The sequence below is a fragment of the Schistocerca gregaria genome, chromosome 2 (genome assembly GCF_023897955.1).
Source record: "Schistocerca gregaria isolate iqSchGreg1 chromosome 2, iqSchGreg1.2, whole genome shotgun sequence".
In the NCBI taxonomy this organism is placed as follows: domain Eukaryota; kingdom Metazoa; phylum Arthropoda; class Insecta; order Orthoptera; family Acrididae; genus Schistocerca; species Schistocerca gregaria.
This window is the reverse complement of record NC_064921.1, coordinates 489,302,818-489,424,713: the sequence shown is the minus strand read 5'-3', so window position 1 is coordinate 489,424,713 and position 121,896 is coordinate 489,302,818. Positions and strand designations below refer to the sequence as shown.

Genomic DNA, 121,896 nt, shown 5'->3' with positions numbered 1-121,896 from the left:
GGAAGTGGCTGAAAGTAGTATTTTTTTAAAACTCACATAGTAGTGTCTGGCAAGCATACTTTCGAATAAAATGTATGTGAGCCTGTATGCTTGTTATATGTATCAATTGCAACAAAAAATCAAATGGAAGAAGCAGCAATATTAATGGTGTTTTGTTTTGAAACATTAGAATGTGAAAATTTGTGCTGTTGAGTGACATATATTAATAAATCGGCAAATTTGTGACTCAGTATATTGATTGCTGCCAGTGATAACACTGCCAAACTGTGACTGGTTCCCACCTACAAACCAGATACTAGGTTTCTTTCTGATATGTAGTATAATAGATAAATTAAAACTGATTTCTACTGCAACTGCGAGGACAGAATGTTGAAAAAGTAAATTGTGTTAGCTTACAACATTCACACAGATATACTAAATTTATGTTTACTTGCAGCTCTAAATTCAGTGTATAAGTCTGTAAGAACAGGTAAAAGTGGGTGACTGATAACTGCATTGAAAAAGAATCATCCAGTCATACTGAAAAACACTAAATCCTCCATCCTAAAAACTAATGTGTGTCAGTGTAACTTCATCCCATTGGACTGAGGCAACAAGTATGAGGCACACCATGGAGATAATTGCATGAACCAGCTGCAGGTTATTAACCCCCCCCCCAAGTAGCAACCACTCCTTCCGTTCCCCTACCCTCCTCCCCAACACCAGTTGCATGACACACTGACTAAACAGTAAGATGACAGTCTACAGGGAATTACCTTATTGTGCCTTATTGCCTGCAGGACCCCTTGGCTGCTTGCACATTCCCCCGTATTTCCAAATGCCTGTTTGATACAAGCTTCCTCTGTTGTTTGTCTCTGTTACTTTCTAGCATAATTGGTAACATCCAACCAGTGCATACATGGCTCTTCCCTTATATTTGATAAGATAAATTTTGTTTCTTAATATCACTCCCCACTTAAGCTGGAAAACCATTTGCTAAATAACTGCTATTTTCCATGCAAAATTCTTCCCATCAATCTCTGCCATTCCTAGTGTGAATTCCTACAGACTGGCTGGAAATGCCTATGTGTATTATCCCATTATCTGTTTCATCTTTGACCTTTCCTACCATTGGTTTGTTTTTTCACACTTCTTTACCACTGGAATGAATAAATAATCATCTCGCATTTTAGGATATGATAATTGGACTGTCATTTCTGAAATGGATTTACTCACTTATTTTAAGTAGATATTCACTTTTTATATGTGATGATCATTTATCATCTTTAGCTACCCCTTTATCCTACACTTTGAAAAACCATTACTAATTGCCTCTTAAGCCCACTTATAATGTTAGTTTCTTCATCAACATCCATCTGTTTGATTTTCCACGGTGTGGTCAAACAGTTCTAGGCGCTACAGTCTGGAACCACGCGAACGCTACAGTCACAGGTTCGAATCCTGCCTCAAGCATTGATGTGTGTGACGTCCTTAGGTTAGTTAGGTTTAAGTAGTTCTAAGTTCTATGGGACTGATGATGTCCAGTATTATGTCAGATTAGATTAGATTACATTAGATTAGTTTTCGTTCCATAGATCCGTGTTGAGGAGATCCTCATGGATGTGGAACATGTCACCAAACAGTGCTCAGAGTCATTTGAACCATTTTGATTTTCCAAGACTGAGAAGGTTTTTCCCTGCTTCTTGTTTGGTTTCATTATGCAGTATATTCTAAAAATTATTTCTTTCCAATGTCTATATCGTATTAAATTTATTCTCTCATTTTTCATTGTTATTGTTATATATCATCAGAAAAAGTGGACCCTTACTATAAATAGATTTGTGATTTTTTTTATGTCTCATTATAACTCATCTTTTGCCTATTAAGACTCATTTATGTGGTTCTGAAGTTGGAAACCAAATGTAGTTATCTTCCCAGTAAAATTTTTGTGTAGATTTTGTCTTTGACCAGTTTTATTGTCACTTTTTAATCCTCTTTCATTTCTTCAAGCATTCAGGTTATTTCTGCCTCGAATTTGATCAATTGTTACTAGCCATTTTATATCTGTTTTATTCTCTTACAGCTTGTACAATATATTCCACTTACAACATTTTTTGGAGACCACTTGTAATTAACCAGCAACACTACAATATCTTCTCCGAAACTGTGATTCTGGAAACTACTTAAGGTGTTCTGCATACTGTATAAACTACTACGATAGTACTACTACTACTACTACTACTACTACTACTACTACTAGTAGTAGTAGTAGTAGTAGTAGTAGTAGTAGTGTTGCTACCACTTGAGTAACAAAAAAAGTGAGATCTTATCATTAGCTAATCTCTGGTGAGAAATCAGTATGATTATCTTATATGAGTACAGAAACATCAGCATGCTGCTTCTTCCAATGTAACAAGTTCAATCATAATAAGTTATCTTAATGTATAAAAGATAAATACCCACACAGCAAGAACTTTATATGATCATTATCATCTAACTAGTGAGCTTTATCTTAATGCTTATTTTATCTAACTGTCAAGTTATTACTATGAAACATCTGCATATATGTGGAAGTAGCAGTCTTTTTGAGCAAACTTCTTTTTGTCTGCAACATTACAAGTATCTTATACATAGAAATGTGTTACTTAAAGTTAATTTATCTCTCAGTCATCCTATTTTTCATGTGCTGTACTGTAAAACAAGTTGAGGTAAGAAAGCTCTGTGAGAAATCTATTAGTTTCACTTATTATAACTAGAGCTGTATCTCAATAGTTGTAGGAACTTTGGAGTTAACAAGTAGTATGCCAACAGTTCTGCAAAACTGTAGCTCTCAGCACATGCATATTTGTGTCTTTAGCTTTGACTATTTTTTTAAGCTTAACTTAACAGTAAACTTTATAGAATTTAGAACATGTGAGTATTCTTAATTAATATTTACGATTTTCTGTCATACTCTGTAATATGCTACAAATAAATGATCTGTTCAGGGTGCCACAAGGATATATAAAACAGTAAACACAACTCTGGGCCCTATAAGGGGTCGGCAATTTAATACTTCAACTGGCAATCCTGTTTACATATTCAGAAGAGTTCCTTACGCTGAACCACCAGTTGGAGAACGGCGTTTTAAAGTAAGAAATTATCAAGTAAAGTAATTCGTTTGATGTTATTTGTTTTATGTAGTAATGCTACTTTTTAATGACATAATTATTCTGAGCATAATCTTAATGGAAAGGCCGGGTGCATGAATGTACCTTCATAACATTTTAGAAACAAACAAAGCACCACAAATAGTAACTGTTGAGTTGGGTAAATTTTCAACTACTTCATTAGTGATGTATTATTCAGCATCAATTAAAATATGATTTCTGAGATAATTATGACTTTTAAGAAGAGGAATAAATTGTTGAACAATCAATTCTGATAAACAATTTTTTGCAAACTTCTTTAAATGAAATTTTATCATTGACATTGAATTTTCAATGAACTGATGCAGGGGAAAACAGTGCACATAAAGTAATAGAAAATTATCAGTGCAGACTGAAATTCAGCAGGAAACTAAAAACTATTCTAACAGTTACTCATTGTGATGATTCATATGTTTTACAAATGTTTAGAAAGGCTGCCTTTAAAACACTGTAAAGAGTGTTAGATGCCGTGTCAATAACTTCTTTACACAATGATGAAAACTCTCCAGGGATAATTTGTCATCTACAATTCACTAGGTCGCGGAAAAAGAAAAGTTTCATAGCGTGTGGTGCACTCTCTTTGGTGTTTTACTCATGAGTCTTTGCCACAGGCAAAATTTGCAACATTTCCCCATAACTGGTTTGCATTATTTATAATTCAACACACACACACACACACACACACACACACACACACACACACACAATGCTCTTCTCAATGCAACTTCATAAGACTACTGCAAGAAACCATATAATAATGACTAAATTAATTCAACCATATGATGTAATAAGATACTTTTTTTAAAATCTAATTTTAGTACTGCTTCACTTTTTATACTTCCACTGTGTCATTTATGAAGTTACCTAAGGAAAGAATACAAATAAGTAAGTATTTATCCAGCAAAACTGTGTAGCATGAATACTGATAAAATAGACAATTGTAAATATTATTGGGGGATCTTCAAAGGTCCTGGAATTTTTTCATTCATTTAATTGTAAGTTTTCCCTTCCAAATATTAATCTGTTATTTTGGAAACCTCATATCCACACTTCAATGGACTTTTTGTTGAATATTTTTCATATGTTAGCATAAAATAAGATGACTGGTTACATATTGTATGTATTATGCTCAGTAAGAACAGTTATGATACTTTTTATTTATCTTCAGTCATTATTGTACAATGAGTAAGTAGTTTTGCCTAATTAATTCTTACTACAAAACGAGTTTAAGTTCCACCATATTCATCTACATAATGAAATGAATAACCTTACTCGGTTAGATCAAAGACCTCTATGTCCACTCCTTCTTGGCATGATTTGCATTAAATAAGGACATTGCATAGTAAAGACTAACAAAAACTGCCAAAATAGATATGGGGTAAATATTATAGGGGGCTCTTTAAAGCTCCTGGAATTTTTTCATTCAGTTTGCTGTAAGTTTTCCTTTCCAATAATTATTCTGTTATTTTGGAAACCTCATATCCACACTTTGTTAGACTTTTCACTGAATATTTTTCATATCTCAGCATAAAATAATGAATGCTACCAATTAAAAAAATTAAAATAGTGAGTACACAGACAAGAAATGAATTTAATAGCACCATTATTTGCAATGAAAAGTAAATTTGGTTTTTAATTGTTGCATCTGTATAAATTAATACTTTTGTTAGTACAAACAGAAAACTGTCATCAAATACCTTATTACCTTTGAGACTTCGATGGTGTAAATACTAACAAGCTCCTGAGTACTTTTTATGAAGATAAAAAAGCTGAAAAATCACATAATGTTAAACACAAAATACTGAATAAATTTTATTACAAATTTAGACAATTATGAGAAAAAGATAATACAAAGTGGAGTCTTCTCTTAATAAAACATGCAAAAGGGCAATATGAAAAAAAAAACTATTGTTGGATTCCAAACATTGACTGCATAATTTTGTTAGCGTAATTTTTTGGTACAATATGACATACAGCACTAATTAATTAACTGAATAATTAAAAATTTCATATTATTTATCATAATATGCAAATTTGCACTCATATTTGTAAAAACGCGAGTTTGAATCATGTAACAATAATAATGCTCATATAATTTTCTAAATTTTTAACCAAAAACATTTTCTATAAGCCAAAAGCACTTAAGATCATGCAGTTCATTCAAGTCAGTAAAATCCAGGCCAGCTAATTTTTGAAGCATAATGTAGTTTACACTATAACAATTTATATTTAAGTTCATGTAAAAATAGTCTAACATTACCCAAAATTGGCAGTTTTATGGTTTGCAAGCCCACAGATAAGAGTTATGTCAGATGCACTCTCATTGTTGACTCACATGACAGTTATGCATGCTCTCTACATGAAAATACATACATCAACAACTGCAAGACTCATTAACATTACTATTTAAAGACCTTTGAGTGATTATGGTACCTCAAATTATGGAACATTTTAAATGAACTTGCAATTGACATAATGTGTGGAATACCATCTCTATCAGAGTGAATGATTGTTGACACAGTGATGCTCATTATTGACTGGATTAGTCAAATTACGACATTGTAGTCTTTTTTGATAAAATACCACAGTCATGACAGTTTCGTGTAGATGCTGACTGTGTTTTCTGAAACAGCTGAACATTCAACTTCAGCACTTGGGCTGTTGATGAGTAACTCCAGGTGCTGGCCATGTTCAGTGCACTAATAAATTTTCATGGTTGACAAAATTATCACAATTCTTAGTAAGTGACCTTGGTTTAGAATAAATGTTTCTTAGTGCAACTCAAATTATGCCACATATAATCTTGAGCAAACAGTATCCTGCACACATTTAGACTTTCAGCTTTGACACAGGCAGTTCTTTGTACTACTGCCTAGAGACTACAAAACCCAGGTCAGTTTCACTACAAACTGAACTGCTACAAGAAGCAATGGAAGTCTGATGTGATGAATTGAACTATTCTTTAAAATGAGAACACAAAATATCCAACAAAAGCCCACTAACAAAATATCAAGATGCAGTAATAATTCAGGAATCAGTGGATATACCACTACCCCATATATACAGCAGGGGCTTCAAAGACAGGACTAAGATAATTACCTCTGCTCAGAGGCATTTTAGTAGTCATTCCTCATATGATTCATAACTGAATGGAACACGAGAAAATCTAAACATGTGGGACCTTGGGAAGTCCCCTCCACCATACACATCACAGATGCTGCAGAATAATGATATACATGTTGAATAAGAAGAACAAACTGGAGGAGGAAGAGAAGGAGGAGGAAGGCAAAAATGCTTTGTTTCGTTGTTCCATTTTCATATTAAAGTACCTTTCCCTATGAGTGTAGTTCCCCCCCCCCCCCCAACTCTATAACTTGACACAATCTATGATAGTAATGTCTTGAACATCCATGCCACCAAGTACTGAAGTCCCATCTGTCCATTACACACACAGCCCGATAATATGAATATGAATAATAATACCTTGTCTTCCATTTAATACATTATTTAGGTACTAAATTTTTTAGAGCTCACAGACCACAGAGTTTCTCCTTAATACTCTAGAACCATTTATTTGCATAATGTAACAGTCTCGTTTCATAATATCAGCATTTAAGAATATCTGTGTATGATGTTCATGTTAGATGACCCATGGACACATCACCATTAAATTTCTCTTAGTTTCTTCATTATTTTCAGAAGCTATACAAAAGAAAAACATTTTACTTATCTTCATTTTTTCTTGTTTTTGTTGCCTACAATTCTTGTGTCTAGGGGTACATTCTTGAGGCTGAAATTTTGACTTACTGGGTATCAGAAGACTAAATGACTGATGAAGTACTACTTCTTGTTGTGATTTTCTTTTATTTTATCCCACTCTTCTGTATCACACTTATTTCACAATCTCCTTTTTAACTAAACCATCAATTATATTGTTGTAAACACAATTAAAACTATATGTGCATTTTCATCAGAGACATGCTCACTACTACTGACATTCTGTAGTACTCATAATATTACAAAGAGTTTACAAAGCAACTTTCTTGACAAAAGAAATATTTTATTAATGAGTCCAGAAATAAATTTAATAATTCACGTTAGATTGTGCAAATAATAATACCAATTTTAAATATCCCAGAAATTTCATAATTTCAAATATTTCTACAAGAAGAGTAATTTTAACGATACATACAGAGTACTACTTTTACTCATGCATAATTAACACAAAACATAACACATCATATACAAGATCCTATGAATTACATTCAGTTAAACGGCTGATACTAGGATGGTTTGAAAAGTTCTCGGAATGGAATAGAAAAAAAAGGACTTACATCACTGAAACGTTTTTTTTTTTTTTTTTTTTTTTTTTTTCAATGTAGTTTCCTTGTAGAGTAATGCACTTGGTTCAATGATGTTCCAGTGCCTTGATCCTATCTTGAAATGATTTTCCTCCAGACATGCAAAATAGTTGTCAATTCCAGCTGTTAATTCTTCATTTGAAGTGAATCTTCATCCAACAAGAAAAATTTTCAGTTTTGGGAAGAGATGGGAGTCTGATGGAGCCATATCAGGTGAATAAGGTGGGTGTGGCAACAGTTCATACCTTAGTTCATGTAATTTTGCAATGGCATGCATCAAGAGTTGCAACACCCATATTGTAGATACTTTTTTCATTTCTAATTCTTCAGTTAAAATGTGATATTCCCTTTCACATGACACCTGCCAGGCATGAGCAATTTCACGCACTTTCAATTGTTGATCCTCCATGACCATTTTGCTCACTTTTTCAATGATTTCTAGAGTAGTGATACATCTTGGCCGACCACTGTGTGGATCGTCATCTAACCTCTCCCAACAAAGTTTAAATTCATTTGTCCACTTGGCAACAGTTGAATGTGAAGGAGCTGAGTCCCAAAGTGTTTGCTGGAAATCAGCATGAATGCCCTTTGCTTTCATACTTTCCTTACCAAGTACATAGTCACTGCTCAAATCTCGATTTTTTACATCTTTGAAAATCAGTATGCAGGAACACCAACAAAGCCATGTCGCCACCACAGCTCTCTCCCAAGAGCACTGACGTGGCACATGTTTACAGGCAACAGTCCAATGAATATCATGTGAACAACGCGTTGTACTAGTGCTGACCTCTCATGGTGATTCTGAGAACTTTTCAAATCACTTTCGTATAATGTTCACCTAAACAAGAATCAATAGTATATATGGTATTGGTAGTTTCTATGTTAGAGGAGGGTGTTCCATTACAATATCCCCCTCACAAAACCTGGAGACAGGGTGTTTACAATATTTTGTGACAGACTACACGGTTTGCCAAACAGTGAACAAATTGATGCTCCGGATAACAGAGAGATGTATAGAAGTTTCTGATACATAACATATTCCAGAAAACATTAGCAAAATATCTACTATACAAGCCATAATCTATACATATATCAGGATATGCTATGCAGATTTTCAGATCTATGGAACATATTGTTGCAACACAAAAAATACAAACTCAAAACTACAACATTACACCACTAAACTATAGAAATAATTACAGAGATAATGTAAATTACTAGAATTATAAATTGTAATTTTAATCTAAACAACCAAACCTTCAAAATCTTCAAAAGAGAAGAGAAAAACTTTCAGAGTCTAAGTATACCACAAGTGAGTCAGCTCGAAAAACTCAAAATGAATGGTACAGACCAGAAGAATATATTCAGTTATGAGTGGGAATATAATACAGAATCAATCAGCCACATTAACCAGGGAATTCAAGGATATGTTCACTTATGAAAGAACAAGAGTTCCTGGTGACCAGCCTGGCCCTGTTCTGCCTCTTAAGAATTTTTATAATGATTAACCCTGTCACTTAATCTTAGACATTTCTACAGTGTCCTTTGCCCTGCACCATGGAACTTATTTCATTACTAGGCTTCTTGCACAATAACTTCTAACTCTGTATTGCAAGCTTATAAGCTAAAATGAATTAATTATCCTTAATTTTAGCCTCTAATTTCTGACAATCCCTTCTTAAATGATGCCTACAGTATAAGATCCACACCATCTCCAAATTTCAAGTTTCCATCATTAGCGGTCTGGGCTGGATAATGATTAGTCAGTGAACCAGTCTGTACCACTCCCTTAGAAGTCCAGCTTCCAAAAACAGTGAAAGACGCTTATTTTGTTTCTAACAAAGAAGCGAAATTGAAATTATCAGAGCATGCTTTAAAAACGCTTTCATAACGAAATACTTCATAAAACAACACCCCCTTATGGGTGGCATTTCCAAAAACACCGAAACGGGTATTTCTTTATTTCTAACCGAGAAGTCAAATAATTATTTTCATAGCTCTAACTTTAAAAACACTTGTATTCTTAGATAATGATTTATTTTCAATAAATCTTCCACACGCTACCGCTACGAACTGTGACCTTTCTAAAAGGAAATCACGAATCCAGTCTCACAGATGAGGCGATATTCCATAGGCATACAGTTTGGTTAGAAGACGCTTATGAGGAACGGTGTCGAAAAGCTTCTGGAAATCCAAAAAAAAAAAAAATAGGATCAATTTGACATCCCCTGTCGGTAGCACTCATTACTTCATGAGTATAAAGGGCTAGTTGTGTTTCGCAAGAACAATATTTCTGAATTAATGCTGACTACGTGTCAGTAAATAACTTTCTTCGCGGTACTTCATAACGTTCGAATACAGTATATGTTCAAAAACCCTACTGCAAATCGACGTTAGTGATACGGGCCTATAATTCAACGGATTACCCCTACTTCAGTTTTTGGATATTGATGTGACCTGAGCAATTTTCCAGTCTTTAGGTGCGAATCTTTCTGTGAGCAAGCAGTTGTATATAATTGCTAAATATGGAGCTATTGTAACAGAGTAATCTTGAGAGGAACTGACAGGTATACAACTGGACCGGAAGCCTTGCTTTTATAAGTGATTTAAACTGCTTTGTGACACCGAGGATATCTATATCCGTGTTTCTCATCTTGGCAGTTGTTCTTGATAGGAATTCAGGAATATTTACTTCGTCTTCTTTGGTGAAGGAATTTCGGAAAATCGTGTTTAATAACTCTGCTTTAGTGGCACTGTCATCAGTGACTACACTGTTGTTATCGCGTAGTGAAGGTATTGATTGCGTTTTGGCACTGGTGTGCTTTATGTATGACCAGAATCACTTTGGATTTTCTGCCAGATTTCGAGACAGAGTTTCGTCTTGGGAATTATTGAAAGCATCTCGTATTGAAGTACGAGCCATGTTTCTAACTTCTGCAAAACTTTACCAGTCTTTGGGATTTTGCATTCTTTTAAATTTGGCATGCTTTTTTCGCTGCTTCTGGAACAGCAATTTGACCCTTTTTGTGTGCCTTGGGGGATCGGTACCATCACATTAATTTATGTGGTATATATCTCTCAACCGCTGTCGATACTGTCTCTTTGAAATCATTCCACAACTTTCCTACGCTTACATGATCAGATCGGAAGGAGTGCAGACTGTCTCTTTAAACGGTGTAAAGGGCATTTTTATTAGCTTCTTTAAATAGATATACTTTGCGTTTCTTTTTGATAGCTCTAGGAGTTATGGTATTCAGCATAGCAGCTACTGCCTTGCGGTCGCTAATCCCTGTTTTCGTCACGATACTCACTATTTACCAAGGATTATTTGTTGATAAGAGGTCAAGTATGCTGTCGCAACCACTTTCGCTTCGCGTGGGCTCATGAACTAATTGTTCAAAATAATTTTGTGAGTAAGCACCTTTGAAGCGAAATTTCGAAAAATCTCTTCTTAAACGACACCTACAGTATAAGATGAACACTCTCTGCAAATTTCAAGTTTCTATCCTCGGTAGTTTGGGCTGGGCGTTGATTAGTCTGTCAATGAATGAGTGAGTCGGGACATTGCCTGTCATACATCGAAAGATTACATTCATTATGAAAAGGGACATTACTATTAAGACTTAAATTTTTGGATTAAGGCACAGTAGCCATTCGTGCTTGTGGTGGGACATTTGGCTACAAAATCGCCAGTTATGAACTGCCCTCAAGAAAAAATGACTGATATGTTAGAAGATTATAATAATATTGAGCATATAACTTGTAAGAAGTATATTGCAGTGGATAGAAAATATTGCTCTGACATCAGATATTTGGACATCAAGCAATAAAAAATGTGTTTCCAGTTTCATAGCCGATTATATAAGTACCAAAATTGCAGTCAAAAAGGTATGTAAACAGCACAGACGCTAACAAGCGAAATGAAAGCCAGCAGAGTTTTTGTACCAGTTCCGTTTGGTTGGTATATGTTAAGAGAAGTTATTACTCGGACAGACGTGGACATGGCAAATGAAGATGAACGTTAATTTAGCTTTTCCTGAGAACTCGGCTTTAACGAGCTTGGACTCAGCTTGGTTTATGAAATGGGCTATCTTGAGTTGGATTATTACTAACTCGAGTTGAATGTGTTGCACGGCGAGCGGTGCTTAGTAACGATTTGCTTCACATTAGTTCAGGGCTCTCACCGCCACTTGCGGACCCATCGAATCCGAGTTTATCCAAATTAGACATCTACATCTTCATTAACGTGCGCTAACTGAATGTTATCACAAGTCTTATCTTCAAAATTTCAAGCCAACAGACCAAAAATTGCACCATATGCAGTATCCATCTCGCTCTTGATTAATATACATACAGAGTGATTTTTACGTCTTGTACAATCTCAAGGGATTGATTGAGGAGAGGATACGGAACAGGAAAGGTCTAATGAACTTCTGTCTCGAAATGTATGGTTTCCATACTAACGTCTGGAAATGTATGGTTCCCATTCAATCATACAATGTTACAGAGACCACGGTACCATGCAACCACAGTTACAGTACACGCTGAAAATGCTTTACGTGTGCCTCAACATATATCTGTATGTGCTGTAGTATGTTTTGCTCACATGTTCACATTGTCCAGGGTGCATCTGAACAGTGTCAAAGGCAGCACGAATACACAGCACCAATGTCTCTGCATACACAATACCTTTGAGATGGCCTCATAACCAGGAGTCAGACGGGTTGAGATCTGGTGAATGAGGAGGCCATGCAATGGACCCCCTCGTCCGATCCATTAACCAGGGAAGACACATTTCAGTGTTAATGGCGAAGTGGGCTCGAGCACCATCATGTAACAGCTACATATCCTTCCGAATAATCAATGGCACTTCCTAAAGCAGGGGAGCCAAGTCACCCACAAGAAACACAGATAGTTCTGGTCTGTTAAGTGGTATGGAAGGAAGACTGGTCTCAAAATATGTTAGCCAATTATCCCAGCTCCTACTTTCCGGCTGAATAAGTGCTGATGATTCTCTGTCACCATACCATGGAAGTTCTACATACTGTCCCAGAGGTGACAGTTGAAGGTACCACTCCACATAAAGGAGGCCACGTATGTGAATAACCTTGTGAAGAAACAGTGATGAAACCGCTCCCGATGTGGAGAGTCTGTCGCTAGTAAGCTCTGCACATGCTGTAAGTGATAAGATTAGTAATAGTTGCCATGGAGATCTTCCACGTGATCATCTGTCTTAGCCTCTACAGGCAGGCCAGCTACCTGCTACTGACACGATGGTTGCCTTCCACAGTCTTAATCACATTTTCCTCCAAGTCTGATTATTTAGGGTACATCCTTCATGATTTCCTGCTTCCTCAAATGACCCTCTCGCAGATAAACGACGAAACACTGTTGCAAACATTGAATGCTGTGGTGGTTATCAGCGGGATAGGTCTCCTGATACAACCTTGCTGCCCTCCACCTGTTTCCATTTGCCTTTCATAAGTAAACACCATATCAGCAAGCTCTCAATTCCAATACAGAAACATTGCGTACAACACTGTATCACATCCACGACAAGGTGAGTCAGCAAGAGAAGTGAATTGGACATAACATTACCAATTACTATGGCAGGAGAGGGCGCTAGAGTATGATGTATGAGGAACAGTACTGTCCTCTAGGAGGAAACTAAGCGTACTGTAACTGTGGCTGTGTTGTTCAGTGCATACTAGACCGCAGTCTCTGTACCAAAATATGAATAAATGGTTCCTGGACATACATTCATTAGAACTTTTTTCTCCCATATCCTCTCATCGATCAATCAATGGAAAATAAATCACCCCATATAGGCCTATAATCATCAATTGGGAAACCGTGAATCTTGGGTTTGTTAACTGAAATGAATATAATCTGTTGAATGTTATCTGAGTTCTTTTCTTTACTTTTTTTCGACCCAACTGGTTTAACTTGGTTTGAACTCAGTTTATGCAAACTTTCAGGTCGGTTTGAAATAAACTCGAATTAGCCCATCACTACCGCTAATGTGGGCTCCTGACTAGTTGCTTGCATTGTCTTATGACTGGCCTCTACAGTTAGTAATTTCATAGGGGTTTGTAGACAGAACTTTCAGTATGGCCTCAGTTAGGTTTCCAGACTTGTGTCTCTGATTGTAAAAACAGAATGAAACATTCAACAGGTTCATCATTCTCATTCACATATCTTAATATGAAAGATAATTCGTCAGTACTGGTAAGTGAAATTTCCACAGTAGGATCTACTGTTACAGAGAAATCTTTGGCCTGTTTGGTAACAGTTATGATAATTCTTTTTATTAATTCACGAAGCAGCTCTATTGTTTTCTCACACATCGTTGAAGATAGATAACTTTTGTGTCCCTGCACTGGATATCCATGTTGTTGAATATGCTCTGAGTGAAAAGTATCGAACTCTGCTATAAGTTGAAGAGACATAATGAAATTTTTCAACAAGTCCATGTGTTGGAAGTCCACGACTTGTTGGCTTCTTCACGACTGCATAAACCATATTCAACACATTGCGCCATTACATTTTATTCTGTCTCAACGTGTGACTCGAAATTGTTTTCTACAGTTACAGGTGATTTTTAACCCCTCATTAAAAGTGATGACTCAGAATTTTAGCGTTCAATTGAATTTTCAAGATGAGATAAAATATTAGCATATTTCTCCAGTCTGATATACCAACAGCAGCAATCACAGTCTTACCGTCGAACAATCTCCACGATGCACAAAAAATAGTACCGGTGCTACAGGTGAAGAAAACGGTTCCTGGAGATCTACTATGGCCGTGAATTTGTAATCAGAAAATGTTTAAAGAAAAACTGCATGAAATTAGTTAATATTGTGTAAACCCAACAAGCCCGTTTTACTTCCTGAAACTTCAAAAGCACTCCCCTATATGAGAAGTTTCCCAATCCTCTTAAAATCCAGATAATAACATCCTTTGATAATGGAAAACAGTAAAACAATCTGAAGCTAATTTGATAAATAATGACACAGTGTACTGTAATTTTACTTACCAGTAACCGCTAAACCCAGATAAATTTGCATCTAAACATGACTGAATGAGAGGATATGACATTAGTCGGCTTGTAAACAAAGATCGCATACTTTGATAGTTGTCAGATTCAAAGTTCCCTCTAATACGCTAACTTGAACCAATGGCGAATAAGCTACTTCTTTGTAATTGGTCGGTATGAATAACGTCAATGGCAGGTGCCTCGACTTACACGTTTGGCCACGTTTCGCAGTGCAACACTTGTTCTCCTGTCTAAATTACTGTATAGACACATCGAAGCACACCCTTCCAAAAGACACACACAAAACACGCAACGACTAGTACAAGTACACTGAAAAGCAAAAACAAATAAATGATGGCAATAACTACTGTTAGTGGTGGGGTAACAATCACTGAAGGTGAACAGTCTTTACAATACACTTCTTTTATTTACTGATAAAAAGAGTAAGAGATAGTCTATTACAAAGCAGAAAAAAATTGAATTGGTTACAATTGTGTTTCTCGAAGAGAGGAATGGTTTTGTCTTATCTGTTCTTGGTCAGCGCGATGTGGTGGTGGTGTCCTTAGCATTAAAATATCCTCTTTCCTTACATCCTGTTTCGGCTGGCGGTGATAATAAGTTGCGTAGCATCCATTTGTCGTCAGCTGGAACAAAGTAACTGCCTATGCAGCACCTGAAGGACGAATTAATTCAACTGCAACTATCACACATGGTAGTTTGACTCAGTCCACATAGTGTTTAAATTAACATTCTGCTTCGGGAAGAGAACTGTAAGGAGAATTGTAAACGAAAGTGTCAGAGCTGTAGGAACTGTAGAAAAATTTGGTTTCGTGTCGCCTGGAAAGCATCGAAATCGCAATGAACCTATAACATAAATGGATAGTTTTAACAACGATGCTTTAAAGTGCTACACGTGAATGATGAATGTCCAACTTCACAAAAAGCGCGAGAAAATCAGCTTCAATGGTAAGCGCTTCGTTAATGTAAGGAATTTTGAAATACATTGTTGCCTGATATGTTAAGAAGAGAGTTTTAAGTTCAAAACAGTGATATAGTTGCAGCACAAACTACATCCCATATAAATACAAGAGAAGGAGGTAGCTCGACAGTGTATTGTCTTGATGAAACATGCACCAATTAGAATCGTTTCAGGAAGATCTGCTGGAAAATGAGTGATGGTACTGGCGGTTTTAAAGTTCTCATTTGAATAGCTTCTCAGATACTTATTCTGCGTGCTGACTCTTCTTTCGGTTTTGTCTCTGAGAGAAAACTTGTTTTTAGTGTAAGAAAAACAGCAGTGACTACCATCTGAAAATGAACGCTGTCAGTTTCGTGACGTGATTCACAGTTCTTGTCATACCTTGCTTCGAAGTCTGTCATTGCCAGTATTCAACTGTTACAGAGAAAACACCAGAAAAACGGATTTTTTTTCCTGGCTTAAAAATAAAAATATTAAGCACTGTATAAACCAGACTCGTGCCGATCTCCTGAAGCTTATTAATTTATACAAGTCACGTTACAGAATGTACAAAATTGACTGCCTTGCACATAAATGTGGTCACACAATTTTGAGTTTACCCACATGTCACTGTCAGTGTATCCCTATGGAATTAATTTAGGCAAAGGATTAGGCTATGTGAAAGTTGTGAAGAACATATAATGATTTTGGTTTGTGCTTGAAGTTAATTTTCTTGTGTATTAAATTTTTACTTGTAACACAGTACAAACGCAATAAATGATAATTATTGCAAGCAGTTTCAATGAGCTTGTTGTTAGACAGTTGCCATTTTGAGAAAAATTGCACTTCAGGTCTTCACAAAGCTGTTAGCTGTTCTTTGTCTTCTGATGTCTACATCTGTGGAGCAGTGGATGCAACGTCGTCAAGATGTGAATTAATATTTCTCATGACGACTGAGCGAAATTGGTTTTAATATTTACTATTCCCCTCATGGTTTTGAACGTATTATACGATGTACTGTGGCAAATGAGCGTAAATGTTGTCCGCAGCGACGCAGTTCAACAATGTAGACTTCCTTTGCCCCTCTCTGCTGCCGCGCATGCGCAGTTGTCATCCCTCCACTGCTCCATCATCTAACGTGACACGAGCTATAATCGGAAATTTGTAAAAAACAAGACGATGATGATGTTTGGTTTGTGAGGCGCTCAACTGCGCAGTCATCAGTGCCTGTTCAAAGTCCCAACTTTTTCACACTACAATTTTTTACGCAGTCCAATCTAGCCACAATCATGAATGATGAAAACAAGACGAAACCTGACAGCCCAAGCATGTTTCAAAACCAGTTGCTTTTTCGTGGGAGTGAAAATCGATTGCGGAATTGGAAAACCAGCAACAAGAATTGGATTTCCAGAGTCGGTTTTGAAGTGTTCACGTGACCAACCTGAAGCAGTATTGGCAAATGCCCCGTGTAAAATGACTGTTTAATCAACTTGGTAGTTGACATTATCTTACCAAACTGTGCCTTCAAATAAAATCGTTGAGACATATAATGACAATAGCAGAATAAATTAATTTCATTTACGCCTCTCGATTCTCAGTAAGCAGAAATTAGAAGCCGATAGCATTCTAGGAATAATAACATTTTAAAATTCGTATTGTTGATTGTTGTTGATAGCTTACTTTAAAATATTATTAACAATTTCATTATCACAATTCCGGAACGAAATTGAGTTCCATTCAATCACCGAGTAAATTACTAGTATTTCAAAGCTTTTATTGTCGACTGCGGTTTTTACAGCTTGTTTAAACTACGAAGCTATTTCATAATATTAATAGTTTTTGTTATTTGTAAGTGTATTTATTTTAATTCGTAAAATGTTAAAATACAGTGCACAAAATGTCGCCCTCTAAAGCTGCCGTCCCTACAACAGCGTCGAGTGGACCATATGTAAATCTTCCTTTGGTTGTGTACTACATACAGTGTCTTTCAAGACATTCATGCATGTCTACGAAATGGATTAGTAAATTGTCAAAACAGTGCCTGTTCCTTCAGACATGCATTCTATAGTACACAGTCAAAATTTAAAGGTTATAAACTTCTTTCAGCCTAGGCAAACTGAGTAAATTGGTTGGTTCTTTTGCATTAGGCGTTATTTGAGGTCGACCTTTGGTGACTAGTAAAAGCACCATTTGTTCGTTAGCGATTTATGAGCAAACCACGAAGAAACATGTTTTTGGTCCACTAACATAAATCATAAATGAATCCTTCAAAAGTGCTTCCCTGACTATCTGAAGCATGCCAAAATTTAACCAGTTCACAAGAAAGGTGACGTAGAAAACGTTGAGAACTACAGACCAATAGCCCTATTGTCATGCTTTTCCAAAGTGATAGAAACAATAATGAAAAACAGGCTTTAGAGCTATCTAAGTAAATTCAACCTCCTGTGCAATGACCAGCATGGTTTCAGGCCTGGTAGAGGTACAGAATCTACAATATATTAGAGGCACTAGGAGTAAGGGGAGTGGTTCTCAAATGGTTTCGTTCATATCTAGAAAACAGAGTACAGTCATTAGAGATCACGCATGTCTCCAGTGGATCAAATTACATTGGGAAACATATATCTGATCCACAATATATCAATATTGGCGTCCCTCCAGGAAGTGTACTGGGGCCTGTATTATTTCTGGTGTGTATAAGTGATTTCCCGCAACATATCAACCATTGAGAGAAGATATTGTTTGCATATGACGGCAACATAGTAATCACCAGTAAGACACTAGCACAAATGCTGGAAAATTCTACTGAAGTGCTGAGGGATGTTCACAAATGGTCTCAGGAAAACAAAGTAATTCTCAACGTAAAGAAAACAAATACAATATGCTTTAGAATGAACATAAAATAGAATCCCTTAAATTTAAAACTAGATAACATCTCCATAGATGATATACCTACAACAAAATTCTTAGGGTTGCACATTGACAGCCAAATGAAATGGAGTTAACATGCTAAGAAACTCTCGAAAAAGATATCCACAAAATGTTATACACTTAGAGTCCTTGTATCGGCATGCAGTAGTGAATGTTTGAGAACTGTATACTTTAGTTATGTTCATTCACTAATCAAATGGTTCAAATGGCTCTGAGCACTATGGGACTTAATATCTATGATCATCAGTCCCCTAGAACTTAGAACTACTTAAACCTAACTAACCTAAGGAATCACACACATCCATGACCAAGGCAGGATTTTAACCTCCAACTGTAGTGGTCACACAGTTCCAGACTGAAATGCCTAGAACCACACAGCCACACTGGCCGGACATTCAGTAATCAGTTATGGTATTATTTTCTGGGTAAACAGTGCTCAGAATTTACAAACTCTATTTAAAATGCAAAAGAGAGCAGTGGGAATTATAACAAAAAGCATTAAGTGGGCCAACTACAGAAAACTTTTCAAAATGTTAAATTCTAACTGTTCCTTGTGAATTTATATTCCAGACCATAGTGTACAACAAGAAAAATATAGAAAATTGTAGCACAAATAGCAGTTTTCATAACTACAGTACAAGAACAAGTCACTATCTTCACCTAGACAGAAAGAATAACCATAAGACTCAAAATAGCTTCTTGTATGAAAGTGTAAAACTGTATAATAAACTGCTGCAGAAAATGAAAGAAGCAGATAACATGTATCGTTTTAGAAAAAATCTGAAATTACTGCTTTTACACTATAAGTGAATTCCTTAGTACAAAATGATTGTAAATAGCTTTTGTGTCACAATATTTTGATAAGGAGCAAAAATTATTGTAAATAACTTATATGTCACAATGTTTAACTAGATGTAACAACAAACTATATAAATATATGAATCTATGCAACTGACAACATCAATACATTTTAAAATGTCCATGGATGGCAAAATAAATAAATAAATGGTATACAAAAGGTACTGATTGTAGGGATTGCCACTTCCATAATTTCTGTTCTCCGCAGAGTGTCAACATTTTTACCATATGTTCTTAATATTATGTTCTCGGGGAACCTTACTGAGGTCCAGAGGTTCTTAATAACTACACATAGACCTTTTAAAGAGGAACATAACTGCCTTTTTTGTGCTTGGACAGGAACATATTTCCACTGGTAAACATTATGAGCAAGTCAATACAAGGACTGAAAATGAATCTTCCAAATAATATCTTGAAGGTGCGTTACACAGAGTGCTTGTATTCACAACTTATAATTAATTATATTGTTGTTTTACTTTAATTTTAAAGCCTATGTAGGTATTACTTTAAATTAATTTGAACTGATAAAGTTTGAATTCAGAATTCTTTATTTTGAGTAATCTCAACTGAAGTTCAAAATGAATGTGTATAAGAGAGTTTTTAAACATTGAAAGTGAGTAAATGAACCTATAAACAAACGTTCGCTGTTATTTGCAGCCACCAGTACCCCTATCTCCTTGGAATGAAACAAGAGATGCTTTGACGTATGCAGATAAATGTGTACAGAGACGTGGATCCGGAGTAATAGAAGGAAATGAAGACTGCCTCTACCTCAATATTTTTAGCCCAGAGGTATTTCTACGTTTATTGGTCTTCCTATAGTTTTGATTTGTATTTCAGCAACAAAGTGGTAACACAGCATGTTTGAAATGTTCCATCTTATTAATGCCAAATGATGAACTCAGTAAGAAATTAAAAAAAAAAATGTAACATGTGCCATAATACATCCAATTCATTTACCCACTTTTCTCATTGTTATTAGTACCCTTAGCTTATTACATTTATAAACTCACTTTGCTTGAGCATTTGCTGTAATTTGTGTTGTTGTGTTTCTTGATTGAAGAACCAATTACCAATTAATTTTTTGGGGGTTTCATTTATGAAACTGCAACTTCTAAGTGTGTGCTAGAGTTTCATCTGATGAAATATAGAACTTAAGAGAACATTTTCTTCATTTTCTTTTATTAACTAATGTTTGATTACGTTTTTCGATATTTTCGTGTGTTTGCATTTTCTCTTTTTTTATATAATGACTCTTTTCTCAGTGAACTTGAGTTTAACATTTATGATAATGGGAAATGTTGGGTGGAATATACCACACAGATATGTTGAGCAGCAAGTCGATATTTAAAATTATGTGGAACATATTAGCTCAGATTTTCGCTTTTTTCATTCTTTACTTTGTATATGTGTGCATTCTGACACAGAACAATTCAGAAGCTGAGGTACAAAGCACAGTATCTTGCATATGGATCTGTCCAGTAGTTGGTACTTTATTTATAAGGTATCTGGCTATTTTCCTTGTACTCGAATATGATCATTTTTCTTAGGTAGGTCAAAAAGCTTATAATCTATTTATCAGCACAAGTAAAATAAGATATTCACTACAATGTATGGTGGCAAGGGGTTTTATGAGTACATCATGTTTAAACTTTGGTGTGGGGCTGGAGGTGAGTTCTTTGTATAGGACTGAAACTTTGTAGGATTAATGTTTTTGGTAGATATGTTGAGATGTCACTGCAAAGGCTTTCACGGTGTAATAATTCTTGTTTATGTCCCTGTGTTTGCTGCTGGACATTCAATATGACTGGATATTTCAGCAATTCACCTATCCACTATCATTCAGAAAGGTATTGCTGCAGCTGCTGAGTCATGATAAAAAATGATGCGAAAGCTGGAAACCATTTGACCTCTATAAGCCTCCATACTGTACATATTGCATGCACTGCCTATCACATGTTCTGTCCCCCAATGATGAATTATACATCAAACTTTCCTCTAACAGATAGGCTGGCTACAACAAAGAATGTTACATTTTGATGTAAGATGTTATAGAGTTTAACAACCTGCTAGGAAGAAAACTCTCATCTCTATTAATCAGTCTGCCAAATTAGAGCATTACTCAGCTCTTTCAGGAATGATTTGGGACTTGCGAAGCCTGACAGATACAACATTCCTTGTCAGTGAGGGAAGGTTGTATCAATCAGTTGCCAGCTCAGATGGTACAGCTCTTGCCCGCGAAAGGCAAAGGTCCCGAGTTCGAGTCTTGGTCTGGCACAAAGTTTCATATCAGTCAGTTGATTTGCACAAGTTAGGAACATTACTGTTATATGAGGCTACAACAGTCTGAAAAATAAATGGTAATGGAACATTGTTTAAATAAGGGACACATGATAAAATTTAGTGAGAACTGATAAATACATACAGTTTATTGCCACAGTGTTTGTAAGGAGGCACTTGAAGTCCAGTCGGCAGACAATTTGGTTAATAGAGACAAAGATTTTCTTCTTAGTAAGACATGGAACCTGTGAGTCGGATTACATCTCTGGTTGGTAAATGAATTACGAAGAAGTTGAAGGCTGCACACTGTAAATGTCCCAAATTGGTGTGTGGAGCAGCACCAGCAAAGTTATGGACCAATGGAATTTTTGATAATGCAAATTTCATGTCACAATCTGATAACAACTATGTGCTCTGTGTATAGTGAAAATTCTTGGACTTCTTCTTCAAATGACTGCAGGTTCAAGCTGTTTGATAAGAGAAAAAGATGCTGGAAGTTGGTAACAAAGTCATGCCAAATAATTGTCATGTCAAAGTGTTGCATCTCTCCCACAATAAAAGTGTAAAAACTGATTTAGTAGCACAATGATTGTTGGCATAAATATATGAATTGGTATTGTATAAATGTATTAGAACACATTTGGAATGAAAATTAGTGTAATGTGTTAGAGATTATTCCAATCTAAACATTTTGATGCTTACATGATAAAATCAGGACAGTAAAAGACAAAAGTTAACAGCCAGGCAGCTCCTACCAGCCCTTGGAAAAAAAAGAAGAAGAAGAAAAAAGAAACTGAGGGCTGTCCTCTCGTTTACTTATACATATAGTATAAATATTGCCATATGGACACTTTGGTCCACAACTGATATATCAGTTATATCTTCCCTTGCACAAGTACACACAAAATTTTATACATGCACACACACACACACACACACACACACACGCACACACACACGCACACACACACACACACACACACACACACACACACACACACAAAATTATGCTATCTCACACCAAAAGAAAACATTCTTTGGTGTAACCAACTGGAGTGGCTGACAGTTGTGTTTGAGTATGACACATCATTGGTGCTGGTGTTTTACTCTGGATAGCTCCACAAGCCTAGTCTTGGGAGAAACCCCTGTAATGGATAATACATGCACCATGCATGGTATGAAGGCCTATATAGGATGACAGTTTCCAACCTTGGTATCAATTTTCAGCAAGACTAACCAGCAGGAGTAGCAGTAGCAGTGGCTTATCTACCAAAGATGGTGGGCAGGTGGGTCACTGAAATAGTGAGTCATGTTGATTTTAGGGCCTGGCAGCAAACTCAAAGAAGCTAGCAACAGTGTTTTGGGTTTGTTTAGGTTCTGTTAGAGTACAACACCAGTAGCAACCAGGTAACAGTTATTTGCATACAAACACCCAGAATGAACTAAAAAAAGTGTTTCAAAGATTGATACCGTAATATCATCACCAAAATGATTAAAGCACTTACACTGGTCCACTGAAACATGTAGACAATGTAAACAGAAATGTGTAAAAGCGTTATACTAATTTTCACCATTGCATGTCAGATGCAAAACATTTACCAACTCACAACTGTTGAGTGATCATTAATAATCCAATTTATTTACACAGACAGTACCATTATCATTTTAAAACCAATAGATTCATCTTCAGATGTTAGTTCATATTTTTATTAAATTCTTTGCGGTTTGCATTACTTGTTGTTTTTTTTCCATCTTGTGGTGAAAGTCCCTCAAGGTGATGGTTCCCTACAGCAAAAAAACAATATGAGAAATGGCCTAGCTATTTAATTGTAACTGTACCTGATACAGAATGAAAACAATGTAAATAGATCTCTAAGAATTGTTCAATATTTAGGTTACTTATGTTAGAATGCCATAAGTAACTAAATCTGAAACAACTCTACTTTAGTGATTTGTTTACATTGCTTTCATTTTTTATCAGATACAGTTACAGTTAAATAGGTTGTTGTTAAATGGGCTTCTGCTGTAGGGCCCAAAAGACACTTCTGCCAGAAAGGGAAAAACCAGCTAACAAATAATGTAAACCTCAATCAATGTGATATAAATTTGAACAGCCAACTGGAGATGAACCTGTTGGTTCAAGACCAGCAGTGGCACTATTTGTGTAAATAAATAGCATTATTAAGAGTGTTTGGTTGCTGTTTTCTTCTTTTCAAGAATCAGTGTGTGCTTTGTACACACCAAAAATCTCAAAATGTCCATTTTTGACAAAATAATGTTAGTGATTACTCACAAAGCATGGTATATTTTTTAGCCTACTATTTTTATTGATGAATCAGTGTCTTTCAACATAAAGTAGTATGAAATCAGATATATTACTTAAATGTTCACAACATCCAAATATTTCCCTTTCAATTGTGTTGCAGTTGCCGTCAAATACAAGCAACCCCAATAGACCAGTGTTGGTGCTAATACATGGTGGCTGCTTTGTAACAGGGTATGCCCAATCAAATTCACAAGATTATTATGTTGACAATGGAATTTTGGTTGTTACCATACAATACCGACTTGGAGCCTTAGGTAAGTACGGAAGGCACTTCATACATTGTGCAGATCATGATTTTAAAAGCCTAAACTGTGAAACTTCATTTTGAAAATAATTTTCTTTTTATATAAAAACAAGTTAAAGTTTTCAGGACAACATAAAGAAAACAAAAGGAAAAAGAAGTGATAGGACAATTGGCTATAAATATTTATAGATCATGTGTGCTTATATCAGAACTGATAAATTTTAGGAACAAGTTCATATCCAACACAACAAATTTTTGCTTATTGTAAATTAACAATTATTTGAACACATCGGAATGATAATAGCAGTGAAGAAATTTTCTAAGAGATTCAAATTTTGCACAGCCAGAGCTTTAGAGGCATCAGGAAAAATAATGAAATATCTGTGGCCAAACTCAATTTAGTAGCACGTTGAATAAGACAAACCTGTAAATGCTGCTGATCACTAATAGTAGAAGCATATTCTACCAAGATTTCCCATAAGATGACATTTCTTATTCTACAGTACATAATATGTTGTTACCTAACCTATCTAGATTTACTAAGTATTGCACAAATATTTAGAGAGTGTAAAATAGTAAATATAATAACTGGTGACTCTGTTTGCACTAAATATGTAGCCAGCTTGTATGTTGGAAAGACAATTGCCCTAATGGTTGTTGGTTGTTGTTACTTATTGTGAACAACAAATTATGAACTCCCGGATTGTTATTGCCATCATCAAATGCGTAAGAATAGGCACAGATGAAATATGATTAGTCTGTGTTTTCTGTATTATTTGAAAGTGCCTCTTGAAGATACATTGAGTTTCCTTGCAACCACTTCTCTCCAGAAACTGACACATTATGTATAGTGGTAAATATTATGAAATGACCACTGGAATGGCCATGGGTCCAAATTTGTCACTTTCTATGTCAGATTTTTTTCATGGAGAATTTTGAAGAATGCTCCATAAATATGGCTGCTTGCCAATTTCACAAAGGGAAGCACTGGGTATGACAGAACCTTTTGCCTTAATAGCTGATGCTTTAGTAATACAAGATTCAAACTTGTGTCCAAGGCTATTAACAAGAATAGAAAAAGTCCTCACATTACAAAAAAGTTTGTTGGATGTTGATGCCATTATAGCTGTTCTGCAGAAGAGCAGGAGCATTCAGTACTTGAGAATTTTCAGTAAGATATTTAAGAGTTCTATTGCCAGTGTTGTTCAAGGGAGCAATAGCAGCAACAAATGCTATTAGGATACTAATTATTTTGTTCATATGTTTTAAAGCCCTTTTGTCACTGAGACCTTCATTTCCTTTTTTAAAATTATGTGCATTTGATAAATGACTGCAGTTATCTTTCCATGTCATCACAAAAGCTTGTTTCCTTTCCATGAGTTATCTACATTTGCACATCAAAAGCCAAATGTTCTTTTGTACTCAGAGTACGTCTTCCCATATTCTTGCATTTTCTCTAGAACTTATATTATTTTGAGACTGTAAGTTTGGCAACAGCTCACTATAAGATTTGTTCTCACATTGTCTGTTTTCTTGTTATAGTTCATCAAATTTATAATTTTGTGGGGAGTTCACCCTCTGAGCGACAGCTTATTGTGTAAAAACTCAGTGCAAAATTGTCTTTGTCAGACATTCTTTCAGTTTAGTGATATCTTTGAAGTGCTGGATGAGGGCTCAGTTTATTCTTAGCTGTTTGTGTGAATGCCTTGAATGTGTGCTCCACAATTGTATTAATAAATACTGTTAGTACCTGCAACCAAGATGAATGTCATTCCTGCTATCTCCATGCCTGGAATCCATAACTTAATACAAATATTCCATCCAACAGAACTTCAATAATATCGTCTTGGATGTAATTTTTGTTTTATTGAGTTTATGAATGATATCATCTTTGTTACATGTGCTAACCCATATCTTTCTGCTTGCATGGATGTTTAAACAGGCAGAACTGTAAAAAATTTTCTTTAATGCAGATTAAAACTTTAAAAGCACTCTGCTTGCATTGAAGGATTTGTATCTTATCTTTCAAGGAAGATGTACAGTGTCATAGTTGGCAGATGCATGATGAAACTTTACAGTTCACGGAGCAACTTGTAAAGCCTAATATGCCTAAAGGCTATAATCTATATTCCCTTCTCTTTATCATTTTTACTAATGAATTACTGAAAAGTACTGCCATAGGAATATCAGTACTATACGTAGATGATTATAGTATTTTAGAGACTACCATTATCCTCAAGCGGTAGATGGCATATTGACAAAAAAATCTAAAAACTTATGCTCCGGCTTAGCACAGACAAGTTATTACTATGTAAATAAAACCTCTTCATTGGTTTCTGGTCTTTAACAACAATCACCATCAGTGATCACAGTATGGCAATGGAACAGGAGAGTCACTATGCTTTTTGGAGTCTGATTATTGCATACGATTATGTGGGACATTGTAATGTAAAAATCAACAAACAAGATAGATATTACATATTATGTATGAAATGTAGAGTGTGTGGTACAGAATAGGCTAGGTAAATTAATTACGTTCTTGCACACTCAGTCATCTAATATGGCACAAAAGATCATATTTATTATTCAAAAAAATAAAAAGGTTGCTCTTCTCTTGTAGTATAAAAATTTCTGCTTCATGTGGTCAATATAATAACTTTACTATTTATATTCTAGCAAAAACATATTGCAAAGACAACAACTAGAACATATCACTAAAAGCAGTAAGATGATCAGTATGGCACATACCAGTCAAATGACACATCTGTTTTTACTAGTATCAAGATGAAAGGCATACCAGCATTAGAAATGGGAGAATGATTATTTACAAAATGTTCTTTTCTTAAATAAAACATGTATTTTAGCACAAAAATAAATATGTCATTTCATAAACATTGCTTGCACTCTGCAGATAACTTTACAACATTTATCCACTTTGCACATTTATGAATATATTGCACAAAATTTGTTGGAATGTTTTGTTAATTATGTCATGATTAAGTATCCATATTGTGTGTATGTTAGTGTAGCCAGTAGGGTAGTGGCTTGTAGGCCAGTAACCTAGTGGTTTCTCTTCCATCCTATGACTCAGTGTGCTGTTGTATTGTAGTGAGTGTTGCTTTTGTTATAGTCACAGTATGTGTGTATAATTAGTCACTGTTTTCTTTTCATCTGTTTAACGTACTCAGTACCTTTTATTGTTTCATAAAATCCTCAATATTGTTAAACATATCTGCCATTACAGTTCCTCAAATCTGCTTGTAAACACTTTTTTTTTTTTTTTTTGCTTCAGTAAAGCATAGAGAATTCAATACATCTTATTTTCTAATTGGCTTTTCTCCTTTTTTTGTGATTGTTCTTTTGTCTTAGCTTTCGATTCCTCCCAGTTATTTATTGCTAATTGGGAATGTATTATCAAGTATGAAAAAAATGCACATTTACTCTCTCTTCTTTGGAATTTTTATAAGAGCTTCATTTTTCCCAGTTCTGGAGACACAGCTGAAAGTTGAGTTGCATTGACTCACATATTTTTGGAACAGTGAACAAATGTATAATGCACTTGCACTAAAAATTAGTAACAGTGCCAACTGTACTATTGATCAGAAGTATCTGGACACCACCAAAAACATATGTTTTCATATTAAGTGCATTGTGCTTCATATTGGTGACCTCAGCAGTCATTAGACATCATGAAAGGGCAGAATGGGGCACTACATGGAACTCATGGACTGTGAATGTTGTCGGACGATTGGGTGGCACTTGTGTCAAACATCTGTATGCAAGATTTCTACACTCCTAAACATCCCCTGTCCCACTGTTTCTGGTGTAATAGTGAATTGGAAACATGAAGGGACATGTACAGCACAAAAGCGTACAGGTTAACCTCTTCTGTTGACTGACAGAGACCACTGACAGTTGAAGAGAGTCTTAATGTGTAGTAGGCAGACATCTATCGAGACCATCAAACAGGAATTCCCAACTGCATCAGGATCCACGGCAAGTACTCTGACAGTTAGGCAGGAGGTGTGAAAACTTGGATTTCATGGTCGAGTGGCTGCTCATAAGCCACACAACACGACGGTAAATGCCAAACATCTCGCTTCTTGTAAGGAGTGTAAACAATGGATGATTGAACAGTGGAAAAATGTTGTGTGGAGTGATGTATCATGCTACACAATGTGGTAGGGTGAGGGTATGTCGAATGCCTGGTGAATGTCATCTGCCAGCATGTGTAGTTCCAACAGTAAAATTTGGAGGCAGTGGTGTTATGGTGTGGTCATGTTTTTCATGGAGGGGGCTTGCACCCCTTGTTGTTTTGTGTGGCGCTATCACAACACAGGCCTACATTGATGTTTCAAGCACCTTCTTGCTTCCCAGTGTTGAAGAACAATTCGGACATGGCGATTGCATCTTTCAACATGATTGAGCTCCTGTTCATAATGCATGGCCTTTAGCAGAGTAGTTACACGGCAATGACATCCCTGTAAGGAACTGGTCTGCACAGGGTCATGACCTCCCTGAATCCTATAGAATGCCTTTCGGATGTTTTGGAATGCCAACTTTGTACCAGGCCTCACTGATCGACATCAATACCACTCCTCAGTGCAGCACTCTGTGAAGAATAGGCTGCCATTCCCCAAGAACCATCCAACACCTGACGGAACATATGCCTGCAAGAGTGGAAGCTGTCATCAAGGCTAATGCTGGGCCAACACCATATTGAATTCCAGCATTACGGATGGAGGGCACACAAACTTGTAAGTCATTTGCAGCCAGGTGTCCAAATACTTTTGATCACATAGTGAATGTGCATGTACTAGCTGGCTCACATTGTTTTCATGGACTATTAATTTTTCTTTTCTAAATTTTTTTCTACATTTATCTAAAATGCTCTTTATCATTACAGAAATGTCAAACATCTACTGTTTCAAAAGAAAAATGGAGCTATGTGTTTCCCAATAGTACTTCAGTAACTTACATAATGTCCTTGGCATATAAACTGAATATACTGTATTGAAATGTTCACATTCCTTCAGCACATTAAATGAAGTTTTCGACTCAACAAAAAGAATGAGTGACTATTCTAAGCTTTCTTCCTTCAGTTTCTAAGATCAGAATAATTCATTACAACACACAAAAATCTGAAACTTTCATATTGTACACCATATTTTTTTGTTAAATTTAGGTTTCATGAGTACTGGTGATTCAGTTCTTCCTGGAAATCTTGGCATGAAAGATCAAGTCCTTGCACTGGAATGGACAAAACAGAATATTGCAGCATTTGGAGGTAATCCAGATGATATTACAATTGGTGGTCAAAGTGCTGGAGGAGCCTCTGTCCATTACCATGTGCTGTCACCAAAGTCAAAAGGTACCTTCATAATACCATATAATGTGCAATAAGCATTAGCAGTTTTGGATTAAGGGAAAGAGAACCCTCTAGGTTAAGAGTTTAAAAATGTATCAATAAATTAAATTTCAACATACAAGTCCAAAGGGAATGGTGCTCGACAGTCCTACAAACCAATATTTAAAGCACTGAATATACTACCTCTACCATGTATATTTATTGTTGACACACTAATGTACATAAAAAAGTGTATGATTGGAAATGATAATATACTTTAAAAAACAAAGATATACATGATTATAATACTCGAATAAAATATAACTTACATGTACCACCAGCCAGTACCAGTTTGTATCAGAAAGGTACATTCTATCTGGGTTTTAAACTCTATAATAGCTATCAAATAGTATAAAATGCTTACAAAATATTAGTGGTTTTGAAAGATCTATCAGAGAATATCTACATTACCACTGTTTCTACTCAGTAAAGGAATACTTGGACCAGAATAACTGTGAAGAACTAAAGCTACTGTAATTTGTAACATTGTAGCATTCTAAGAACTACAAATATTGAAATTGGTAGCATGTTGAAAAATGATTATTTAAATATGTATCATTTTGAACTTAGTAATAAGTCCAATATCATCCTGTACACTGTACTACATATGATCAAAGGACTCAATAAATAAATCATCATCATCATCATTTAAGACTGATTATGCCTTTCAGCGTTCAGTCTGGAGCATAGCCCACTTATAAAATTCCTCCATGATCCCCTATTCAGTGCTAACATTGGTGCCTTTTCTGATGTTAAACCTATTACTTCAAAATCTTTCTTAACCGAATCCAGGTACCTTCTCCTTGGTCTGCCCCGACTCCTCCCACCCTCTCCTGCTGAACCCGTGAGTCTCTTGGCTAACCTTGCTTTCTCCCATGCATGTAACATGACCACACCATGTAAGCCTGTTCATCCTGACTGCTACATCTATAGAGTTCATTCCCAGTTTTTCTTTGATTTCCTCATTGTGGACACCCTCCTGCCATTGTTCGCATCTACTAGTACCTGCAATCATCCTAATTACTTTCATATCTGTAACCTCAACCTTGTTGATAAGGTATCCTGAATCCACCCAGCTTTTACTCCCATACAACAAAGTTGGTCGAAAGATTGAACGGTGCACAGATAACTTAGTCTTGGTACTGATTTCCTTCTTGCAGAAGAGAGTAGATTGTAGCTGAGTGCTCACTGCATTAGCTCTGCTACACCTCACTTCCAGTTCTTTCACTATGTTGCCATCCTGTGAGAATATGCATCCGATACCGTCCACCTGTTCTAACTTTGTTCCTCCTATTTGGCACTCAATACGTTTATATTTCTTCCCCACTGACATTACTTTCGTTTTGGAGATGCTAATCTTCATACCATGGTCCTTACATTTCTGATCTAGCTCTGAAATATTACTTTGCAAACTTTCAATCGAATCTGCCATCACAACTAAGTCATCTGCATATGCAAGACTGCTTATTTTGTGTTCACATATCTTAATCTCACCCAGCCAGTCTCTTGTTTTCAACATATGATCCATAAATAATATGAACAACAGTGGAGACAGGTTGCAGCCTTGTCTTACCCCTAAAACTACTCTGAACCATGAACTCAATTTACCGTCAACTCTAACTGTTGCCTGACTATCCATGTAAAGACCTTTAATTGCTTGCAAAAGTTTGCCTCCTATTCCATAATCTCATAGAACAGACAATAACTTCCTCCTAGGAACCTGGTCATATGCCTTTTCTAGATCTATAAAGCATAGATACAATTCCCTGTTCCACTCATAACACTTCTCCATTATTTGCCGTAAGCTAAAGATCTGGTCCTGACAGCCTCTAAGAGGCCTAAACCCACACTGATTTTCATCCAATTGGTCCTCGACTAATACTCGCACTTTCCTTTCAACAATACCTGAGAAGATTTTACCCACAACGCTGATTAAAGACATACCTCTGTAGTTGTTACAATATTTTCTGTTTCCATGTTTAAAGATTGGTGCGATTACTACTTTTGTCCAGTCTGATGGAACCTGTCCCAACTCCCAGGCCATTTCACTTATCCTGTGTAGCCATTTAAGACCTGACGTTACACTGTATTTGATGAGTTCTGACTTAATTTCATCCACCCCAGCTGCTTATTGCACTGCAATCTATTGACCATTTTCTCCACTTCCTCAAATATGATCCTATTTCCATCATCATTCCTATCCCATTCTACCTCGAAATCTGAAACATTGCTGATCATATTTTCACCTACATTGAGCAACTCTTCAAAATATTCCCTCGATCTGCCCAAGGCATCTACAGGATTCACCAGCAGTTTTCCTGACCTGTCCAAAATACTTGTCATTTCCTTCTTACCTCCCTTTCGAAGACTGCTAATTACACTCCAGAATGGTTTTCCAGCAGCTTGACCCATAGCCTCCAACCTGTTTCCAAAGTCTTCCCAAGATTTCTTCTTGGATGCTGCAATTATCTGTTTGGCTTTGTTTCTTTCTTCAACATAACTTTCTCTGTCTACCTGAGTTCTAGTATGTAGCCATTTTTGATACGCCTTCTTTTTCCTTTTACAGGCTGCCTTGACTGTGTCATTCCACCAAGCTGTTTGCTTCATCCTACTTTTACACACTACTGTTCCAAGACATTCTTTAGCCACTTCTAGTACTGTGTCCCTGTACCTTGTCCATTCCTTTTCCAATGACTGTAATTGACTACATTCAACTAACTGGTACCTTTCTGAGATCGCTGTTATGTACGTGTGCCTGATTTCCTTATCCTGGAGTTTCTCCACTCTTATCCTCCTACATATGGACCTGACCTCCTGCACTTTTGGCCTCCCAATCCCAATTTCACTGCAGATTAAATAATGATCAGTGTCATCAAAGAATCCCCTGAATACACGTGTGTCCCTCACGGCCTTCCTGAATTCCTGATCTGCTATTATATAGTCAATGACAGATCTGGTTCCCCTGCCTTCCCAAGTATACCGGTGAATGTTCTTATGTTTAGAAAAGGAGTTTGTAATTACTAAGCCTGTACTGGCACAAAAATCCAAAAGTTGTTTTCCGTTCCTATTGGCCTGCATATCCTCTCCAAATTTACCAAATTTCCAATCCTGGCATTAAAATCACCCATGAGCAGAACACTGTCCTTGTACTTTACTGTAACAACTACATCACTGAGTGCCTCATAAAAACTATCCATCTTATCTTGATCTGTCCCTTCACAATGCGAATATACCGACACAGTCCTAATTTTCTTGCTAGACACTGTCAAATCTATCCACATCAGTCGTTCGTTTTCATACCTTACTGCAACTATGCTGGGTTCCATTTCTTTCCTGATGTAAAGCCCTACGCTCCATTGTGCTATTCCTGCTTTGACTCCTGACAGGTAGACCTTGTATTCTCCCACTTCCTCTTCTTTCTCACACCTTACCCGAATGTCACTAACAGCTAAAACATCCAGCCCCATCTTACTTGCAACCTCTGCCAGCTCTACCTTCTTCCCAGAGTAGCACCCATTGATATTAATAGCTCCCCATCTCATTACCATTTGTTTGCCGAGTCATATCTTAGGAGTCCCTGGTTTGTCAGTTTGAGGTGGGACTCCGTCACCTCCAAAGGTCCGAGGCATTTTGCTCTGATTGTTGCCAGCATCATGTTTAAAGTATCGGTGAAGCAGGTTGCTAGCCTTACTTGCCCTGAGGCCCATTGAGTTTTACCCCTAACGGTTAAGGGACTAACAGGTGGATTTGGTAGTCTTTGCCGTATGAGCACAAAGGTGACCACGATTCAGAATATGTCTGAGATGCCCAGCCTTATTCCAAAGTAACTGGTATCCTGACTGTCGGGACCATACATTGCCCGTGGTTCATGAACTAGGACATGACTACAGGAACCCACACCAGGAACCACCAATAAATAAATAAATAAATAAATAAAAGTTAAAGTGGTAGAAACAACATTAAGCTGTATAAAAACATGAATTTTAAATGTCACCTATAGTCACAGTTAGCCATAAGGGGAATGCTAATTCATGTACTCCTTGCAGTAAGGGAATGAATATATTATATAAGTATTAATTCAAATATACCTGTCTGATTATTCTGTGTCACTGTATTTTAATGTGTAGTAGATACTAAAAAATTCTTTTTTATAGTTACAGTAAGCTAAACTGCATGATTTTTATGTAGTTACATAAATCAAGCTATTTCCGCATATTGTCATTTTAGTGGCTTCAATGAAAATTCCATTAGCTTCTGTGCACTCATCTTTTAATTTTTGGTCAAAATTAAATTATTAGATTGAGTACTTTAATTAATAGCTTTTCTGTTATACATATTAAAGAAGCATAAAATTAAACAAAGAAGGCCTAGAAGATCACTGTGTACATTTAATTGGCAGTGAAGTCATTACAGATAGTGCATGGATAGGACAGGATGGGAAAGGAATTTCATTATGTCCATTTCTTACTTATTGGAAAAAAGAAGTTCATTATCAAACTGTTACTGTTGTGGCTAAAACTGGAATGTACAGCGAATCTTTTTTCATGCAAGTGTGATTATTATGTTATTCTCCATTACTAATGAAGACATGCAGCTAAAAAGAAATGCATATAGAGCCAATTGTATAAAGTAGTTGATCTTAGAATATCACAGAAAGTGAAATTGGTCAACCTGAACTCAGAAAACTGTATTGTATAAAGATTAATCCCAGATTATGTCACTGTGAATTAGGATCATCTTCGACTGATGATATTTCACTGATCAAAGCTGATACAAAATCTGATGAATTTATAGATCCAAAGCACACAAAATTCTGCATTGCCAGTGCCAAAGCAGAGAGGATATGAACTTGAATACTTTTGGATTGGTGGTGGACATTCATCTGGTGGACAGCTGGGTGTAGCCAGCTCATTGTAAAAAGCTGTGCAGTGAATGCAGCAGAACTGCTGTATATATTCAGAGAAAAGCAGAAGCGTTGAATTATCAATAGGTACAGACAGAACAGAAAGGATGGAAACTTGCTAGCTTTCAGGGTAAGCCTTTTTTTTTCAGCTGGAGTAATACAGCCCCCCTGCCCCCCCCCCCTCACCCCTCCCAACGGACACAGACTTGAGTCCCCAATCACTCTTTGTGGCTTCTACCTCTCTCTCCCTATACATAACCCACCCAACACTGCCCCCACCACAACCTAGTTCACGTGCCAAATGCAGCACTAGCACTGCCCGTCCAGTGCGACACTGTGTAGGGGCACAAGCATGTGTATGTGTGTGTGTGCATGTGTATGTGTGTGCAGTTTTTTTCTTTTCCTTTATGTATTTTGCTCTAGCTAAGAAAAGAATTGCTGCAAAAGCTAGTAAGTTTTCCTTCTTTGCGCGATGCTGATGCTGATTACAGTTTTAATATGACTGTGCACACTTTATAGCTCAGATATGATCAACTGACATTGTAATTTATATTACAATTTGATGATAGTGCTTTACTAGTGGTTTCAAAACAGACAATAATCACCTTATATTTCACATAACATGATGCTGTGAATAATTTTATGAAACTAATGATGGTCATATGACTGAAATAGGGTGTATAAGTAAAGTATTTTACCAACAGCTCAAGTCAGTAATATGACATTATTCAGTTATGTGAAAGCATATCATAGAGTTGTTCATTTTCAGACACACTCAGCATGGCATTTCTATTTCATTTGATACACACAACATGAGTCTGCCATGCTGCTATGGTGTTACAGCACTTAGATCACTAGAGTTTGTAGCAGTCGTAGACATAAGACAGTCAATATGGTGTATCGACATGCACCAATTACAAGTAAGGAGCCAAAGTTCTGCTCAGCTTTGATAACTTACAGACTCTTCTTGCTGCTGCTAAGCTTTGCAATGTAACAGCCAGTGTGAGTGATTACAGCCAAAGTTTAGCAAGAGAGATTTAAAAAAAAGAAAAAAAATAAGAAAAACACTATTTGGTAGGCGGAGGCGGGAGGGGTGGGGTGGGGTGGGGGGTGGGGGTGGGGGGGCATGTTGCTTACCCCTATACCTAGGTTCCTGCTAGCATCAGCCTCAATCTACTCGAAGCCTGCAAGGTTTCAACATTCAAGTAATAATAGAATTCTTCCACAAATTATTGACTACTTGTTGTTCCAATTTTAGGGAATTTTGGAGAGGGAGCTAGCTAAAGAGCATAATCCCCCAGTCATATTTGTTGAAGTGATATTGATATGGTGAAACAGCTGCTATCATGAGAATCATTACTGGAAGGAATACAGTAGATGAAGCTTGGAAGGAACTGTGAAAGCATAAACTGTAAAATATAGGAGTGGCAAAATTTTAAGGATCCAAGCTGAATTTCACAATGGGATTGTTCACATTTAACTAATGCTAACCAAAAATGTTATTTTATTTGTTTATTTATGCTCTTATTTTACCTGGATTTCAGGTTATCTCATATATGTAACCAGACTTTTGGTGACTGTGTCTACAGTTAACAGTGTAATGTGCATAAACTGTGAATAGTAGTGACGGTTATATCAATTAATAATAATATTATGATAGTGTATCTTAGTACAACTGTGTTAACTATTTTTCTTAAAAATAGCACTCTTAGTGACTAAAATCAATGACATACTGGCAGAAATGCATAGCAGCGGTAAAGAAAGTATCCGAGTTTAGTTAATGAATTCTCTATTTTTTGTTCATAGGTCTTTTCAAACGTGCTATAGCACAAAGTGGATCTGCACTTAGCCCATGGGCATTTGATAAAAATGCTACAGATAGAACATACCGTTTTGTTTCATACCTAGGATATGACGCACAGAACTCTTCAGACCTTATGCAGTTTTTGATGACGGTCAATGCATCAGAACTGGTGAAAGCAAGCTTACCTGCTCTGTCTGATGAAGTAAGTACTTTACTCAAGAATTAAATCTCCACCTTTACTGTCTTGTTATATCCCCCAGTTGCAGTCTATATTTTAACTCCAGTCACAGTCAACTCCAGCAAACCTCTGTTTCTTATCTATTGTCAGAATGATTCAGATACAGGTGACACACTAGACGCAGAATCCAATAACACAGTAGTTTCTACATTTCCCACTTTGGCATTAATAATTGGCTGAACTTTTTCAATATTACTCTCTTTAATTCAGTCCTTTCCAACATACCTGCTTCAATGCCTTCCCTGCTCTCTCTGTCCATTATATAAACACTGTTATCCAGTATACCATTTTCATTATTCTGGCCCTTATTGCTTCCTTGTTCACCACAGCAATAGTGAAAGGTTTAACCCTAATTACTTCAAGGAGCATTAGCTTTAAATGATATTTAAAATCAACTGCTTCCTCAGGCTCATGTGAAAGCCTTATCGCCATTTCCACATACATAATCTGATTACAAATAATTTCATTATTATCTGCATCTTCCTTAAACAAATCCTGAACTACTTCCCTTATATCCTGTATATCCCTTAATTCTTCAATTTTCCTTTCCCCTTTAAATTTTAACTTATCCCCTTCCTCAGGAAGATACCCACTCCTTAACATCATACTTAGCTTCCTCTTTTCCCATCCAATCACTACTAATAATCTTATTCAGAACCATCTGATTATCTTCCACAAAAACATGTGTCTGAACTTCTTGCTCAGGACAAAACTCAACAAGAACATGTTCATTACTGCAGTCAACCTCAACTCCACTCAAAAAGTCAACATTATTAGGTGCACCCACTGGCATAGTCACAGCATTTTCATATACATCATTACCTTTCACCATGTATACTCACTGGTATTCTCACAAACAGCACATGCTTCACTTTGAGCAGGCACACATTCATTAATATCTGAAGAACTTCCCTCATTACTTATCTCCATTTCCACATACATTACCTGATTACAAATAATTTCATTATTATTTGCTCTGCCACTCATTTCCAAAACAGTGCCTGTTTATACTTCTGACAGAGTGACTGCCTCTGTTTCAAAATTATCTGTAGTGTTCATTGAAGCTAAACCCACTGTATTTTCCTCATTACCTTCCATTTCAACTATTTTGAAAAACACATTCAGATCGTTTCCTGTCACCCAGCCTGTTCCTTTCCTTCTCCCTAGCATGCTATGACTACTAATATCACTCCCTGGACCCTCTGACCCACAATAACTTCGCAAATTATTAATTTCATCGACCATGACTGGCTATGGGAAAAATTTACAATGCAGCTGTCAACTGTACTTAACTTGCATTTCCCCACAACCGTATGCAGCCTCTGCTGCTCGCATTTTGTCCAATGCTGATGCAACACTGCCTGCAATGTGGACTGCCATTTGCCTTGCATGACACTCTGTGAAATTACCATCTTTGATACTTGGGACCAATGCCATGTTGCTTGATATGACGCCATATGAAGGCACCACCTCTGCAGGTTGGTGCCAATGTGATGCCATCTCTGCTGCTTTGTGCTGATGTAATGTCACCCATGTGTGAACCATGTAGATGCCACTTCTGCTGCTCAGTGACTTTGCCCGTGTGGACTGCCATACCAACAATGTATCATGTAGCCATCATCTGCCACTGATGTTACTAACATGTACTATTACACTTATTGTCTGCACTAAGTGTGCTACTGTTGATGCTGCTTTTACCACTGCTGCACTATACAAAAAGTTGTGAGTCCACATGCTAGCTGCTCACTACTACAGCTTGAATGCTTGGACAGCCAATCTCGAAATAACAGCAGAATGAAAATGCAGTACAACTGTTTTATACTTGTTTAATTAGGAAAATGATCTGTTCATTATAACACAGGAATTATCCTTTTTCATCTGGTGTATCATGAGTGTAACTTCCATGATGGATTCAGTTGTTACAATTTATTATAAACAGTAATGATAATAATGTCAATTACTTTCTAACTGTCAAAGCTTGAGGCATGGATTTGTGTTCAGTGAGCTTGTCCCACTGCCCTGGTTCAAAAAATGTCATTTACTTTTTCTCTACCATGCTTGTAATAAGTGTTAGTGTATTTTCATTAAAATCATACTAGTGTCGACATTTCAAATCACAGGTCCCTCCATATTAGCTCATAGCGACCATGTTACCAGAACACACCACTCTTCCTGCCTGGAAAAACCCCAATGAGCACTGGGCCTCATGGCTTGCTAGTCACCTTTACTTCCACTCAGCTGGCCGCCCCAACAAAAATTTACGCTGACCCACTGAAGACCTGTCAAATTCATGCTGTCCTGCAGCAGTCGGACCAGCTGCTTGTAACATCACAACAGTCTTAGCCATTGATTTGCTTCAGATGAAGAGGTCTATGTCTGGGTATGATCATAGTTCCATAGGCCACTGCAAACACTTTCCATGATGGCATTGACCATCTTGTCTCATAGTGCGATAAATGAATTAACAGTTATGGTGATTACGTCTGAAATCATAAATGGTGTGCTTTCTTTTTTCCATCTGTCTCATTTTCTTTTGACTGCCCCTTGTAACAAACCAACTAAAGATGTGCAGAAATCAGATTGTGCAGAATACTCTACATTATTTGATATTATTTTTAATGTACACACCGCAATCAGTTTTACTAAGAAATTCCTCAGTAGATTAGGCATTGGCCACCAATAAATACTTTAGGCTCATCTTAAACTGAACTTCATTAGTATTTTTTAAGGTTGCTGGAAAGTTATTGAAGGTGTGTATTCCTGATTAATGGAAACCTTTCTGGATCTAAGTAAGTGCTTTAAAATTTCTGTGAATATTATACCTGTTAATTGTTGCACTGATTCCCTCAACAGGGCTGTCTGTTTGAAAAAGAGGTATGTTGTTTATGCCAAATTTCATTAAGAATTAAATATATTGGGAAGCAACAGTTAGTATCCTTAGTTCTTTGAGCAGGTCTCTGCAGGAACTTGTTGAATTTACAAACTAATAATTCATATTAGAATACACATTTTTGGTTTCAGAAAACTGTAGCTTGGCTTAATGAGTTACTACAAAAAATGATTCCATATGACATGGAATGAAAGTATGAGAAGTTGTATAGCTGCTATATTTTTATGTCACTTGTGCCTATCAACATATGCACTGCAAATTAAGATTTCTTTAATGCTTTAGTAGTTGTGCAACATGCTCCTCCCAGTTGAATTTGTTCATCATCATCACCTACAGTGTCCAGGCCATGGCTGGGTCTGGGTAGAACAGAAGCTTTTCCCTCATTTTGGGAACTCCTACCACATTACACTCTCCACTGTGACCCAGTCTTCTCTTTTCCTTATCACACATTCCTTCACCCTAATGATCCATCTCATCTTCTTCTAGGTCTTTTGCCTCCTATTATCATTTTGTGAACATGTTTCATTATTCTTCCACTTCTCATTCTGTTAACATGCTCATATGATCTTAATCTTGTCTTTTCTGTTCTATGTTGCGTGGGCTTCTCTTTTATTATTTCTCTTACTGTCTCATTCCTTACTCTATCCATTCTAGTAGGTCCTGTTCTGCTTCTTTTAAATTTTGTCTCACAAGCCTGTATGATGCTCACCAGCCTATTCTTCATTACCAACATTTCTGATGCATGCATGAGTATTGCAGCATAAGGAGATTGGTATAACATAAGTTTGATTTTTGGTGATACATCCTTGCTCCAGGCTTCTTACACTCTACAAGAACCTAAGTGCTTACCTGCCTCTTTCACTAATTTCTTTATCATTCTTTTATTTCTCCCACTGTCTTCTATTATCTTCCATAGATACTTTAATCTTTCTGCTTTCTTTGGTACTTGCACTCTTAATACTTATATACTTTGCTATTCTTCTTTTGTTACTCATTGTCACCAACATATCACACTTCTTTGCATTAAATTTCAATCCACAATGCCCCACCACTTTCTCACATATACGTAGCGTTTCTTGTACCTCTCCTTCTCGATTTCCTCACACCTTTCTGCAAACACTATTTTGTATTTTCATCTCCTAATCACACTGTTACTTGTCATTATCTCAACCATAACAGTGATGAAAAGAACTGAGGGGATAATGTGCTCCTTTTCTTCAGACTATTCTTCTCTTCAATCCAGTCTGTTTACTCCTTATTTCCACAAAATTCTTTCATCATTGATATATTTTGATTATTTTGCTCACAATTGGTCTTCCAGTTCCCCTTTTCTAAAGTGTTACCTTGGTCTTGCTTCTTTTCACACTATTATATATCTTTTCAGTGTCCAGGAACACCACTACTAAATCCTTACCATATTCACAATGTCCCTCATGGAGCTGCCTTACACAGAGTATTGGATCCACTGTCAGACTTCCTGGTGTAAACCTATATTGCTCACCCCTCAGTCATCCTCCTACTATCTTCTGTACTCCTTATTCCAGAATCTTTTCAAACACCTTGGCAGTGTGACATATTGAAGTAACTCCCCTATCAATTTGGAATAGATTCCTGTGACCCTTTCCAAAAATTGGCATGATGATTCTATTTTTCTGGTCATCAGGTGTCCTTCTTTTCCATTCTGTTCTCATGACTCAGTAAAGCCAGTGCACTCCAACAATGCCAGTTGATTTCACCATCTCCAAACTCACTACAATGTGAAAATAAGGTGGCTATGAGAGTAGTAGCAGAAGAGGAGAGGAAATAGATGAAAGAGTGTACAAAAATGATGGAAGATACCGTGAGAGGAATATGAAAGCCCTCTAACAGGATTGTTAAGTTTAAGAAGAGAGGCATGTTGGAGATGATCAATAAAAAAGGAAAGGAAGCTGGGAATGTACAAAAAATCATCTAGATGTTGAAGGCATATTCTGAAGAGGTATTAAATCCCAACAGAACCAATGGAAACAGAAAATGAGAAGTAGGGGATATAATGGTTATCAAGATTGATCTAACTTGGACAGAGTAGAAGAAGTGATAGAGATTGTGAAAGGAACAAAAGCATCTGACTGAATGAAATAAGCTGAATTTATTAACAAGTTGTAAACCCAAGAATTTAACACTGTCATCCTCTTCGTCAGAATATCATAATATTGTATCCATATATGGGGGCAAAACCTCTTTCAAGCTCTGAAACCCATACACGTGTTTTTTCAAAGTTTATTGATGAAGAATTGGCTAGTAAATTTTTATTAACGTCCATGAAAATTTCATTAACCAATCTTTCTAAAACTATGTTTCATTGTTGTTTATTGCAATGTTTGTTTCATCTGCAAACAAAACAAACTTGACACCTGCTAATGTTACTAATGTAAGGTAATTAGTATAAAGAAGATCAGGTACGGGCCCTACATTGGAGCCATCTGGGATTCTGAATGTGATCCTATTCCTGTTGTTTCATTTGGAAATATGTCCCTCTCGTTTTTTGTTGTTAAGAAGGGAAAACTTTTAACGCCATGTCAATTTTTCTTTTCCTAACAGAAGTTTATGTTCTGCACCATCAAGGGCTTGAAAAGCTCACATACCATACCAACATGGTAATTTTTGTTGTTTATTTCTACTAGAATTGAGATAATGTATTGTATCCTAGTGGTGAAGCCTTTACAAGAGCCAAACTGAGCTGTAGTTAAAAGATTATTTCCAGAAAGTATGTTCAGTACTATTTTGATTTTATAATCTTCTTTCTAAAAAAGAACTTTAAAAGTATATATCTTTAAGTGTATCTGTTAAGTGTAGGTCACTGAAATGAGTATTTGTATAGTGGGGTGTAGTTGAGAGGCACTGGTAGAAGTAAAGCAGTCACAGCACGTGATGAGCTGTACAGGGATAGCCCGCTGCTCAGTAAGAGAGTTGTCTGAGGCCCTGGATTTGAGTTCTAGTCTGACAAAAAGCTTTAACATGCCACAAAGTTTCAGAGAAGTGTCATGTTGGTGTTGTATGATTATGAGAGAAGGGTGAAATTGAGGCTCAGTGTTGGCATATAGCCTACTCTACTTGAATTGCTCCATTTGTGCTGCTGGGTTTGATATCTGCATGTGATGAATGAATCACACTGGACAGTATTGGAACTTCCTCATTTCATGAGACAGTGGAGAAAGGTCTAGAATTAAATCCAGATCATCAGTAAGAATCTGATGGTCAATAACTATAGACTGCCATCTGTCCTCCACTTGCTCGCTAGAAATTTGTGGTGAAAATTCTTCCATCACCATTACCTGAGACAGCTGCATTAATCTTGAATACCACCACACAGGTGTTTATTGGTAACTGCATGTATGGAAGTGAGAAAAACCAGTCATATTATACAAAATATATTTCAGTTTTTCACTATATTCAGGAAATGTTTGGCGACCAATTTATGTCATACCTAGGGAACACAGATAGAGGGGAGGAGGGAATGGTCCAAGAGAGGGGGGAGGAAGAGATGGACAAAAAGATGGAGAGCAGGAAATCAACAGAGAACTGAAACAGGAGGAGATGGGCAGCAACAGGCAAGAGGAAGACAGGGACAGAGATAGGAAAGAGAAGGAGATGGACAGAGAGCTGGGGATGGAGAAGGTGGACAGAGAGGGAGGACAGAAGGAGTGGATGGGTAGAGAGAGGGGAAGGAGTAAATGTAGTAATAGAAGATTGGAATAAATACATATCTGGGAAATGCCATGTACTTAGCTATCTCTGGAACTACACAGACAACGGCAAATCTCAGAATCTTGTTTATGGAGGTGTATTACAGTTGATTTCTGGCTCTCCATACACACTGAGACAATTATAATCTTTCTCAGGCTAAACATGTCACAAACAATCATGAAATTATTTACTTCCTTTTGTGGCACATTTTGTAATTTTCTACTTGATCAAGTAAATATGTTTGCCGTGAAGTAAATGAGTGAGTTTCAAGTGACATGAGTTCAGTCAGTTTTCCTCATCATTTTAAAATTTGGTGGGTCTATTTCTCAGTGTCACATGGATTGCAGGGTCACAACCTGCTCATGATGCATGACTTTCAAGAAATAATTTTTTCGATGGCACATACGTGTGGGTAGTGTGTTTCAGCATTAACAGTTTTTAATAGAATACTGTTTAGCCACAGGTTACATAATGGGGTGCAGCTACACACGCACGTGTGTTTCAGCATTAACAGTTTTTAATAGAATACTGTTTAGCCACAGGTTACATAATGGGGTGCAGCTACACACGCACACACACACACACACACACACACACACACACACACACACACACACAGAGAGAGAGAGAGAGAGAGAGAGAGAGAGAGAGAGAGAGAGAGAGAGAGAGAATGCTAGTGTCATCTCCCGGCACTGTGGCCCCACTGAGGTGAATAGCAATCTGGGCCAGAGTGGGTGGTAGTGTATGGATACATAGTAGAGGGGGGGGGGGGGGGTACAGGAAGCATTAGGGACCTTGGGGGAAGATACTGTAGTACTGAATCATACACAGTGTCCCACATAAAACCAGTATGCCTCATGCCCAAAATTCAAGTAACAATGAACCAACAAAAAGAGTATAGATAATAGTAACATTACAAAACATGTAGTTATCTGTGTATAGTTGGTGACCATGGTCATCTGAGCATCACTGATTTCATGTGATGACATTAGCAGCAACATGCTGTAATTCTGCAGGCATGATGTGGGTGATTTCTGTAGTAATAATCTGTTTAAGATCATCTATTGTGAAAGGATTGTCAGCATACACCTTGCTTTTTATTGTGCCCCATAAATGAAAATCACACAATATTAAGTCCGGGGACTTGGGAACCAATGGTATCTACCAACAAGCCTGTCTTCAGAGTACACATTGGTCATGTAGCCCATACTTTGATTGGATGTGTGAGCAGTTGCTCCATCTTGTCGAAATACTACATACAGCTTCTCTGCTTCTGTAGAAAGAGTCAAAGATCTGTAGATATCTGGCAGTGTCGAAGGTGTAATTGGAAAATGTGGGGACAATAATGTACATGCCAAACAACACACACCACATACCCATCATCCCTGAGGGGTGAGGTTCTTTATGCAAAATATGTGGTTTGTCCTGTGACCAGTATCTGTGGTTCTTGGAATTTATGTAACCTGACAAATGAAACCAGGTATCATCTGACATGAAATAAAGAAAGAGGCCCAAATAACAGTCAGCAGTTGATGTTAATAGTGTGTTACAATACTGAACTCTTTTTTTCTGTGTCACACTTGCATGACAGGCTTCCAATTCCATGAAAAATGACATGATGTTCAATATACACCAACCTGCTGTGATAACCTCCTTATCATCTTGCGAGGACTTCTAGTAATGTCCATGTGAATTCTGTCTGTAGTTTCAGGGGTCCTCACTATTGGTTGCCTATTTCTCTGCACATTCTGAACATATCCTACAGCCCTCCATTTGTTGCACAGATCTTGAATAGTGCTGATTATGGGGGGTTTCATACGAGGATACTTCACTTGAAACATTTCTTTACAGTCCTTTATGGAGTCTGTTTTATGTAACACCCCAAAATATCAATCCACTATTATAATGTAAACTGCCCCATTTCTGTAACAACTTAACAATATGAATTTCTCACAACAAGTGATGCATGAAGACACAGCTGCACTTGACTTTCCAATAAAATGCAGTATAGCCAACTTTCGAGACAGTGTTGCAACTTCACAAGCAATTCAACTAGAGATAACTAATTGGTACCTGAGACATACCAGTTTTATGTAACACCCCAAAATATGTGAGTGAATCAAAGGCTGGCTGTGGACTTTTGGACTTGCAAATTGCATAGTGGGTTTGTTGACCCATGCACCACAGTTACTTAGATGAAAATGTTTTACAACAAAAGAGTTGCTGGTTTATACATTACAAGTAGCTAAGAAAGTATGATGCCAAAGGGACTGTCTTTCCACTTGGTACATTGTTCCACTTTAAACAATGCTGCTCTTTCCAGCTACTAAAAGATGGATGATGTCAAATGTAAGTTGCTGTTTTTGTGCTCTTCAATCTGAAGACTGGTTTGTTGCAGTTCTCCATGCAAGCTTCTTCATCTCTGCATACCTGCCACAACCTACATCCCTTTGAACCTCTTTACTTTATTAAAACCTTGGTATATGCCTACAATTTTTATCCCTGGAACTTCTTTCCATTACTAAATTGATATCTTATTGATGCCTCAGAATGCTTCCTAGCAATCAAGCCCTTCTTTTAGTCTAGTAGCACCATAAATTACTTTTTTCCCTAATTTGATTCATTACCTCCCCATCTGTTATGCAGTCTACCCATCTGATCCTCAGCATTTTTCTGTAGCACCACATTTCAAAAGCTTCTGTTATGTTCTTGTCTGAATTGCTTTTTGTCCATGTTCCACTTCTGCACAAAGCTACCCTTCAGACAAATACTTTCAGAAATTATACCTGACACTTAAATTGTTGTTAGATGTTGGCAAATTCCTATGTCCCAGAAATGCTTTCCTTGTCATTTCTGGTCTGCATTTTATATCTTCCTTACTTCAGCCATCATCAGTGATTTTGCTGCCAAAGTGGCTCAACTTCTGTACTACTCTTATTGTCCCATTTAATGATGTGATTCTTTCAGTATCATCTGATATAATTTGACTATATTCCATTACCCTTGTTTTACTTTTGTTGAAGTTCAGTCTTATAATTTTGTGGGAAATCCAATCATATACCCACTGGAAAACATACTGATTCACCACTTGATTGTAAGATTGATGTTTTATTACATGATACACTATTGCAGGGGGGGTTAAAAAACAGTACACAAGAACAATATGGTGTTGACTAGTGTCCAGTCAAAGAGTTTGGCTAAAGCTCTAGAGACTAATGGTGGTGGAACTATCAGCAGTCACCCGCCCTCCCTCCCCCCTCTTCCACCACCCCCTCATACTCACCATGCCTCTGGCAGTGCAGAGTATGGGGAAGGATGACAAGCATTTGTGCAGTGGATAGTAGAGAGAGGTGACAAATGTTCAGTGTCCTGAATGGCTGCACGGCCAATCATGTCGTGGATGACCCCAGTGGAGAGACATGACTGGATCATTTATCATGGAGTGAAGCAGTGATTCAATGCTGGAGGCCGAGACATTGTAGTCCTGTAACCAGCACAGTGGCTGTAGGTGAAGGCCCGCATGGGGGAGTGGAATAATTTGGTCATGCTCTGTTAAGAGGGACTGCGATATGAGGTATATAAGGACCATAAGGCAGCTGTTGGTATCAATCAAAGCCAAATAGTTCTCATTGCCAGCATCCAGTGAAAGGTGGAGGGAACACAGGAGTGAGATGTTGTAGCAGTTCGGCTATTTCATTTCTTTGTTTGTTGTCTTCGATGTTGATGTACTGGCTGAAAAACTAGGGGATGTCTACTGTAAATACTGCAGTTGACAGATGCACAGCTGCATTTCACAGTCTTTTACTTTCACTGCTCACACACACACACACACACACCCCTCTCCCATATACACATTTAATATGGCCAGTGCACTATTGTTTAACTTTCGAAAAGCCTAATTAATAGTTTTCAGGTGAACATGCACATACTGCTACAATAGTTTAGTATTGAACATCTATGAGCAGTAAAAACCTAAAAACAAAGTTCGCTGTTCTTGAAGAATAGAAAGGTACATATGGAACAGACACTGTCATTGTTTTAACACATGGCCTAATTGAGTAACACTTATTTCACAGTTAAGTTGAAGCATTGTTGTTGTTCTAACCAGCATAGGTTTCTCGTCTGAAACTTGGCCGTGGACTGATTGTCTTGTGACCAAAAATCAGGCCCTTATATGTCAGAATAAAAGGTACTGAAGCTACACATTGTTTGAAGTTAAATACACAGAAATTACAATTAAAACATAAGTCATTAAATTAACCGAATATATTGAAAAATTGGTTCTTTTCAACAGTTTCTTCTACTACAAGAGTTAGGCTGAATTAACGATGAAGAACTTTGGAATTAATCAAGGGCTGGCTTTGTGAACATGTTTTTGAATAGAGCCAAATACATACTTGAAGATTACTAGTATTTCATCTATCAAATGTTTATGATTATTACAGAATTTGTATTTGTTTATATGTCAACAATAGGTTTCAAGTTACGAAACAGTTACCGATTTCACCTTATAACAAAAGACATCAACTAGGAACAGTCAAAATAAATTAGAAAATCAATTACATACCATGCATAAAACTAACCACAAAATTAGATCTGGTGTTATATTCTTTAAAACTGAGGGCCAATCTTTCTCTTTTATGAAAATACAGATTCTATCCATCTTTGTTAATGGTGATTATTTAAAATTGAAAAAAATGAATTTAAAGAGGCAGGTGGAAGTAGAAATATCTCAGCTTGCTTCATCACATTGTGGCTGGTGGATGTGTCATCAAGCGAGCACAGGTACACAGAGCAGGAAAAGCACACCATCACATAATTGGGGGGAGAGGTCCTCAATGCAACATGATGAAACATCAATGCAGAAGACAGCCACATTGCATGGAGCAGGGACCATGATGTTGAATAAGGTATCAGGGGAGAAGGCACTTCACATACAGTGCTCATATCTGTGGGCACACACAATAGGAGGGTTGGGGGAACCACTAGACTGAAGACCTGGAAGAAAGAGCACTAGGAGGGATACATCACATGCAACACTCAAATCTGATGGCACACTCAGTAAGTCACACATGGCTGGCTCCAGGCCAAGATACTTGGAAGAGGATGCACCAGGAACAAGGCTGTCTGGATCTGAGTCCAGATGGGGACCTTGTTGAGTGTCCAAGCTCATTGACTCTGTTCAGTGAATTAGTTTGGTGCTTGCCAGTCATGCAAATATCCATCCTGTTGTTTGTAAAACAAAGCAGTCTTTGTGATCTAGAGTTTGGGGGCTGTAAAGCAAAAAGATAAGGAAAACTGTACAGAGTAGACAAACCATTGCCACTTTTGGGCATTGTTCTTCAGACCATAATTCATTATGTAATGCTCAAACAGGCTGAATAGTGTGATGCGATGGTAGCACTTTTTGGAATGTCATCATTGTACATCAGTATCTGTTGGTAAGCCTTTTGAGTGTCAGTAATACTAAAGAACTGCACACTGCGGAGTTGCTGCACAAAGTCTTAAATGTGAGGAACTGGATAATTGTCCATAACAATACATGCATTAAACTTGCAATAGTCTCCATACAACCTAAAGGTATATTCTTTCAGGTTTGTGCTTGACTACCAGTTGCTATCAGATTGGTGCACAATCCCTTCAGCTAAAAGTTATTGCATGGCAGCCTTCAGTTGATGAAGTACACAGTGATTATAATTAAAGTTAATGTGTGCACAGTCATCATTCTTGTAATAAAGCTTTACAAGCAGAGCATAATCCTGCATTGAGATAGTCATGGTGAATGTCACAGAAGCGAAAGGAGGAAAAGTCATGTACCTGGTGTGCTTATACCAACTTCAATGGGTCATACACATGACAGGTGTTTTTATTTATGAATTTATTCTGATACATAAAGCGACATCTATTGATCAATTTTTCTCACTTTTTTTTATTCTGCCATAAGTTTTCTCGCTTCTCCAATAATATTCCATTGCAAATTGACATCATTCTGATGAGTGTTGTTATTCCTACAGTGATTTGAAAGTTTAACTTTAATTATAATCAACCTGTATTTTAGCTGTAAGGTGCCTAGCTTTGTAATGGTCATGAGGGCTTTCCATTGTGGATAACCTATGGCAGATAATGTTAGATATCATGCCAATGATGGTCTTTGTAGTACTTGGGAGCACTGTACTTGTAACTAAGTTAGTGGGATGGGATATTCATCTGGACATTAATACTTTGTGAGTCACTGACCTGAAGTGTCTGCAGCATAGGCAGTGATGAGGGAACAGCTAATGCACAGTCAGAACGCTCAGTAGAAGGCAGGTGCACAGTGGAGCTGTCATTGACCCTCTGGAGAGAACACACTAGTTTGGCTGATGTGTTGACAATCTGCTGATGGAGGATCTACATCTACATCTACATTTATACTCCGCAAGCCACCCAACGGTGTGTGTTGTTGTTGATGCAGAGGGTGTTGATGTCTTGGTGCTGATTTGATGAGATTAGCTCTTCCAACAATTTGATAAGATTAGCTGTCAGGAAGGAGCACCCAGAGGCAGTGTGATTGAGATGAACAAGGGGATCACACTGAAGGAGGGGAGAGGTGAAGGATCCAGTGATCCATGTGCCAAATGTGTGGTGGAGAAGGCAAGAGAATGTAGGTCAGGGGCGAGACCAAAATGTGTAAGAAAATTGACCGTAAGGACAGGGCCCTCCGCATCAGATCATGGAAGGTCCAAGAGAACTGAAGGTCTGGCATAAGCTGAAGTTCAGTGACACTATAGACAGTGATACCAAAACTGTTAACTGCTAAAAGAACCTTTGATAGCAGGAGAACCTCCAAAGGAGCAATGACAGTGATGCCAAAACTGTTAACCACTAAAAGAACCTTTGACAGCAGGAGAAGCTACAAAGGAGCAATGAATAGAGGTGTGATACTCAAATCTGTGCCCTTGTTGGTGAGGAAGTGTGTATTATTTGCTTGAACAAGCATATGAAGTCTGCCGTTGGAAGGACACACCAAGGATGATGACTGAGATAGGAGATGGCACCCTGTTACAGCAGCACAAGATGAGACCTCTAAACCAGTCAGCATGACAAGTTTGGTTGCTGTGTGCAGGGGAGTTGACAGTTTCTTGCAGTATTGCCAAATGTCATGTGAAACCAGAATAGTGGGTAGATGGTTTGCAGGGTAGGGGAAGTGATTCCTATACCACCTGTAGGTCCATTCTTGCGACTGGCAGTGAAAGAATGTGTGTTGATGGCTGGAGTAGAGAGGAAAGCAGGAGTTTGTAGTGCCAAAGACTGGCCCCCAAGGAACAGCATGATGCTGTCAAGGACTGCACAAGATCTCACATAACCTCTGCCATACAAGCATGGAGGGGGACAGTGCTTGAACTCTGCTACTAACCTTGTCTGTCAGAGAGCGACTCATTGCAGGCAGCAGTTGACAGTGGTGTATGATGTGATAAGTACACTCAGAAAGCTGGAATCAAGTGTCAAACAGCTCTGTGGAATATGGTAGCAGCTGCAAGTTGAGTTCATGAGGCAGTTTGACCAACCATAATATCCATAGAGTAACATCAGCCATCACCTCCGGGTCCACAAGAGCATGTTACCTCTGCCAGAGCTGTGAAGACGGTTTGTCTCCTTGCTGCCCATCATAGATGATAGGCCATGAAGTGTTCGCAGGGGAATGATACAAATATTTGAAGATAATCACATGCACCTTAGCATGTTTTGGAGAGATCAAAATCAAGTCACTGATCAAATCTGTATGTTCTTGTAGGTGGCCTATTAGACATATGAATATGGTGTCATCATTGAGGATGCAACATACATCCAGGATATTGTCAACCAATGCCAAACATATTTTCATATTGTCTTCAAGCAGCTGAGATTGCTTTGTGAAATGTCTGACATGATCTTGTTACACTCATGATGGGGAACCAAGTGTAGACTGGGGTGGGGGCAGACTGGCAGCCTGACACTGTACTGTGATCGTGTCCTCAGTGAAGCATCACCTGAGACCTTGTTGAAGATGTGGGCTAGGAGATGCTGCACAGGTAACACAGTGTGGTTGATGCAGTTGAAGATATGAGTTGCCCAGCTGGAATTGCCATAACTACTGAGAATCAGCTTGAATCCATCAGCTGTAAGCATTCTTGAAACAAAATATGGAAATGTGGTTCCTGCATGAAACACATCTCTTGGCAGTTGTGACAAGATACCCAAAGGTGGGGAAGAATGTACAGATACAGCTAAAAATACATTACATTTGTGTTTAAACAGCACTTGTTCCTGAGGTGCAATGTTCACAGGATAGGTAATGATAGAAGCTGTGTGTGGTGGCAGTCTAACCTGTTGATGAGCATGTGCCAACATGTCTTGGCACAGGGCTTGATGATGCTGTGACAGTACTTGCACAGACAAACACAGTTGTGAAACATGTCTAAAGTAAAAGTAGGAAAGAGAACACCTGTGGTAAAAACAATCCATTGTCCAACACTGTTTATCAATATCATATATAAAAATAATGGTGTGCATCATATGGATGCAGCATGGAGTGGTATGTGGTGAGCACACTGCTATCCCTGCTGTTTTGCAGACTTTCCAGACCATGGAGCTGCTACTACTCAGTGAAGTAGCCACTCACTTAGCATCACGAGGCTGAGTGCATCCCATACCAATCTTCTCCTGAAGGAAAAATCCTTGGTAGTCCTGGAAATTGAATCCAGATCCTCCGCATGACAGCTGACAGCCATCTATGCTGACCATCAGCTATGGAGGGAGACGGATATAGATAGATATTATAATTGAAATATCCACTTTAAGGCCAAATGTTTCTGAAATGATTTGTCTAAAACTAAGAAATAAAATAGATTAGAGGAACATTGACACATTTTTGAATGCAGCCTGAAAATATACGCTAATACTTCTTAAAATTTTAAGTGAGAAATTTGACTTTTAAATTCTCAATTGGCACCTCATTCGCTGTAAGTGATTTTGAACACAATTCAAAGGTGAATCAAATTTTTCTCTAATCTATTTTATTTCTTAGTTTTAGACTATTCATTTCACAAAACATTTGTCTTTTCTTTATTTTACTTATTTGCTTATCTTTTATTTTCAATCTTTGTTCAGAAAGCAAGAAATCTGTAAAACATGTATCAGTAATCTTTTATTATTATGAGTATATAGTTTAATCCAATTTTTTACACAGAGAACCAGGCCTTGAAAATGTGAACTTTTTAAAACTTCATTTACTTGGCTAACTGCAGCTGTTTGTGAGATATTTCAGTTTTCTCTTGAATCCCTGTTTAAGTCTTTTAATAATTCCCTGCTACTTATCCATTTCCCACTCTTCGTTTGGCTGTGAATATTTGGACAAAAATTTTCCCTCCAGCAACCAATCAAGCTTTTTCTTAATAACAAAAATTACTTTCAAGCAGTTAAATACTTTTTTCTGAAGTTGAACTCATGCTGTCCCATTTGTCTACGTCCAACTTGTTTCATAACAAAAATCTGGAAAAAAAATTCTCTCAAATCATCGACTAAGTTGTTCTTAGTTTTCCTGATTATTCTCAAGCAGTAAAACTTTTTTGCTTCAAAACTAGACACATCATGCTTATCAATTTGGTATGCCATCTGTACGCCCTCCACTCATCATTTGGCTATGAAAATTTGGATAAAAATCGGTTATGTAATTTAGTAAGTCTTGTTTTCATTCTGCTCTAACATTAGACCAAAAATGAGCTCAGGAGCATTTGTAATAAGTATAACTGAATTGATCTGAAATAGGGAAGTGACCAGAACAGTGTAATTAGGCTCTTCTCAGTCTCTCAAATGGGAACTATCAACCACAAACAAAATAAGTCTTCAATGTACGTAACAGTCATCAGAATTATGATATCAGTCCATTACAGCTATTCTTAACTTGTTTAAAAAGTTGAGAGAGAGAGAGGGGGGGGGGGGACCAGACTAGAGAAACAAGAAAGAGGCAGGACAGGAATGAGGGGGAGAGCAGTTTTATTAATATACCACTAGTTAGTGATATGAAAATGTTTCTGCAGAATTGTCCTGATAAAAAATTCATAGTAGTTACATATGTCTGTGTCTTATAAAAATCTAACAATATTATGAAAGAAAAGTTGCTTCTGACCATATACCACAGATGCTGAGTCACAGATAGGTACAACAAAAAGACTGACAATTAAAGCTTTTGGCCATTAAGACCTTCATCAACAATAGATGACAGGCAAACCTACACACACTCACAAATACACTCACACAAATGCAACTCACACACATGACTGCAGTGTTAGGCAACTGAAACTACACTTATAATATCTAATAAATTACAAACCTGGAGTAAAGAAGCAGTTTACATGATGACCTTAAGATATATATAAAAAATAATTTATAACACATGCTTGCATTTCAGGATCATACATCTGCCTTTGTATGTGTTTGGGTGCCACATGTGGAACCTGAAAGTGAAGATGCTTTTCTAACAGAGGAGCCATGGGTGATAACATCAGAAAACCGATATAACCATGTGCCATATCTGACAGGTGCAACAAACTATGAACTGCTGATAAGAACGCAGGGTATGTAAATGAGATGTTTATATTTATCTGACTTAAGCAGGGTAACTTAACCTTTATGGTCATTCATTTACATAGAAACATTGAACAAATGCAAAATCAACAATTACTTATGTAGATTCGACATGAAAAACAAATGCAAACAAGGAGGTAATTTTTTTGAATTGAAATATGTTTTCTATGTTAAAAATACAATTCTTATTGATGCTATCCCACTTTACACCAGTACAAATTTTACAATGTTTTTTCAATGAGTGGATTCCATCCTTGACGTAATTTCTTCAGATTTGGTAAAGCTGTTAATTTAGAGTACCAAATCTAACAATAGAATAGATGTTTGAATAATCTGTATTTGTAATCCTTTGGATTTCTATTGACAAAGAACCACTGTGGACAAGCGCATGGATCTGATATAAAATTATTTATGTCATTAGAATTTCTAGTTTTCCATTTATTTCGTTGTCCACAATGTCTGTACACTAATTCAAGTTATTGCTTCACCCTTTCAAAATTAAACTATAAGAAGTAACCCTTTAGCACTCTATAAAATAATTGCCATAATCTAACCATTAAATGAAATGGACTTTGCCCCTTTTGATTCACAGATGTTGACTTCTATCCATTGCTTTGATTCTTGCTCCACTTCTTGTGTAAAATTTTAAATCTACATCACATCCACAGTAGCAAACTGGTTCACATAAGCAGCTGGAGTCTTTTAGAAATGTTCTAAACATTAGTGAGAAATGAATTTTTGCATTTGCTTATTGCAGAATTCAAAAAATTTGACATCCATCTTATTCAAAGGTTTAATCAATTGCAAATCCAGGATGGATAATGACAGCGTTATAAACAGGACAGACTGCTAATCAGCATGTAGAGGAGATGTTGAGTTTCAGACAGGCATAACAAAAAGACTGCCCTATAAGTGAGATTTTGGCTGAAAGGCCTCCTGATACAGAAAACATACACACATTCACAAAATCATGATTCACACACTCATGAGTATCTCTGGCCCCTGAGGCTGGACTGTGACCAGCTATGCCTGATGTACAAAGCAAAATGGGTGCTGAGGGTATGGATGAGGCTGGGGCAGGATAGTAGGGTGCGGATAGGAGAGCATAGTGCTGCTTTTGGGAGCATGCAGGGACATATTGGGGATGTGGTAGGGCTGCCAGGTACAGTTGGGAGGTTGGAGATAGGTGGAAGGGGATGGGAGGGGGGGGGGGGGGAGGAGAGAAGAAGAGAAGGGAAAAAAGGACAGAGTCAGAGTAGTGGGTGTGTTAGTGTAGTGGAATAGATGCCTGTGTAGTGCTGAAGTGGGAGCAGGGAATAGGATAGGTGGGTGAAGGACCATGGCTAGCAAAGGTAGAGGCCAGGGAAATTACAGGAACATATTATATACTGCATGGAGAATTTCTGCCTACACAGTTCAGAAAAACTGGTGTTGATAGGTTGGATACAGATGACACAGGATGTGAAGCAGTCATTGAAGTGAAGCATGTTGAATCGAGCAGCATGTTCAGCAACTGGGCAGTCCAGCTGCCTCTTGACAACAGTTTGTCAGTGGCCATTAAGTGGATAGATAGCTTGTTGGCTGTCATGCCCATGTTGAACAGAGTACAGTGGTTGCAGCTTATTTGTAGATCATGACTGCTTTCACATTTACCCCTGCCTTTTGTTGGAGAAGTAGTGGTGGGAGGATGTATGGGACAGGTCTTGCACCTGTGTCTATGACTGGGGTATGATAGATGGGGCAAGGGGTTGGGAGCAAGAGTGGAGTAAGAATGGAGAAGTATGTTGTTTAGGTTTGGTGGGCAGTGAAACAGCGTGGTGAGTAGGAATGAAGAAGGATATTGTGTAGTTTTGGGGGTTGTGAAGTACCATGGTGGGAGGGTTTGGAAGGATAGTGATTAGGATGTTCCTCGTTTCAGGTAATGATAAGCATTAGTTGAAATACTGTCAAAGAATATGATTCAGTTGATCTAATTGTGGGTGGTACTGAGTCACAAGCAGAGTGATCTTTTGTGGCTGGATAGTGGGAATGTGGGAGGTAGTAGATGACTGAAGAGATAAGGCACAGGAAATTTGTTTTTGTAAAATGCTGGGAGGGTAATTTTCATCTGTGAAGACCTCAGTGAGACTGTTGGTATATCTGGGAAGGGACTGCTCATCACTATAGATGCAATGGCCATAGGTGGCTAAGCTGTGCGGAAGGGACTTCTGAATGGGTGGCAGCTATTGAAGTGGAGGTATTGCTGGTGGTTGATGTTGACCTTCATCGCAAAGATGGCTTCATCAGTACCTCTGTTCATCAGACCTACCAACCACCAGCAATACCTCCACTTCAACAGCTGCCACCCATTCCATACCAGGCTGACACTTCTATACAGACTAACCACCCATGACCATCACATCCGTAATGACAAGTAGTTCCTCTCTAACTACACCAAGGCTCTACTGAAGCCTCCTAACCTTGTGCAGCAACAGATCACTTGTGCCTTGCCTCTCCAGTCATCTATCACCTTCGACATTAGCACTGTACATCAACAGAGGACCACTCCCTGCATGACTCAGAACCAGCCATGACTAGAGCAGCTGAATCACATTCTCAGCCAGGATTTTGACTACCTCTATTGTGTCCTGTAATGAGAAAAATCCTACTGACCATTGTTATTATCCCTCCCACAGTTGAAGTCTGCTGTCCACCAAACATAAACAATATCCTTTCCCATCTCCACTTCAACCCTGTTCCCAACCCCTTGCCTCATGGCTCACAGTACTGTTAATAGACCTAGATGCAAGTCCTGTCCAATATATCTTCTCACATTGAACTAATGTAGGTGGTATGAGTCAGATCAGATATAGTTCCTTGAGCAAAAGTATTGTCTGGGCTCAAAAATTTTGCATTGACAGACACTTTGCAATGTGTTCATGTACAAACAATTATGGTCAGAATGCAGAAAAATACATTTACTGTATGTTTATTACAATAGATTACAGATAAAACTACATGAATTCATGCTCATGAAACTGATTCAAGACTTGTGCTCGACTAACACAAGTTTGCAGTAATTAGTCTATGGAAATAAATTGGTTTTTGCATCAGGAATTTTATGAAACATGTACTGTAAGCAACTGAGTTATCACATTCTTTATCTGCTTCACAATTACATTATGACTTGTGATACAAACTTGATTTCCGCATTTTTAGTTTGCTATCATTTTGACTACTGCTTTTCTGTATTCTTCTTCACAAGCAATAATCTCAGTGTGCATTTACATTTGGTTTTATATAACAGGAATTTACAATGCAAATTTTTCACAGGTTGAAACTTCCTGGCAGATTAAAACTGTGTGCCCGACTGAGACTCGAACTCGGGACCTTTGCCTTTCGCGGGCAAGTACTCTACCAGCTGAGCTACCGAAGCATGACTCACGCCCGGTACTCACAGCTTTACTTCTGCCAGTACCTCGTCTCCTATCTTCCAAACTTTACAGAAGCTCTCCTGCGAACCTTGCAGAACTAGCACTTCTTTTCATAGTCTGATTAAATATACACTCCTGGAAATGGAAAAAAGAACACATTGACACCGGTGTGTCAGACCCACCATACTTGCTCCGGACACTGCGAGAGGGCTGTACAAGCAATGATCACACGCACGGCACAGCGGACACACCAGGAACCGCGGTGTTGGCCGTCGAATGGCGCTAGCTGCGCAGCATTTGTGCACCGCTGTCGTCAGTGTCAGCCAGTTTGCCGTGGCCTACGGAGCTCCATCGCAGTCTTTAACACTGGTAGCATGCCGCGACAGCGTGGACGTGAACCATATGTGCAGTTGACGGACTTTGAGCGAGGGCGTATAGTGGGCATGCGGGAGGCCGGGTGGACGTACCACCGAATTGCTCAACACGTGGGGCGTGAGGTGTCCACAGTACATCGATGTTGTCGCCAGTGGTCGGTGTAAGGTGTACGTGCCCGTCGACCTGGGACTGGACCGCAGCGACGCACGGATGCACACCAAGACCGTAGGTTCCTATGCAGTGACGTAGGGGACCGCACCGCCACTTCCCAGCAAATTAGGGACACTGTTGCTCCTGGGGTATCGGGGAGGACCATTCGCAACCGTCTCCATGAAGCTGGGCTACGGTCCCGCACACCGTTAGGCCGTCTTCCGCTCACGCCCCAATATCGTGCAGCCCACCTCCAGTGGTGTCGCGACAGGCGTGAATGGAGGGATGAATGGAGACGTGTTGTCTTCAGCGATGAGAGTCACTTCTGCCTTGGTGCCAATGATGGTCGTATGCGTGTTTGGCGCCGTGCAGGTGAGCGCCACAATCAGGACTGCATACGACCGAGGCACACAGGGCCACCACCCGGCATCATGGTGCGGGGAGCGATCTCCTACACTGGCCGTACACCTCTGGTGATCGTCGAGGGGACACTGAATAGTGTACAGTACATCCAAACCGTCATCGAACCCATCGTTCTACCATTCCTAGACCGGCAAGGGAACTTGCTGTTCCAACAGGACAATGCACGTCCGCATGTATCCCGTGCCACCCAACGTGCTCTAGAAGGTGTAAGTCAACTACCCTGGCCAGCAAGATCTCCGGATCTGTCCCCCATTGAGCATGTTTGGGACTGGATGAAGCGTCGTCTCATGCGGTCTGCACGTCCAGCACGAACGCTGGTCCAACTGAGGCGCCAGGTGGAAATGGCATGGCAAGCCATTCCACAGGACTACATCCAGCATCTCTACGATCGTCTCCATGGGAGAATAGCAGCCTGCATTGCTGCGAAAGGTGGATATACAATGTACTAGTGCCGACATTGTGCATGCTCTGTTGCCTGTGTCTATGTGCTTGTGTTTCTGTCAGTGTGATCATGTGATGTATCTGACCCCAGGAATGTGTCAATAAAGTTTCCCCTTCCTGGGACTATGAATTCACGGTGTTCTTATTTCAATTTCCAGGAGTGTATATATTAAGCACCTAATTTCGTCAGAAGCCCACAATCTTCCATAAATGTGGCAAGTGTTGGCCAATACTATTAAAAGTTTGCATGTGTATAACATTACATAATGGTATCACAACTAATGATATATTTGACATTGATCTGTTCATTTGATACTGTCAAATTCTGCTACATTCCATACCGCCCCAGAGTATTGCACATAGGAAATATGAGTGAGACTCTGCATTCATCAGGATAGGAAGCTTTTTATACAAAGTGATCACAGTGTTTGCATCAGGAACACGTGTCTTTTCTACATCAGAAGCAGTTTGATGATTTCATTTCAGTTATAGCAACCCTCAGTTCCTCCTTGAACATTATTCCCTTAAACTGGTGAGACTTGATACAAGAAACCTTCAGATAGTACAACATATTAGTCAGCAACATCACTAACTGTTTTACTATTTATTGTCTCATGAGATCTACTATTACGAACCTATCAGGAGTAATTAGTATAGTTTTTAGATTAACAAAGACTCACAGTAAAGGCATTACACACTTTCATTATCTTCCCAGATACAAATGCATATTACATGACACAAATGGACATTACATACCACAGTACAGAATAAAATTCCTTAGCATAAAGAACTTCATCATAACCATCATCTCAAAAGTGCTACAGTACAGCCTATACTTAATCAATATTTCGTTAAAACATGAAGGAAATGCCTACATTTCATCATCACAGCATGTAAAGACCTATTTCAACAAAACATCAGAGAACTCACAGTCAGCTCTCATATTTCAACAAAAATGCTAAAGCTGTTATTTCCATATTACAATATAGTTTGACTATAGAGTGTCAATTTTCAAATCATAATCATCCAGCACATGTTCAATACTCTCAACCTCATGCTAGCATTTTTCTAATGTTGGTCCATTTTATGCTTAAAGTTGCCCATTAAAACATTTCAGCTTCCTCAACCAAATTATAACATTTCAGCTCCTCAACACCAAATTAAAACGTTGCATTAGGAGGTGCCTGCTTCGTGCAAAAGGTCTTGAGTTCATATTGTCGACAACAAGTAATTCTTCATTACAGACGTTTATTTACAAACAGCACTGACAGACTTCACAGACTCAACAACTGACTCCCAGAGCTAACCGCACTGCATATCCGAACTGGCAACTGACAACTCCTAGGTGTATTAATATCTTTCCAAACAATGAGAGTCTTTGACAATGTTTTGTTTATAATACGATAGCAATTCATGACTTAAAACTAAATTAGACATTACAGAATTTTAGTACAGATTAAAGTAAGTAAAAGGATCAGTACATATAAATTCTTACAAGCATAATTTCCAAATTGATTTTATAACTTTTTTCTACCAGCTTCTGGATAATCTTCACCAGATTTGTACCGATGTTTCCAGAAATATCTTGACATTTGATTCTGGATATTTCTTGAGTGATTTAGAACAACTATTTATGTGCAAAATGATTTAAATCGTGTTTCAAAACGCAAATAAATCTCCCCAGCAATATTTCCCGATACAAATCGTCCTCCGAAATCAGGCCATGAAACAGTTTTCACAAGTTTTCGCATTTTTGCGATCATAATATAGAATTTCTCCATAGAAAGTTCCAGAAGTGTGCATTAAACGTTCATTTACAGACTTTCTCTTTAGCTGGTGAGTTTTTAAAAATATCTTGTCCATATTATACGAAATAATTTAGCTCAAAACTGATAATTTATACAATTAATCAGAGCTACAGCAAACAGTGAGTCTTTCTTTTACAAAATGAAATATAATTACAAAATTGAATGAAAATAGGTTACTAACACTAATATTTATTTACATTAATTCTATTTTTGTTCTTTCTGTGCAAAATGTCCTAATATTGACACAGTACAATATTTAAACATCACCAAAGTTTCCCTTTACATTTTGCATATCTGTATCGACATCCCCTAAAAGTCTACAGTATCGAATACTTCAATATGTCCCAATATGTCCTGCAATGTTACACCATGTATGACGGTTCTCACTTGTCATAGTATTCAAAAATTGTGAATGGTCTGAATATTGATTGCCTCACTCTAAGTTACTCTCTTTTCATAATAAACTCCTTACCAATGCTTTCATTGTAATAGCATTATTCACATGCTGACTACATCTACATGACTACTCTGCAATTGACATTTAAGTGCTTGGCAGAGGGTCCATCGAACCACAATCGCACTATCTCTCTACCATGCCACTCCCGAACAGCGCGCGGGAAAAACGAACACCTAAACCTTTCCGTTTGAGCTCTGATTCCTCTTATTTTATTTTGATGATCATTCCTACCTATGTAGGTTGGGCTCAACAAAATATTTTCACATTCAGAAGAGAAAGTTGGTGACTGAAATTTCGTAAATAGATCTCGCCGCCACGAAAAACGTCATTGCTTTAATGGCTTCCATCTCAACTGACGTATCATATCTACCACACTCTCTCCGCTATTATGTGGTAATACAAAACGAGCTGCCCCTTTTTGCACGCTTTCGATGTCCTCCGTCAATCCCATCTGGTAAGGATCCCACACCACGCAGCAATATTCTAACAGAGGACGAACAAGTGTAGTGTAAGCTATCTCTTTAGTGGACTTGTTGCATCTTCTAAGTTTCCTGATAATGAAACGCAACCTTTGGCTCGCCTTCCCCACAATATTATCTATGTGGTCTTTCCAGCTGAAGTTGTTTGTAATTCTAACTACTGACATTGAAAATAACAGTAGCAAACCAACAATTCTTTCTAATTACAAATATTGCATGTAAGTTTCCCAAATAGACCCAAAATTTATTTTTCTGCAAATTCTGTAATCAGACAGCACACAAACCTAAAGCTTCTCTAATATCATTACTTGTAAAAATTTGTTGTCCTTCAAAAATAACCAAAAATATTCATTCTCAAAGTGCAAAACAGTTTCTTCATTACAAAGCATAAATGTAAAAATATCTGTTCACCATAGCAGCATAAAGTGCTATAAGTTTATCCTTATTGTAAGTACTCTCTGATTGTTCCTGATATACATCAATGACTTTCCCAGTAGTGTTACTCATGGTGAAAAAATTCTCTTCGTTGCTGACACCAATATTGTAATCACTGAGAAAACAAGAGAACTCCTTGCTGAGAAAGCAAATGAAACTCGTAAGGAAGTTTATGATTACTCAATAAGCAATAAAGTGACATTGAACATAAAGAAAATTAATACCATGAATTTCAGTTTGAAGAGGAAAAATGACAATGTTAAATTAAAAGTAGATGGCACCTCTATAGACTGTGTAACAAAAGCAAAATGTCTAGGAATGAATATTGATTCTCAGTTGAAGTGGTGTGAACACACAAAGGTACTTGCAAACAGAATGTCATCAGCATGTTATGCCTTTAGTATCCTATCATCGGTGTGTAGCCTACAGTGTCTTTTAGTTACATATTATTTATATGTACACTCAATTCTTAGCTATGGCATTATTTTTTGGGGAACAAATGCACAAAATATGAACACAATTTTCAAACTCCAGAAAGAGCCATAAGAATAATAACCAAAAATACTAGTTGAGCTCATTTTAAAGATCTGTTCAAAACACTGGGGATTTTAACTGCTCCACATGAATACATTTACCAGTCAGTTGTACATATCAAAATTCATATTGGTAATTACTGCACAAACAACTCCGTCCATGACCATGCAACAAGAGATAGACTCAACTCACATTTACCAAGAAAAAATAAACATAAAACTCAAAATAGCATTTTCTACCAAAGAATAAAACTGATTTAAGAAGTTGCAAAAACACACTTATTTAAAAAGGCAGATAAAAAGTACCTCTTATGCAATACATTTTAAACGTTGAAGGATTACTTAGATAAAACAGAGGAGTTTGATAAAAAAATGTTATGCAAATAAATAAGAATAATAATGATTATAAAATATCCAACATTCCATATAACACCTGCACTTTATGTTTTTTTTCCTTTCTAGAAATACTTACCCCCAAGCTATGCATACCACAATACTAACACCTCTTCCTCTTTCTGGGCTCAACATCTCACTGATTATGGAGAGATGTTGACTTAGTTTTTCAGGATAGCAAATGGGAAGACGCAGTACAGAAAATGGCCCAGAGATCACCAGTGTGTGTGTGTGTGTGTGTGTGTGTGTGTGTGTGTGTTTAGTGAGTGAAGTGTTATGAAACAATGTGCGTATAGTGTCTGCAGTGACTGATAGTGAGGTATGACTGAACGGTGTGGCATTATTTCATAAGTTACTTGTAAAAAAAGATTTGTATACCAGTAGTAAATCTAATGATTATCTCTAACTAGAAGTCTGTAAATATATGTGTATTCAAATTAACTTATTTAAAATTGATCTAAATTTGTAAATACTTTGACATGTCCTATATCCTTGTAAAAAGAGACCTATGGATGAATAAAGCTGCTGCTGCTACTACTGCTGCTACTACTACTACTACTACTGTTCTCATGATGCAATAGTACCACTGCACATCAACAACACCAGCTGCCTACACCATCTACACATTTACATCATCCAGGCACTTTTCCTCCTTTCATTGTCTTTTACACTTCCTATAATTCATCCAGGTTAGGTCAATCTTGACATAATCTACTTCCCCAGGCTCCTCATTTTCTTCTTCTGTATTTCCATAAGTGTTTAGTAACTCTCCAAAATATTCCTTCCATATGTCCATGATTTACTGCACATTCTCAGTGTAATTTCCTTCTTCATTGGTCATACTGACATTTTCCATAATGTCTCTCTTCTTAGGTTGGTTGGTTGGTTAATTTGGAGGAGGGGGCCAAAAAGTAAGGTCATCGGTCCCATTGGATTAGGGAAGGATGGGAAAGGGTGTTGGCCATGCTCTTTCAAAGGAACCATCGTGGTATTTGCCTGAAGATAGTAGAGAAATCACACAAAACCTAAATCAGGTTTGAACCATTGTCCTCCTGAATGCAAGTTCAGTGAGCTAACAACTGTGCCACCTCATCCGGTCTCTTCTTAGGCTTAACCATTCCATAGAGGACCTTCTTAATGCCCTCCGTATCCTCTTCCATCATATTTATTCACTCTTACATCTATTTCCTCTTCTTGTCAGTGTATTCTTTACTTGCTTGCTCTAATCGCTCATGAAACCAAGCATGGAATGCATAGTTTTTCTGTTCTACTTCCACCTTTACTCCTTCATTTCATTAGGGAGTTCCTTTCTATCTTTTTGTATCACTGGTTCTTCCACACACTTTGTCTGCTGTCTTCAGTTTGAAAGTTCCCCATTCCGCCTCTGCTGACTTCATTTCATCCCATGGTATTTTCCTCTTTAATATTTTCGAAAATACTTCTTTGCACTTCTCTTCTTTCAACTTTCATGTTCTTGTTCTTTGTCTTTCTGCTTGCTCTTCCTCTCTAATTCCAGTATCCATCACTACTAAAAGATGGTAATCACTATCTACAGTTTCAAAAGATATTTACCTTGACATCTGTGTCTGTTATCCTTGCACTCAGGCTGTACATTAGTTAGTTTACCATATATTAACTAAAAAAATCACCTTATGACTTTCCTTCTTCTTACACCAAGTGTTGCTAACTGCTAGCACATTCACTTTATAAAATTATGATAGTTTTCGTCTTTCCTCTTTTCTCTTTTACCATCTTTCCACTACCAGTACTTCCTTATAACCTTATTTTTCCTTGGTCATATATGTATTTATTTTTGCACTTCTCACTGTCTTATTTTCTGTTATTTGGCTCTGTGTGTCCTGTTCGAAAGGCTCCTCTTTTGCAGGACATCCAACTTGTGGTGAACAAATTTCAGGTTTCCAACCTGGTGGCAGCATTTAACTACTGCAATGTTTTGAAGATTGCCATACTCATCATCTTTGCCAGAAGAAGATGAGTATGACACTCTTCAAAATGCCATGGTACTGTCACCTGGCTGGAAACGAAAGAGTTTTTCTTCAACAGTACATTCTGGAAAAACCTACATTCACAAACTGAACTTGTGGTGCATATGTGTGCACACTTTCAATATCCTTCCCTTCCACATTTACTCTGACCTCTCCCATGCTGTCAGTTATTCCCTTCACCTCCTCTTTCAACACTGCTCTTATAACTACAGTTACTTCACGTAACCATTTCACCAAGTTTCCTTCTTCATCATTTTCACTTCAGTACAGCCTAGATCCATTCCTCAGTTTCCCATTTCCTTAACCTTTTTGCCTGGTTCCTGGGTTTCTAACAATCGTAGGCTACGCAATCTCCTCAACTTCAAGTCTACCACTTCTTCAACCTTCCTGTCAGTGTTTGTACATTCAGTGTACCAAATTGTAATCCTCTGGAGGCAGCTGGATCATCTCTCATTACACTCTTAACTAATGTTAATTGGAAATAAAGTTTTGGTATTCCAGGCAATTCTTTTCTTACAACACAGTTGACTTGAGTTATGTGTAGTACGATATATGTCCTCATTGGGCCTGTATTTAAATTTACACTCCGATGAGAATTCATGTTTGTTTAAGATATTTTAGCAATCATTTTAGTTATTTGGAGTACCATATATGTCCTCCTTGGGCCTGAATTTAAAGTTACACTTTACTGAGTATTCATGTTTAAGATATTTTAACAATCATTTTCTTTATGTCTTTCTGACTTTATGTTTCCTCTTGGTTTTAAGTTTATCTTCTGTTGGCTCAACAGAATTTGTGATGCACTGCTTATTTCAAAATGTTGATTTCCTTTTTTTATTTTGTGACATTTCATAATAATGTATACATATGTTATTGCAGAAAGTCGAAAATGAAATTTCATGCCTATTGCAGTTCTTGTAATGTGGACTACAAAGTTATGATAAACATATGATGTGATAAATTAACTTTTATTTGCAGAGGGTGGGTTGTTTGCAACTGAGGAAGGTGTAAAGGATTTGAATGATAACTTTGATGATTATATTGCTCATGAACTCAGGCTTCCTAGTAAAGAAGAGCAGCTGAAAGCATCAGCACAGATTCGGCAGTTTTTCTTTGGTGACAGTGAAATTACTTTAGAATCTAATGACTCAATTGCAACGGTAAGATTTACTAATAAACATATTTAATAAACTAAATTTCTTGTTTTTTATTTGATTACAATTGTACAAAGAAATAAACCACACAGCTCTTATGCATGCACCTCTTCATGGCTTCTTTTGCACATGTTGTTTGGAGAAAAAGTTGCTTCCTGCATTATGAGTCAGAAGGAAGTGGAATATGGCCCACATATTGCTGGCAACAAGGAAAATACCACTAATACATTGTGCTTGTTGCAGAGATAAAATGTGTTTATTACAAAGATTGAAATAACATACACAGCTGATGAATATATAAATATTTATTATAAACTTGAAGTCCTATACATTTCGACAGATGTCTTGTTCAACACATAATTACTCATTTGAGGCCTGCAATTTGGCCACCTTTCTTAGCCCAGTAAGGATGTATGTTTAGAAAAGAATTAGATGTATATTTTAAGGTACCAGTTACTTATGTCTCACATTCCTAGCAATTAAGAATCAGCGACTCAACATCTCCACTATATGGTGAGTAGCAACTTTCCTTCTCACAATATTGTTACATTCCACATTGTATTTTCCATGGTTTGATTTTTGGATTATATTGTTTCCCATATTGCTTTCAGCATATAGTATGAGGTTAAATAAGTATTTTGTTTGTCACAGCTGGTATCAGATCTCATGTTTGTTGAAGGAGTACACACCGTAGTGCAAAACATGAGTAAAGATTCTGCATATCCAGTTTACTATTATGAGTTTTCCTTCTATGGACCACTCAGTGAATTTCCTGACTTCCCAGGTAAAAATATTATCATGACTAAAAGTCTTATTGCCACCTGAAATCAGTTTTTATACAATTTTTCATGCAGTACAGTAACTCCTCTAAAAAGTCTTCAACATAACAATAACACCAATTACTATGTTCCACAGGAGCTTGCCATGGAGATGATAGAAGATATATGAGTAATTATGCAAGTCTTGAGTCTGATTCTGCTGGATATAGAACTGGAATTCGGCTGTTACAGATGTGGTCCAATTTTGTGAAATATAGGTAAAATAATTATTTTTGCCAGTATCTGTTTTTTATAAAAACAAAGGAGGGGAGGAATAGAAGTTGAAACACACATTAGCACATCAGGCAAATAATATTGATTATGTACACCACAAGAAAAAAAAAAAAACAGTTTAATGGTTATTAACAATAAAAAATGTTAGATACATTGTTAGCCATTAAATATACAAGCACCATGCCTACAACAGTCTTCAATTTGGTGTGAAATCTACTACTTGCTTGACTGTGCAAAGGATTAGCACTTTGTTGAAACTGAGGACAGTATGGATATAAGGAAAGGAAAATCAGCAGATTACTCATTCATAAATCCCATTTATTGTTATGTATCGTGGAGAGACAAAAAAATCTACTCACCAAGTGGCAGCTGGAGAAAACACACGTAATAGTTATGGAAATGTGCAAGTTTTCACAGTGGACTCTCCCATTGGCAGAAGGGCTGAAGGGAAAGGAGGAGGGATGAAGGAAAAGGACTCACAAGGGTTAGGAAAAGGGGAAAGTTACATAAAAGTCATCCAGAACCATGGGTCAGTTCAGCTACAGTTACATTGACTTATTACGTATTTTAAATAATATAGATATTGTGCTACCTACCAGTTTTCTATTTTCTGAATTAATAAACTGGTTTGGTTATTCTATTGGCATACCTAAGATGTCCTTCTACGTTGGATCATACCTTCTGCTGTTTAATGTCCATTTCTTGTTCCTGAAAAGAAATGTTATTTTTCAGTAACTTCAGGTTAAAAAAACAACAGTCCTGTAGTTTTGTGGTTTATATCTCTTGTACACCGAGTATGCTCCTTTTTTATGCAAACCATGTTACAAATTGGTGTAAATGGTAATAAACTGTCCACTTTACTTGCTACTGGCACAGTGTGGACCAGAAATGAGCAGGAATTTTAAAATGTTGAACAATACTGATTTTTACACTGGATCAATATGTAATAGTCAGTAGGTGTAAGGCAACTGCTTTATTGATGTGTTTCGAATACACTGATCCTCAGAATATCTGGAGAAGGTTAAAAAAAATCAAGAGTAGCAAGGTAGTAGTAGCTGTAAGACAAGCAAGAAAATACAATAAAGAGTACATGAAAAATACAAACCAAGACAAGGTATAGAGCTAAATACAGGCTGTGTGGCGTCAAGTGAATATGTCACATACCAGGATGTAACTGAGTACACAAGGATTGACATTAATGTCCAAGATTAGAAAATGGTCAATAGGCGGGACTAGTGGTATCATAATGCAGCTTTGAATGCATGAGGAAAATATAATTTAAAATAAAGAGAAGAAGTAAAAATGATGGTCATACATATGACAAACCACAGAAAATAAAAGAAGAAAAAAAGCAGACATTACTCTTACAATGTTGTTAAAACAATATGATATATGTACTAATTGGAAATAGGGGAAGAAGAGGCATGGAGGATGAGCCATCAATGAAGAAGGATAAATTTGTTTTATTAAAGACATGATAACAACAAATAAAAAAGTAAAAAGATATAAAACATATTTAGAAAAAATTATGTTGTTTATAAAATATGTAGTAATGGTAAGACTAAAAATGTGATGTCATCAGAATTACTTGGAAATGGCAGTGTATATTGGATGTAGGTGTTTGTAAAAAGGTAACAGGTTTACAAGCAAATACAATAATTATTTTTTTTTGTATCATAAGTACAATATGAAGAAGCAAAGGGCTGGCTAAAGCAGTCTATTAGTCATCCAGTGTTGCATATTAAACTGGGAAAAAATAAGGGAAAATAGACAAACTGTAGGTGCTCCAATAATTATTTATTTTTTATTGTATCATAAATGCAATGTGAAGGTGCAAGGACTAAAGCAGTCTATTAGTCATCTAGCGTTCCATATTAAATTGGGCAATAAAAAAAGGGAAAATAGACATGCCTAGGTGCTAGCTGCTGAGTAAGAATGAAATACTTCAACATCAGCAAAAAATGAATCACACTGCATATGTGCACAAGTAGCAGGAATGGTGACATTGTACCATAAAGTGCATGACGAAAGATACAATCGTATTATAAAATATGATAAGACAAGACAAACAAAATTGCATAACAAATTGTAAAAGTCACTGATTATGCACAGTTAATAAATACCAAACTTATGCTGCAAGGAAAGGGGCCAATAATGAAACATCTCTAAACCATCAAGCCCCAATGACAGAAAATTAATGAGACCTGTGGGCTGGCAAGGGTGTAAAAGGGGAAGGTAAAAAGAAAAGGAATGTCATGTGGAAGTTTGCTCAGAAGACATGTGGGCAAACAATGATAGAGACCATCATGTTCAGAAATATTTTTTTGTTATTGCTTTTACATATTGTTCACTGCCATTTTGTGGGTTTAAGGACAAGTTGTCATTGCCTTTGCAGTATGGTTTGACTTGAATTTTGTTGTTGAAAATAATACAAAGCTGTTCATCATAACATCTCAGAGATCTTCATCAGTATTATCATATAGTAATAATCAATATTTAAATGACTATAAATAATAAGTCTCCAATTAAAAGTGCCAGTCCTTAGTAGCACTGCTGATAGCTCTTTTCTCAAACTAAAAATCTGCTCCTGCAGGTTATCATGAAACTACCAGTTCTGGAGTTTTATATGCTTTAGATCCACTCTTGTGCCACAACAATTTAACATAATATTCACTAACCTTTAGGGCCTGTATCTTAATACTCATTTTTGTAAATATGCACAGCCTTTTTTTCTCTCTTTCCATCATTTTAAATGTTCTACATATTAGATGCTGTCTATGTAAATGTATATGTTCATTTTTCAGTGATTTCAAAGCGAAGTTAGTAAAATAAATCTACTGATCTCTTTCTTTTTAGGTATTTGTGTCAAAATTTTCTATTTTATGTTTCTAAGTCTCATGTTTTGGTGGAAGCTACTGCTTGTGGGTTACTTCATACGTGCAGTTTAGCTAAAATTGCAGGATGTTCCTTTATTGGTAGTTTTTTAACTGTAGCCATAGTTGTTGAAATATTTGGAAGAATTATTTATTTGCAGAGATTCATTACCAGCATTGCTCTACTCAATGTAAATAATGAATTTGTGTTGAAGTTTGACAAATACTTTTAAAAAAGTAAGCTGTTATTTTTGTTATGTGCAGAACAAACACAATATAAATTTTAATTCTGTATTTTCAGTAATCCAACTCCATACACTGATGAGTTACTTACAGAAGAATGGAATATATTTGAGATAAATAATACAAATTATCTCGAAATTGCAAGTGATCTGCAGGCTGGTACAGGGCTCAACAAGGAACGAATGAATTTCTGGCATAGTGTGTTGCCATAGACCAGGCACTTTGTGATAGAGACATGTATGTGCAATGACAGAGAGAGATGCAATTGACAGTATCATACAGAAAATGATTATGACAGAGGCACAGGAGCTGTTAAATTGGAAAAAAATAGATGTCAAGGAAAATTTAACAAATGAGCAAATGTAAAATAAATTATGTCCTACCTTTTCTATAACCACCAATGGAGCTATTTCATGTACTTTGTAAAAGATAGGAATAAAAAATGAGATGAGGCTTAATACCATGTCAATCGTGATCCTGTTGGTGACACACTTATTTCACGTTGTAAGAACATTATTTGCTTGTGCTTTAGTTGACACTATAAACTTCTAAATTTTTCCGTATTGAGAGAAACAGATACACCAAAAGGATGCCAGCTGATTCAACATTCCAAGATTTCCCATTACATGGAATTATCATTTGAAAGCAAAAATAAGCAAGAGGCCCACAATTTAAACATGTCAACAAAGATTAAAAATAAAAAAGGAATAATTCACTAAATCTCACTGAATTGTTTTGAAAGGCAGTGGCCATCATTGCTTACATCATTTAAGAAATCCTTTATATATTTAGGAAGAGTTTTAAGTAACTATCTCCTGTCCTGTAGTGTGAAATATACCAAGGCCTAACAATTAATCAGCAAATACTCATCTTCATTTCTCGGTGATCTCAGCTGTAAAAGAATTTGTGATTTATCTCCTCCACAAAAATTTGATGCAAGTTGTTGAGTTGTTAACAGTGTAACTATAGATTTGGTGGCACTAAGAGAAATTTCAGGTAATTCAGGTTGAGACAATGTGCTCCTCCAAAATCACATGTATATTGCATAATACTGTAACATAACTGTCTCAAAAAGCCATTGGACACAATCATGTGTGCTTCATGACTACTTTTTTATATATTTGTAATAATTACTGCCTACATCATCCATTATTAGAAATGGAAAGTGTATGGATTACAGTCAAAATCTTGCTAGTGTACACAGACTGTCATCATTCAGTTACACATTAATTCATTACTTTCTCATTGCAAGAAAAAGTTTTACAGGGCTTTGAGTATTGAAATTTGTAAAATATGTTTGCTAACAATATTTTTTTATATAAAGTTGCTTATGTCATGAAAATTATTAGTTGGAAAGTGTTCCTAACATTTCTGTGAGATTATTACACAAATGCAAACAGAATGGTAATTTCAGTCCTTACAAAAACTATACAGCAATTGCAAAATGAGAACTGCTTATGTTTTTTGTTCAAGAACCAATTAGTAACAGTGGAACCAACACAGGAATACTTGTATGCTTCCTAAAGTCAGAATGAAATTAGTGACAGAACATGAATGAGTGTAATAAATTGAAATGTAAATGACAAGATAATTGAAATAGGTTACAAAATTTAGCCTGAACCCTGAGGTCAACACTTCGTGTCATACTTGTCCTAACAATTATGATATATTGGTACGTTTCAACACCCCCCTCCCAGAGTATTTTAGATGAGAATCAGATACAATACTCTGTCAAAATTAGAACTTCAGTCAATTGCCAGAAATATAGTAGTCAGCTAACTCTTATTCTGATCCAACAAAGTTACATTACAGTAAGGCAACAACTGTCCTTTACCATAGATTATCTAAAATAAACTTCCTTTCAAATTCCCTCAAATTTACAGTGTCTGCAAATAAGTTTTGAAATTAAAAACCTCTTAAAATGCAATGAAAATGAAACCTCTATTACAAATGCATCTCTCAACAAGCAAATGAACTGAAATATAAGTTTACAAGTGGGGCAGTGAGGCAATGTGCATTTACTATAGTAAAATGTGAAATATAAGTATAGTTAAAATACCATATTATTATTATTATTTCTTTCTTTCTTATCTCAGACGTTATGTCTGATCAAAAGTAGAAAGTGACGCGGACCTTGATCAAGCGTGACTTCCTTTTAACTGTACGGTATATGTTATATTTCATTTAGGAACTTTCGGGTAATTGAACATGTATCAATAATTACGGATTTCTGTAGTTGTATATGTAAGTTTGGATGTAGCTGTATTGCATTGATGTACCGGTGGATATTGTGTGGTATGACTCCTGTAGTTGATTGTATAATTGGTATAATGTCAACTTTGTCCTGATGCCACATATCCTTGACTTCCTCAGCCAGTTGGATGTATTTTTCAATTTTTTCTCCTGTTTTCTTTTGTATATTTGTTGTATTGGGTATGGATATTTCGATTAGTTGTGTTAATTTCTTCTTTTTATTGGTGAGTATGATGTCAGGTTTGTTATGTGGTGTTGTTTTATCTGTTATAATGGTGCTGTTCCAGTATAATTTGTATTCACCATCCTCCAGTACATTTTCTGGTGCATACTTGTATGTGGGAACGTGTTGTTTTATAAGTTTATGTTGTAAGGCAAGCTGTTGATGTATTATTTTTGCTACATTGTCATGTCTTCTGGGGTATTCTGTATTTGCTAGTATTGTACATCCGCTTGTGATGTGATCTACTGTTTCTATTTGTTGTTTGCAAAGTCTGCATTTATCTGTTGTGGTATTGGGATCTTTAATAACATGCTTGCTGTAATATCTGGTGTTTATTGTTTGATGCTGTATTGCAATCATGAATCTTTCTGTCTCACTGTATATATTGCCTTTTCTTAACCATGTGTTTGGATGCGTCTTGATCGATGTGTGGCTGTGTTAGATGATACGGGTGCTTGCCATGTAGTGTTTTCTTTTTCCAATTTACTTTCTTCGTATATGTTGATGTTATGTGATCTAAAGGGTTGTAGAAGTGGTTATGAAATTGCAGTGGTGTAGCCGATGTATTATTATGAGTGATTGCTTTGTGTATTTTGCTAGTTTCTGCTCGTTCTAGAAAGAATTTTCTTAAATTGTCTACCTGTCCATAATGTAGGATTTTTTATGTTGATAAATCCCCTTTCTCCTTCCTTTCTGTTTAATGTGAATCTTTCTGTTGCTGAATGTATGTGATGTATTCTATATATGTGGCATTGTGATCGTGTAAGTGTATTGAGTGCTTCTAGGTTTGTGTTACTCCATTTCACTACTCCAAATGAGTAGGTCAATATTGGTATAGCATAAGTATTTATAGCTTTTGTTTTGTTTCTTGCTGTCAATTCTGTTTTAAATATTTTTTTTTAGTCTTTGTCTATATTTTTCATTTAGTTCTTCTTTAATATTTGTATTATCTATTCCTATTTTTTGTCTGTATCCTAGATATTTATAGCCATCTGTTTTTTCCATCACTTGTATGCAGTCGCTGTGGTTATCCAATACGTAATCTTTTTGTTTAGTGTGTTTTCCCTTGATTATGCTATTTTTCTTACATTTGTCTGTTCCAAAAGCCATATTTATATCAATGCTGAATACTTCTGTTATCTTTAGTAATTGGTTGATTTGTTGATTTGTTGCTGCCAGTAGTTTCAGATGATCCATTTATAGCAAATGTGTGATTTTGTGTGGATATGTTCCAGTAATATTGTATCCATAATTTGTATTATTTAGCATGTTGGATAGTGGGTTCAGAGCAAGGCAGAACCAGAAAGGACTTAATGAGTCTCCTTGGTATATTCCACGCTTAATCTGTATTGGCTGTGATGTGATATTATTTGAATTTGTTTGGGTATTAAGTGTGGTTTTCCAATTTTTCATTATTATGTATAGGAACTGTATCAATTTGGGATCTACTTTGTATATTTCCAATATTTGTAGTAACCATGAGTGGGGTACAGTATCAAAAGCTTTTTGGTAATCAATGTAGGTGTAGTGTAGCGACCTTTGTTTGGTTTTAGCTTGATATGTCACCTCTGCATCTATTATCAGTTGCTCTTTACATCCTCATGCTCCTTTGCAACAGCCTTTTTGTTCTTCATTTATAATTTTGTTCTGTGTTGTATATGTCATTAATTTCTGTGTAATGACTGAAATTAATATTTTGTATATTGTTGGTAGGCATGTTATGGGGCGGTATTTAGCTAGGTTTGCTGTGTCTGCTTGATCTTTAGGTTTCATATAAGTTATTCCATGTGCAAGTGTTTCAGGGAATGTGTATGGGTCTGCAATGTAACTGTTAAATAATTTAGTTAGATGTGAATGTGTTGAGATGAACTTCTTTAGCCAGAAATTTGCTATTTTATTTTTTCCAGGGGCTTTCCAATTGTGAGTAGAATTAATTGCTTTGGTGACTTCATGTTGCAAAATTATCACTTCAGGCATTTGTGGTACCATCTTGTATGTGTCTGTTTCTGCTTCTATCCACCGTGCATGCCTGTTATGTTGTACTGGGTTTGACCATATTATTATTATTATTATTATTATTATTATTGACCATATTATTATTATTATTATTATTATTATTATTATTATTATTATGTAGTATTCCCCCCATGAACCATGGACCTTGCCATTGGGGGGGGGGGGATTTTCGTGCCTCAATGATACAGATAGCCATACCGTTAAGTGCAACCATAATGGAGGGGTATCTGTTGAGAGGCCAGATAAACGTGTGGTTCCTGAAGAGGGGCAGCAGACTTTTCAGTAGTTGCAGGGACAACAGTCTGGATGATTGACTGATCTGGCCTTGTAACACTAACCAAAACGGCCTTGCTGTGATGGTACTGTGAACGGCTGAAAGCAAGGGGAAACTACAGCCGTAATTTTTCCTGAGGGCATGCAGCTTTACTGTATGATTAAAGGTTGATTGCGTTCTCTTGGGTAAAATATTCTGGAGGTAAAATAGTCCCCCATTTAGATCTCCGGGCGGGGACTACTAAAGAGGACGTCGTTATCAGGAGAAAGAAAACTGGCGTTCTACGGATCGGAGTGTGGAATGTCAGATCCCTTAATCGGGCAGGTAAGTTAGAAAATTTAAAAGGGAAATGGATAGGTCAAAGTTACATACAGTGGGAATTAGTGAAGTTCAGTGGCAGGAGGAATAAGAATTTTGGTCAGCTGAATACAGGGTTATAAATACAAAATCAAGTAGGGGTAATGCAGGAGTAGCTTTAATAATGAATAGGAAAATAGGAGTGTGGGTAAGCTACTACAAACAGCATAGTGAACGCATTATTGTGGCCAAGATAGACATGAAGCCCACACCTACTACAGTAGTACAAGTTTATATGCCAACTAGCTCTGCAGATGATGAAGGAATTGATGAAATGTATGATGAGATAAAAGAAATTATTCGGGTAGTGAAGGGAGATGAAAATGTAATAGTCATGGATGACTAGAATTCGACATTAGGTAAAGGAATTGAAGGAAACGCAGTATGTGAATATGGATTGAGGCTAAGAAATGAAAGAGGAAGCTGCCTGGTAGAATTTTGCACAGAGCATTACTTAATGATAGCTAACACTTGCTTTAAGAATCATGAAAGAAGGTTATATACATGGAAGAACCCTGGAGATACTAGAAGGTTTCAGATAGATTATATAATGGTAACACAGAGATTTAGGAACCAGGTTTTAAATTGTAAGACATTTCCAGGGGCAGATGTGGACTCTGACCACAAACTATTGGTTATGAACTGTAGATTAAAACTGAAGAAACTGCAAAAATGTGGGAATTTAAGGAGATGGGACCTGGATAAACTGAAAGAACCAGAGGTTGTACAGAGTTTCAGGGAGAGCATAAGGGAACAATTGACTGGAAGGGGGAAAGAAATACAGTAGAAGAAGAATGGGTAGCTTTGAAGGATGAAATAGTGAAGGCAGCAGAGGATCAAGTAGGTAAAAAGATGAGGCCTAGTAGAAATCCATGGGTAACAGAAGGGATAGTGATTTTAATTGATGAAAGGAGAAAATACAAAAATGCAGAAAAAGCAGGAAAAAAGGAATACAAACATCTCAAAAATGAGATCGACAGGAAGTGCAAAATGGCTAATCAGGGATAGCTAGAGGACAAATGTAAAGATGTAGAGGCTTATCTCACTAAAGGTAAGATAGATACTGCCTACAGGCAAATTAAAGAGATCTTTGGAGAAAAGAGAACCTCTTACATGAATATCAAGAGCTCAGATGGAAACCCAGTTATAAGCAAAGAAGGGAAAGCAGAAAGGTGGAAGGATAGAGGGTCTATACAGGGAGGATGTTCTTGGTGACAATATTATGGAAATGGAAGAGGATGTAGATGAAGATGAAATGGGAGATACGATACTCAGTTTGAAAAAGCACTGAAAGTCCTGAGTCGAAACAAGACCCTGGAAGTAGACAACATTCCATTAGAACTACTGATAGCATTGGGGGAGCCAGTCCTGATAAAACTCTACCATCTGGTGAGCAATATGTATGAGACAGGCAAAATTTCCTCATATTTCAAGAAGAATATAATAATTCTAACACCAAAGAAAGCAGATGTTGGCAGATGTGAAAATTACCGAACTATCAGTTTAATAAGTCACAGCTGCAAAATACTAACGCAAATTCTTTACATATGAATGGATAAACTGATACAAGTCGACCTCAGGGAAGATCAGTTTGGATTCCATAGAAATGTTGGAACACGTGAGGCAATACTGACCCTATGGCGTATCTTAGAAGAATGATTAAGGAAAGGCAAACCTATGTTTCTAGCATTTGTAGACTTAGAGAAAGCTTTTGACAATGTTGACTGGAATACACTCTTTCAAATTCTAAAGGTGGCAGGGGTAAAATACAGTGAGTGAAAGGCTATTTACAATTTGTACAGAAACCAGATGGTAGTTATAAGAGTCGAAGGACATGAAAGGGAAGCAGTGGTTGGGAAGGGAGTGAGACAGGGATGTAACCTCTCCCTGATGTTATTCAATCTGTATATTGGGCAAGCAGTAAACAAAACAAAAGAAAAGTTCAGAGTAGGTATTAAAATCCATGGAGAAGAAATAAAAACTTTGAGGTTCTCCAATGACATTGTAATTCTGTCACAGACAGCAAAGGACTTGGAAGAGCAGTTGAACGGAATGGACAGTGTCTTGAAAGGAGAATATAAGAGTAACATCAACAAAAGCAAAATGAGGATAATGGAATGTAGTTAAATTAAGTCTGGTGATGCTGAGGCAATTAGATTAGGAAATGAGACACTTAAAGTAGTAAAGGAGTTTTGCTATTTGGGGAGCAAAATAACTGATGATGGTCAAATTAGAGAGGATGTAAAATGTAGACTGGCAATGGCAAGGAAAGTGTTTCTGAAGAAGAGAAATTTGCTAACATTGGGTATTGATTTAAGTGTCAGGAAGTTGTTTCTGAAAGTATTTGTATGGAGTGTAGCCATGTATGGAAGTGAAACATGGAAGATAAATAGTTTAGACAAGAAGAGAATAGAAGCTTTCGAAATGTGGTGCTACAGAAGAATGCTGAAGATTAGATGGGTAAATCACATAACTAATGAGGAGGTATTGAATAGAATTTAAGGAGAAGAGGAGTTTGTGGCACAACTTGACTAGAAGAAGGGATCGGTTGGTAGGACATGTTCTGAGGCATCAAGGGATCACCAATTTAGTACTGGATGGCAGGGTGGAGGGTAAAAATTGTAGAGGGAGACCAAGAGATGAATACACTAAGCAGATTCAGAAGGATGTAGACTGCATTAGGTACTGGGAGATGAAGAAGCTTGCACAGGATAGAGTAGCATGGAGAGCTGCATCAAACCAGTCTCAGGACTGAAGACCACAACAACAACAACAACAACAACAACAACAACAACACAACAACAACAAACATGTTGTATTCTACCTGGTGGCAGATCTGTGTCTTTGTATGGATAATTTCTGATGCCAATATTCCCTGTCTTCATCTTCTTCCTTCAGTCTGCTGTATCTCTTTCCATCATCCATTTCATCCAAAAGTTGAATTCTTCTTTTTCCTCATTCTACCATTCCTTTAATTTTCTCTTCAATGACTTTGTATATGAGTCCTCCATGTCTAAGCATCTGTCTGATCCAGTTGACCTTTCTCTAAAGAACTGTATTCAGAATATCTCTCTTCTCTCCTAGTCTTCTCAGTGCATTGTTATTCACCACCTGATTGGTCCACCTGATCTGATCTTCTGCATTCTCCTCCAAACTCACTTCAAAGTTTTCAAGTTAGTTTCTTTTCTTTTTTTCTCACAGTTCATATCTCTGTTTCATAAAGTGCAATTCCCCAGATGTAGTACTTCACCATTTTGTTCCTTAATTCCAAACCTAACTTGCTTGTCAGTAGATTCCTCTTTTAATTGAGTGAAGTTTTGATCATAGCAGTTCTTGCTCGAATTGGACTCATGCACTGGGCATTCTTTGTCAACAAATTTCCCAAGTGCCTGAAGTGTTTCACATCCTCCAGTTCTTGATTATCCTCAAAGGTTTCCCCCATTTTGATATTCACATAACATTTGATTTTTTTAAATGTTGATTTACATGCCATATTTCCTTCCAGTTTACATCAGCTGGTGCATCATGTGTTGCAGTTGTCTTCGTTTTTTAGCAAGCACTATCAGGTTATCGGCATACTTGATGGTATTGATGATGCATCCTCCTGTGCTGAAGTTTCTACATCCTTTCAAAACTTCTCTTGCCAGCAATTCCCCATACAGTTTGAAGAGACTCGGGTATAGATAACACCCTTCTCTGATGCCTCTTTCTATTTCTTCTTTTTCCGTAGTTCAGCTGCACTTTTACTCTTTGTCCCAGGTACAAACTGAGAATTAGTTTCCGGTCTCTCCACTTAATTGCTATCTCCATAAGGATGTTAAAGGCCTTCTAGCAGTCTATAATACAAACACAAACTTCTTCATTAACAGCCAAAACTCTTTCCGACAATATCGTCACCATGCTGATGTTGTCTCTCGTTCCTTTCCCCTTCCTAAATCCAAATCCAAATTCCCATTACTTCTTAAATTTTGTGTTCCAGCCATCTGTTGAGTACTCTTGCAATAATCTTCTTTTGATATCACTAAATCCTGATCCTTGACTATTGACCTTACAGTGAACTACTCATAAATAAAAGAAAGTAACAATACCTTTATCTGACAAGAGCATTGACTAAATCTCTTCACAAAATGCTGTGACTCATGTCAGTCAGATAATTCTCTCTCTCTCTCTCTCTCTCTCTCTCTCTCTCTCTCTCTCTCTCTCTCTCTCTCTCTCTGTGTGTGTGTGTGTGTGTGTGTGTGTGTGTTTTCTATAAAACAGATAATCCATATTTTGTCAGTAAATTATTACCAATAACATAATAGACTATATAAATTCAGCTGCGTTGAAATAACTTTTGAGTAGTGTGTGCAGCATAAACCATGTGGAACTCTGTGAACATGTTTGACACATTTTATTGGAAAACTTCAATGACCTCTTCCTAATACCCTACTGGTTACTCAGCAGATTGGTGACAAGAATGGTTGTGTAAAGTAATACTGATCATACTCATCGTATATCACTAACTTCTTTTTTCCTTTACCAGAAGAACAGAAATCGTATATAAAGGCAATATTCATCTATGAAGTGGTTTCAAGTTGGATATGTGTACATTAGTTCAAAACAGTGTCCACTCCTATTACTCGTTACAACTGAACCACAAAATTATCAACAGGATGTACATAAAGCATGTAACATAAATTCACTGTAATATTCTCATTATTCATAATTCTTAAGTCTGGTTTCTTTCTTAGAATTGCTAGTGCAAGTGGCTAATTTAAAATATAAAATTTTGCATGCATAGTCAATTATATACTTCTAAACAACTCAGCACAGTTTTGTTTTAAACTACGTTCATATATCAGTTACTTAATGTGTACAATCTACTCCTTTAACAAACTCTTCCAATGCCAAGCAAAATGAGTCTTATATGTAATGTTGTCTGTGACAATTTTTTGTATATAGTTAAGCAGTTGGCAAACTCATAGAATACAAATAAGATGAAATTAATACAGAAAGCAAATAAAGTTTCAGCTCACAGACAGAGATTCTTTGTAAGATTAACATTTCATCTTTTGTTACTGAGTGACTTTCCCATGCAACTTTTTTTATCATCATAATTCTACAGTAATTGGCATTCACTAGTCACACACTAGGAGCAAGAACTGAGTAAAAGAATAGGCAAAGAATTCTTTACCATCATAAGGATAAACTACAGAATCAAATGGCACAGGGCTCGGTCCCTAGAGATTGCCACACTCTTAATGTGCAAGGAAAACACATTTCCCTGAGAGAAAATTAACAGTGTTGTAAAATAAAATGATGTATCATACTTTATGTATTCACAAAATAGCATGTAAAAGATTTCTAATTTTTCCACTACACATCACATAACAGTTCACTTTCTCTTTCCATGTCTGTAAGCTTTCGGTTGTACCACATTCCCTAAGCTAAACATTTTTACTGTTTTACAAAATACTACTTTGTAAGCATTTCAATGAGGATTTGATATCACTTCAAATGGATCAATGTACATGGCAAAAAACATTTTGATCGCTTTACGAGTTGTTCTAGATCTTTCATTGGTCTTCACAAGAACCAGGTCCCCAATTCTAAATTGCATAATCTTAGTTTTCAGCCATGTCTGTGTTTTCTTAAATTGTACTGTTGTTTCATGGTTCTTCTAACAATTTCTCCCCTCTCTTGTCTAATTAAGCTTCTATATTCAGGATACCCTACAAGTTCATTGAAAATGTTGTTAAGCTTTTTGTTGTACATAATTCCAAAACAGAAAATACAGTAGCAGAATACTGTAAAATACTTAAAATATCTTCAAAATTCCTCACATTGTGTATCCATCAACAATGATTTTTACTGCAACATGTCCTAAATGATTTACCTATCTATCTCGTGTACCTTTCTGTTGGATTGCTAGCTGGAAAATACACAGAAATTAATATGTGTTTTATATTTTCATCCCTCAAAAAGAATTTCTATATTTTGGAAGTGAATTGTGCCCCTTTATCAGACAGTGTACGTTTAGATCTCCCTACATTCTGAAAATAGCCTTTACACAATTTATAGATGATGTTCTTACTTGTAACTTTTCTAAACAGGTAAAGTTTTATGAATTTTGAGAGTAGATCAACAATAAAAAAAATATAGCTATAACCCTTCCTTCTCGTACTGTGCAGTAAGTCTCTCCTGACCCACAGTTCTGAGTGACTTTCCCCGAAATCTACCCCTTTTCCTGGACCTCTCCAGTCTTTTTCTTCATCCTTCTTCCTTCACCTTCAACTCTTCTGCCTGAAGAAGGAGTCAATGTCTCTGAAAGATTGCCAATTACAACATTCCTTTGTGTATGTGTTCTACAGCTGCTTTGTGAGTAGCCTTTTTATATATCGAATTACACAACTTTAGATTTTGGTAACTCACCATAGAAATCATCCCTACTAATTCCAATTGTGTTTTCTGTAGAACATTTTGCATATAGCCTCTACATGTTTGGTTACTAACTTTAGTTCTCTGGCATCTGTCATAAAGTTTCTGAAAGATTTCAAATGCTTCTGGTCATGTTATTAAAGCATAAATTTTATTAAATTTTCTGTATACATTTCAGTGCTAAACAATGACCATTTGTTTCATGTAGATACCAAATAAGTGTATCAATTAATTGTTCTGACCAACATAACTTCCATTTCTCACTGTACAGGCTATCTGTCAAAAAAAAAAAAAAAAAAACCTTTGAAAACTGTAAAGTAAAGTCCATCTTTTTCATTTGCCATATAGCTTTTTACTAGATTTTGATTCTGCCTGATGTCCTTACAAATCTTAGTTATCTCATTCTCATCTTTAGTTCCTCTCATAAACATAATTTTGGAATTCTTATCGCATTCTCCTCCATTCTTCTCACTCTGTGCCCCCACCCCATGGTAGTCTAGACACTGTGAAATTTTCTTTAAATTTTATGTATGTAATGGTATTAAATTGTTGCAGAAGAATGTGTGATCATGTTGTAGTTAAGTTTAGAATCCTGTAAATAGCTGAGTGCATAATGATCTGAATATAAAGTCGTTTCATGTCTTAACAGATAATTCCTGAATTTGAAAAATGCAAACTGAACAGTCAATAGCTCCTTTTTGGTAACTGTGTAATTTTTTCAATTTCTGTTTGAAAAAGTGATCCAAAAGTGCCCACTTTCCCATCTGTAGATTTTACTTGAAATAAATGAGCCCCATTCCTGCTATCACTGCTATTACACATTATATAAAAGGATAGAGAAAGATCAGATATGTGCAAGATTTTTCTGTCATAAATTTGTTTCCTTATCTTCTAAAAGCCTTGGTGACAATTTTCATTCCAAATCCAAATATTCTTTTTCTTAAGAAGATTATTCAAACTGGGTGCATTAGGGTCTTGTGTCTTTAAATATTTTCTGTAGGAATTAGTTAACCCTGAAAGTGACTTTAACTCTTTTTTATTTCTAGAGTTAGGAAATTTTGCTATGGCCAAGATTTTACCTTCATCAGGCAAAATTCACTCCTGTGTCATGTAGCGTCCCAGAAACTTCAGTTAAGTACTTGCAAACTTACCCTTTTCTAATTTTTAGGTCACTACTCTTGTCTTAATTCCTGCCTCACTTCTCGTAAGATATTCAAATGGTCCTTCCAACTTTTCCCAATTGTCATCCATGTATACAGTTAGTTTATTTAACAGTTCCTTCCCCAACACATAATCCCAATCCTTAATGAATTCAGCTACACACCCATTTAATTCAAATGGTACTGCACAATATTGGAAACATCTCACATCATACCAAACAGTTACGTATTTTCTAGACTCAGGTTCAAGAGAAATTTGATGAAAACCAGAAGCAAAGTCAAGACTTGAAAAATGAGATATGTTTTTATTTAGAAGGTCATCTATATTCTCTGCATAGTCTGTTTCTCTCTGCAAGGGTTCATTTAACTTTCTGAAACCAAGTACAGGTCTCATTTCTCCATATCTTTTTCCACAATAGCCAGTGTATTATTATATTCAGTACAACCTCTATCTATGACCCCACCCCCTCTCCCAGCTCTTCATTGTATATAGTTTACTCTCAATGGACCCTCTTTCTTTAATTGGAGTACTGTAAGGTTTTATGAAAAATGGATCATGAGGTTTCAGATTTAGTTTACACTGATAATTCCTCACACTCGCTTCCAGATTTCTCACTAAGCACATCTTGATACTGAAACAAAAATTCTTTCAATTCTTTCTTTTGTTTATAGCCGTGCTTACTAACATCATTATCTTCTGAATTTACCAATTCATAATACCATCATCATCTTGTTCCTCATCAGCACTCTATTCATCAATTATATAGCCCCTGCCCTCATTACAAACAATTCCTTTTATCTGATTAGCTTCATTACTGCAATTTAACATTAACTACTTTGTTTTCCTGGCAGTCCAAATTTTGGCTGTGTAAAAATGAGTTCCTCAGCTCCCCTTCTAAGACACATCTTTGCTTTAACAATCCAATCACTCACTCTTCATTACACTCCAAAATTCTTGATCAAAATGTAATTGGAACACCTAGTGAGTCTCCATACTATTGAATCTGTGGGATTTCATACAGCCTTCTATGGATCTATAGTGGTTTGCCTGATTCCAATGAATTTTTTTTCACCCAAAACTGACAGGAACCTGTTTAGATATTCTTGTTTCCCTGACCACTGCCTCTGTTGTTTTGTTTCAAGTTATGATATTCCCTCTTCTCTCTCTCCCACTGTCTATTTCTGCCAGCTGTTTCTCTCTTTCTTTTCCTATCTCTGTAAATGCATTGATTATCCCTTTTATTTCCTCCACAATTATGATAATCTGTGGAGTTATTCCTATCTTTCCTCATATGGTTACTCCAATTATTACTCTGATTCCATCTGTTTGATTTATATCTATTATTTGTATTAAAGTTACTGTCTCGATGTCCAAATCATTCTAAGGCTCTGTCAAATTTGTTCATGTATTTTTGGAATTGCTCTACAGATTCATCTGGTCCATACACATGTTCCCTCTGCACTCTGCTCAGAAGTCTCTTTTTCAGAGTGTCGGTCTGAATGAGTTCATCAAATAGTTTGTTTAATTGAATTAGTCTCCTATGTTGTATTTCACAAAATGCTGTCATGCTTTCCTACCTCACTCTATAAATTGGCTCCTTACTCTTGCTTGCTCTGTTTCAGATCAAAATTTATTTAAACAACACATCTCAAATACAGTACAAGACATTTCAGTATTAACATTTTGATTGCCCATGACAGCACCTATCCATCAAAAAACTTCAATTTGATTTTTATATTATCAGTTATATGACTTACGAAGTTGTCCCTACATTTACGTAAAAAATCAACAGGGTGAATTTTGCTGTCACATGAAAATTGCTTAATTGAGATGTTGCCTCACAAGCCAGCACAATTATTGCTAAAGATTTTCACTAAAAAATTTACCTGTAACTCAGTAAATTTCTTGTTCATGTTATTCATTCCACTACTATGAGTGCATGCATCAATACCGATAGTTACAAACTTTTGTATGTTAATGACGTTGGAGGCTCATTCTAATACTCTGTTATTATGGTGGTCTTATAACTTTTTGAATTTAAAATCTGAGTGTGACTTGTTATTTATTACATTTCTCATTACATCACAACTATATTTTACATTCTTCTGAACTACTCTGAAATTGTGTTTGGTACAAGTAATTTCTGCATTGAGTTCTGATATGAGAGTACCAATTACAGAGACCCAACTCGATCCTGCAAATTCAGTTTTGACAAAACCAAGGAATGGTGAACAAGCATTCACATCACCACTTACTACTGCCTCGTTCTGATGTGTTTGGTTCTGAGCTACCTCACTGTTTACTTAGATTTCACTTTAATTATTGGTGCTACTGTTGTTTAAACTTGGAACATTGTCTACTACCTGTTCCTGATTTTCTACTGGCACACTGTCTACGTTACTGTTACTCATCATACTGATATAGCAGCACAATTCTAAACAGTTTAAAAGAAAATTTCTGTCTTCACACTAAAATTCTAGTTTTCACATGGCATTCCTACCACATATAAAAAAAGAATGAACATTCAAAATACTTATCTCAATTGTCCATGACAATGCATTTCCATGTCCTGAACATAATTTCCTTCTTGCATCGGCTTTTTAGTTACTGTGTCTTTAATCTCATCTTTTTCTGTTAACATATAATTCGTTTTAGATGTCCTTCCCAATGTTTTCATTAAAATTGTTCATTTTATTTTCATCCTATATAGAAAAAATCAACCTGAAACTCAAAATTCTCATTGTGAAATCTCCTTAACAGTGCAGCTTTAATCCCAGATGCTCCATGACAGTTGAAATATACCAGGGTATAACAATTAATTAGCAAATACTCATCTTCTTTTCTCCGTGATCTCCATTGCTGAGGTAGCAGTAAATCAATTTGCGGGTTACCTGCTCCACAAAAATTTGCTGCAGCTTGCTGAGTTATTGAGAGTGGGACTATAGATTTGACAGTGCCAAGAGAAATTTCAAGAAATCCAGGTTGACACAATGTCCTCTTTCAAAATCTCATGTTTATTGGATAATACTGTTACAAAACTGGCTCACAAAAACTGTCAGAAAACTGAAACACTCATTCCTGACTCACCACTCCTTTTAAATATTAGTAACAATTACTGCTTACATCATTAGAAATATATTCTGTTTATGTGGTATGTATCCTTGGCTCAGGGTCTCCCTTAGTATTTTTCAGAATTATAGTGGGCATTGGGTCTACGAGGTACAGAAATACACGAACTACAAGTTATTAGCCATCACCATTTTATTTCTATGGAGACATATATAGATAATGTGCTCACTACACCGACCCAACATAACTGTGTCTGACAGCCTACCACAAACAAATACAGATTTGTCAGTGCTGCATTGTGATTCCAAAAAGAAATAATTCTACATTGGAACCAAGTGCATTGGATACTGTTCTGCCTGCGCAGGCAGACAGCAAGCATTCCACGATCACTCCAGCTGACACTTGTACCCACACATGGCAGCTCTGTCCAGGCTTGTGACCCTTCACCACACCCCCAAAGAACATGAGCTATAAAATGTGGTTCAAGACGACCATTTGGGAATCAAGATTCTATTTCAGCAGTTGTTGTATCAGAAGGCATTGCAACATTTATCTCCTTTGCACACACAGTAATGATTGATACTGATGAATGGGCTTTCAAAGTCACAACATGGTATATGACATATACTGTAGGCACAAGATACATTAGTAAAAGTAAGAAGAACACAATACTGACAATTAAGTATGGATTAAAATTACTTGAAGATTCAAAAGACTTAATCCTATTTGTTCATCGAATGAATTTCAACTCATTGTTAATAGTCATTATATCTTCTTAGATATCCATAATTAAATCATTATCCTTGGGAAAACTGGACAGGAAATGATCTGCATATAGTGTTATGCACAATATGTTATAATAAACTGGTAACATTCTCATTAGTGGCAGCTTTCCAGCTGCATGAAAAGTAGTTGGCAATACAGAAGGCATATCAAACAGATCCTATGATAATCACAATGGGTGAGATTTAAAATTAATCCACTGCTGTTTAATTTGAGTGTGAAACATTTCTCTGGTGTACCAGAATTTGTACAGCTAAATGTGACATCGAGAGTTGAATTGAAAGAGTAAATCATGCCTTCAGGACATGAAGAAATGGTTGACACAAATACATTAGCTTCCTTGAGCAATCATCTCTTAGAGGATTATTCATAAATATTCTCATGGTTATACACTCTGCTGTGTAAAAATACTGCCAATTCTGGGCAAATTGACTTATGACAATGTTTACATACAAACAGGTCATGCTCATTTAGAGATAAAAAATACCTTTGATCTTTACTGATCAGTAAATAGTCCTTTAGCTGATTCCTGACATGAAGGCCTGCTTGTTGCCACAAGTCAGTGTAAGTACAAATTTTATACATTTCAAAATTATGCTTTGATGTAGCAGTGGGTATAAAAACAATAACAGATAATTCATCTACAATCATTGAAGAGTGTGATGTAACTACTTTGTAGTAGGTATATAAATTATAAGAATTAACAGGCTAAATCATAGTAGATGTTGCCTCTTACATACATTCAATTAACAGCAATATCTGTAAGGATTGATCTGGATGCAATCGTACACTGCTTGAACAATTGTTTGAACTACTTTTTAGAGCTGTTCTTAAATTAAGAGCATCAATTCTAGCATCTCATAGACTATCAGTAATTCTTAAAAGCAGTGTATTTAAATCTAAGTGAGCACTCATACAATATAATTCTTCAAGGAGCTCACAGATGGTTGCATTCATCTCACCATGAGTCATGTTGAAAAGGGTAAGAAATTGCTTTACAATTTATTCAATAAAAATGTGTTATTAGTAATGGCTCTTTGTGTATTCCTTAATACAGTTATTTCATTAGACAGGTTAACTGAATTCATACAACACTGTTGTTCAAGGGCTACAGTTTTGTCTTTAATGTCCAACAGATCTTAGGTTGTTAAAGTGCGAAATATACAGTACAAAGGACATTTCCTCCAAAATCAAACCAGGCAGATTTGTGACTAATCAAGATTTAGTGTGGCAAAAGATTTAAGAAACATTTACTCTCTCTTTCATAACTAACAAATGCAGAATCTACCTGCATTTTGGCAGTAATCCAATTGTTATACCAAGATGTACCCACTTTCAAAACTGTGTCATTGACTTTGACTGAATGAATCAAATCAAACTGCTTCTTTACATAATTGAATTGTTGAATCTTACTCAAATTGTATTTATGTACAAGCTTAGCATTATTTATTGAAAATACCCTGTAAGATAATGGTTCAAACAAAACACCTGTTGTCTGTGGTACTGCCACTACAACATTAAAGGAGCAAATTGTCACAGAAAAAATTATAATTACAGTAAACATGGTCAATTATTTTTAAACACTAGAGTTAAACAATGAATATAACACAAATGTGTCTCTTGTGGTAACCTGTGGAATAAGAATTAGCTACACTTGCACACTTTATGTAATAGCTGCAATCTACACTCCTGGAAATTGAAAAAAGAACACCGTGAATTCATTGTCCCAGGAAGGGGAAACTTTATTGACACATTCCTGGGGTCAGATACATCACATGATCACACTGACAGAACCACAGGCACATAGACACAGGCAACAGAGCATGCACAATGTCGGCACTAGTACAGTGTATATCCACCTTTCGCAGCAATGCAGGCTGCTATTCTCCCATGGAGACGATCGTAGAGATGCTGGATGTAGTCCTGTGGAACGGCTTGCCATGCCATTTCCACCTGGCGCCTCAGTTGGACCAGCGTTCGTGCTGGACATGCAGACCGCATGAGACGACGCTTCATCCAGTCCCAAACATGCTCAATGGGGGACAGATCCGGAGATCTTGCTGGCCAGGGTAGTTGACATACACCTTCTAGAGCACGCTGGGCGGCACGGGATACATGCGGACTTGCATTGTCCTGTTGGAACAGCAAGTTCCCTTGCCGGTCTAGGAATGGTAGAACGATGGGTTCGATGACGGTTTGGATGTACCGTGCACTATTCAGTGTCCCCTCGACGATCACCAGAGGTGTACGGCCAGTGTAGGAGATCGCTCCCCACACCATGATGCCGGGTGGTGGCCCTGTGTGCCTCGGTCGTATGCAGTCCTGATTGTGGCGCTCACCTGCACGGCGCCAAACACGCATACGACCATCATTGGCACCAAGGCAGAAGCGACTCTCATCGCTGAAGACAACACGTCTCCATTCGTCCCTCCATTCACGCCTGTCGCGACACCACTGGAGGCGGGCTGCACGATGTTGGGGCGTGAGCGGAAGACGGCCTAACGGTGTGCAGGACCGTAGCCCAGCTTCATGGAGACGGTTGCGAATGGTCCTCGCCGATACCCCAGGAGCAACAGTGTCCCTAATTTGCTGGGAAGTGGCGGTGCGGTCCCCTACGGCACTGCGTAGGATCCTACGGTCTTGGCATGCATCCGTGCATCGCTGCGGTCTGGTCCCAGGTCGACGGGCACGTGCACCTTCCGCCGACCACTGGCGACAACATAGATGTACTGTGGAGACCTCACACCTCACGTGTTGAGCAATTGGGTGGTACATCCACCCGGCCTCCCGCATACCCACTATACGCCCTCGCTCAAAGTCCGTCAACTGCACATACGGTTCATGTCCACACTGTCGCGGCATGCTACCAGTGTTAAAGACTGTGATGGAGCTCCGTATGCCACGGCAAACTGGCTGACACTGACGGCGGCGGTGCACAAATGCTCCGCAGCTAGCGCCATTCGACGGCCAACACCGCGGTTCCTGGTGTGTCCGCTGTGCCGTGCGTGTGATCATTGCTTGTACAGCCCTCTCGCAGTATCCTGAGCAAGTATGGTGGGTCTGACACACCGGTGTCAATGTGTTCTTTTTTTCATTTCCAGGAGTGTATATTTGCACAATACATCCAGATAAGCACATGGCTGAGATATAAACACATCTTTTACACATACTCATGCTACACACATCTACAAAGATTGTAAGGGTGTTTGGGACTGGACTGCTCAGCTTATGGTGATGCCTCGGTCTCGAAGTCTTGACTGCGACCTTGCACTGCTCGTGTCCTGGGATTTACTGCTCGTGTCCTGGGATTTAGGAACAGCTGGTTGTCCTCTAGGTTATTCCTCTCATTCTCCAATGAGACTACAGGAAGTCTACCCAGAAATGGCTTTACATGATTGACATGAATGACAATCAAATGAAAAGTCAGTTGGAGCTTAAGAATGATTGGTAACAACAGCTCCAAGATTGGATACGGTCCTTTCCAAAACTTCTTAAACTTTTTGTCCTGACTCTTCTTTAACACAACATTGCTAAGGAAGACAAGATCTCCAACTCGGTGCTGTGGCACAACTGCTTGGTGATCTTGTTGTTTTACTTGCTGCAGAAAAGAATGCTGGTTCTGCCATTTCACTCCATTTCATGCCTCATTTAGGTTGTGCGCTAATTCCTTCACATGTTCATTGCTGATTCCAGCAGTTGATCATGCAGAGTCCAAGGGTGACTGCATCCTTCTTCTCTATACAATTTCATATGGACTTAGGCCAGTTGATGTGTGCATTTTTGTATTGTGAGTGCTTACAACACATGGTGGACACACATCCCAATTGTCATGCTTGCTACTTATGTAGTGGCTAACTATCTTAATGACTGTCGTGTGAACTCACTCAACATATCAATTTCCTTCTTGGTGTGCTGGTGAAGTTCTTGGCTGTATGATTTGCATTAACTTACAAGTCTGTTTAAGCAGTTAGCTCATGAAATTTGACCCTTGGTGAGTGATTATGCTTAATGGTGATCCGAACTTTAGAATCCACTCTTTTACAAAAACCTTAGCCACAGTCTCTCACTCTGATCAGGTATTGGTATCATGAGAAGATATCTGGAGAAATGATCTAACATGGCCAATATGTATTTATTTTCATCTTTAGTCTTAGGCAAAGGTCCAACAGTATCAGGTCCAACTCTTTGAATGGTTCACTAGCCTCTGGTGCCTTAGTTTTTCTTGAATTATTCTGTCTGTTGCAGGCATCACACTGTGAAACATACTCAGCTTTATGTCTTGGCCACAAATATACCTCAGCTGTTTTAATGTTTGTTGCTTTCTTATCACAATGTCCAGATAATAAAGAATCATGTTGTTCTGTTGTGATATGCTTTCTCATGCTTTCTGGACCTAGGCAGTTTCCTTTACTATGATCCTGTACAGCAATCCATCTATTTCGACAAAACAATGATCATATTGCTGTATTTTGCATTGTAGATCTCCTCCTGAGCTGCTTTTAACTCTTCCTTATGACTTATTGTAACACAAACATGCACCTTTTGGCTCATCTCATCAGCATTTATGTGTAGTTTGCCACGTCAATGAATAACTTTAAACTGAAACTAAGTCTCAAAGTCCATCTTGTTAGTATGGAACTTGGATCCTTTAAGCTCAATAGCCATTTAAGCATGGAATGTTCTGTAATCAGTGTGAATTCTATTCTTGTCAAAAAACACCTGTTATCTGTATTACCAAAAATCAAAGCACAAAGCTCCTTTTCTATAGTAGTACAATTACATTCTACTTTGTTTAATTGTCTAGAAGCAAATGATATTGGGTGTTCATGGCCATCAGTTTATTGAGACAAAATGGCACTGACAGCAAAATCTGAAGCATCTGTTGAAAGAATGAAGGGCTTGCTGAAATCTGGATAGGCTAATGCTGGAGCTGTGATTAGGGCAGTTTTAAGTTCTTCCATTGCCTTCATGTATTCTGTTGACCAACTGAATGTAGTTCCATTTTTCAGTAGTTGTGTCATTGGATGAGCTATATTTGCATAACCAGCTATGAAACACTATGAAATTTGTTAATCTCAAGAATAACTGTAATTCCTTTAAATTATATGGTTCCAGAAAATTCTTGACAGCTTCAATTAATTTTGGATCAGGACAGATGCCTTCACTAGATATAATATGTCCTAGGTAGTTCATCATATTTTGTGCAAAGTGACATTTATCTATTGACAAGGACAGATCTGTGCTTCTAATACCTGCAAAGACTGCTTGTAGTCCCTCAGTATGCTGCTTCATGTTTTCACCAAAAATTTTTACATCATCAAGGTGTACAAGAGCTTGTGTTGGTGTGAGCCCTCATAAAAAAAAAGATTCTATCAGGCATTGAAAGGTGGCTGGCACAAGTATTTATACACTCCTGTAGTTGTAACAAATGAAGTTTTTGGTCAACAATTTGGGTGCCCTGACAGCTGATGACATCCACTTGTTAGATCACAAACCAAAAAAGTTCAACATCTGCCCAGGCAGCAGAGGGTTTCTAAAAAGTTTGGTAAGGGGTAAATGTCTGGTGTGGTTAATGCATTCAGAGCACGATAATCTATGCAAAAACAGATTTCTTCTTATCAAAGACAACTGGTGAACACCATGGTTGATTTGCTGGCTGTCTTGGTTCTATAATTCTAGCTTCCAGTTGTTCTTTAACCATTTCTTCTACCAACTCTCTCCAGCTGAATGGTATTCTGTAAGGTCTCTGAGTGATTGATGCTGCATTTCCAGTATGTGTACAATGCTGAACCAGATGAGTGAAGGGTAAATTTGAACATTCTTGGAAAAGATCTGCATACTCCAATAAAACAGGCACTAAAATCTTCTGCTCTTCAACTGTCAAATTTTCTATCTACTGCCAAAACTTGCTCTTTATTTCATTATTAGTTTTGACTCCTGAATGCAATTTTTTGGTACCACTAGAAAAATCTGTTTTTGTAACTGCAACATTTGAAACTTCATTTGGAATCTGTAGGACATCACTTTTACTGATGCTCAACACTTTAGCAACTTTCATTCCTCGTGGCAATACAACCTATTTGTTGCCCATGTTTGATATTGTTATTGAGACTCTAGCTATGTTCTGTCTTACCGTTGAACCTATGCCAACACTTCTGGCAACATAACAATGCATTGTGTCCAGCAACTCACATTTATTTAAACACTCAGTCAATTACAAAGTTCCTTCTTTGCATTGAGATAACTTGACTTCAACATAGATTGTTTTTCCTGTTCTCTGGGAAATTTGCTGGCACTGTTCAATCTGTACATTATTTTGGAGGGTTTGAACTGATATATTGCTTGAGTTGATCGATCCCATGATGTCAGTGTTGCTACTCCTTTGAGTACAATCTGAAGAATTATTTCCTCTGTAATAGTTTCTATGGCCTAGTCTGATCCTTCTGTCTGTGACAAATATCTCTGCCCCATTATTGGACAATAAATCAAATCCAAGTACACTGTCATAGTGCATTTCATTATTTGTAACTACTTGCACCCTTGCCGTGTATTTTTCATGGTCTAAACATAATTCTACATCAACTTCCATGTGGTTACATAAATTCCCACCTTTTAATCCAAGACCTTTTAGCTGTGGTGGTCTGAATTTATCCCTTTCGTCATTGTAACAGAACATTAATATGGTGTGGCCTCATGTGCCAATAACTAGTTTGATCTGTCATCCACGATATACAGCACCTGGAACAAAGTCATTGTCAATCTGATTTTTGGTGAAGATAACAGGAATGACTGTCTCAGGCAGGGGGCAGATAATGTGGTGGCCCGTACGTCCCCGTACTTATTTCACAATCTGCCAAGTTGTCCATTGCTCACATTACTGTTATTGCAGCAATCTTTCGATATGTGGCCCGTCATACCACAGTAGTAACAAAGATGTTTTTCCTTACAGTCTTTACGTTTATAACCAAGCTTGTACATCTGTAACATTCTGCATTTGTGTTGAATATGCGACACTCTTCTTTTCGTAAATCATTTGGGGCCTTAATGCTTCCACGAAGCTAACAGCTGCTTCTATTGCTTCCTGAAGAATCTTTCATCATGTCAGTCTGACTGCTTTGCTTACTTCCTCACCATACAACTCGTGAAAGAATGTGTCTAAAGCTCTCTGATTGGTGTTGAACAACTGAATGTGATTCTCATCCTTGTCTTCGAACAGCTCGTATGTTTGAGCATTAATGTTTCAAATTCTGTCAGGAAACTGACCAATAGATTCATCCCATCACATCCACAGACTACAGAGTTCCTCTCTGTAGAATCTGATAGCATTTTTGCATTTAAATCTCTGAACAACTGTCGCTTAATAATAAACTTCCGATTTCACACAAGTGGGCTCCATATTGATGAAATCTTGTGTGGCTCTCTGAATTCTTAATTTAGCATCTGATAATTTATCTGAATCTGCCCCCAAACCCAACAAGGCAGCTCCTTCATGTTTACAGAAGAATACTTATATGTCTTCCTTGGTACTGATGGCTAAAATGGAAAATTCTTTATTGGGCCAACACTGCAAGAGCTATCATTTGACAATTCATGTAAAAAGCTGCGCTCATTTCTGCCTGCTTTTCACCACTGAATCTCTTTCTGCAAATCATTTATAATGGTTTGGAGATCAGCTGTGCCACCTGGGTTACATTCTGCCATACTTATTTTTGTACAGCAGCAAACTCACTCTGTTACAGCAAAAGATTTACAAATTTATCACTGCCTCTCATACAGTAGCTAAATTTGTGTAGACAAACCTGAATTCCGGCATTGGATGACCCCATGTTGTCAGATGACACACACACATATCCATCCACATATACACAGACAGAAGCAGAAATTAGTGAAGGCAAAGAGTTTGGGCAGAGATGTCAGTCAGGCGGAAGTACAGAGGCAAAGATGTTGTTGAAAGACAGGTGAGGTATGCGCGGCGGCATCTTGAAATTAGTGGAGGTTGAGGCCTGGCGGATAATAAGAAAAGAGGATATACTGAAGGGCAAGTTCCATCTCCGGAGTTCTGACAGGTTGATGTTAGTGGGAAGTATCCAGATAACCCAGACGGTGTAACACTGTGCCAAGATGTGCTGGCCGTGCACCAAGGCATGTTGAGCCACAGGGTGATCCTCATTACCAACAAACACTGTCTGCCTGTGTTCATTCATGCGAATGGACAGTTTGTTGCTGGTCGTTCTGACATAGAAAGCTTCACAGTATAGGCAGGTCAGTAGGTAAATCACGTGGGTGCTTTCACAAGTGGCTCTGCCTTTGATCGTGTACACCTTTTGGGTTACAGGACTGGAGCAGGTGGTGGTGGGTGGGTGCATGGGACGGGTTTTACACTGGGGGCAGTTACAAGGGTAGGAGCCAGAGGGTAGGGAAGGTGGTTTGGGGATTTCATAGGGATGAACTAAGAGGTTACGAAGGTTAGGTGGACGGAGAAAAGACACTCTTGGTGGAGTGGGGAGGATTTCATGAAGGATGGATCTCATTTCAGGGCAGGATTTTAGGAAGTCATACCCCTGATGGAGAGCCACATTCAGAGTCTGATCCAATGCCCGGAAAGTATCCTGTCTCAAGTGGGGCACTTTTGTGGTTCTTCTGTGGGAGGTTCTGGGTTTGAGGGGATAAGGAAGTGGCTCTGGTTATTTGCTTCTGTACCAGGTCGGGAGGGTAGTTGCGGGATGCGAAAGCCGTTTTCAGGTTGTTGGTGTAATGGTTCAGGGATTCTGGACTGGAGCAGATTCGTTTTCCACAAAGACCTAGGCTGTAGGGAAGGGACCGTTTGATGTGGAATGGGTGGCAGCTGTCATAATGGAGGTACTGTTGCTTGTTGATAGGTTTTATGTGGACGGACGTGTGAAGCTGACCATTGGACAGATGGAGCTCAATGTCAAGGAAAGTGGCATGGGATTTGGAGTAGGACCAGGTGAATCTGATGGAACCAAAGGAGTTGAGGTTGGAGAGGAAATTCTGGTGTTCTTCTTCACTGTGAGTCCAGATCATGAAGATGTCATCAATAAATCTCTACCAAACTTTGGATTGGCAGGCCTGGGTAACGAAGAGGGCTTCCTCTGAATAGGTTGGCATACGAGGGGGCCATCCTGGTACCCATGGCTTTTCCCTTTAATTGTTGGTATGTCTGGTCTTCAAAAGTGAAGAAGTTGTGGGTCAGGATGAAGCTGGCTAATGTAATGAGGAAAGAGGTTTTAGGTAGGGTGGCAGGTGATCGGCGTGAAAGGAAGTGCTCCATCGCAGCGAGGCCCTGAATGTGCGGAATATTTGTGTATAAGGAAGTGGCATCAATGGTTACAAGGATGGTTTCCAGGGGTAACAGATTGGGTAAGGATTCCAGACGTTCGAGAAAGTGGTTGGTGTCTTTGATGAAGGATGGGAGACTGCATGTAATGGGTTGAAGGTGTTGATCTATGTAGGCAGAGATACGTTCTGGCTTGGTAACCAGCTACAATGGGGTGGCCAGGATGATTGGGTTTGTGAATTTTAGGAAGAAGGTAGAAGGTAGGGGTGTGGGGTGTCAGTGGGGTCAGGAGGTTGAAGGAGTCAGGTGAAAGGTTTTGTAGGGGGCCTAAGGTTCTGAGGATTCCTTGAAGCTCTGCCTGGACATCAGGAATAGGATTACCTTGGCAAACTTTGTATGTGGTGTTGTCTGAAAGCTGACGCAGTCCCTCAGGCACATACACCTGATGATCATGTACCCCGGTCGTGGAATCCTTGTCTGCCGGAAGAATGACGATGGATCGGTCAGCCTTCAGATCACGGGTAGCTTGGGCTTCAGCAGTGGTGATGTTGGGAGTAGGATTAAGGTTTTTTTAAGGAGGATTGAGAGGCAAGGCTGGAAGTCAGAAATTCCTGGAAGGTTTGGAGAGGGTGATTTTGAGTAAGAGGAGGTGGGTCCCGCTGTGACGGAGGTCTGAAACGTTCCAGGCAGGGTTCAATTAGAATAGTGTCTTGGGGAGTTGGATCATTAGGAGTAGGATTAGGACCATTTTTCTTCGTGGCAAAGTGATATTTACAGCAGAGAGTACGAGTGTAGGACAGTAAATCTGTGATGAGGGCTGTTTGGTTGAATCTGGGAGTGAGGCTGTAGGTGAGGCCTTTGGATAGGACAGAGGTTTCGGATCGGGAGAGAGGTTTGGAGGAAAGGTTAACTACTGAATTAGGGTGTTGTGGTTCCAGATTGGGTTGATTGGAATTTTGAGGTTTTGGAGGGAGTGGAGCTGGAAGTGGGAGATTGAGTAGATGGGAGAGACTAGGTTTGTGTGCAATGAGAGGAGGTTGAGGTTTGCTGGAAAGGCTGTGAAGGGTAAGTGTGTTGCTTTTCTAGAGGTGGGAAACCAGGAGATTGGATAGTTTTTTGAGGTGGAGGGTGGCATGCTGTTCTAATTTGCTGTTGGCCTGTAGGAGGATGCTCTGAATAGCTTGTGTGGATGTGGGAGAGGAAAGATTCAGGACTTTTATTAAGGATAGGAGTTGACGGGTGCCTTCATTGGCTGACTTGATGTGTAGGTGAAGAATTAGGTGGGTGAGGGCAATGGATTGTTCAGTTTGGAACTGAAACTGTTGAGTATCCACCATGTTAAATTTTGCCACCACAAGAGATGGAAGAGTGTGTTAGGGAGATGATGAAAACACAGCGGGATAGGAGAAAGGAGAGATGTGATGGTAAAGGTAGATTTTCTAAGTCTGAAGTAGGGGATCTTGTTTCACAGACAAAGGGAAATTTAAACTGTTGACCTCTGAGATAAAGAAATGTTTTGATATTTATATTGGGCCATTCAAAATTCATGAAATTCCACATTCTTATGCATACAGACTTATATATCCAAAATGTAAGTAGTTGTTTGGATTAGGCAAAATCACTGAACTGAAAGCATTTAGACATGATCCATAAGTATCTAATTTTTGTTTGTTTGCCTTTTTGCCATTGTCTTGAACTTAGTGTGCAACATCATGCAGTTTCTAAAGATCTAACTTATCCATTAACTGAGTTTAAATCTATCTGTATATGAATAAGACAACCCACCGACACCCCACACCCCTACCTTCTACCTTCTTCCTAAAATTCACAAACCCAATCATCCAGGCCACCCCATTGTAGCTGGTTACCAAGCCCCCACAGAACGTATCTCTGCCTATGTAGATCAACACCTTCAACCCATTACATGCAGTCTCCCATCCTTCATCAAAGACACCAACCACTTTCTCGAACTCCTGGAATTCTTACCCAGTCTGTTACCCCCGGAAACCATCCTTGTAACCATTGATGCCACTTTCTTATACGCAAATATTCTGCTCGTCCAGGGCCTTGCTGTGATGGAGCACTTCCTTTCACGCCGATCACCTGCCACCCTACCTAAAACCTCTTTCCTCATTACATTAGCCAGCTTCATCCTGACCCACAACTTCTTCACTTTTGAAGACCAGACATACCAACAATTAAAGGGAAAAGCCATGGGTACCAGGATGGCCCCCTCGTACACCAACCTATTCAGAGGCAGCCCTCTTGGTTACCCAGGCCTGCCAATCCAAAGTTTGGTAGAGATTTATTGATGACATCTTCATGATCTGGACTCACAGTGAAGAAGAACACCAGAATTTCCTCTCCAACCTCAACTCCTTTGGTTCCATCAGATTCACCTGGTCCTACTCCAAATCCCATGCCACTTTCCTTGACATTGAGCTCCATCTGTCCAATGGTCAGCTTCACACGTCCGTCCACATCAAACCCATCAACAAGCAACAGTACCTCCATTATGACAGCTGCCACCCATTCCACATCAAACGGACCCTTCCCTACAGCCTAGGTCTTTGTGGAAAACGAATCTGCTCCAGTCCGGAATCCCTGAACCATTACACCAACAACCTGAAAACGGCTTTCGCTTCCCACAACTACCCTTCCGACCTGGTACAGAAGCAAATAACCAGAGCCACTTCCTCATCCCCTCAAACCCAGAACCTCCCACAGAAGAACCACAAAAGTGCCCCACTTGTGACAGGATACTTTCCGGGCATTGGGTCAGACTCTGAATGTGGCTCTCCATCAGGGATACGACTTCCTCAAATCCTGCCCTGAAATGATATCCATACTTCATGAAATCCTCCCCACTCCACCAAGAGTGTCTTTTCTCCATCCACCTAACCTTCGTAACCTCTTAGTTCATCCCTATGAAATCCCCAAACCACCTTCCCTACCCTCTGGCTCCTACCCTTGTAACTGCCCCCGATGTAAAACCTGTCCCACGCACCCACCCACCACCACCTACTCCAGTCCTGTAACCCAAAAGGTGTACACGATCAAAGGCAGAGCCATGTGTGAAAGCACCTACATGATTTACCAACTGACCTGCCTACACTGTGAAGCTTTCTATGTGGGAATGACCAGCAACAAACTGTCCATTCGCATGAATTGACACAGGCAGACAGTGTTTGTTGGTAATGAGGATCACCCTGTAGCTAAACATGCCTTGGTGCATGGCCAGCACATCTTGGCACAGTGTTACATCGTCCGGGTTATCTGGATACTTCCCACTAATACCAGCCTGTCAGAACTCCAGAGATGGGAACTTGCCCTTCAGTATATCCTCTCTTCTCGTTATCCGCCAGGCCACAACCTCCACTAATTTCAAGTTGCTGCCGCGCATGCCTCACCTGTCTTTCAACAACATCTTTGCCTCCCTACTTCTGCCTCGGCCGACATCTCTGCCCATACTCTTTGCTTTCACAAATGTCTGCTTGTGTCTGTGTATGTGTGGATGGATATGTGTGTGTGTGCGCAAGTGTGTACCTGTCCTTTTTTCCCTGGAAGGTAAGTCTTTCCGCTCCTGGGATTGGAATGACTCCTTACCCTCTCCCTTAAAAAACCCACATCCTTTCGTCTTTCCCTCTCCTTCCCTCTTTCCTGAAGAAGCAACCGCTTGTTGCGAAAGCTTGAATTTTGTGTGTGTGTTTGTGTTTGTTTGTGTCTTTCTACCTGTGCCAGCGCTTTTGTTTTGTAAGTCACATAATCTTTGTTTTTAGATATATTTTTCCCACGTGGAATGTTTCCCTCTATTACACTAATATAGGATTAGTATGGTATTATTACTAAATATGATATTGATGGATTAAAAATGAATCTACAAATAATCTTAACTTTAAATGTTCGGTTTAGCATGCACATTACAAATCAGAGTGACAATATAGCAATTATGAATTTCTTAGTGCCCCTTGAGATTCTGCCTCACAGTTATCTAACTGATTTCAAGATGGAAGTTACAGAATGTGCTGACATGTCATTTCCTATTACACTACTCTCAAGAAATTGTATGGTGTTCTATGCGTTGAGCAAACAGATTTGCTGAAGTGTATATTAAATGAAGAAGAGCTGAATAATAATAATTTTCCTTTTTTATGCAATTTTAGTTGACAATTCAAGAGAAAGTTGATTTTGTTTCTATTTTAAATACATTAGAAAGGCTGTTACACACAATAAGACAGAGACAATATATTGTGTTTATCTTACTTTCTGTGACTTTGTGTACAGAGAATCAAAGTCTGTGGCATTTACTTTCGCAAAAAATGTCTCTGGAGACTGAATGAGAGTCAAATATTGATGTGTGCAGTACTGTTCTGTTTCAAACAAATTAGCATTTGGAGGTAGAGCAAATGGGTTTCTATATTCATTCTGCTACTTGATTATATGAATCATGGTAAACTTCTCAAAAGATTTTATTTCACATGAATTGCTGAAAATCCATGTGGACTTGGATTCAGAGTAAGCATGGAATGAAAGAATAAGCCTTATAAATTAATCTATTGTGAATAAAAATGAAAAAAGAGCCAAGATAAAGGCAATCTGTTTGAAAGCATGTATTTTGAACATCTATTAAATCAAAATCTGTTGTTGGATAATATTTAGTACCACGCTGCTCCATTGTGTGGACTGTAATGTGCTTGGATCCCCCTTGGAATGGTGTCTGAAAGGTGGCCAAGATGCTGCTGTGACAATGGAACTCCTGGCATCACCCATTGTGCCAGGAATGTTCCTGCAACATTATACTGTTAGTTTCAGCAGATGCCAAGCATGTTGAATATTTTTTTGTAATTTTCCGTTAGCTTAGCCATCTCATGCTTACTTAATTTTTTTAGGGTAATGACAGAAAATTAATAGCACAATATCTGTTTCAAGTAGTAATGATATGTAATTTGCATAGTTGACAATGACCTATTTTCTGACATTTACTTTTCAGCCAGATTCAACTGAGACACAGCTACCATGGGAATATTTGTACAGGCACATACAGCAGCACTACAATGATAACAGAGATAGTCTGTCATGACATTGTTTACACCATAGAGAAGTTGAACATCATTTGTGAATTGCGCAATATAATCTAAACGGCGAAAAGGATGTTAACAGCAGTAGTTTAATGGAGTGCAGATGGAATCCATTAGGGGTCAATGATCTTTGTAGGAAGTCAAGGGCATGTGAGGGTACAGGTTTGTTTTTAGAAACACAGATGAGTATCTGAGTACCATTTGTACTCCGCACATATTTTTTGATTGAGCAAGTGTTGACATTTTGAACTAGGTCCATCCAAGAAATAATTGTTGTCAGTTATTAAAATATTAGTGTGATGCTGTTTTGTTTGGTGTTGTCTTATGTTTGATATACTCCTGGAGCATCTTGCTGTGACGTGAGGTCTCATTATGACATGCTTGTATCATCATGCAGTGTCTCCTCAGAGTCTGCAATGCAGAGTCCTGTGTCTTGAAGTCCCTCCTGGAGAAGTTCTTTGACATGAACTTTTCAGCGATTGAAACAGATATCAAGAATTTATTGTAAAATGTTTGGCTATTTTGGATTTAATGTTGAATCAGCCTGGAAAATATGTCCAAGTTATCAAACAAATATTCCAATGATTTATTATTTAATGCATGGATAACAAACAAAATTATTAACTAACAAATGGATTTTCTATTATTATCTTTGAAAACTATGGCAAGAAAATTTTTTGTGATTTTGCATGGTTTTTGTCTGACTAGTGTCAAGACCTAACTGCAAGAAGTTGAACTTCATCAGCATAAAACCTTCCAGGACTTTCCTCACTGTTATCTTGGAACTGACATGCTGTTTCATAAGCTGTGAACAATTCCCTATTGTATGCTGGCCATTTATGCTGACAGTCTGTCAACATCCTGGAAAAGAAGCATAGAGGTTGTTGAATTCCTGCTAATGACTGTTGCAGAACTGTTCTGATCAGAAAATTGCTTGCATCAGAAGAGATCGGCAGGTGTGCAGTATAGTGGGTGCACCAACTTCATAGCCTGAGAACGGCAATCTTTAATTTGCTCAAATACCTGTTTGCATTTGCAGGGTGCATTCACTATATCACTTGCCTATTGTTTACTTGTCCGCTGGATGGCAGTTGTTTTGAGGTGTAGGTGTCTGCAATAAAAATGTACCATGCTGAGAAACTGGTACAATTTTGTAAACTTCCATAGCTACAGTGGCTGTCTAATGACCTCACTCCATTCTGTTGTACACTGTAATGATTCATGGTGAATGTTACTTAACTTTGTTTCTTCTGCCTGGTCCATTAATGAATTACTGCAAAATTTTTATGCTTGTCAAAATTTATTCATATTAATTGACATCAGAACTCACCACTCATCATGTAACCAAAATACGGCCAGACTTCACTGATCTCTTTCACTTCCAAAAGCAGGCTAACTTCAAAACTGACTTGTTGCAGTATCACTGCATTTATTTATATAGAATTTTAACAATAGCTTCCAAAATAGTCCATTTGTTACAAATAAGATTTACAAAACGTAAAGAAACTGATGTTAAAGCCAAATAAGGTATAAAATACAATATTTTAATAACAATCTTTTTTAATAATATCTTTAGTTTTCCATAAGAAAATCATTCTGAACTTTAATTAGAATAGTGTCTCTTTTGTTATTTTAGTTATGTAATTAATTTCAATTTGGATTTGGTTCCTAACATTCAATAACATTACAAATCTTGTGCTTTATCTGACTGCATAAGAGAAAGTTACAAATAAGGACTCAGATTCTGAAATTGGAAAACTGAAATGTAACAATTGGAGAGTTAATTAGAAATGTAATTACAGGGACTATTAACTCCAGAGGATGACTTAATGATAAATAACAAACGAAAATACATCTCTTGGTAATAATCTCAAGCTGATTATCAAGATAGAGATGTTTTATATTACTGGATCTTTTCATTACCATTTTGTTAATTAGAAGCATTGATTTTTCATGCTAACATCTCTGCAGTCTCTAGTTATTTATTGCTCAGGACTTGTTACTTCAGTTCCTTGTTTAGTTACTTAATTTAGTATATGTACATAATATAACAACAATACACTGATAATTATGACAATGCACGATCTTCTAGAACAGTCCATATGCCTTTGCAATGAATATCAAGTTTTTTTGTCAAAGAGGATAGAATGATATATATAAAGGCACACATACAAGGCCTTAGGAAGCACTGAATTGTCTGATAACTATCTGGATGCATAAAAAAACGAGCGGCTGTACCATTATAACACCATATGCCATTGAAAAGCTGGTGGCCAAGTAATCTATCTTCTGACTATCACAACTGACATTTATTGTCATTGATTATCATGCAAAGCTTATTTAGGGCTTCAAAAACTCATTCTGAACTATAATTACAATATTTTTTCTCATATTATTTTAGTTACATAATTAATTACAGTTTGAACTTGGTTACTAATATTTAATGGTAGTACAGAGCTCATGCTTTATCCAATTACATACCTAAAATGCATAAATAAGGCCTCAAATTCCGGAAATTGGAAAACTGTGAGATGTAAACAATTGGAGACTTAATTATAAATGTAATTACAAAGAATATAAATGACAGAGAAAGACTTAAAAAATTAACAACAAATGAAAATACATCGCTTGGTAATAACTTTGAGCTTTTTTTTCAGTATAGTGAGGTGTTTTGTTACTGGATTTTTTAGATTATCATTTTCTTAAGTAGAAGCATTGATTTTTCATGCTAACATCTCTGCAGTCTCTAATTATTGCTAGGGAGTTATTACTTCAATTTCTTGATTAGTTACTTAATTTAGTATATGAACATAATTTTATGAATGACAACAATCCACCGATATTTACGACAACGCACGTCCTTCCAGAATGTTCCACATGCCTTCACAATGTATATCAAGTTTTCTATCAAATAGGACAGAATGATATATATAAAGACACACATAAAAGGCCATAGGAAGCACTGAATTGCATCCGAATGCATATTAAAAATGGTAGAAACAGACATTTTATATGAAGTTTGGGGATGGCTGTATCATTATAGCACGACTTTGAAAATAGTTAAGTGTGCATTTTCTGTGAAGAAGTTAAATCTTTAAGTCATCTTATATCTAACAAATGAATTGCACGCTAAAGACAAACTTGATGCTTTGCTAATTTACCCCCTCCTCACAATGAAAAAACAGCTCAAATAATCTTTTGGGTTAACTGAATTTTATATGAAATTTTGTAGCATCCAAGGTTTGAATGCTCCATGCTTGTGTGAACTTTTGAAGAACAACACGATCTGAGATTGGAATCAGGAGTGTCAGGATTCTTTCGATGAGATCAAAGGGCAGTTGTGTCAAAGTCAGATATTGTGCAGACCAGATTTGTCTCTTCCCTTTTGTATTATGACAGACAGTAGTGATGTGCAATTGGGTGCTCCTTTCTTTCAGGAGGTTGAAGTTGATGGTGTTATTGAGCATAGATCTCTTGCATTTGCTAGTAGAGTTTTGCAGAAATATGAAAAGACATACACTGTAACTGAGAAAGAACTTTTGGCTGTACATTGGGCATTCAAACAATTTAAAAATTATTTACTCAGTCACAAAGTTATTATCTATATTCATCACAAAACATTATGCTCTCTTCAGGTGTGTAAGCTGTACCATAACAGAATTACTCGCTGGGCCTTGTTTTTACTGCAGTTAAATTATGAAATAAGGTGCATTAAGGGAACAGATAATGTAGTTGGTGATGCTTTGTCTAGGCTACTATTAGGGAGTGGATCATCTAACAACTTTGGAGAAGGAGAGGAAGAGTTTAAAATTATGTACTTGACAGGTGTGAAACAGGAAAAAGAAATTTTGAAAAATTTCAAAGACGTGGGTAGGTATAAAAATCACGAACAAAATTAGAAACAGATTAAGAGCATGTTGGGTAAGAAAGTAGGAGAAAATACAGAACAGTATTATAGGGTACACAATGGTATTTTATTCAGATGACTGGAAACTATGTCGGCTGGAACAGTGTATTGATACTTTAATTACTTATACACATGAGAGTTTTGGTCATTGTGGATCAACCAAATGCACACAAAAGATTCAGAAAAATATCTATTTTGATAACATAGGAAGAAGAGTAAAGAAGAAGATTGCCAGGTGTGACACTTGTCAAAGAGTGAAGGTAAGTAACCAAACAAGTAGAGGCCATATGCTAAACATACTGCCTAGTTGTAACAAAGATCTCGCATCGGTGAATGTTTATGGACTCTTACCTAAGCCTAAGGATGAATTTTGTTATGTTTTTGAGGTGGTTGATGTATTTTCGAAGTTCATAAACCTATTTCTGCTTAGCAAACTACCAGTAAGCACATCATCCATAAGTCTGGTAACACATATTTGCATCAGGTGGGTATTCCTAAAACAGTTTTATCTGATAATGATTCTCAGTTTAAATCGCAAGCTTGGAAAGATTTTGCTGATCACACAAAAGTAAGGCATATTGTAACCTTGGTGTACCATCCTTCGAGTAATCCTGATGAAAGACATAGTATAAGAGAGATTGGAAGACTGTTTATAACATATTGTAGTAAGTATCATACCAGTTGGATAGTTTATGTCAGTGATTTTGAGAATATTAAGAACATCTTATAATACTCTTCAGCAGGTTTCTCGCCATTTGAAATCTTGTTTTATTGCAGACAAAGTAACTTTGTTTCTGAAACTGTTGAGTATCCACCATGTTAAATTTTGCCACCACAAGAGTTGGAAGAGTGTGTTAGGGAGATGATGAAAACACAGCGGGATAGGAGAAAGGAGAGATGTGATGGTAAAGGTAGATTTTCTAAGTCTGAAGTAGGGGATCTTGTTTCACAGACAAAGGGAAATCTAAATTGTTGACCTCTGAGATAAAGAAATTTTTTGATATTTATATTGGGCCATTCAAAATTCATGAAAATCCACATTCTAATGCATACAGACTTATATATCCAAAATGTAAGTAGTTGTTTGGATTAGGCAAACTCACTGAATGTAAGATGATGTGTTATTTTAAAGATTCGTCTTATCTATTGACTGGGTTAAAATCTATGATACACTTATAGTTGTGTTCTGTAATAGATTTTTGCTTTAGAACTTGGTACATATATATATGCCATGAGACTAAATTAGTAGATCTTTTTGCAGTTTTGAAATGGGACAATATTCACAATTTGTACTGCAAAGATTTGGAAGAGTATCTTAGTATACCTGTGTGTATCACCTGGTTAATCCATTTTTTTAATTGCATTTAACTCTGTTATTAATGTTTCATATGTGAACACTTCTTAATTGCATCTGACTTAAATCCCATATGATTAACTTTGAATAGTTACTAAGGAGAACATATCTTGTGTGATGTGAAGGAGATACTGAACAGCATATTTAGTACACAAAGCAATGTTTCAGGATTTGATGTGATTGCTAGACAGGAAGTTGCTTTATCTATTTCACTGTGTGATGAGAACTCTAGGGAGGAAGCTGAAAGATGTGGTGGATCCACTCCCCACACTGCAGTATTGCTGTACACTGCTGGATCACTCAACTTGCAAGAGATCACTGTTGCTGGGTAATGTACTCGAGCATCTGTCAATGGCATTTGCGTTGCAGCTGATATTTGTGAACTGTTAGGCAAGACTGCTAAGTACAGTGTTATTCAGCACAAACACATTTTTTCAAGTACAATACATTATGTAACATTAAATCAGTAAGTATTTTTTTATCATTTTTAAGTAAATCTTCTAGGCTTTTATTTATGTAGGTTAGTTTGTATGAATAATTAAGCCCAACTGGTTGGCCGTGCAGTCTAATGCATTGCGTTCCAGGTGGGAAAGCATGCTGGCCCCTGGCACAAACCCACTCGGTGGATTAGTGTTGAGATCCAGTGTGCTGGCCAGTCTGTGGATGGTTTTTAAGGCAGTTTCCCATCTGCCTCGTCGAATATGGAAGACTTCGAGGAACGTGCATTGGAGTCGGCGCCTTTGAAACCCACCTGTTTCTTTAGATATGTTGACGATAGCTTCGTTGTTTGGCCTCATGGTAGGGAGAATTTGAATGTCTTTGTAGAACATCTGAACTCAATCCACTCGAACATTCGTTTTACGATGGAGGTGGAAGAGGATGGTTGCCTTCCCTTTCTCGACGTGTTGGTTAGGAGGAAGGATGATGGATCATTGGGACATGCTGTCTACAGGAAACGTACTGACACAGACTTGTACTTAGAAGCTAATAGTTGTCACCATCCGGCTCAGCGTGAAGGGGTACTTCGTACCTTGGTACACAGGGCACATGCCGTTTCTGACGCTGAGACTTTGCCAGCTGAGCTGTCCCATCTTGAAGTTACATTTCGTCAAAATGGTTATAGTGATAGACAGATTGAACGTGCGCTGTGCTATCGACCAACTGTACATCGGGTGATTGATGATAATTCTGAGTCAACACCTAAGTCCACTGCCTTTTTGCCTTACGTAGGAAACACGTCCAACAAGATCGGTCGTATTTTACGGAAATACGATGTGAATGTGTTTTCCGACCTCCATCTAAAATTAGAGCACTTTTGAGTTCCGTTACGGATGATCTTGGACTGCGTAAGGCGGGTGTATATCGTATTCCTTGTAGCTGCGGCATGGAATATATTGGTCAAACTACCAGAACCATGGAGGACCGATGTACTGAGCATAAACGGCAGACACGATTACAGCAGCCAAATAGATCTGCTATTGCCGAACATTGCTTGGATACTGGTCACCCCATGTTATATAATAACACCGAGATATTGGCATGCACGTCCAGCTATTGGAACAGTGTTATTAGGGAGGCAGTTGAGATTAAATTAGCGAGCAACCTCATTAACAGGGATGGAGGTTTCTGTTTAAACTCTGTTTGGGAACCGGCTCTTTCCCTTGTCAAAAAAAAGCAGAGGGACAGCGTCAATGCTGCCTCACCTGCGAATTCATAGTCTCACTATCGATAGCTCTGACTTTGGTCATCTTTGGTGGCACTAGTGTTCAGTGTGTGTGTGTGTGTGTGTGTGTGTGCTATCTTTCCTGCTTCTGTCTGAGAACCGAGGTACTAAATTTGCATGTACGCTGCATGTCCGTTGCTGTATGCCTTGAAAATGGCGGGGTGTTATCCCGCCGAAATATCGGAGGTCGCTGAAAGTGTTACCTGGCTGAATTCCCGGAAGTTATTTGAAAGTTGTATACGCCAGGAGAAACTCAGGTCTCACTTTCTCCATGTACGCGTACACCATAAGTAATCTACCACGCAAACATTGGGGTTACACTCATATGGTGTGAGGCATTCCCAGGGAGGTCCACTGGGGGCCAAAACCCACAATGGCCCTGAGCTCGGTGTTGGGCGGCGGTGGGGTGAGTGGACTGCTGTAGCCTATTTTGATGTTGTGAAACACTGAGGGCTATGGCGGGGACAAAGCCTCTCGTCGTTTCTAGGTCCCCAGTTCCATACAATGCAATACAGTACAATACAATGGACAGTTGTCAAATAGTGTGGAAGACATTTACTTGTGTGGACAAGATGTATACATGTCTGCTTTCATGCACTGAAAAAAAAAAAAATGGCTCTGAGCACTATGTGCCTTAACATCTGAGGTCATCAGTCCCCTAGAACTTAGAACTACTTAAACCTAACTAACCTAAGGACATCACAGATACCCATGCCCGAGGCAGGATTCGAACCTGCGACCGTAGTGGTTCTGCTGTTCCAGACTGAAGCACCTAGAAACGCTCGGCCACACCGGCCAGCTCATGCACTGATTTTAGTCTTCCAGCCACTGGCATGTGTCATCATTCAAAGTTAATTATGGCTACTTTTAGCTGTATTTATCCAAAGTATTGCAATATTGTATCTGACTGGGCCTTGAATTGTGGACAGACTCATGCTTAGCTCTGTTTTCGGAACCCTGGTCATCGCGGCATTGTTTGTTTGTGTGTGTGTGTGTGTGTGTGTGTGTGTGTGTGTGTGTACTCAAGGATTGAGGCTAGATGCTTCTTAGAGTTACCAGTGTGTGTGTGTGTGTGTGTGTGTGTGTGGGTGTGTGTGTGTACTCAAGGAGAGCGTGCAACCATTGTTTGAGGCTAGATGCTTCTTACCATTACTCTTTGCATATAATTGAACGTATTGATATGATTATGAACTTTATTCATTTTGTAGTGTTAAAACAATTTTTGCTGGTTTGTATCCGGTGTGGTTTTGATTCTTGGGTCTATCCCTACACCGTAAACTTAGGCCCTAATATATTTCCCATTATTTTGTTCTTTCATAAGTCAACATATCCTATAATACTCTTGTTTAGCCGGCCACGATGGTCTAGCGGTTCTAGGCGCTCAGTCCAGAACCGCGCGACTGCTACGGTCGCAGGTTCGAATACTGCCTCGGGCATGGATGTGTGTGATGTCCTTAGGTTAATTAGGTTTAAGTAGTTCTAAGTTCTAGGGGACTAATGACGACAGATGTTAAGTCCCATAGTGCTCAGAGCCATAACATAACTCTTGTTTATGTGGTTGATTGATTCCTATTCATGTTTGAGTATATTCTTCTGGTCTGTACCAGTTGTTGTGAGTTATTCAGGTCAGCTCACTTGTCAAACACTTAGGCTCTGCAATTCTTTTATTTTCTTTTGAAGATTTTAAATGTTTGATTGTATGGATTAAACTTAAAATTTACATTTGTAGTAATTTATATTGTCTCTGTGATTATTTCTATAGTTTAGCTGTGTAATGTTGTCGTTATGACCTTGTATTATTGGTCTTGTGACAGCATGTTCCACAGATCTGAAAATCTGAATGCCATATCCTGATATATATATAGATTGTGACTTGTACAGTAGATATTTTTCTTATGTCTTCTGTAATATGTTACATATCAGATACTTCTATATGCCTACATGCTATACTGTGTATCATTTTGTACAATGTTTTGTAAACTTTATAGTATGTCACAAAATACTGTTTCCAAATTTTGTGAGAGGGATATTGTAATGGGACACCCCTTTCCTACATAACTTTTTTGTTTATGGAAGTAGCCGATACCAGGATATTGAAAACAAACATACGGTTACAGTTTGAAAGTGTGCATAAATGTTTTTATTAACACGCACAGAACGAATGGAACACAAGGGTAGGCAAAACAGAACCACGTTAATAGGAACGTATGTAAATGCCTCCATAGCAACTGTGGAAAAGATAAATATGTAGCAGAGGCATTGATTCTAAATTCCAACACCACCACTAGTAGCGATGTCTCCCAGTGCTTCATTCTCAGAGTCCCAATTCTTGTGTTAGTTGCTGATGTCTGGTTCTTGGCACTGGCTTTGTCATCATATCTGCAAGCATTCCATTTGTGGAAATTTGCTCCACTGTGATTTCTCCTGTATCTATCTTTTCCCTGATGACGTGATGCCTGGTGTCAATGTGTTTAGCGTGACCTTTGTATCCACTTGCCTTTGACAGATCAACTGCACCTTTGTTGTCGCAAAACAATCTTACTGGGCCCTCTTTTGGGAAAGGGGATACCTCTCTTTGCAGACATTGCAGCCAAACTGCTTCCTGACACGCACAAGTTAAACCCACATATTCTGCTTCTGTCACCAAGAGAGCTACTGTTGGTTGTTTTTTACTATTCCATGAAACTGCTGCACCTTGTGACATAAATAAAAAAACCAGTGGTTGATTTCCTATCTCCTATGTCTTCAATCCAGTCAGCATCAGAGTAACCTGTGATGTCAAGATCTTCTTTGGAAAAATGTAGCTTGAAGTCTTTAGTTCCCTTTATATACCTTAGGAGTTGCTTTACAGCTTGCCAGTGGGATATTCAAGGGTTATTATTATGAAACCGACTCACAACTCCAATTGCGTACACTAGATCTGGTCTAGTACCTAGTTGTGCATACATTAAGCTACCTATGGCTTCTTTATATGGGACTTTCTTCATGGCACCTCTTTCTGTTTTTGGCTCATTTCCTGAGTTAATACTTGATTATTGTCAAGCCGAGTGGATACTGGATTACAGTCTTCCATGTTATACTTTCGTAAAATCTGATGTATATAATGAGTCTGATCCAACCATAAAAGTCCAAGCTTCGATCTCTTGTCACTCGAATCCTTAGACAATAGGATACTTCTCCAAGGTCCTTTAGTTTAAGTTGTTCCTTTGGTTTCTGCGGTAAACACATGAATCAACGGTGGACCAGCTGAAGTTTAAACTTAGTAGAACTTCGTCCAGTTTGATATTCCAACAGCGACTTCCCTGTTTAAGTCCATACACTGCTTTCTTGGAGTCTTTTAATACCATCTTATCTGACTGATTTATCACGTAGTCAACTGTGGGAATTTTACCATAAATTTCTTCTTTCAAATCCCCTTGCAAAAAGGCTGTCACCACATCACAAAGATCAATGTCCAAGTCGTATCTGGCAGCTAGACTAAACAAATATCTGAGTGAATTGCATCGTATCACAGACGAGTAAGTTTCTTCATAGTCTAAATCTTTAACTTGTGAACATCCCTTAACTACAAGTCGAGCTTTATGGCGAATTATCTGCCCTTGTATGGCTCTTTTTATCTTAAAGACCCGCCTAGCATCAAACGCTTTTTTGCCTTGAGGCAGGGTAGCTGATTCCCAAGTTTTATCTTCCGCATGTGACGACAATTCTTCTTCTATTGCTTGAAACCATTTCTCTGAATTCTTGGAGTGGAAAGCTTCTTCCAAAGTTGATTGCTCTGATTCTTGTGAATCTTCCTTAGTATAATAGGTCACATAAACATCCATCTTCTCCGGTGTGGGTATTCTGGAAGATCTGAGCACTTGTTGAGGTGGGGACCTCTGGGATTGTGGTGTGAGCTGATTCGCTTGTCTTTTTTATTCACCCGGAGAGCCACGTCATTAACACACGAGTTGCCACACGCTTCATCCTTCACATCCTGTAGTAACTTGTTTTTAATGGAATCGCCCGTTATCGGCGTGTTGGAGTTCTCTAAACCGATTATCATTGGTTTGCACTCATTAGGCAGCCCAGCTAACAAGATACATCCTACCCACTCGTCATTCACTTCAAATAAACCGCTGCGCGCATTTTTCTAACTTAACAGGTTCAAATGGGACCGCGCAAATTACGACGCGACGCGACTGGGACGCGACGCGCGCTTGCGCCAGGTCGTGCGGCGTTGTAGTTGTGGCACAGTTTCTCGCGTCGCGCGTGGGAAATTTGTGGCGGGGAGCGGAAAAGTAGCCCGGCCGTATGCTTGCATCGGAACGGCGCATATGAGCAGCGGTAGTGTTGCCCATACGATAAATTTTGCCTTACTGTATACTAAATTTTATTGGATCTGGTTAGTGTTTCGTTTTTCGTCTTTTAAGCGCGCCAGCTTTCTTCCATAGTGCATTATACTTTTCTGTTATTTATATCTGTATAGTTTCGTTTTTCTTCTGTCAAGAAAAATGCATACTTCAGTAACTGGTGAGCCATTCGCCGCTGGAATTGTATCACATGCCGCCGAGATGTTTTCAGCTCGCAAGAAGGGACGAAGGGTAAGTGAATATGGAAGGAAGGAATATTATAAAATCATGTGATTAAGAAGCAAGGCAGGAAAGTGAAACAAGTTTATCATCTCGCTGTCTAGTATGCAGACGTATCTGTACGATCCGTTACAAAAATTTAGAAAGGGTTAATCTCCACAGATGTGATCCCTTTGTGCTCCTGGTAAAAAGCGTCCAACATCTGAAGTATAGAAGTGTCACTGTGATTACTTGGATATGGATGTAATAATGTAATACGACACACGGTACTACGTGCATGTGAACATCACATTTCCACTGCAAGGTAGAAACAGTCGAAAAGCAGTCACAAATAACAATATTTTAACTGGTTCGCCGTGATGAGGAAAAGCATTTCAATTGTTGCATGCACATTATCAGCATTAATAAACTAATTATACAACAGGCTACACAAATGAAGAAAATGGTCGGTATTATTGCGAAAGTGGGAATATCCTAAAAGAGTGTCGTGATTAGGTATATTTAATTTGTTGAAATGTTCTGCCGATAAAGGCAGATCTACTTTAATGACAATGTTTTTCAAACTATAGCTCACAAGGCACACATGGCTAGCTTGTGCATTCCTGTTGCGCGCATAATCCTCCGCTGCTGACAATACATTGACCATTGTGTTGTGCGACAGATCAATTGTTTATTTTTCTTAGTGACAACTATTTTATTCGCGATCACACATTGTCAGTTTGGCAAGCCGTAGGTAAGTAACCAATATCTGGTATCACCCCGCCTGAAGGAACGCTCGTCATTATTTTAATACTGCTCAGAGAAGGAATAAAATTCCTTGGTAAGCTTCCATTCCAGTGGCTCAGTGTTAAAAATACGATGGCTTACGGGGATTCCACCAAAATTCGAACAAAATTGGCCATCTAGTTTTGTCTAAGTTGTTAACCTCTTCTCATTCGAAGAAGCATCACCGTTTGTGAGTAACAGCGACACTTCTCTTGGTGACTGGTTTAATTGTGCTTCTTTTGTCACAGTGTAATTTGCCACACTCATCTCACAGCTGCTACTGCGACAGAATTCCGAAACGGAGAGCCTCATTAAACAAGTAATTGGCAATCACAGAGTTCAATAGCTTACGAAAAACCCCATAGTGCCGGTTTGCAATAACATAAAAGAAGAAATTTCATGTTTATTTTCGTACTATGAAGCTCTTGTTTCACTAGCTGTCGATATGTCTTAAAAAATTACAGTCACTGGAGTGAAATGAATAAAAAGGGAAGTATAAGTACTGATATGTCGCTATAGAAAAGAAAGTTCCGTGCGTTTAAAAATTGGTAAAACACTCTCCTCCTTGTGTGCTATCATTCGCTAAACTTTCGTTTCGATGTCTCGAGCGGTTTAGGAGATATGAGAGATGTTGCGAGTATTTCATTCTCGAGGGCGTGAGATCGGAAGTGAGCGCGCTACATAGGATCCATTTTCTCGAGATCGGAGGCAGATAGAGACCTCTTCCCATGTCTAAACAAAAATTCATCATGTTAGCTAAATTTCATACGCAGCAACATATGGTGTTATACGCAAAATCGCAGCGATCCCTAATTTTCGTTGCAAACTTTTTGAGTTTTGCGTACTGTTTACAAAAATGTGTACATCACAATAAGAATGATTATTAGCGAGATGATGGGCACTTCGACACGAAGCTGACATATAACGCTACAAGTAAGGCAAAAACTAAATATTTTCAGTGAATAGTTTCTGTTAAATCGTTTGAGAGAGGTAACAGGCTGCGCGCGCTTCGGTTCTGTTAGCACTGAGCGTCGCCAGTCGGCGCGTGCGAAATATGGTGTACGCGTCGCGATATGCGCTGCTACCGCGCGACTCGTGCGTTTCGCGCTGGTGTCTTGTCAAGTCACACGTGCTATACGCGCCTAACCTTTCTCGTTGTCGGATAATTTGTAACTTAACTACCGTTGTGTGGTTCCTTATTTATATTATGTGATAACACAGTGACACTTCATATTTATGCTACGTAATGAGCTGTTAAAATGGCGTGGAACTGTATTATTTTAGGTGACAACGATATCTTTGTCGTTAGATGTGACATCATCTCTGCTGGATATGGTACAACTGGGCGAATGTGGTAAATTGTTCAAGAGATTAACACGGAATTTGAACGGAGAGCTAAGGGAAACGAAATCAGAAAGAACGTTCAAGGAGGTGCAGACGAACTCACATTCGAGAAAAGTGTGTTTGAAAACCCTGTCTGTCCCTCAGGGTTCATGTTTTGTAGTACCTCAACTATTGAGAGCTTCCATTTGTAAATATTAGAAATCTACTGATAATGGTATCAGCTAATAGAGATAAAGTAAAGGAATTTAGGAATCTATTTCATATTTGGACACATTGATTAGTTAAGATACAATTAAAGTTATGGCCGTTAGTTACCTATTTTCATCCTATTAGCTGGAGCAAGGAGAACTGTAAATAACAGTTCCATGTACAGGGGTCGCAAGTTTAGCTTAGATGCCGTTAGTCGTTGAATAACTAACTAAAATTTGCGAGATGGTGGCTTATGAGAGGTAACTTGACCCATTTCAGAGTGGCTACTTCTTTGCAACTTCTCTCCTCCAGTCACAGCAGGTGCCAACCGGATGGGGCTACGAGGGTCCCTCCCTAGTTTAATGTGGAGGGGTGGTTGCCCTTGCAAGAACGATAACTTGTACACTTACTGTACGCAGCCTTTATTTATTTATTTATTTTTTTCGAGGCCAAGCGAAGTAACGAACCAATAACGAGAGTTCCGCCTCCATATAAATCCTCGTCCTTACCAGTTTATCTTCGCCCTTTCCAACAACTACAAATTTAGGGGTTGGTGAAAGTAGAATCATCAAAGTGTTTTCCTTTTCTCAGATTGGCCATATTTAATTATGATTATAGAACTGAATACATTGCTTGCGATAGCACAGACTTTGTTTTACATTTTTGAATATTTTTTTCTGGTAAATGAATCTCATAAATCACTAGAATACAGTATCTGTTTTGTGCAGTGAACGGTACTGTATCGGACACTGTTTCCTTTTTATATTTTCAGATCCTTGTTGTTGAAGAATATATGATCACTTCCTTCATATGTCTGGCTAATTATTAGTCTAGTTTGTGCAACGTCCTATCCATGTGTTCACTTTCTTTCTATTGAGCATTCCTCCCCAACCACGTTTTTCGTATCTTCCAGAATCTCCTTGCCAGCTGGATCATGAAGTTTCCCCATTGCCAATTCCGGTATTTTGCTTCCTGTAGCCGAGTTCTAGTTGGCGTGAAGAAACGAAGCTATGGAGCTGAAGTATTGTGCCGGACTCTGTAACGTTCTTTAGAAGTAATGAAACAACAATAGACTTTACTATGATGTTGAATCAATGTCTTAACAGTGGAATGGATATAAAACTCGAATTTTCATGTGTTGTAACTCTAAAAAGTGGTGTGCTTACTCTGTGTTATTGTTAGCAAAACTTTACACGAATTGACTGGGCAATGCAACTCCCAATAACAGTAAGGAAATACAGGCACTGCAAAATACGTTCAGCCCCTTAAGCGCTGAATCCTGAAGCCCTGTTCACATAACCAATAAATTAAATTGTCTTACCTCTAAAGCAGCAATGGAGTAACGCTATATATTGTGGTCTCTCATAAAAACTATGAATATGCTAATTACAGGTTCAGCAGTGTGCAATGCTGGCCATAATAGTTGTAACTGACGTGAAATTCATTTGGCTGATAAACGAGAACATTTAAGAAAATCAACATCCTTAAAAAATATTTGACCAAGACTGGGAGGAGGTACTTATTATGGTGAATTCCTAACACTCAGTTTTTTTAGGAAAATTATATTGCAAGCTTGGCCTTTGAAAAACATCTGACAATTGAAGTTACATTACTCACAATTGAGTCACAAACAATGAGATTTAAACAGCAAGTATTATTAACTTAATTAATCAAACATAAATGCAAATCATCAAATTACACATAGCTCTGTTAACAAATCTTAAAAGCACTACAAAAATGAAATATTTAACTAGCTTTTTTTATCAAAATCATTTACATACATTCTGGGGTTACTCAATAATTACAAATTATAAGACAACTCATCTATACTAACACTCTGTCAAAAATAGAAATCATAATTATTTAAATCTTTACCTTGGTTACACAAAAACTTCTGCTTCCATGTTCAACAATATTGACATACCTAAGTTAATCTAACTATTTGTGGCTTCACACAGCACATCACAAAAACTGCCTACCCCATCGTCTTTACCTCTCAGACAGCTACCTACAACTGTGCGCCCAGGGCTCTCTTACTCTAACAAAGCCGTATCACTGGCTCTGTGGTTGAGCACAGTCAGCGATCCACATTATCGCCCTGTTAGACATTCATCGTTTTTAGTATTCTAATTTCATTTTAATTTATTAATATTCTTATCTTATTCTGGTGACACATACAAGTGTGCCCTTTCACAACCCTCCAGTGGGTTTAAACAAATTTCGCACATATTTTGAAGTACCTTGTACAACAAATATGTGGTAAGTTTATTTAACTCTATAACATCATTAAACTTGAAAGAACTGACAGTGCTTGGGTGCACTAATATAAACCATAATCTGGTTATAATATCAGTAAATTGTCTTATGAACAAGGTTTCTGACAAAGAAATCATGTAAAGCAGAATCAGTATACTATCCTAATCATCAAGGTAATCATATAGGATTGAGCAAGGTAAAGAAAGAGTCATGTCTGAAGCCTATGAGCATATTGAAGTGACTGCATCATTAAGTCAATTTCTTTTTGTTTTGTACAGGCTTAAAAACTTAGTAGTGACTAATGTGGATTGCATTCAGTGTACCAATACACCTGAACTCTGCATTATTTTCCTCAGTCATGTGCAGAGATACAAGAGGTACTTGGCAATAACAATAGTTGGCGATTATCATAATATCAGTAACGTGATGACCAGCATCATATAGTCATTTATATTAAGATATGAATACCAGTAGTAAATTGCTCCAATACCACGAATAGAGGTAGGAGACTGGGTAATGGAAGGTACAAAGAAGTACTAAGGGTAAAGTAGCGGAACATGAATATTTCTGCCTATATCAACATCAAGTAATCTATCTGATCAGAATAAGTACAGTAGCCTAATGAAATTACAGACTGGATGAAGCAACACTGCTTTACATCAGAGTGAACAGGCAAAACTGAATGTGAGCTCTGAATAAGGCAACATCAACAGGTGTGGCATTAGGCTACCAATTAGACACTAAATAATCTAACATGACAGAGAACAACACTGGTTCACAATTTTATACTATGACTCTCAGTGGCCTTGTATATGCAATATTACTCTATAATTACGTAAGAAAACCCGACAGGACAGTCAAGAATTGAATGGCTCCAGGTGGCGCAGTACATGAAATACATGCAAACCTCAATATCTAAAACAGTTGAATAGAAAATGTCAACCAGAGGTGCCAAGTTGCTTTCCTGCTTACATAAATACTGATCTTAGTAGCTATAAAATGTTACAGACATATTTGTGGCTCAAAGTAACCAGGTTTTAAAAAGAAATAATTACTGACCTTAATAACAAAAAGGTGACAAAATGTTCTTTGAGGCTCACAGTGGCCTGGTTTTACATTAAATAAATGCCGTTCTTAATTGCTAGTGTGACAGAAAACATCTTTCGGGCACAAGGTGGCCTAGTTTTACGTAGCATAAACATCAAAGCTAACTCGGCATGGCTTTCTACAAGAATAAAGTGCATAAATAGCAATATTATTTAAAACTATGGCTCTGTATGCCCTGTATGAGTACATATTAGACAAACAGAATCATAGAGTAAAGGCACAATAGTTATAGGTTGTGTAGCACCCCGGGGCTACATAAAAACTATCTATTAAATGACCTATATCTCTAACAATGCGCATATCTACTGGGAAGGGGATAGGAATGATTGTAAGAGGAGAGCACTGTTTTCTCAAGACAAAAGGTGGCGTTGTGTGTTCCATTTTTGGGTTGACAGAAAACATCTTTACTGTTAATGTCATCATGCTTAATATGGGGCTTGATAACTTCACTATTAACTGTGGCAGACTGCATTAGTGGTTCATCAGAGGGGTCATGTGCGTAACTACAGATGGTATTATCGTTAGTGTCAATGGAATGTAACGAAATTTCTGACGTGGGAAATTTAGCTTTGTTATCAGATGTCGTAGGCAAAATGAGTTCATTAATGTTTTTCGAAACTATCAAACTGTTGTCGCTAACGGTAGTGTCGGAGTAAAAACTGACAATATCATGCCACTTAATAGAGGTCATGGTTAATTTCTCAGTAAAATATTACTCTGTATTGCAGATGTAATTTTCAATAGGATGAGGGGTTGATAATGTCTGTAACGGAATATATACTAGCGTCAACTTGGGTTGTAAGACTACCGAGCAACTGCTGTTCTACTTCTGTATTTGTACTGCTAATGACTGTAAAAACTGATTGGTTTCCTCTATATTGAAATACAAAGTCTTTGTGTCGCATTTCTGAGGCCTCAGAGTCAACTTTAACACGTGCATCTCAACGAGTGTCTTGTTGATCTATTCTTTCATTAACTGATTGGATTTCAGCTGTAAGCTCTTTATAGGTTTCACTGCATTGATGTCTTACAGCATTAATGTCATCTCTTAGAGGTTTGGTACTGTTTGCGCGTTGCCTGCGTATGGCTTCAATTTTATCGCAGAGACGTTTTTCACGCCTTAATGTCTGTATCTACCTGTTTGAAACTGTTATCAGTCGTTTCTGTGTACGATTTAAGCTCGTCACGCATGGCGGAAAATTGTTCATTGTAATGAATGAGTGGTGGTGCAACTTGTATTTCTCGTATGATGGAAAATTGTTCATTATTTTTATTAAATCGTTCACTGAACTGATCAGTTTTGTTATTCTGTCTAACCATCATTTGCATAAGAATTTGAAGCATCGCTTCCATATTCTTTTCAGCTCATGCGTCGGGTGTCACCTGTGTTGCCGTTTTGTGGTGTGGAGACATGACCTACAACCATGGACGTCTCGTTTGTTGCATTATCTGCACAGTTTCAGTTAATCAAGTGTGACGAATATTTTGGAACAGACTGAGCATTTTGCTCTATTTTTTCCTCTGACATACTATTGGCGATCAGACCAGTTGCGTGAAAAGTAGGCAAGTCACTCACCTCAATCGGTAAACAATCAAGCTTTGGAATGTGCACATCAGCCGCGTACCGATCAATGGCGTCCGCAAAACCGGAATCTACCGTCTGATTACTAGTCAAATTGGTGGATGAAATTATAGTATTAAGAATTTGTTCATTATTTTTGGAAACGTAACTCATGGTTTCTGTGGTGCTTTGCAACTGTTGCACTGCAGAGTGGTCACTATCGATCTCGACATTGTTGTCAATAATAGGCAAATCGACTGTTTCGCTATCGGTAGTTATAAGACTACGCGCCGAACCTAAACAGTTTAGCGCGGCATCGTAAATCAAATACTGAATACAAAATGAAAGACAAAACAAAAAATAACTGAACAACGAAATCAGAGGGAAACAAGGCGAAGCATAAGAAGGCCGATGAACTGTGGAAAAATTTTGTACAAGTTAGTAAACTCCGTTGCGCCAATAAAAAAGGTAACCAATATTATTGCTACAGAATGGTTGAGAGAACAGAATATACACTCCTGGAAATTGAAATAAGAACACCGTGAATTCATTGTCCCAGGAAGGGGAAACTTTATTGACACATTCCTGGGTTCAGATACATCACATGATCACACTGACAGAACCACAGGCACATAGACACAGGCAACAGAGCATGCACAATGTCGGCAGTAGCACAGTGTATATCCACCTTTCGCAGCAATGCAGGCTGCTATTCTCCCATGGAGACGATCGTAGAGATGCTGGATGTAGTCCTATGGAACGGCTTGCCATGCCATTTCCACCTGGCGCCTCAGTTGGACCAGCGTTCGTGCTGGACGTGCAGACCGCGTGAGACGACGCTTCATCCAGTCCCAAACATGCTCAATGGGGGACAGATCCGGAGATCTTGCTGGCCAGGGTAGTTGACTTACACCTTCTAGAGCACGTTGGGTGGCACGGGATACATGCGGACGTGCATTGTCCTGTTGGAACAGCAAGTTCCCTTGCCGGTCTAGGAATGGTAGAACGATGGGTTCGATGACGGTTTGGATGTACCGTGCACTATTCAGTGTCCCATCGACGATCACCAGAGGTGTACGGCCAGTGTAGGAGATCGCTCCCCACACCATGATGCCGCGTGTTGGCCCTGTGTGCCTCGGTCGTATGCAGTCCTGATTGTGGCGCTCACCTGCACGGCACCAAACACGCATACGACCATCATTGGCACCAAGGCAGAAGCGACTCTCATCGCTGACGACGACACGTCTCCATTCGTCCCTCCATTCACGCCTGTCGCGACACCACTGGAGGCGGGCTGCACGATGTTGGGGCGTGACCGGAAGACGGCCTAACGGTGTGCGGGACCGTAGCCCACCTTCATGGAGACGGTTGCGAATGGTCCTCGCCGATACCCCAGGAGCAACAGTGTCCCTAATTTGCTGGGAAGTGGCGGTGCGGTCCCCTACGGCACTGCGTAGGATCCTACGGTCTTGGCATGCATCCGTGCATCGCTGCGGTCCGGTCCCAGGTCGACGGGCACGTGCACCTTTCGCCGACCACTGGCGACAACATCGATGTACTGTGGAGACCTCACGCCCCACGTGTTGAGCAATTCGGCGGTACGTCCACCCGGCCTCCCGCATGCCCACTATACGCCCTCGCTCAAAGTCCTTCAACTGCACATACCGTTAACGTCCACGCTGTCGCTGCATGCTACCAGTGTTAAAGACTGCGATGGAGCTCCGTATGCCACGGCAAACTGGCTGACACTGACGGCGGCGGTGCACAAATGCTGCGCAGCTAGCGCCATTCGACGGCCAACACCGCGGTTCCTGGTGTGTCCGCTGTGCCGTGCGTGTGATCATTGCTTGTACAGCCCTCTCGCAGTGTCCGGAGCAAGTATGGTGGGTCTGACACACCGGTGTCGATGTGTTCTTTTTTCCATTTCCAGGAGTGTATTTATCTGACTGTTTTAATAACAAAGAATTCACCCAGTGAACGACTGGAAGAGCTGTCGTCAAGTGTAACGTTCCTTACAAAATGTGAAACATAAAAAAAAATTACGATTATGTTGAATGAATGTCCGATCTGTGGAATTGATACAGAACTCGAATTGTCGTGTTGCGTGTTGCAACTGTAAGTAGTGTGCTTACTTGCTGTTATTGTTAGCAAAACTTTACACTAATCGATTGTGCAATGCAATTCTCAATACCCATAAAGAAATAGTCATTACAATATACAT

At 37.9% G+C, this 121,896-nt stretch overlaps 1 protein-coding gene across 1 annotated transcript; it reads left to right on the top strand.

The window, feature by feature from the left end:
- The first annotated feature begins 2,535 nt into the window (after nucleotides 1–2,535).
- On the top strand, nucleotides 2,536–70,665 carry LOC126327647 (esterase FE4-like). The gene is made up of 11 exons (XM_049995905.1): nucleotides 2,536–2,687; nucleotides 2,967–3,110; nucleotides 19,966–20,100; nucleotides 24,015–24,168; nucleotides 29,344–29,529; nucleotides 36,275–36,474; nucleotides 53,556–53,721; nucleotides 65,623–65,804; nucleotides 66,450–66,582; nucleotides 66,714–66,834; nucleotides 70,025–70,665. The coding sequence occupies exons 1-11, from the start codon at nucleotides 2,616–2,618 to the stop codon at nucleotides 70,176–70,178; spliced, it is 1,647 nt and encodes a 548-aa protein (XP_049851862.1). The 5' UTR covers nucleotides 2,536–2,615; the 3' UTR covers nucleotides 70,179–70,665.
- The last annotated feature ends 51,231 nt before the right edge of the window (nucleotides 70,666–121,896 follow it).

Coding starts and splice junctions, on each gene's coding strand:
- LOC126327647 (XM_049995905.1), top strand. CDS start 2,616: ATGTGTTACTTAAAGTTAATTTATCTCTCAGTCATCCTATTTTTCATG. Junction 66,583..66,713: donor TGAATTTCCTGACTTCCCAG/GTAAAAATATTA, acceptor TATGTTCCACAG/GAGCTTGCCATGGAGATGAT. Junction 66,835..70,024: donor TCCAATTTTGTGAAATATAG/GTAAAATAATTA, acceptor CTGTATTTTCAG/TAATCCAACTCCATACACTG.